Source organism: Amblyomma mixtum, chromosome 2 (genome assembly GCF_055824585.1).
Source record: "Amblyomma mixtum isolate Tamu chromosome 2, ASM5582458v1, whole genome shotgun sequence".
Classification (NCBI taxonomy): Eukaryota; Metazoa; Arthropoda; class Arachnida; order Ixodida; family Ixodidae; genus Amblyomma; species Amblyomma mixtum.
In genome coordinates this window covers 110,778,773-110,884,399 of record NC_143013.1, presented here as the reverse complement: position 1 = coordinate 110,884,399, position 105,627 = coordinate 110,778,773, and the positions used below count along the sequence as shown (strand labels likewise).

The 105,627-nt window shown below is 46.9% G+C and overlaps 1 protein-coding gene across 2 annotated transcripts; it reads left to right on the top strand.

Moving 5' to 3' along the window:
* Positions 1–476: 476 nt before the first annotated feature.
* On the top strand, positions 477–69,285 carry LOC149360568 (uncharacterized). Of its 2 annotated transcripts, XM_089572399.1 has the most exons (9): positions 477–1,129; positions 6,720–6,871; positions 9,688–9,761; positions 12,019–12,105; positions 30,776–30,927; positions 61,853–62,004; positions 64,375–64,448; positions 67,523–67,609; positions 69,021–69,283. In XM_089572399.1, exons 1-9 carry the CDS (start codon positions 1,031–1,033, stop codon positions 69,140–69,142), a joined length of 999 nt encoding a protein of 332 aa, XP_089428525.1. In that variant the 5' UTR covers positions 477–1,030; the 3' UTR covers positions 69,143–69,283. The 2 variants fall into 2 exon arrangements, with proteins under 2 accessions (XP_089428525.1, XP_089428526.1); XM_089572400.1 differs by lacking the exon at positions 12,019–12,105 and having other exon boundaries at positions 69,021–69,285.
* Positions 69,286–105,627: the final 36,342 nt, after the last annotated feature.

Genomic DNA, 105,627 nt, shown 5'->3' with positions numbered 1-105,627 from the left:
AAACCCACACTATACTATGTTTAGTGTTTTTGTGTCTTCTCGTCGTGCGTAGAATATGATTCGCGATGCTGTCGATCCTGCCTCTTGTGTAGTTTCTACATGCTTGTTTGGAGTCCGTCAGTGCTGTCATACTGCGCGAGGGCCCACGTTTAGGTCACCCAGTTTGCACTCGCAGCCGGAGAGCAGCGGCCAATGACCAAAATAGCAGCGCCGTTGCTGGGCTAAAAGCCCACGCTGTCTGCTGGCGCGGGTGCTCGGTTACTTTAGATCAGGCTTCTCCCGTCTTCTTCTTCCGGCTCGTGCGGCTTCTTCTGGTGTGCTCGCATGAGAAAAACGCGAACCTAAGCCTATCGGAACTGTACGTGCAGTGATTAATATTACGCTGCCAATTCGTCACTAATCGAAGGTTATGTGTTTTGTCCGCACTCAAGAATCAATAAAGGCCCTTTTTACTAAAACACACTGGCCGCAAATGGAGCCCACGTTTAGTTTTCACATATGGCCAACTATCATCTCTTTAAGTCGCAAATAGGGCGCATTTTGTTCTGGGAAACGAAACGCAAGGCTGTAACAAAGGGTAACAGCAATGAAGAAAACTCCGCAGGAATTTTTAAAAATCTCTCCGGACCTCCGAGAGTGCGCCGCTGAAATTAAAGAGCGCAACCAGAGTTCTGTTAGCTAAATGCGCCTAGCATAGTCAGCTAGTATATGTTCCACGTGCCACTTGTGTTGTCGGAATTTCAAGGTCCTTGAATTGTCTACAAAAACAGACGCTCGAAAAAAAAAACACTTACATCAGACGACCATAGGGTGGAATGTACATACTTCATCTATCTTCATCTATGTGTCAGACACTGGACGCAAACAAGTTAGCCGGCGGTCTTTCGCTTCTGCCCCTATTTCGTTATCATCAGATTATGCAGGAATTGCACGTGGCAAAGCGAGTGCGCAGTTGAAAGTGCGCATTTCCTGCGCCCAAAACGAGTGAATAAAAGCAGACTAAGGCAGTTGCTGTGCACTTCCCTTCGCGATGACCCAGATGGCACACTGTGTACCAGGCATGGCTTGGCTGCTAGTCGTCTTCCTGGCGGGAGGTGCTGCAGGCAGCGAAACGTATTCATTTTGGCGGGTAAGGACCACTGCAATGTTTTCTCTATTGGGCTCACTCTAGCGGGGACAAGATTTAAACGACAAGTATTTAGCCTCCTGTTTTGAGTAATAGGGTTAACTCTTCCAGCTCTCATTCAAAAGTACCGGAAGTGGCAGAGACGGTAATTACATGTTACCCTTATTCGCTTGGGATCTGTAGCACGGGGATAATAACGTTCTGGTAAAATTTCATTGCTTGTATATTATACATAAGCCCAGGAAGTACATCGGGTTCAATGAGAATTCTTCATTATACGCGCCCTGAGTTTCTTTCTTCAGTTGTCATCATTCACTCTAGCAAAATGGCATTGTACGGCTGAAAACATTAGCGATCAATGCGAAAAGGTTTATCGCTACTGCGAACACGCACTGCCATTCGCAACACGCGCCTGCAAGAGAGGTAGACCAGCAAGAAGCATTTAACTATGTCGCAAGTCATCTTGAAACTACGAAAAAATTCAAGCAGAAAAAAAGAAGGAAGGTTGGCAGGTTAACCAGAACTTTGTTCCATTGGCCAATTCTGCAGGAGGGAGGGGGGGGGGTAAGGGATGAGGTCATTTAAGATGGAAAGACAGCACAGGATGAAACAACCATACACAAAATTTAATGAATTGCCAGAGCGGGTTTCACGAACCTTTTGCGCCAGAATGACCTCACCAGACACCGGAAAAACGCACGCTATGGTACAGGGTCCGTCAAAAGTTCCCAGGCCACATGGTCCGCTTTTCATCGGTATATCCTGGCACTTAAGATTCCGATAGAGCTATCGAGGTTCTCAGATGGTAGAACGATCCTTCTTCTATTCTCTACAGATATTTTGAGCTTCGAGGGTTTCTCAACAGCCCGACTATGCTGCTCAAAAGCAAACCCTGTGGCCTTGGAACTTTTGACGGACCCTGTACATCTTTAGGCTTGACGACTCATGCGACCGCCGTCCGACCACTGAATTCTCGGACATGCCGTGGAGGCTAAGGCCTTCTAGATCACGGCATATCGAGACCCACTGAACTTTGGGTAGAGGCCAAAAAAACAGTAGACGGTCTATTTTATTCTAAAACAGAGTAGACATGACAAGGACGACGGAAGGAAACGTACAACACAGCGCTCGTGTTGTACAGTCTTTGTCAAAAGTAACCAGGCTGCATGGTTTGCTTCTCATTTGTATAGTAGAGCCTTTACAGCTTTTCCTAAGGTCGAAAAGTTCTTTGAAGATGAGGACAGGGGTTCTCCTTACCATACAGAGATTTAGAGCTTGAGGACTGGTATAATAGCTTTAATATACGACTGAGAAGCAAAACCATGTAGCCTGGTTACTTTTGACAAAGACTGCACGTTTCTTTTCGCCGCCCTTGTCTTGTCTGCGCCTTTTAGAATGAGCACCTGCCAACTCACCCACGCTTATACTTTGGTCTGTTTTACATTGCAAGCACATGTGACACCACCTGAGATTGAGTTGTAATTTTTCAAAGCAACTAAAGTCTACAGATGATGGCAAAGTTTCCTAGAGTGTCTAGTCCCAGAACCAGGCGAAGAAGAAAGTGTGGCGTGAGATCGAAAATCTGGCCTCAGGCTATTAGGAATGGTCCGGTGCCCGACCTTGCGCATCGCACCCGCTGCTTTAAGCCTCGTCGCAATAGATGGTGACCGCTGAGAGAAAATAGTCGCCTTAGCGAAAATTAACACCCTTAAAATATACGGCGGGATATTTATATTGTAATTTAAAGATATACTGAATTCATTAAGGTACTACTGGTGTGTATAGAATACTGTCCTGAAATTTATTTCTGTGTATTTAAATATACTATTAAAATTTCTGGAACATACTTTAGCTAAAATATGCTTCAAACACCCTTGAAATACACGAAAAAAATATAAATGGAGATTTAGTAAATTACCTACGTACATGAAGCGCACATGAAGCTTCGCTAGAAGAATCTGAGGCTAAAAATCGCATTTCAGGCAATGATATTTGATTGTGGACGATTGGTTATAAGTTTTATTTCTTGAATAATGAATGAACTTTGTCAGGAGTATAATTATATACTAAGGAACAGCTTGTCCTTGTGACCATTTTTACAGCACACTGCAACGTGCCGCGAAGCAATCTGGTTCTCGAAATTCTGTTTCGCGGATGGGGTAAAACGTTTGAATTCCAGACGTTCTATCGTTTATTATAACTTCTATCAGAGACATAACCACATTACTTGTGGGAACGCGGCAACAAGTGCGTAGTGGGCGCCCCTCGAACTGAACTTGCCAGCGAAAAGAACCCCGACCTGCAGTTCCGGCCGGCTTCCATAGAGGCCACGTCTATGCGCTTGTAGGTGACCGGTTGATTCCTGACAGATGCCTGAGAGCAGATGCGGCTAGCAGTTTAGTTCCAGGTCACCCACAGATTTGGGCGCAACCGCTTCCTCAGCTGTGCGACAGTTTCGGGACCCCATGTCTTATCGCCAGAAACGCCTAACCGGCAAGACGATATGATGTCTCTATGTCGGAACACTGCACTTGCTGGCATCGCTCTGCGTGGACACATATCGTGTGGCGACGTCCCTCCAAGTTTGGTGAGGGCACGTCACCTTACGACGTCAGCGACCTCTTGTTGATTTAAAAATTGATTTGCAAGATTGGAGAGGGTTACTATTCATTTAAGTTCTGCAGTGTGACGCAAAAATAGAAGCCTTTCGCAGAGTTTGTCTTCAGTCGAAGTTCCTACTTCGCTTCATCAAAGTCGGCTGCCTTCAAAGGGTCGCCAGAACACTTCCACCGTGGGAGCCTGTTTACACGTCGCGTCAGTTGAAGCAATTCCCTCGTAATGCATGGTACCCTGATATTTGTTTTTTTTCTTATTGGCACATGACTCTGCACACATTCGTGGAAGATGTTTTCAAAGAAATTGAATGAAACACTGTCACCATTGAAGACGCTAATTTGTTCAAATATTTCACACGCTTCACATAGTGCATCGGTAATGGAAAATTGTCGGCGCGTGAAAAAACGCGAAACGTAGTACAAACGTACTGTGTCTTCCGAGGCGAACAAGGAATTCAGATGAAAACTGCTTTCTGATGAAATAAACGGTTAGTAACTTCACAATCCACAATTTTCAAGCAGGGAAGCACTGATAAAGACGAAATCTAAAATTCCATTACCACAACTGCAATCGTTTATGATTTGTTTTAACCCTAAAGATAGAGATATGTCCAACAACTCAATAGACAACGATTAGCTAACGGCGAACGTTGGGCAATCCATACCGACTGCGTTGAAATCCATCACGAGGACAAGATTCTACGTAGTAAGGTTCTGCTAATGCATAAAGTCGCTGGGGCTGTCTAACTGATTAATGGAAGAACCAGGAGGACGTTATACTCCCCCCCTTATTAGCGACTTCCGTTCTAAATTCGCCCTGCACCATACTGATTTGAAATCGGGTGGGCCAGGAAGAATGTAATAGCTTAAGTAGGAGCGGAAAAAAAGGATACAGCTATGTAGACCTTTTGCCGAAATGCCGGTCCGCCCGAACTATGTTGAAATCTGGCCGGGTTATCACGACGTACAATATGTCGTTATGCAACCCCGTTTCAGTGACGCCAACGATGTGTGGGCAATGCGAGGAAATGAGCGAAAACAGGATTGGAAACTTATTTACGAGCCGTGTAGCGTTAATGTTCATAATCCTGAAATCCTAAGGTTTACCGTTAGATCACGGCGAAGTCATAAGGAGGCTCTCAGTGGCTAGCTATTTGGGCATTGCGGCCATGTGTCGTAACTTTGCACCATTAAATTTGTTTTGTCACAGTAGTCATAACGTATCTTATCGATAAAAATATGGTCAAAACGTATAAAAATTTTGGCGCTACTTTCATTGAAAGAATAGAAGGTCCCACAGGTTTTTACGTACGGAACAGACACGTGGTGAGAAGTTCTTCGTGAAGCGAATTTCCAATTCTTGTTCTAAGGCAGTTTTTACGATTTTAATTTTGCGCCAAAATTAGCTAACTTGAATATGACAGGGTGAGAGGTGCTACGCTGACTTGTACCTAACTTGTGGCACCTTTAAATCTCAGGGCAGCCAATCTCTGTGATTACATTTGTCACGGTTGAAATCAGCGTACCGGTGTTCTCGCCAACTATCTCCGCTAGGCCATGCTGAGTGAAAATATTTCTGCGGGAAAGATTTTCCAAGCTTTCGTTGCTTAAACCTATGTTGTTTACGACTTCAGTGAAAGACATAAGCTCGTCTCCGAGAACGATGGTGGGTGGATTAGAATAGCCGGGCTCCACGAAAGTTGATTCGACTGCAGCGATATGCGATTTCAGGACCTCAAAACACACGTTTACCGGCACATGAAGTGACATAATTTCAGCAATGCCATCTGCGATCTTTTCCTCCCGAGCGAGCAACCTTGCAAACACATCGGCTACAGAGGGCGTAATCACGGCCTCGCTATCGCCGCTGCTGTACTCGGCAGTCTACGAGCAAGTAAGAGTCGAATGATCACTGGACCCTCATGTGGTTTTCATCTGACTTTGGAATATTGCCTTAGAACTATGTGGTCCAGGTCTAATTTCATCATCCTCGCTCAAGAGGAGGCTACTAAGGGAGTGTGCTAACTCAGAGTACACAGAGACAAAAGCAAAACCGCGATTATGGTAGAGGGGGCGTGGAAGCAGCCGCAATAAACGATCATCTGAACGAATACAATGTGCAATATCAAGGTAGCGTACCTGCACAAAAGTAGACAGCAGTTGAGGATCGTAGTACAACATTGGAGGAAATCTTTTGTTACGACAGGACCATTTGTGTTATTCTTTGAACATGATCTAAATTTTCCAATGGAGGAACCTGAGCGGAAGTTTGTTCTGGAGGAATTGTCTACCCGCCGCAAATGGGCGATATCGTCCAAACAGGTCATTCTGTCAGCGACCGCTTTGATAATCAGTGCAAGGCGAAGTAAGTTTGCAATTGTCGTCTGGGGTTTTACTGCGGGTTCTATTGTCCGAGGTGTCTAAAATAAGAGCGGCAGTCTGCTGAAACGAATAACTTCGAAGACTACCCTGTCAACATGGATGCACTTACTCACACTGGCCAGAAAATATTGTTTGTCGCCACAAAGTGTCATGGAGAGATTGAATCGTTGCTCATTCCAAAGTAGGCTAATCAATATGTATCTTGTTTATATCGCCTAATTAACGAACTTTTTTTCCTCGTCTCTTCTTCATTAACTTCACCGTATACGTTGCACCTAAAATAAGGTGAAAAATATTTTTAAGTAACTTGTTCATAGCCCCATGGTCGTGGCTGTGGTACAGAATGATGGAGGCGCGCCGTTGGGTGCGTTGTAACTGTCCTTGTGATTTTGTTCGCTCAGAAAGTGCATCTATGCTCTAATTCTTTCTCTTTATGAAGCCCTCGTCTCGTGTCCTGATTCGCGTTGTGCCCCGTCGTCGTTTGGCATAGCCGTGTTTTATTTCTTCTTGGCAAAAACATGCTTGTCGATAAGTGACAGAGGTGCGCGCCTTTACCGCAACACACAAAAAAACTGAATCTTATGATTTTCTTCCAGATGGTGGAAGCCTTCCCTAATACTGCCGCTGTGAAATCCTCCTTCGAAGATCCGTCCCTGCTATGTATGACAGGCACCAGGAAAGACATGAATCTTGAGGAAAAAACTGTTACATACGTGTCCCACTTGAAAGGACTGAACGGAACTGAAGAGTAAGTAAGAAATTAGATATGTCGATTCCATCTCTGAAATAAAAATCCTTGTGGCAGCGAAATTCACAGCGGTTGCTGTTTCTTGAACATTTTTCCGACCTCGTGAAGTACCTATACGCCGTGTCACAGCGCAACGAGTATACTAGTAGCCTCATTTACTGCGAAAAAAATTTCAACACGAGTGTCGTCTGTTAAGCGACAAGGATGGCAATGATTAGTATATAGTTGCATTATGACACAGGACAGCTCCGAATGATATTTCAAGGTTTTGAACTGATGACCGCTATAAATTCCTGGAACCTTCCTGCCTTAGTGGCAACGGAGCCGTTGCTGAAAATATTGAGGAAAGGTGCAAAAGCTTTGCCGGAAAGCCAGAAAAACACGGTACTTCGTCCTACATATTGCGTCACAATTAACCGACAACTGACTTCATGTATCACATCCGTTAAAGAAAACCTTAGGCGGGAAACACTGGCTCACCGGAAACTAACCGCAAAATTAGAGCTTTTTTTCCAAATATACTCTGGTCTCACGGGTATAAACAAGAGCTTGTACATTCTACCTCCACATTTTATGTCTGAACGCCGCGATCATAACTTGAAAGTTCTTGTACCGCGATGTCGAACTGAAGTGTTTCGTAATTCTTTTTTTCCTCATACTTGTTCAGATTGGAATAGGCTTCCCAACAGCATAGAACAATGTAAAACGGATAAACATTTTCAGTCTTTCCCGGCGGCCAATCTGTCGAAGAGGCTTTCCACCCTTTCAAAACTTATTTTCTACGACTGACATTTCAGTGACGCGTTCTATTTTATTTTGGACAAATGTGCCTTATTGTTTATTTTCAGTACTTGTTACATGCTCATTTTAGGTGTATGTTTACTGTTGTTGTCTCCCCTGCTAAAATGCCCCTGGGCGCTGCAGGTACTTGTATAAAAAAAATTGTCAGCGTGTCGAATGGGTCAACTGTCGTCAGAAGCGGCTACAACTTTGATCATTATTTTATAGTTATAGGTAAACGAAGATCCTTCAAATTTTCAGTAACTCAAACTCAGAGAGCATCTCAACGGGCGGGTCCTTCGCCACGTCCCGCACGCCAATCACCCCAACAAAGGCCATGAAAAATTATCGCTAAAATCGTTTTCCTCTAGAACTAAACTCCCTCATACCTGAAAATATGCTATAAAAGGCAAGAAGACAGCAAATGACCCCCCATATGGATATGCGAAACGCCTGGATGGCAAAAAAATTAGTTTTTCTTTAACAAGACTAATTATGACAATGTAGTCGAACCGGATGTCATGTAATTACAGTCCTTCAGCGCGAGGGGGAGAACGGAATGCCTCCTTTACCTTCAGAAGATTTGTAGCCCTATTTGAAGGCATAGGAGTACTTTTAATTTTTTTGTCGTCCCAAAGGACTCCGCGAAGGCTAAAGCAAAGCCTCGGGCTTAAACGTATATTTCCGTGCTTCGAGGACAATTGATGAATTGAGCGCTCAGCCAAACATTTCAGTTTTTCCAGCCTCTTTCAATGATGTACCCTTAGCTCAGCAGCCGTTTACGCTAGCCTCATCGGGTTGTTCATCTCTGATATTGCATTGTGCATTATTGTCGTATGAATTTATCATATTATATCCCATTATTGCACAAATTCTACTATTGCAGCAGATTTTTCTTTTGTCTGATGCCATCAGCGCTTGTTTTCCTTTGTATATTTCCGCCGCGGTGGCTTAGTGGTTACGGCTCTCGGCTACAGACCCGAAAACTGCGGGCTTGATCCGGGCCGCGACAGTAGCATTTCAGTGGAGGTGGAATGCCAGAGACCCGTGTAATATGCGATGTCAGAGCACGTTAAAGAAGCACAGGTGAACGAAATTTTCCGGATTCTTCCACCACGGCGTCCCTGATAGTCTAAATCGCCTTGGCGTAATATGTGTCGATTGCCCTCCTTTATTAACGCAGATATTTCTCTTAAGCAGTTGTATATACCCTATTTCGAGAAGTAGGAATGAGACGGTTTTGAGTACAAATATTTTATTGCACACAAGATATTCAGCATTAAATTTTCAATTGTAAAGCTCAGTCCCCTGTGCAATGAGACATTTCAAAAGTCTAGCGAATACGACACAAATCGTTTCTCTTATCTTTGAATGGGGGAACCGCGCTAATAATATCTCTCTTCCCTGAGCCAACATTCACAAACTCAGCAGTCTATTGCTCACGACCAATATAAGTATAAATTTACCAAAAGCTGCATGGTTTCTGCGAGAACCTTCTCAGACTTCAGGTTCTTACATTACACACCACCTTACTACGTGACAAGATTTTCTCATGGCATCAATCTTATATCCGTAACCATTTTCCGTATTACAAGCTTCAATTTCATACTATTCGCAATATAAACGGTGTTTCAACCTCGACTACTTTTCTACTGCTTGAGTACGTGCTGTGAATATGACTAGCATTGCATTTTCCAAAAATGATTGCTTCAAAGAGTGATCATTTTAATGCACACCATCCCGTTAATGTGAAGTCATCCTGTATAAATTTCAAAAATTATGCTAATTCTAGGATTTAAAAATGAAAATTTCTTCTGATCAAAAGTATATGAGCTTTGTTAATGGATAATCAAATTTTATGCTTCTCATTCATGAGGAAAACGTTTGGCATTGACACACCCATTCTCAATCTGTTGTTGAAGGTGACGTAACCTCCAATGTCGTATTAGATAGGATTCGTCGTAACGGATGCGATATATTAAATTTTTTTTTCCAACTTTCTCGTCTAACATTTTATTTGCTCGTAATTTTTACAGGCGCTTCCTAACCTACGATTACACAAGAGCAGATCCCGATGTTGACAACAAGGCTACCGTCGTGGTGAACAAAGGTAAACGAAAATGCACCCCCACTTCTGCGTTAGTGTCTTCTGGTACATATCATTCATAGAAGCAACCTACTTTCTACCTCTAAAGAAAGATCAGGTGATACGAATGTGGGTAATTATTCCTGTTCGCACCCTTCTTCCCCAGACTGAGCTCAGCCCCACAATTTCTTCCTTAGACTGATATGCAGGTATAGTTCTTCAGAAAAAAAATCCACCGAAAATGAAATTCTTAATGCGTGCAGCAAATCATGTACACAAACACATAAATGAAAACCAAGCAGTACAAGAACATGTTAGCATGCTGAATGCACGAAGTCTTAGATTTAGTGCCGACCACAACTCATGGTGATATGCCTGATCAAAAATCTGCAAAAACGAAAACTCCATACATTAATTTGCCTGCAGATTACCGTAGCGTAGGACATGGTTTCTTTACCTTCTTTGCAGACGCAACAGTGCCTCATCGAGAGCATAAAAAGAAATTACGTCCCCACTTAGGACTACTCTTGTGCATTTTTATTTTATTTTAAATTTTTATTTTTTACTGAACGCTCTCATGCAGCAGCTGCTCATTACCATAGAAACGTAACGCTATGCATATACTAGGTGCGAAATTGCTCGACAAGAATCAACGCTGTTCGTGGCCTATATTATGCGGGCTCGCCACGCAATCTGTAAATTCTAGGTTTAATTTCCCGCATCTTCGGAAGAAACTTTTTGTAGCCTGGTGACGCGTGTTTTGAGATGTCACTTTCTGTGGACGTTGCGTTTCATTGTCGATGCGCCATGTAAAGTTTTCGCGTCAATTAGGTGCGCAAAGGTCGCAGAGGCAATTTCACGCAGCATGGCCACTGATTTGATTGCACGCATGACTGCACGCCTGCCGTTTCGTGCGTGAGCCGGCATCCTGATGAGCTGCAAAGAAAACTCTCTATAGCAGGTTAGATGTCTTTGTACGGGGAAGGCCATGCATACCATTGTCCAGCCAATCCATACGTCAGCGCCAGTTCCTCCCGTAGCGGCCGGAATAATGCTAGCTGGAGAGGCCTTAAGTGCCGTTGCAATGCTATTTACCTTAAAAAATAAACTTCATCACTGCAGGCTTTCAATCACCGCCCGTGAAAACAAAAGCAGCCTTTTCGGGCGCCGCAGGAAATCCGGCCACCGCCGCAGTCTGATGCGTTGCGTGTGCGTCCACAATATATTATTTACTTAACATCAGGTTTCATTGAGCCATCGGGTAAGCTGGAGAAGTTAAAAGTGAAACCAGGTGAAGTTCCATATCCCCCTCTTTTTCTTCAAGAACACTGCGTCAGTAGCCCTTTCCTGGCCGCAAGCACCGCTGCACTGCGCCTCCTGCGGACTCGGATACTCATGAGCAGGGCTAAGTTCCGCCTATCATGTCTTAGGCAAGATTACGGGATTTTTCCTGCCTTTCTGTAGCTGGCGGTAAAGGGTAGGGCAGTGAAACCAACCTAGGGTTTGGCGTAAATACACATGCAATTGCATGTCAGCGCTTCTGTTATGTCAGTCCTCCTGCCACGTCGTGCACATGGTGTCATGCGATTGTCCGTATAAGGCCAACTAGCCCCCATCAGTAGGTAGGTAGGAAAGACTTTTATTCCTCTAGAAAGGTGCTAGTAGCAGACGAGAAAGAAGAGGTACATCTTCCTTCTTCTCACAGGGTCGGTGCCCCTATTCCAGGGCCCCGCTGAGCTTCGCTGCTCGTTGGGCGTGCTGGATCAGACCTTGTTGGCAACCCAGATCGCCGCTGGAGAGCCAGCTCTCCCACTTTTCTGCACTCGGGTCTTTGCGAAAGCTGTCGTTTTTACTGCATTCCCACGTGATGTGGTACAACGATGGTTTGCTGCCACACCACGGGCAAGTGTCCCGATATTGCGTCGGGTAAATCTTGCTAAGGATATGCAGGTTTGGGAATGTTCCTGTCTGCAATCTTCGCCAATACACCCACATCAGTAAGACAGAGCACCTCAAGCAATTTAATGCGCAGCATCGTGTCACATGCAACTCATGACACCACAATCGCTGCTCTAATTCTGAGGTTAAGAGACGCTCCTTGCGTTATCTTCCGTCATGCGGTCGTTCTTTTTTTTTTAATGCTGGTGCACATGCCGCTCATTGTTTATCAGGACGCTGCAAATCTCACAGCTAAATCTAATATCCTGCAGCCACCCAGATGCAAATTTTTAACGAAAGACATCAAAAGGAGGTTTTTATGTTTTTCGGTGTTTCATTTCAGACAACAGCCACCCAGTGACCGTCACGATAGGGTACACGGACTATGAGACCTGCTTTGTTGGCATTGTGCATGGTGTTGACAAAGACCGTAAGAGCTGGGGTGGCTTCTTTATTCTAGCTTGAAAACTTTATAACGTTCTTTGATACTGTTTAACTGGGCCTTTCAGCTGTCATTCCAGGGCTTCTGTGGTACAGGTTACGAAGTGCATCTGCTAAGCAAGGGCTTCTAAGCAGAACCTTGATGCACAAACACTTCACACCGCTATTAAAATTGGTTTGGTTTATGGGGTTTAACGTCCCAAAGCGACTAAGGCTATGAGAGACGCCGTAGTGGAGGGCTCCGGAAATTTCGTCCACCTGGGGTTCTTTAACGTGCACTGACATCGCACAGTACACGGGCCTCTAGAATTTCTCCTCCAAAGAAATTCCAGCCACCGCGGCCGGGATCGAACCCGCGTCTTTTGGGTCAGCAGCCGAGCACCATAGCTACTGAGCCACCGCGGCGGCCTATTAAAATTAATCAAGGAAAAACTTCACGCTTTCCGTTGACGACCTTCACCTATGCACTCAATAATTTAATAGACAATTAACTTATGAACGTAGCTGCAACGTCTACCGCAAATATGGAAAAATATCTCGAACTTTTATTATCGCACAGCGCAAACGGCATTGTCTGCTTGGGGTCATTGTGCAAGTTAAGCGCATGTTATCATTGCGTTCGTCAACTGCTCGAAAACACTGTTCTGCAGTGCACGCTCAAAGTGCACGGCATCATATGTAGAGCGGCCACAGTTGGGTCAGCATTTACGCGGTTAACAATCTCGTTTTCCAGCAGTGGAGGACGGGAAGAGTTGGGAAACCCATTCGGACAGAAAGCCCTGCGACTAAGAAAAAGTGGGTGTCGGCCTAAAGTGGTAAAGAACCATGACTCTGCGAGTACCATTCAGGCCGATGCAATTTGATATCTACAGATTTGAAAACGCTGACCTAACGGAGGCGATAGCGGCGGCAATGACATTCAAGTTAAGCGCCTGATACCATCAGAAATGATGGTCTATCCAATATAACCAGGAATTATTTTCTGACGACGGGACCCCCTACTACAGGCAACGTCTTTTCTTATCTCACCTACGCGAGAAAGCAGACTTCAAGAACATTAAGAAATGATTTCACGTCAGTGTACCTCATTTGTACTTGCCTTAAAGTTAAAAACAGATCTAGGTACTATGTAGCAAACGTGCGTTGGAGTAGTACGCAGTGTACACATCAAGCTAGCTGTCGATAATGAATTTTACGTTGGTGTGCTTTGCATTCTTATGTGATCGTTTAAAAGTAACCATTCAACATCCATAAACATTCCACATGTGGTAAACAGGCTGAGGATCTCTTCCACCGCAGTCATGTAATGTGAGGCAGGGATTAGCCACCTGCCTTGCAGCAGCATAAGAATGCTAGAATACCACACTGCACGAATGCTCCCCCACTCCCTAATCTCATACAGGGGACCGCGAGTTATCAAAACATGTAATGCAAGCGGCGATTCTTCTCTTGGTCATAGCTTTTTTTGGTCAATTTGAATACTCTGAGCTGCTGATAATTCCTTTCCAGTTTGCATATTGACACTTGGTGCGGAATTCGTGGACGATGTTCCTCCGCGTTGCGACGAAGGCTTTGCGAACGTCTGCGGTGATGGGTTTCCTCTCTACAGCAAGGATCTCTGCGACTTTTAGTGTACGCCGTTACTGCGCAATTCAGGTACATTGCATTCATGATCAAGAATGTTGTACCTGAAGTCTTGGTCAATGCTGCATGGTAAAGTTCACCGAGCACATCAATAAATGAACTCCACGAATGCATACACGTCAGTTCAACTTATTGGAATGCACAAGCCTTCTTCATTCCTCATGTAAAGTGGCCTTTCTTTTGGTAATAAAATGGCTTGAATGTATTCTTTGTTTCTAACACAGCCAGCGCATGGTTACGTCTGAGAGAAGTTCCGCCGCAGGCAGCATAAATATGCCGCCTTTATCCGATGCTTCTCTTCCCATCTGTGGTTCCTCAAAAAGGGGGTGGGCCTGCCCACGTAAAGCATTGCTGGTTCGTTTTTTTCCCTCGTTAACACCGAAAGGAAGCAATCACTGTGGACAACAGCAATATAAGAAAAAACATGTGTTTGTCAGGTAAACAAATGAAGAAGCAAAAAATGTAGCTTTTTGCAAGGATCAGAAATTGGAAAATATTCGCGATTAGCACTAAGCTCTGGAGCTATCAGAATTGAAAAGCTAGGTGATATTATCAAGCTGAAATTGCAATAACTAAGCGCTTGGTTTCGCCGCCAAAAGGAGTGAACAAAAAGGTAATTTATTTCACTCCCAAGTCAAACCCGGATGATATTTTGACGATATCTACTAAGGAGCATCAAGAATCACTAGTGTTTGTTATCTACCAGGGTATATTGCGTCTGGCGCGTTCTTCCTTCAAAGCTGCCTTTTTTTACTTCTTTAGTAACGGTTTGGGGTGATGGTGCATGCCGGTATGTTAAAGATATTGTGTACGTTGAAAGAGTAGATAGCGCCTTTAGTGCTGCTGAGGAACTAGCTTTTTCGCTGAGTATCATAAGCCACGTATTTTGGACGCTGGATTTTGGGCGGGTGCGGGTGCAGGCGGCACGCTTACTGGAGGGTCGTAGCTTAACGGGGCGGCAACTGGGGTGGGCTGGATCGGGACAAGACCGGCCTGGGGAGCCAAGGGTGCCGGTTGCCGAAGACTAGGAAGTGCATCGGCGACCTCCTGCGTGATGGCATCACGGATCTCAGGACTCAGGACGGGCGGTGACGGGTGTGGGTTAGATATGAGCGAGAGCTGCCGGGCGACCTCCTCCCGCAACGAAGTCTTTGATGGTGTCGAGTAAGTCGTGGTTGATTCCCATGCCGGAGATGGAGTCGGCAGGCGGGGGAGGGCGACGAGCGCAAAGACGTTGCTTGCGCAACTCGTCAAAACTTTGGCACAGGGTATAAGCCGAGGCGACGGTGGTGGGGCTCTTCGCCAACAACATCTGAAAAGGTTGGTTTGGTTTGGTTTATGGGGTTTAACGTCCCAAAGGTACTAAGGCTATGAGAGACGCCGTAGTGAAGGGCTCCGGAAATTTCGACCACCTGGGGTTCTTTAACATGCACTGACATCGCACAGTACACGGGCCTCTAGAATTTCTCCTCCAAAGAAATTCAACCGCCGCGACCGGGATCGAACCCGCATATTTCGGGTCAGCAGCCGAGCACAATAACCACTTAGCCACCGCGGCGGCGCACATCTGAAAAGCGTCGTCGTCGATGCCTTTCATGACGTGCTTAATCTTGTCAGCCTCAGACATAGCCGGATCGACACACTTGCAGAGGTCAACTACATTTTCGATGTAGCTCGTGAAAGTCTCGTCCGTGTGCTGAGCTCGGACACGCAGGCTTTGCTCAGCGCGCAGGTTCCGCACGGCGGGACGGCCGAAAACCTCCGCAAGTGTGCTCTTTAGAACGGCCCAGGTGGGAATGTCGGCCTCGTGGTTTCGGAACCACAGGTTCGCTACGTCGCTCAGGTAGAATATAACAGTTGTCAGTTTGACGCTGTCATCCCAGTTGTTATGGCGGCTCACCCGTTCGTATGATTCCAGCCAATCTTCCACATCCTGGTCGCTGTGGCCGCTGAAAACAGCGGGGTCGCGCTGCCGGACGGCACCGGAGCAGATGACTGGCTGCGGCGGGGGGGCGGGCTGTTGACTGGTCTTGGACATCGGGATGGTTCGACTGCGAAGGTCCACGGCAATGGGGAACGGTGAACGCAGCAACCTCCACCAAATGTAGGGTGGTTTATCGGCACGTTGAACCGCTGGCGACGAAGACCCGGGCGCAAGTCGTCTAAGAACGAGCGAGGCGAGAGCCCGGCACACAAGCGGCAGTTCTCCAGCACGAGCCTTCCACGGGCGGCGCTAGCGCTTCGTCGTCGTTGGTGGTGGTGCTGAGCCATCTTCTTCATTCCAGCTGTTGTATATCGCCGTCCTAATATTATAGAAAAATGTTCATTTTACTAAGAATAATCAATATTTAAATCACGACATCAAATCAATTTTGTAATAAGGCAGTAATTACTCATTGACATCCACCTAAGCTCAGCCATGCGGGTAAGGAAAGCTATACAGCTTTCTCAGAAACTTCGCAGTTAAAGAAAAATTCGTCCTGGTCCGGGGTACGAACCCGGGACCACCGCTTCACCGGAGTAGTCGCTCTACGAACTGAGCTAACCGGGACGGCAAGCTTATGCAAGGGCGAGAGGGAATTGATCAATAACTCGAAGTGGGAACAGTGTTGGTCAAATGTTTAGGGGAATCCCCCAAGGTGGAGTAGATTTGTAATAAGGCAGTAATTACTCATTTTTCTTTAACTGCGAAGTTTCTGAGAAAGCTGTATAGCTTTCCTTTGTAGCCGTATGGCTGCGCTCAGGTGGATGTCGATGAGTAATTACTGCCTTATTACAAATCTACTCCACCTTGAGGGATTCCCCTAAACATTTGACCAAATCAATTTTGTATTGGTAGAAACCTCAATACTTGAATTTTCAAACAAGAAAAACTTAGTCCAGGTTGGACCGATAGTATGTATGTACAAATAAACTTACAAGACTCAGTTCGATGCTTGCTATACCAGGAAAAGAGGCAAGAGGCACTACACTGTCTCAGTCCTCTAATGACGCGCTCGCAGGAAGACTCCCAGCTATTAACTTCGGCACTGAAGCGATAGCAAGATTGGTCATGGATTCATATTTGAAGATGCTGCACGGTTTGGAACAGAAAAATAAACAACAAATCAAAGTGTTAGAAGAACAGAAATTATCGCTAACAGGCGTTTGGACTAGCTCATCCAGAACTTTCCTTCAATATCAGTCTTAACGAAAACATCTGTTTAAGCTCCCAACTAGTTAGTAGCCCCTTTTGGATATCTTTTATGCCAGTTCTATAAAAGAGGTTAAGATCATGTTAAGGATCCGGAGAATAACTGATAACGGATGTAATACTAAAGCTATCATGAGAAGGACGTGCTTGGGAATTAGTATAACTGAGATATACAGTTGTGCCTTCAAAGTGGAATATAGGGCTCAACGTAAAAAATTTTTCGCCACGATGAGGGTACGGAATAAGCAACATTTTTACCTCCAGTATGTTAGCTTGGTGTGCTGGCTCCTGGCTCTCTTTCCCTTACCTTACTTTGCCTCTTATGCAAATTCCGCAGTTAAAAAGCTACGCAAACCACTTGACCCCCAACCTTTAGAAATACAATTCGGCCGCACAAATAGCTTTCCCGCACTAGTCCTTGAAGCGACAGGCGTATACCAACTAGCGTTTTTACCCATCCACATGTTCGTAAAGGCGTCCCAGGCTTATAAGCCGTCATGTCTCACCTGACAGCTGGAGAATTCCGGTGCGGTCGTCATGTTTTCACTCAGTGAGCAGGCGTGTGCTCAAAACAATGAGTCATCAGACATTTTCATTCGTTCCATCGCCTTCAAGATAATTTCGTAGAGTTTGACGTTAATATAGCTCTCCCTAAAACGAGAGATTCTTCAAATAAATATAAGACACATTGGTAGCAGTCACTTGATTCTTCGTGTGTTTAAGAAAGAATTTTCATGCTTGCTTGCACCGTGGCGCATATGCCACGGCAGTATTATCGACATAACTATAGCCTCCTGCAATAAATCCTTAGCAGTTGGTTCAAGCGAACAGAACAATTAAGATTTTCCTGCTCGAAGTAGTTTTTTCTCGCTCTTTCACGTCTTTGAGCGAGCCTTTAAGAGCCCGAATTGGCAATGATACACTTAAAAGCGATATGAGATTTATATGGTCCGGTGCATTTTTTAATTGCTGAAACTATGTGGAGAACCTGTTGGAGAAGGCTGCCTTTAACATTGACCTACTAGTTTACGACAAATATTCGTACGCTGAGCTCATAAACCAAGTGCTCTTTTTTCATAGCCATTTATATGTCTATGGAACTGTGATGATAGATTTAGTGCCGTTGCAGACCGCATGCAAAGTGAATTAAGCACAAGAATAGACCTTCAGCAGGGGCCCGAAAAAGCTTACGGGATGCGAGCTTAAAAACAACTCAAATGAAGCGTCGCCTAGCGATCCAGTGACCGAATATTGATAGAAACGGGTAGAGCACGCATGTTCCGTTATAGTTGCAGGTACTTCACGGGATTCCCTTGCGTGACCGCGTGCCGATAATTTTGTAGCGAAGGTATGACTGCCTCCTTTGTCCGTTTAGCGCCACTACTGTTAATTGAGTAACACGATAATAAGTATATCACGGGAATAAAAGAACAGTTTTCGTTGATTCTCATAATGTTGACGTCAGAGTTCCTGGGACATCTACGGCTTGCCTGGTTGGTATTGATTACTGACATTCTCCACGTGAGTGATACAACGCTTCCAATGGATTCTGAGACTAAAGACGTCATCACGCACCGATAACTTGGCTTGAGGCTCTGTCACTAAAGGTATATACAAAACGGTGGTCGTCTCCGCCTCTTTTCTTCTAATGTCAGGGCCACAGAATGACGCGCACGTGGAGGTCACTAGCAGGTGCTGGCAGCGCCCAGAAGCTCAGCGCTGGCTCCGCCAAGATTTGTCTGCATAAGCTGTGTCACGAAAAGATATACAACGATACATGTTTGTTAATTGAGATAAATCCCCCATAAAAATCGTCGTAAGAAATCCTTTCAAAATACAGTAGCTCTCTTCTGAATTTCTTTCTACATGTCCGTATCACTTCAACTTTCGTGCTGATTCAAGGCTAAAATTCTCTAAGGCACTCTAAGGCACTCACGCGTAGGTGTGAGTGTCTGCACTTGATGTTCCGCAAAAATTCTGCATTGTCGATCGTAGTCGGAGTCACGATTCGCCTGGGCAGTTCGTATCCGAAGTAGTATCAATTCCATAAAGATTTGAAAGATTTTATTGAAAGATTTTTGGCGTTTAACGTCCCAAAGCGACTCAGGCTATGAGGGACGCCGTAGTGAAGGCGTCCAGAAATTTTGTCCACCTGGGATTTTTAACGTGCACTGACATCGCACAATACACGGGCCTCTAGAATTTCACCTCCATCGAAATTCAGCCGCCGCAGCCAGGATCGAACCCGCGTCTTTCGGGCCAACAGCCGAGTGTTAATTCCATAAAGAGAAAGCACAAGCGCATGCCTGTATAGCTGTGTCAGGGAAACGTTCAATTAGAAATCGACATAAGGTTTGCAAGGAGTGTACAGTCTTCGCGCAAATTAACCAAGCAGTCGCGATGACCGCGACAGTGGACTCTGAGCAAATCGGCCGCGCTGCAGTTCCCGGCGATGCTCCCCGTTTGCGACGGCAAACTGGGTGACGTAAGCCGTATCTCTCAACCTCCTTTCTTGGATGATAACAAGTACAGACCTTTGGGCTAGTACACAGGTAGTAAGCAGGTAGTACGTGCGGCTAGCAGTTTCGCGCCTCTGCATTTCTGTCGCACTGAGCAAGGGATGATGCTTAGGTTAGCCAGCTTGCACTCGCAGCCGGGGAGCAGCGGCCAGAGTCCAAGGTAGCAGCGCCGATGCTGGACCGTTGCCGGCACGAGGGCTCGGTTACTTTTTGCAAAGAGGGTACAGTTCATGCAAATCATTCGTACCGCTTTCTTCCGCTCAGGCGCCGTATGGTTTAACTCTTCCTTCTAAGACGGCTCGTTTCCAGGATTTCACACAGGTGACATAACGGCTGAATGCACGGCTGATGTTGTGTACGTTGTTCCTCTAAGCTGCGGTAAGGAATATATCGGCCAGACAGGTCAGTGCTACAATGAAAGAGTGAGGCAGCACAAGATTGCTGTAAAAAATGGCTATGGCAGCCACATGGCCACTCACTGCAAAAGCTGCAAGTGCCGTCCCGATTTTGAGAACACCAAATTCATTGCAAGGCCAATGGACAGATTAGAGTGTAAGAGAATAGAAGCCTATTACATCAAGCAGAGGGGCGATATCTGCATAAGAAACCTATCTGTGTCGCTGTCAAATGAAGAGATTAGGTTTCTTAGTGGGTTTTTGTCAGCGTTATAATCATTACTTTGGTCCGTTTGGCACGTGTGTCTTTATTAAATCACCCCTTGTATCTGATTTGTCTTTATCTTTTTGCATGCATTCTGGTTATTAAGTGGTTTTTTCTGCGAAGAAACTCAGTTGGAAGTTGGCGCCAGTCCTGTCTTGTTGTGTCTTTTGTCTCCGTTTTTTTAGCGCCAGTACGCCTTTTGCGTAAACATGTCATACTACAACAAACTAGCTCAAATCAAAGTATTGCTGTGACATAACGGCGTGTTCGCATGAGGAAAAACACGAATTAACCAGGTACTTTTTGTGCAGTGATTAATTCTATGCTGCGAATTTTTCACTAATCGAGAATTATGTGTTTTGGTCCACACTGAAGAACATATAACGGACCTTTTTCTAATGCACATAGACAACAAGTGGGGCCTGTGTTTAGTTCTCCCACATGGCGAACTATCAGCACTTTAAGTCACAAATAGGGTGCATTTTGTTCTGTGAAATGTAAAGTAAGGCTGTAGAGAAAGGTAACAGCGATGCAAAAAACTACGCAGGACTTTTTATAAACCTCTGCAGGCCGCAGAGAGCACGCCGCTGAAGTGAACAACCACAACCAGAGTTTTGTTAACTAAATCCTTATGGTAGAGTAAGCGCGTACATGCTCCATACGCCACTTGTACTGTCAGAATTTCAAGGGCCTTAAGCTCGTTAAAAAAAACAAACGCTCGAAAAAAAAAGCGTTTATACCAGACGAACATAGGGTGGAATGTAAGTACTTCATCTATGTGTCAGACAGTGGACAGAAAATAGTTAGCTGGCACTCGTTCGCTTCTACCGCTCTCGGGTTATCATCTGCCTACGCAGGAATTCCACGTGGAAGAGAGAGTGCTCGCTTGGTAGTGCGCATTTCCTGTGCCCACAACGAGTGAATAAAGGCAGACAAAGGCAGTTGCGGTCGACCTCCCTTCGCGATGACCCACTGTGCACCAGGCATGGCTTGGCTGCTAGTCTACTTCTTCGCGGGAGGGGCTGCAGGCAGCGAAACGTATTCATTTTGGCGGGTAAGGGCCACTGCAATGCATTCTCTAAGCGGATAACTCCAACGGCGACAATATTTAAACGAAAAGTATTAGCCTTCTGTGTTGAATAATGGCCTTAACTCGAACAGCTCTTGCTCAAAACTACCGGAAGTGGCAGAGACGGTTGCGACAGATTACTCTGATTCGCCTTGGTATCGGTAGCACGTGAATAATAACGTTGGGTTAAAATCTCATTGTTTATATATTAGACCATAACGCAGTAGGTATTTTGGGTTAAAAGAAAATTCTTTATTATACGCGCCCTGTGTTTCTTGTTCCAGTTTTCTTCAGTCGCTATACTTAAATGGCTTTGCATGGCTGAAAATATTGGCGACCAATGCGAAAACATTTACGGCCGCTGCCAACATGCGCTGCCATTCACCACACGCACCTGCAAAGCAGGTAGGCCAGCACTAAGCATTAAACTATGCCGCAAGTCATTTTGGAGCAGCGAGGAAATTCAGACAGAAAACAAGAAAGAAGGTTGGCAGGCTAACCAGAACTCTGTTCCATTGGGCAATTCTGCAGTGGGGGCAATAGGTGAGGTTATTTAAGATGGAAAGACAGCACAGGATGAAACAACAAAACACAGACTTTAAGGAGTTGCCAGAGGGGGAGCCACGAACCTTTTTTGCCAGAACGATACTCTAAGACACCGGAAAAAACGTATGTTATGGTATATCTTTATGGCTGACGACCCTTGCGGCCGCCGTCCGATCACTGCATTCTCGGACAGGCCATGAAGGCTAAGGCGTTCTAGATCAGGGCATAGCGATACCCACTGAACTGGGGGCAGAGACCATAAAAACAGTGGATGGTCTATTTTACACTGCACTCGCATGTGACACTAACCGAGGATGAGTTGTATTTTTTCAGGGCAACGAAGATCTACAGATGATAGCGAAATTTCCTAGATGGTGTAGTCACAGAACCAAGAGAATACATAGTCCAAATTTAAATAAAATAAGACATGATATTGAAAATTTGGCCCCAGGGTATGAGTAAAGCATGTGTTTGTGCCCTACCTTGCGAGTCCTACGCGCTGCGTTAAACCTCGTCGCAGTGGATGCTGTCCGCTGAGGAAGAATCGCCGCATTTGCAAAAATTAATCAGTTTGAAGTATACAGCGTGGTATTGATTGCCGTCTTGTTTCATTCTGTATTACCCGTTGCTTTCTGATATTTTTTCATTTTTTTGTGTAAGACTGGCCGTCATCCTGCTGTCATGCCAACTAACAAGGAGTCGGGACCTCGTCAAGCTGTTCGAGCTTTTAGTCCCGTACTCCTCCTTTTCTAAGGAAATAAAATGAATGATTTATTGATTGAAAAAGAAAAGCTGTTTTATTTGCATCATTTTATACTATACGCTTTGTGTAATTCAATTCCTTGCATCATTCTATCATTGATTTTTTTACTCGTATGTATTTCTGTTATAGAATGTTCACTAATGTTTGTTTTTTTTTTCGTTTATCCATTACTGTATCTTTGTGTTCTCTTTATTGTGCATAGTGTCATTTCTGTAGGGGGTACAGACCCCGTCAAGCCAAGTTCGTTTGGCTTTTTGTCTGCACTCCCGTCATCTGTACATGTATAGATGCAAATAAACTTGAATTGAGAAATTGAGAAATTTATATTGAATTTTGAAGATATACTGCATTCATTAAGGCACTACTGATGCGCATAAAATACGGTCCTGAAATTTCTATCTCGGTATTCAAAAGCTACTATTAAAATTCCTGGAACACATGTAAAGCATGCTTCGAGCACATTTCAAATGCAGTAAAAATTATACATGAGAATATACTAAGTTTCTATACATTAAAAGTGCACTTCCGCAAATAACCAATTAATTAATTCAAAGTATAATTCAAGTCGAACAAATGGGCAGTCAGCATAAACATATTGACAGCGCAGTTCAAGCTGCGGTAGACAATCTGGTGCTAAAACTCAAATTCCAGGCCATGATATTTTATTGCTGACTATTGATTGAAAGTTTGTTCTGTTAAATATGCAATTAACATCGTCAGAAGTATACTTCAATACTAAGAAATAGGTAGTCCTTGTGAACTTTTTTGCAGCACACTTCAACGTGCCGCGGAAGATTCTGGTGCTTGAATTTGTGTTTTGCAGAAGAGGGAAAAGATTCGATATTCAGACGTTATTTCGTTTATTATAGCTTCTATCAGAGACACAACCATCATTCATTGCATTACGTGTGGCGAACGCGATGGTATTGCACCGACCAATGCATCGTGGGCACCCCTCGAACTGAATGCTAGCAGTGAAACGAATCCGGACCTGCAGTTCCGGCAGCCTTCCATAGAGGCCACATCTATGCGCTGATAGAAGACCGGTTGTTTAGTGACAGATGCCTGAGAGTAGATGCGACTAGCAGTTCAGTTCCAGCTCACCCACAGATTCGTCCGCAACCACTTTCTCAGCTGTGCGACAATTTCGGGACCCAGTGTCTTTCCGCTAGAAACACATCACTGGGCAAGGCGATATGTTGTCTCTAGGGGGTGAGTACAAGCCAAGCCAAGAGCTGCGTATGCCGGAACACTGCGCTTTCGGACATCGCTCTCCGTGGGCACCGTGTGGCGACATCCCTCCCAGTTAGGTGAAGGCACCTTACCTAACGACGCCAGTGACCTCTCATTGATTTATAAATTGATTTACAAAATTTGAGAGGGTTACAGTGTTACAGGGTTACATTAAGTTCTGCAGTGTGAGACGAAAATGGAAGTCTTTTGAAGACTTCGTCTTCAGCCGCAGTTCCTACTTCACGTCATCAAGGTTAGCCGCCTTCAAAGGGTCACCAGAACGCTTCGACCGGCGGAGCCTGTTGATGCGTCGCGTCAGTTCTAGCAATTCCGTCGTAATCAATGGTAGATTGACTTTCTTTTTTTCGTTATTATTGGTACATGACTCTGTGCGCATTCGTGGACTGTTTTCGAAGAAAGTGATAAAACACTGACATCATTGGAGACGCTTATTTTTTTTTTCAAATCTTTTACACGCGTCACATAGTGCATAGGTAATGGAAAATCGTCAACGCGTGAAAAATCGCGAAACGTACCATAAACTTCTTGTGTTTTCCGAGGCGAACAAGGAATTCAGATAACTGCTTTGTGGTCAGATAAATCGTTAGTAACTTCCCAATCAACAATTTTCAAGCAGGGAAACCCTGATAAAGACCAAATCTAAAATTTCATTACTACGAGTGCAATGATTAATGACTTGATTTAATCCAAAGGATCGAGATATGCCCTACAACTAACTAGACAACACTACCTCAAGCACGCTAACGGTTATCTTTGGGCAGTTAATACCGGGTGCGTCGAAATCTCCCAGCAGGATAAGATTCTATGCAGTAAGTTTCCGCTATTGCATAAAGTCACTGAGGCTATACAATTGATTAAAGGAAGAACCAGAAGGACGTTATACTACGCCCATTATTATCGCCTTTTTTTTCTAACTTCACCCTGCACCATACTAATTCGATATCGGGTGGGCCAGGAAAAACGAAAAAAGTTAAGTGGGAGATAAAAAAAAAGTTAAGTAGATCTTTGCCAAAATGCCGGTCTGCCCGAACATGTTGAAATCTGGCGGGGTCATGTCGGCGTCCAATATAGTGTTGTGCAGCCACGTTTCAATGACGCCAACGATGTGTCGGAATGCGAGGAAATGAGCGAAAACAGGCTTGGAAACTTATTCACAAGGTTTCTAGCGGTAATGTTCATAATCCTTAACTTACTAACGTTAGCAGGCAGTCCACGGCGAAGTCAAGAGGAGACCCTCAGCGGCTGGTCATTTGGGGATTGCGGCCTGGTGTAACTTTGCACCATTCCGTTCTGCGGCACCAGTCGTAACGTACCTTAGCAATCAAAATGTGGGCAAAACGCATAATAACTTTGGCGCCATTTTCCTTGGAAGAATGGAAGCGTCCCACAATTTTCTATACGCACAAAATGGACACGAGCTGAGCATTCCTTCTTGAAGCGAATTTCGAATTCTTGTTCTGAAACACATTTTAGGACTTTAATTATGCGTGAAAATGCGGTAACTTAAGAATGACAGCGTCAGGAGCGGTACGCCTATATCTATCTAACATGTGGCACCTTTGAATCTCAAGGCAGTCAATCTTCAATTTCCCTGAGATTAGATTTGTCTCGGGTTGAAATCAGGATATCGCTCCTCTCGCCAACTGTCCCGCTGGGCCTTGCAGAATGAGAATATTTCTACAGGAAAGGTTCTCCAGGCTGTCGTTGTTTAAAGTAAGGCTATTTACGACATCATCATCATCATCATCAGCCTGACTACACCCACTGCAGGGCAAAGGCCTCTCCCATGTCTCTCGTATTAACCCTGTCCTTTGTCAGTTGCCGCCACTGTATCCCCGCAAACTTCTTAATCTCATCCTCCCACCTAACTTTCTGCCGTCCCCTGCTACGTTTGCTTTCTCTTGGAATCCACTCCGTTACCCTTAAGGACCAGCGGTTATCTTGCCTTCGCATTACATGCCCTGCCCAAGCCCATTTCTTCCTCTTGATTTCAACTAAGATGTCATTAACCCGCATTTGTTCCCTCACCCACTCCGCCCTCTTCCGATCTCTTAACGTTACACATATCATTTTCCTTTCCATAGCTCGCTGCGTTGTTCTTAACTTAAGCTGAACCCTCTTTGTTAGATTCCACGTTTCTGCCCCATAGGTGAGTACCGGTAGGATACAGCTGTTGTATACTTTTCTCTTCAGGGATATTGGTAAGCTACCATTCATGATCTGAGTGAACCTGCCATATGCTCTCCACCCCATTCTTATTCTTCTAGTTATTTCCCTCTCATGATCCGGATCTGCTGTCACTACCTGCCCTAAGTAGACATATTCTCTTACTACTTCCAGCACCTCGCTACCAATTGCGAACTGCTGTTCCCTTGCTAGGCTGTTGAACATTACTTTGGTTTTCTGCATGTTAATTCTTAACCCCACCGTTCTGCTCTGCCTGTCTAACTGATTGATCATGCTTTGCAGTTCTTGTCCTGAGTGGCTTAGCAAGGCAATGTCATCAGCGAATCGCAAATTACTCAGGCATTCTCAACTCTTATTCCCAACTGTTCCCATTCCAGTCCCCGGAATACCTCCTGTAAGCAGGCAGTGAAGAGCATTGCCGAGTTCGTGTCTCCCTGCCTGACACCTTTCCGTATTGAAATTTTATTGCTGACTTTGTGGAGAACTATAGTACCTGTGCAATTGTTATAAATATCTTCCAATATTTTTACATAACAGGCTTCTACACCCTGATTCCTCAATGCCTGCATGACAGCTGAGGTTTCCACTGAGTCAAATGCTTTCTCGTAATCAATGAAGGCTATATATAGGGGTTGGTTATATTTTGCGCATTTCTCTATCACCTGATTGATAGTATGAATGTGGTCTATTTTCGAGTATCCTTTACGAAAGCCTGCCTGATCATTTGGTTGACTAAAGTCGAAGGTTGTCCTGACTCTATTAGCGATTACCTTAGTAAATACCTTGTAGGCAACGGACAATAAGCTGATTGGTCTGTAATTCTTCAAGTCCTTGACGTCTCGTTTCTTATGAATTATGATTATGAATTACGACATCAGTGAAAGACATATGCTCGTCGCTTTAGAACGGAGTAGTGTGGATTAGAATTGCCGGGTTCCACGGAAGTTGATTCGAGTGCAGTGATACATGATTCCATGGCCTCCAAACGCTGAATCACTGACACATGAAAGGACCTAATTTCAGCAATGCCATCTGCGATCTTTTTCTGGCTAGCGAGCAATTCTGTAAACATATCGGCTACAGAGAGCGTAACCACGGCATTGCTATAGCTGCTGCGATATTCAGCAGTTTCCGAGCAAGTAAGAGCTGAATGATCACTGGACCCTCCTTTGGCTTTCATCTGACTTTGGAATATTATCACTTACCCAGGGCATGGGATACATGGCCGGAATAAGTGACCATTTAGCTATTCATTTTGAAATATTTGCCCCACCCCTTGAAAATAACAGGATAAATAAAAAGTTATCAGGGACTACCACCAAGCTAATTTCGAGATAATTAACAACGAGCTGTCTCTATTCCTCTGCGTCTTGCTGTATGCTTTCGAAAACGGGTCCGTAGACAATAAATGGCACATCTCCAGCACCAAAATGCAACAAGTAACCGACAAGCACATTCCTCTGCCAACCATTTTTTGCAACGCTAACACACCATGGTATAACCTTCACCTCAAAAGATTATTTAACAAGAAAAAAACTTTTGTTTCGTAACGCTTCACGCTCCTCTTCAGACGCTCGGTGGAGAGCTCATACGGCAGCGAATGATGCGCATGTAACCGCACTAATAACGCCAAAAATAATTTTGTTAGCAACACCTTCCCCTCCATGCTTACTGATGATTCGCGAAAACTCTAGCGCTCAATTCACCCAAGAAAAGTCGACTCAATTCACTTAATAGATCATGACGGTCAACCTATACCGGATGCAGAATGCCCTGAGGTCTTAAGCAAAACTTTCAGTAATAACTTTGTTCTTTGTCCTATTGCTGCATTACCACCCTCATAGTCATACGCGTACCCGATGATGATACTGTCTGCATTGATCCTAGTGGTATCATAAAGTTAATTTACAACCACAAAACATCATCTAGCCACGGCCCAGACCTAATTAACAGCAAATTCTTGAAAAACGCCTGAGCCTACCCATCACTGATGTCTGGCAGCATTTTTCACCACTCCATCGACTCCTGCACTCTTCCTGCCGACTGGAAAGTCGTGAAGGTGGTTCCGGTTCAGAAAGCAGGTAGCAAAAATTCACCTCTCAACTACCATCCAGTTCCATTAACGAGTATCCCCTGCACATTACTAGAATACATCCTGTACTCCCATATCACTAACTTTCTGTCTGGAAACTCACTCTTTCTTCAGCAACGCTCTGCACGGTTTCCGGAAATGTCTTTCATCTGAAACACAACCAGCCCCATACCTCACAATCTACATATCATCATTGATAAAGGTTCAATAGTTGGCTACCTATTTCTTGATTTCAAGAAAGCTTTTCAAAAAGTTAGTCATCGAATCCTCCACTTCAAACCAGCGAAACTAAATCTCGAATCTAATCTCCTATTTTGGCTTGAACAATTTCTTTCAAACCGTTACCAGTTTGTATCAGCTAACAATCAAATCTTTACGTTCCGTTGACTCTGGCGTGCCTCAGAGATCTGTGTTATGTCCTTTGCTGTTTTTAATATACATTAATGATCTTCCAGACTGTGCTTCTGACAACATCCATTTATTCGCGGATGGTTGAGTTGGCTTTCGTGAAATTAACAGTTCGGATGATACTAACGCTTTGCAACATCATATGGATGCGGTTGCTAACTGGCGGGATTTGCGCAAAATGGATCTTAATACATCTAAATGTAAAGCCTTACGTGTCTCGAGAAAATCTTCCAGTCCAAACCTCTATTACCTAAGTAGCAAGGCTCTCAAATCTGTCAGTTCCTGTCTATCTCGGCATCGAAATCTCTTCTGATTATAGTTGCTCCCTTCACATTAACCCCATAATCAACTATGCTAATCACATGCTTGGTTATCTTTGGCGTAATGTTTCTTCTGCCCCAAGCTCACATAAAGTCCTCCTGTGTAAGGCACTCATCCGTAGAAAACTACAATACGCTGCATCCATTTGAGACCCCAGTTGTACTGACCTAACCTATGCGGTGGAGCTTGTCAAAAACAACTCCGTTCGTTCCAATCTGCATAACTATTATCTCACTGCTAGTGTATCATCAATGAAACGCATGCTAAACCTACCTTCATTAGCTCCTCGTCGGAAATTTTCGCGCATTTGCTTATTCCATCCAATTTTTCATACTTCTAAGATTCGTACCACACACATTCCTTCTTCTTCGTACGTCTCATCTCGTCTGGACCATACACACAAATTTGGGATTTCACCATTCCGGACAAGACCGTGCAGCGACTCCTTTATTCTCCGAACGTCCAATTACTGAAACCACCTTCCCGGATCGAGTGCCAGCATTGAAGACATTCCTTATTTTCGAACCGCATTAGCCAGCATTGTATATGTAAATCGCTGACTTGTCTGCTTCGTGTTATTCTTTTTGTATTGTTTCCATTCGAAGCATCCACTCTCCTCTGTAATGCCGGAGGCCTTTAGAGTAAACTAAATAAATAAAATTGCCTTAGATCTATGTGGTCTAGGACTAGTTTCGACATCTCCGCCCAAAAGTAGGCTACTAAAGCAGTGTGCTAAATCAGAGTGCACAGAGGTAAAAGCAAAACCACGCTCATGGCAGTGGAGGCGTAAAAGGAGCCGCAAAAAACGATCAGCGTAACGTATGCATCGTGCATTCTCAATGTAACACACCTGCGCAAAAGCAGGCAGTTGAAGATCACGGTGCAACATTGGAGAAAATCTGTTGCGAAGAAAGACACATTTATGTTGTTTTTCTAGCATGATCTAACCTTGTAAGGAGATAGCGCCACCCAGCGTCGGTTGTGGGGCCGAAGACGAAAAAGCCCGAGTAGCGCGTGCGGAGACGTACGGCGGAGCGGATGGAAGAAGATTACGTGTGAGGGAAGAGAAGAGCGCGGTCGGCGTCGGACGTGGACGAGTTCTGCTGGCTCCCCGAGTTTTGGGCTTGGGCCTCAGCCGCAAACGTCCGGGCCACCAGACCAGGACATCCGTCGTCGAGACCCTCAGTCACCAGACCCAGGCGCCACTCTTCTCCGTCCATCCGTCAGCTTCTCCACAAACCTTTCTAATGGAGGATACCTCGGCGAAAGCATGTTTTCGAGGAATTTCCTACCGGCATCAAATGCGTTGTCACTCCCTCTATATCGATATCACCGGTCATTCGGTCAGCGACCATTTTGATGATCAGTACAAGGCGAAGAGAGTTTGCAGTGGTCGTCTGAGGATTTATGGCGGGTTCTGTTTTCGGAGATGTAGTATAAAACAAGAGGGGCACTCCGCTTAAGCGAATAAGTTCCAAAACAACTCTGTCAAGGTGGCTGCGCTTACTCTCAGTGGCCAGAAAATATCGTTTCTCGAAACGAACTCTCACGAAGGAATTGAATCTTTGCCCTCTCGGTAGTATACTAATCAGAATGTACCTTGTTTCTATTGCCTAACTAACAAACTTTTTGTTCTTGTCTCTTTTTTTCTTCGTTCAGTTCACTTTATACGTTGCACCGAAAGTAAGGTGAAAAATATCGTTAAGTAACATGTTTATAGCCCCATCGTCATGGAAGTCGTATACAATATGGAAGGCACGCAGTTGGGAGCGTTGTAACTGTCCTTATTACTTTTTTCGCTCATAAAGTTTGTGTACGTTCTCCTTTGTTTTTCTTAAGAAGGCCTTGTCTCGCGTCCCAACTCGCGTTGTGCCATGTCATCGCTTGGCATAGCCGTATCTTTATTTCTTCTTGGGGAGAGCATGCTGGTTAATAAGGGGCAGAGGTATGTGCCTTTACCGCATCAAATGAAAAAACAATGAATCTTGTGATCCTATTTCCAGATGGTGGAAACCCTCCCTCATACTGCCATAATGAAATCCTCCTTGCAAGATCCGGCCCTGCTTTGCATGACAGGCGTCAGAACAGACATGAATCTCGAAGAAAAAACGGCGACATACCTAGTCCACTTCAAAGGTCTGAACGGAACTCAAGAGTAAGTAGTCAATGAAGATATATCCATTCCATCTCTGAAATAAAAATGCTTGTGGCTGAACAATTCACAGCAATTGCTGAATCTTGAACACTTTTCCGACTTCGTGAAGTAAACGTCGCGTCACAGCGCAACGAGTATGCTAGTAACCTCATTTACTACGAAAATAATGTCAATACGAGCCTCGTCTGTCGAGCCAGAAAGATGGACAATGATTAATATATAGGGGTACCTGTACCTGGAAGTTGCATTACGACAAAGGACTTTTTCAGTACACACGACAGCTCCGGATAATATTTAAAGGTTTTGACCTGACGACCACTTTCCATTCCTGGAACACTCCTGCCTTAGTGGCAATGGAGCGTTTGCTCAAAATATTGAGGACAAGTGCAAAACCTCAGGTGGGAAGCCACAAAAACACGGTGATTCGTCCTACATATTACGTCACAGTCAACCGACAACTGACTTCATGGATGCTTAACAAATCCCGTTGTCAGGTTCAACTCCCGTGAGCAACTATTATAACTTTGGTCCTTATTTTACAGTTATAGCTAAAAAAAGACCGTCAATTTTTTAGTTCCTCAAAATCGGAGACCAACTCAACAGGCGGGTGCTTCGCCACGTCGCGTACGCGAAATGGGCTCCAGAAATCACCCTGACAGAGGTCATAAAAAAATACTGTTTAAAATTGTGTCCTCCAGAACGAAAGGCCGCCAGCCTTCAATATATGCTATAAAAGGCAAGAAGAGTGAAAATGACCAACCAAAGCGATATGCGAAATGCCTGGATTGCAAAAAAGTTTCCCGTTGACAAGAGTAATGGTGATGATGATGTAGAACCTGTTGTCACGTAATTACTTTCCTTCAGTGCAATGTGAATAGCGTAATGCCTCCTTTAGTTTCAGGAGATTAATGGCCCATGGCCGCATTTAAGAGCATAGCAGCGTTTTTCGTTTGTTTATCGGGCCATTGCAGTGCCCGAAGCATCGGTCTTTAACGACTTTTGGCGCTCTTCAATACGCATAAGCGTTATATTGTTTATTTTTTTGAATATCTCACAAATTGAGCACTCTACCAAACAATTCAGTTGTTTCGCCCTCCCTCCCTGATGTGCTCTTAGCTCGGCAACCGTTGTCGGCAGTCTCATCGGGTTATTCATCTGTGATATTCTATTGTGCATTATTGACGTATATATTTATTGCAATATTTCATCTTATTGCACAAATTCTGCTAGTGCTGCCGATTTTTCTATGGTCTGATGCTATGAGCGCTTGCCTTCCTTCATATATTTTCTGAGCCGCCGCGGTGACTCAGTGGTTACGGCTCTCGGCTACTGACCCGAAAAATGCGTGTTCGATCCGGGCCGCGACAGTAGCATTTCGGTGGAGGAGAAATGCCAGAGACCCGTGTAATATGCGATGTCAGAGCAGCTTAAAGAACCGCAGGTGGTCGAAATTTTCCGGAGTCGTCCACCACGGCGCCCCTGCTAGCCTAAGTTGTTAAGGCGTGATACAGGTCGATTACGTTTCTTTATTAATGAAGACATTTCTCTTCAACAGTTTTATATGCCCTATTTCAAGAAGTAGAAATACTACAGTTTTGAGTACGGGTACGAATTTTACTGCACACAGGATATTCGGCACCAGATTATCAATTTTAAAGCTCAGTCCCCTGCACATTTAGACATTTCAAAAGACTACCAAATATGGCACAAATAGTTTCTGTGACCCTTGGAACGGGGGCAAATGCCCTCATAATATCCTCGTTCTCTGAGCCAACATTGACAACTATTCAGGCGGTTGTTCGAGACCAATATAAGTCTAGCTTCATCAAGAGCTTCATGGTTGCTGCGGGAACCATCTCGTAGGCTTCAAATTTTCACAATAATATACTTACTTCCTACATGACAAGATTTTCGCATGTCATCTCTGAAAGATCCGTAGCCTTTTTCCTTATTACAAGTTACCATTTTATACTATTCGTAATATAAACATAGTGTTTTCACCTCGACTACTCTTCTATTGCTTGAGTAAATCCTGTGAACATGACTATAAACGCGTTTCCCAAGAAAGATTGCGTCAGCGTCTGGTGATTTTAATCCCTACCATACCGTTAGCGTGAAAGTATGCTGTGAAAATTTATAAAAGTATGAGAATTCTAGTATGTAAAAGTAAACATTTTACTCTGAAGAAAAGTACATGAGCTTTGTTACTCGATAATCTAAGTTTATTCTTCTTATTCATATGGGAAATGTTTGACATTGGCAGGCCCATTCTCAATTCCATCGTTGAAAGTGAGTCAACTAAAATGTCTTATAGGATAGGATTCGTCGAAGCGGCCGCGATATATGAAAAATTTTCTTCTAACCTTCTCGTCGAAATATTTTTTCATCGCAATTTTTACAGGGGGTTTGTAACCTACGATTACACAAGGGCGAATCCTGATGTTGCCAACCAGGCTACACTCGTGGTGGATAAAGGTAAACGAAAATGCACCCCCACTTCTCCGTTAGTGTCTTCCAGTACATATCATTCACAGAAGCAACCTACTTTCTACCTCTAAAGAGACATAAGCTCATAGGAATGTGGATATTTATTCCTGTTTGCACCCTTGTTCCTCGCACTCAGGTCAGCCCCATAATTTCTTCTTCAGAATGATATGCAGGTATAGTTCTTCAGACAAAAAAAATCGACCGAAAATGAAATTCTTATTGCGTGCAGGAAATCATCTACACGAACATATTGCCACGTTGTTGTGACGGCAGTCCGGCGGTCACGAAAACACGAACAAGACTTGGAAACGGAGCTCTTTATTTGGGCTGACTTGCGCCCGCAAAAGAACTGAATAACTCGGCGGCGGCGTAAGCAACAACCGTGCTCGTCAGTCGTCGAACTACGAATGCCCGCTGCTCGTGGCATCGTTCAATTTAAAGCCGGCTAGGAAACTTCGAGATAACAGGCCGAGATCATCTAGACTAATCTAGAGACACGTAGATGCAGCTCTTAATGGCTGTGATAAATCGAGATTAGTCCGGGCGCTTCTCGAGTCACGAACAAAAACGATAACACCCTTTTCCTGCGGCCTTGCGCGGACCCTATAGGATACGCGGCATTACCCCCCTCTCAAAGAAGCATCGTCTCGATGCTTTAAAATGAAAATAAACACGGAAAATGCAAACTTCGAGTCCTTCAGCGTTCATAATACTGTTTAAGGCGTACGACATGTACGACTTCCGGGCGTGTGCGTCGTCACTGAGATGCTATCGTGCCGTCGGGGCTGACTTCATAGTCGAGGTCACCGATGCGACGGAGAACCCTGTACGGGCCCAAGTGGCGTCGAAGATACTTTTCACTCAATCCACGACGGCGAATTGGCGTCCATATCCAAACACGATCACCCGGCTTGGAATGCGTGTCTCGACGGCGCAGATTGTAGCGTCGGGCGTCAGTGTACTGCTGGTCTTCAATGCGAAGCCGCGCAACTCTTCCGGCTTCCTCGGCGCGATGAAGGTAGGCGGCGACGTCGAGGTTGTCTTCGTCGGAAACGTGCGGGAGCATTGCGTCGAGTGTTTTCGTGGGCTTCCTGCCGTATACCAGCTGGAATGGGGTAAACCTGGTTGTCTCCTGGACGGTAGTGTTATAGGCGAAGATCATGTAGGGCAGAATGGTGTCCCACGTCTTGTGTACGGCGTCGATGTACATGGAGAGCATGTCTGCGATGGCTGTGTTCAGACGCTCTGTGAGTCCGTTGGTTTGCGGATGATAGGCAGTTGTCCTCCGATGGCTTGTCTGGCTGTAGTTTAAAATGGCTTGCGTCAGCTCCGCTGTAAATGCCGTTCCTCTGTCTGTGATGAGCACTTCAGGGGCGCCGTGTCGCAGGAGAATTTGTTCCACAAAAAATTTAGCGACTTCTGTTGCGGTACCACAAGGCAACGCTTTTGCTTCGGCGTAGCGGGTCTTGTAGTCGGTGGCCACGATGATCGCCTTGTTACCTGATGATGAAGTCGGAAAGGGGCCGAGAAGGTCCATCCCTATTTGCTGAAAGGGCTTAGTTGGCGGTGGTATGGGGTTCAGGAGTCCGGCTGGTCTAATCGGAGGCGTTTTGCGTCGCTGACACTCACGGCACGTTTTCACGTATCGGAAACGTCGGCAGCTAGCCGCGGCCAATAGTACTTCTCCTGGACGCGGTGCAACGTGCGAGCAATCCCGAGATGCCCTGCAGTCGGCTCATCATGGCATGCCTGCATAATTTCTTGCCTGAGATTTTTGGGCACCACAAGAAGATGCACTGTCCTGTTGAGCGCGAAGTTCTTCTTCAGGAGGACGTTATTGTGAAAGACGAAGGACGACAGTTGGCGCTTGAACCCTCGGGGAGGCGATGCGGTCTTGCCTTTCAGATAATCAACTAGGCTTTGGAACTCAGGATCCGATCGCTGCTGCTGCGCGAAACTGCTGGCGCTTAGCGGTCCTAAAAGCGTCGCCGTCTTCCTCTTCCGGTGCTGCGTCGGCGGGGGCTCGCGACAAGCAGTCTGCGTCGGAATGCATGCGGCCAGATTTGTAGACTACAGTTATGTCGAATTCTTGAAGGCGCAGGCTCCAACGAGCGAGGCGGCCGGAGGGATCTTTAAATTGGCTAGCCAGCACAGAGCATGGTGATCGCTCACTACCTTGAATGGTCGTCCTTACAAGTAGGGGCGAAATTTCGACGTGGCCCAAATAATGGCGAGACATTCTTTCTCGGTGGTGGAATAGTTGGCCTCGGCTTTCGACAGTGAACGGCTAGCGTGCGCGATAACTTTCTCCAGTCTACTAATCTTTTGAACGAGAACCGCTCCTAAGCCCACACTGCTTGAATCGGTATGAATTTCAGTTTCGGCGTTTTCATCAAAGTGCCCAAGCACAGGAGGGGACTGTAAGCGGCAGTTCAGCTCTTTGAAAGCTTCCTCTTGCGGCGTTTCCCATTTAAAGGGCACGTCATCCTTGGTAAGTTCGGTCAAAGGTTCAGCGATGCGCGAAACGTCCTTGACGAATCGCCGGTAATAACCGCACAATCCAAGGAACCGGCGTATAGCTTTCTTGTCATTAGGCTGGGGAAACTCTGCGATCGCAACCGTCTTCTGAGGGTCTGGGCGAACTCCATCCTTGCTTACGATGTGACCAAGGAACAGCAGCTCCTGGTAGGCAAAGTGGCACTTCTCTGGTTTCAGTGTTAGTCCTGAATACTTGATTGTTTCCAAGACTATCCGAAGCCTTCTGAGATGGTCTTCAAAGCTTGAGGACAAGACAACAACGGCATCTAAGTAGACTAGACAAATCTGCCACTTCAAGCGTGCGAGCACCGTATCCATTACTCGCTGGAACGTCGCTGGGGCAGAGCAGAGGCCGAATGGCATCACCTTGAACTCGAAGAGTCCGTCTGGTGTGATGAACGCAGTCTTCTCGCGATCTCTTTCATCGACTTCAATTTGCCAGTAGCCGCTCTTCTGGTCCATCGATGAGAAGTACTTAGCGTTGCATAGCCGATCCAATGTTTCGTCGATGCGGGGCAGGGGGTAGACATCCTTCTTCGTAATGCTGTTCAGGCGGTGGTAATCGACGCAAAAGCGAAGGGTGGCGTCTTTCTTTTTCACTAGGACGACTGGTGCTGCCCAGGGGCTCCTCGATGGCTGGATGATGTCTTCACGAAGCATTTCCTCAACTTGCTTGCGGATAGCTTGACGTTCTAGCGGTGATACGCGGTAGGGGCTCTGTCGCAGTGGTCGGGTGTGTTCGTCTGTGACAATGCGGTGCTTGGCAAGCCGGGTTCGTCGCACATTCGATGCTGATGAGAAGCAATCGCTGCACTTTTGAAGAAGACTGCGTATTTGGTCTTGTCTGCTCCGTGGTAATGCTGGGTTGATATCAAACGTTGGTTGATGGCCATGGTCGGATGGTTCTACGGGTTGGTCGGGTAGGGCAAATACGTCTGTGATGTCTGCCAGCTCGTCGAGGAAAGCGATCGTCGTACCTTTGCTTAGATGCCGGTATTCTTCTGTGAAGTTGGTTAGCAACACCTGGGCTTGGCCATTTCGAATTTGGGTGACTCCCCTTGCGACGCCCAGTCCTCAGTCCAGGAGTAGCTGGGTGTTCCCCTCGATGACGCCTTCCGCAGTTTCGATGTCTCTAGTACCTATGCCGGCGAGGACACTCGATCGGGCCGGCACGCTCAATGCTTCGTCGAGCACTTTTAAGGCAACGTGATGAGTTGCGCTCGTCGCAGCAGGTATGGCTTTGTCCGTGGAAAGCTTGATCGACTTAGATCGAAGTTCAAGATCGCACGATGTTCATTCAGGAAGTTGATTCCGAAAATCACGTCTCGCGAGCATTGCTGTAAGACCAGGAAGGCTGTAGCATAAGTTCTCCCATTTACAGGAACTCTCGCGGTGCAGCGTCCTGACGGCGTAATAAGGTTACCGCCTGCGGTGCGGATCAGCGGGCCAACCCAAGTTGTTATTTTTCTGAGTCGGATTGCCAGTGGCCCACTCATGACAGAGTAGTCAGCTCCGGTGTCCACCAAGGTAGTAACCGCGTGACCGTCGACCATAACTTCAAGGTCACTTGTTGGCGGTTTTGTATTGCACGTTGTCTTCGGTGTACGATCTCGGCTTCGTCGGGCGGTGAGACTCCGGTGGGCGTACTCCGACATTACTTCTCTGGGCGGTGGTATAAGGCTCAAGTCTGGCCGCGTCGTCGTCGTCGTCGTTGGTGTTGTCGTCGTAGTTGACTCATGGTCTTGCGTTTTCGTCGATGGAGGATCTTTGTTCTTGCGCTCGGAAGCAACCTCACCTCCAGAGGCTGCTTTGTTCAGTTTAACCTTCGGGGGCTGGGGGAGCGTCCCCGCATCGCGTAACCTCGGCTAGGAGATGCAAAGCGCGGTGAAGATGGCGACGGGGAACGTGATTGGCGGCTCGGCGATGAGCATCCTTCTCGACGCAAAAACTCCTCAATTTCGGCTGGTGGCTGGCCGGGTCGGGGTCGTGGAGCGTCGTAAGAGAACCCTCGAATGCCCTGTGTTCTGTATGGGCAGTGCCGGAGGACGTGACCGGCTTCGCCACAGTGGAAGCTTAGTGGGCGGCGCTGGTCGGGAGTTCTCCACTCGTCGGATTTCCTCGGCTGTGTGCGACGCTCATATGACGGGCGGGTTGGGGCGAGAGGACGGCGGTCCAGCGCAGCGGACTGAGGACGATAGGGGCTTGAGTTCCGTCGTCGAGGTGCAGGACGGCGCACAGCTGCGGCGTAAGTCATGGATAGAGGCTCCTGAGGCTTCGGGGTGGTCGGTGTCACACCCAAGGCCTGTTGCACTTCCTCCCGGATGACGTCGGTGAGCGAAGTGAGCTGAGGCTGCGTTCCTATTGGCAGCAATCGTCGGAGCTCTTCTCGCACAATTTCACGTATAACCTCCCGCAGGTTATCCTTGTTAGCGATGTCCATGCAGCTTGCTGACAGCAAGCGCTGCTGGCGGTCATACTGGCGGGTTCTGGCATGAAGAGTTTTTTCCATGGTGGATGCCTCTTCGACGAATTCCGCGACGGTTTTCGGTGGGTTCCGTACGAGGCCCGCAAAGAGTTGCTCTTTGACTCCTCGCATAAGAAGCTTTATTTTTCTTCTTCTTTCATGTCTGCGTCGGCACGCCGGAAGAGACGCTTCATCTCCTCAGTGTAAATTGCAACGGTCTCGTTTGGATGTTGTATGCGAGACTGTAGCAGCTGCTGGGGTCTCTCCTTTCGCACGTCGTTCGTGAAGATCTTCAGAAGCTGCTCCTTGAAGGTTTCCCAGTTCGTGGGGCTAGCTTCCTCATTCTCAAACCAGATTCTTGCTGGTCCCTCCAAAGCGAAGAAGACGTACTTAAGTTTCGTGGCATCTTCCCAGTCGTTGAAGTTAGCCACACGGTCGAACTGTTCTAGCCATTCTTGCGGGTCGGCACCAGGCGAAGCGTCGAAGGTTGGTGGCACCCGGGGCTGCTGAAGAATGATTGGAGTCGTCGCCTGGGGAAAGCTCATTGTAGACGTTGCTGCTGGCTTTCGCTTCCGGGTAGGGTCCGGCAGAATCCCGAATTCAGTAGCGTCCCCTAGCAGGCGTCGGCTTGCGCGGTGGACTGGACTCAGGTCCTGCGGTAGATGACTCAGAGGCCTGGCGTCACGTCCTGTAGCGGGAGTCCGGAACATGAAAAGCTACCAAGCACCTCCACCAGATGTCACGTTGTAGTGACGGCAGTCCAGCGGTCACGAAAACACCAACAAGACTTGGAAACGAAGCTCTTTATTTGGGCTGACCTGCGCCCGCAAAAGAACTGAATCACTCGGCGGCGGCGAAAGCAACAAACGTGCTCGTCAGTCGTCGAACTACGAATGCCCGCTGCTCGTGGCATCGTTCAATTTAAAGCCGGCTAGGAAACTTCGAGATAACAGGCCGAGATCATCTAGACTAATCTAGAGACACGTAGATGCAGCTCTTAATGGCTGTGATAAATCGAGATTAGTCCGGGCGCTTCTCGCGTCACGAACAAAAACGATAACACCCTTTTCCTGCGGCCTTGCGTGGACACTACAATGATACGCGGCAATATAAACGAAAGACAAGCAGTGCAACGATAGGTTAACATGTTGCCAATGAACGAAGTCTTGCCCTTAGTGTTTCCCCCAAGTTCTGGTGATATGCCTTATTAAAAATCTGCAAAATTGGAAACTGCATATATTATTATGCATCACGCAAGCCTGCAGATTACTTCACCGTACGACAGGCTATCTACCGTTTCGCAGACGCAATAATGCCTCATCGACAGCCTCAAAAAGAAATTACGGAGGCCACTTAGGACTACTTACGTCGTTTTAATGTTTTTTATCGAACTCTCTTATGAGGCAGCGACACATTAGAATAGAGTGGTAAGGCAATGAATATAATAGGTTAACATTTTTTCGCCAAGAATCACCGCTGTTTGTGGCTTATTGTTTGCTTGTTCGCCTCGCAGTCTGGAAGGTCTAGGTTTAGGTTTAATTGTTTTATCTTCGGAAGAAAGTTTTGCTTTGCCTGGTGACGTTTGTTTTGGGATGACACTTTTTGTGGACATTGGGTTTCATTGCCGATGCGCCATGTAGTGATTTCGTATCAGTTACGTGTGCAATGATTGTAGAGGCATTTTCGCGCAGCATCGTCACTGATGTGATTGCTCGCATGACAGTTCGTGTGCCGGCCTCCTGATGAGCTGGGAAGAGAAGTTCCTGAAGCAGGCTAGATGTCTCTGCCAGAGGAAGGAGACTTCCATGCAAGCCACAGTGCAGCCAATCCTTACGTCAGCGCCACGTCTTCATACAGCGGCAGGATTAAAGCTTATTGGAGTGTCATAAGTCGCCATGGCCACGCTATTTAGCTAAAAAAAACATCGCTGCCAGGTTTCCAAACGCCACCCGCTAAATTGAAGCAGCCTTTTCGGGTGCCTCAGCAAATTCGGCCACCGTAGTCTGATGCGCTACCTGTATGTCCATGATATATTATTTATTTAACATCAGGTTTCCTTCAGTTATCGGGTAAGCTGAAGAAGTTAAAGGAGTTACCTACTCCTGTCTTTTCCTTCACCACTGAGTCAGTAGCTCTTTCCTGGCCGTAATTACACTGCACTGCGCCTCCTACAGACTCAGATTCGCACGAGCAGGGATAGGTTCCGCCGGTCATATCTTAGGCAGCATTACGGGATTTTTCCTGCCTTTTAGTAACTGTGGTCAACAGTTGGCGGTAAGGGGTACGGCAGTAAAACCAACGGAGCGTTTGACGAAAATACACATGCAGGTCAGCGCTTCTCCTATGTCAGTTCTCCTGCCATCTCGTGCGCATGGTGCCATGAGATTATCCGTATAAAACCAACTGGCCAACATCAGTAAGATAGCGGCCACCCGAAGCGATGTAATTCACACCATTGTGTCGCATGCAACTTATGACAACACAGTCGTTGCTGTAATTCTAAGATTAGGACACGCTCTTTGCGTTATCGTCCCCTATGAGACCATTCTTTTTTTCAATCCTGGTGCACGTGCCGCTCGTTGTTTATCAAAACGCTACAAATATCACTGCTAGATCAAACTCCTTGCGGCCACAAACGTAAAACATTTTAAACGAATGCATCAAGTGCAGGATTTTATCTTTTTTTTTTTGTTCTTCGTTTCAGACTACAACCACCCAGTGACCATCACGGTAGGGTACACGGACTATGAGACCTGCTTTATCGCCATTTTGCCCTTTTTCGACAAAGACCGTAAGAGCTTGGGTGGTATATTTACACTAGCTTGAAAACTTTATAAGGCTCTTTGGTGCTGTTTACATAGGCCTTTCAGTAGCCATCACAGATCTACAGACTACGAGGTAGAGCTGCTAAGCAGCAGCTACATAAACAAATTTCACACCGCTATTAAAATTAATCAAGCAAAAGTTTAAGGCTTTCCGTTTATGACCTTCACTTATGCACCCAGTAATCCATTCATTCACTTATAGAGGTTGCTGAAACGTGGTCCACAAATGTCAAAAAAATATATCTTTCACTTTTATTATCGCATAGCGCAAAGGGCATTGATTGCTACGGGTCATTGCGCAAGTTTACCGTAAGTTACCATCGTGTTGGTCAACTACCCGAAAACACCGCTGTCCAGCGCGCACTCAAAGTGAAGTCTGTCTGGACCGCAACGTCCCTCAAGCAGCAGACCACAAGCTAAAGCCATACGCGCTTGCGCACCGCTCATAAGCTTGTAGCGGAGTGAATCCGCTTTCCTCACCGCCCTTATGTGGCTTTGCCGTTACGCAAGGCATCATATGTAGAGCAGCCACAGTTGGGTCAGCATTGTCGCGGTCAATAATCTTATTTTCCACCAGACTACCACACCGCGGTCACGTAATCTGGGTTAGGGCTTAGTGGCCAGCCCCGCAGCAACTTCAGAATGCTAGAATACCACACTACACTAAGGGTTCCCACACTCCCTAATCTCTTACAGGCGACCTCGAGTTATCAAAATATATAATGCAGGCGGCGATTCTCCCCTTGGTCATAGATTGTTTTCGTAAATTTGAACACTCTGAGACCCTAGTAATTCTTTTTCAGAGTGTATGTTGCTACTTGAAGTAGAATTCGTGGACGATGTTCCTCAACGGTGCAACGACGGCTTTGCGAACGTCTGCGGCGATGGGTTTCCTTTCTACAGCAAGGATCTCTGCAACTTTTAGCTTGCGCCGTTATTGCCGAATTTAGACGCATTGCATTCCTGAGCCAGAGTGTAGTGTCTGAAGTATTTGTCAGTGTTGTATGGTAAAGTTCGCCGAAAACATCAATAAACGAATACAAATGCAAACTGCTTATTTCAACTTATTGGAATGCACAAGCCATGTTCATTCATCATGTAGAGTGGCCTTTTTTTGGTAATAAAATTTCCGGTGGTAACCAGTTTTATCCGTCATTTGTCCGTCAGTTCATTTCCAGCGTGTTCTTCGCAAGCGCCTCAAGACATGGCTTGAATGTTATTCTTCTTTCACGATCTTCCAGCGCTTGGTTACGTCCGAGAGAATTTCCAGCCGCAGGCAGTATGAAATCAGGCAGTATGAAATTGTCGTCTTTGTCCCATGCTCCTCTTCAGCTTCCCATTGCCTTCTGTGGTGCCTCAATAAGGGATGGGCGTGCCCGCATTAAAAACTGCTGGCTTGCTTTTTTTGGTCGTTAGCTCCGAAACTGAGCAATCACAGTGGACAGGAGCATGACACAAAAAAACGTGCTTGTCAAGAAACCAATTGAAGAAGCAAAACAACGTACACTTTTGCAAGGATCTGAAATGGCAAAATATTTTCGGTGAAGCCCCAGCTCTGGAGCTATCAATAATTGAAAATGTAGGTTGTATTATTAAGCTGAAATTACAGTAAGTAAGAACTAGGACTGACTGCCAAAAGGTATGCACAGAATGATAATTTATTTTTGTCTCTAGCAAAACCCGGATTATATTCTGTACATATCTTCTAAGGAACAACAAAAAGCACTACAATTTGTGATCTGCCTGGATATCTTGATTTTCACCAGTATGCGTCGGACGCGTGCTGCCTTTGAGCCACCTTTTTAAGAGTAAGTGCTTTAGTGATGGTGCATATCGATATCTTAAAGTAGAATAGTACGTTGAAAGAGTAGCTAGAGCTTTTACTGCAGCTGAGGAGGTACGTTTTTCGCGAAGTAGTACAAGCGACATACTTTGGAAGCTGTATTTTATCGTCGTCCTGACAATATCAAAAAGTTTTTAACCGATGATAAGGATTTTTAAATCACGACAATCAAATCAATTTAATAAAGGACTTCATATTAATATTTCCATTTTCGAAACAAGAAGAACCCTACTTTAAATATTTTGATGCTTATTTACAGAAAACAGAATACAGAATGTGGTTCTCCGTTCTTCCAGGTAAAGAGGTAATGGACATTAAACTATCTCAGTCTTCTATCGACGGTATAGCAGTATGACTCACAAATATAGACTTCAGTGTTGCAGATAGCAAGACAGGTGGTCGCTTAATATTTTACGGTGCTACACGGTCTCGATCACAAAAGAAACGACAAATCGAGCAGTTAGAAGAATAAAAATCATCGCTAACATGCATTTGGACTAGCTTATCGAGAACTTTTCTTCAATATCACTGTTAACGAAAGCGTCCATTTAAGCTTCCAAATAGTTAGTCGCTTTGTTCGATAGGTTTTATGCAAGCTTCATAAAATTGGTTAAGGTCAAGTTAAACATCCAGACAATAACTGATAACGGATGTTATACCGAGGCTAGCTCATGTGAAGACAGTTTTCGGAATTAGTATAAACAACATATTGAGAATGGTGCCTTCAAAGTGCAATATAGGGATCATAGTAATAAATTTTCTGCATGATAAGTGTACGAAAGAAGCAACAGTTTTACCTCTGGGTTTGATTGCTCTAGAATATCTTTCCCATTTCTCTCTCACGCAAATTCTGCGGCTAAATTGCTAAGCAATCCACTTGAGTGACGCAGGCATGTGTTCAAAACATTGAGTCAGGAGAAGTTTTTATGCGTTCGATCGTCTTCAAAAGCGTTTTGTAGCGTTTGCCGTTAATGTAATACGCTCCAAAACGACAGCTACTTCGAAACAAATCGAAGACACATTGGTGGCAGACCCCTGGTTCTTCGTGTTTTTAAGAAACGATTTTTGCACTTGTTTGTACCGTGGCGCATATGCACAACAATATTAAAGGTATAACTATAGCCTACTGCAATAATTGCTTAGACGTTAGCTCAAGCGAACACGAAAATAAAGATTTTTCATTTGGGAGCCATTTCTTCTTCCTTGGTATATGTATTTAACTTAGCATTTGAGACCCCGCATTTGTAATGATACACTTAAAAGCGTGAGGTCATTTATATTGTACGGAGCATTTTCTTAAACGGCCAAAACCATGAAGAGACACTGTAGAGGAGGACCTAATTTAACATTGGCCATCTACTTTACACGTAAACTTCGTACGCTGAGCTCACTAACCAAGCTTGCTTTTTCCATAGGCATCTACATGTCTATGGGAATGTGACGAAAGATTTCAGTTCGCATGCAAGCCGCACCCAGAATGAATTCAGCAGTAAAATAGAGCTCCACAGGCGCCAGAAAAAGGTTACAGGTTGAGAGTATTTCAAAAACAAACCATCTGCAGCGCTGCCCCGCGATATATTCGTCGAAGCTTTTCCTCTACACTCTACCTCCACGCAATCGATGCACCTTTGTAGCGATGACACTATAATTGGATAGCATAGATATAAATGGCTCGTTTGTCGGATGAGGGGCGGTAGTGTCGAACAACAACATAACAAGCACATCACATAAATAATAGAAAATGTTCATTGGTTTTTGGAACGTTGACATCACAGTTCCCGGGACATCTCCAGCCAGTCTGATTGGTGCTATCACTTTCTTCCCCCACTGATCATAGAACGCTTCCAATTGACTTTCAGACTAAGGACGTCATCACACACCGATAATGTGACTTGAGGCGCTGTCACCAAAGGTATATACGAAACGGTGCTCCTCTCCGAATCTTTTCTTTTCCTGTCAGTGCCATACAACGATACGTAGGTGGAGGTCACTACACCTGCACGCAGCGCCCAAAATTTCAGCGATGGCTTCGCCAAGATTTACCTTGAGAAGCTGTGTCACCAAAAGAAATACAACGATACTTGCTCGTTAACTGACAGAAGACGTCGTAATAACGCCTTCACTTATACTGCAACCTTCCTGTGAGTTTCTCTCTACATATCTGTATTACTTAAACTTTCGTGCTGATTCAAGGCTATGCGCAGACGTGAGTGCCTGAATTTGATGATCTACAAAAGTTTTGCCTTGTGGGTCACAGTGAAGGTCATGATTCGGGTGGGTAATTCATATCCGTAGTAGTATGAATTCCATAAAGAGAAAGGGCACTCGCATGCCTGAGTAGCTGTATTAGGCAAACCATTGAATTAGAAATCGACTTAAGGTTTGCAAAGAGTGTACCGTGTTTGCCAAAAGTAACCGAGCAGCCGCGACCGCCGCGAGAGTGGACTCTGAGACAGGCGGCGCGCTGCGGTCCACGGCGCTGCTCCTTGGATGCGAGTGCAAACTGGGTGACGTAATCCCTCTCTCTCATCCTCCTTCCTTGCATGATAACAAGTAAGCAGATAGTATGAACGGCTAACAATTTCGCGCCTTTGGAGTGCTGTCGTACTGAGCGAGGCCCCCCCTTAGGTGAGCCAGTTTACACTGACAGCCGGGGAGCAGCGGCCAACGCTCAAGATAGCACCACAGTTACTCGGCTGCAAGCCAGCTTCGGCTGCCCGCGCGTGTGCTCGGTTACTTTTGGCGCACACGGTACATTTCATGCCAATTACTCGTCCGGCTGTTTTCGTCTGAAGCACCATATTGTTAACTCTTACTTCTTAGACAACCGTTTCTGGGATTGCACATAAGGGACTTTACGGCGTTTACGCGTGAGGAAACAAGAAATACAAACCTATCGGCACTGTATGTGCAGTGAATAATATTATGCGGCCACTTTTTCACTAATCAAGGATTATGTGCTTCTGTCCGCACTCAAGAACCAAGAACAGCTCTTTTTGCTAAAGCACACTGACCACAAATGGAGCTTACGTTTAGTTTTTACATGTGGAAAACTATCAGCACTTTAAGTCGCAATTAGGGTGCATTTTCTTCTGTGAAACGAAAGGCAAGGTGTAACGAAGAAAAACGGCGGTGCAGAAAACTACGCAGGACATTTTATAAACCTCTGTGGGCCGCTTAAATGAAAAAGGGCAACCACAGTTTTTTTAACTAAATGCGTCCGGTACAGTGCTGCATGTGCCACTTCTGCTGTGGTAGATTGAAGTGCCTTAAGTTCGCTAATAAAATAGACGCTCGAAAAATATCGTTTACATTAGCCGATCCTGGACAGAAATCTACGTACTTTATCAATGTGTCACACACCGGACGGGAAAAAGTTAGGCGAAAGTCGTTCGCTCCCCCCCACCCCCTGTAGTCATCTTCAGCTCACTCAGAAACTGCTCGTAGCATAGCGAACACGCAGTTGGAAGTGCGCATTTCCTGTACCCACAACGAGTGAATAAAAACAGACAAAAGCAGTTGAAGTGCACTTGCCTTCGCGATGGCACATATGGCACATAGTGGACCAGGCATGGTTTTGCTGCTAGTCGTCTTCCTGGCGGCAGGTGCTGCAGCAGCGAAACGTATTAATTTTAGCGGGTAAGGGCCACTGCCATGAAGGAAGGAAAGAACTAAGGAGAGGCCCTGACGTCACTTTTTGTGAAGCCGCCCTGCAACCGGAAGTTGGCTCGGCTCTCCTCACTATCTTCTTTCTCACCGAGGTACGGGGCGGGGATCGCGCGCGGCTTGCAAGCGCTTCCTAAAAGAAAGGTATCAAAAAAACCGCGCCGCTCGCCGCTACACTCCTACACCTCCCTACCCGCAAACACGCACCTAGACACAGACGGGCGCACAGGTGCGGTGAACTTTTTCAGACGCCAGGCGAAGAAAGACGACCATCCTCCTCGGGCTACCGTACACCAGCCGTGTGGCCTTCGAAACGCAGCTCAGCATCGCCGAGAGCGGCTTCATGTTTCTGTGCTGTTTGGTGAGGTGCGAAAGTTCGCTGATCAAAACAATCAACGCTTCTTCGCGAGTCGAAGTGCGGTTCCGGAGAGCCACCTTTTCGCGAGATTCACTGCAATGCATCGATCGCTCCGCGTAACGACACCAAGTTTGACGAACAAAATATCAAATGAGCGGTTATTTGCTGCATTTAAAAGCAATCTTAGATGCATGCGTAACGTCACGACGCCAGGCATGTAGACTTTAAAGCGCAAGGCCGAACACACCGTGTCGAAAGCCCGTCCACCGCCACCGAGAAACACTCGGGCCCTTGCAACAACGACGCTAACGACGCCGTACGACGTTGCTATTGGCCCGAGGTTTCTTAGCGACAACGATAACGTTGCTAGTGGCGCGACTTTTTAAGCCTAAATTTTGACGTCACTTCCGCCACATTCTCGCCAATGCATTGGGAATACGAAGGGCCTCTCCATAGTTTTCCTTCCTCCATGGCCACTGCAATGCTTTCTCTATGCGGCTCACTCTAGTGAGAAGGAAGTTTTAAACGGCTGGTATAAGCCTACTTTTTCGAGTAATAGCCTTAACTCGTCTAGCGCTTGTTCAAACGTACCTCAAAAACTGTAAGACGGTAATAACAGGCTACCATGATAGGCCTCGGTATCAGTAGCACGTGAGTAATAACGCTGTGTTTAAATCTCATTGCTTCTATGCTAGAAGGCAGTAAGGGAGGTACATTGGGTTGAATAAAAAGCTCAAAAAGAAACGACAAATCAAACAGTTAGAAGAATAAAAATTATCGCTAACAAACATTTGTGCAAGCTCATCCATAACTTTTCTTCGTTATCACAGTTAACGAAAATGTCCATTTAAGCTTCCAACTAGTTAGCAGCACCGTATCATAGGTCTGTTGTCAGTTCTATAAAATAGGTTAAGATCAAGTTAATCATCTACAGAATAACTGATAACGATTGTTATACTCAAAATATTGTTGCGGGAAAGAATATATTTACAGTTATTTACAAATAGACAAGAACAGCTGCGAGCGGCACCGAGAACACAGTCCGAACTTCGTTGTCCTCTTCTACTCTTCCCACTCGTGCCATCGCTCTTTGTCGTCGTCGTCTACCCGCATCAGGACCCCCGGCTGCTGAAACGCCGTCTCGGCGTTAGGGCGGCGAAGTATGGGCGTCGTGATAAGGTTTAAGGCGACAGACGTGGACGATGTCGGTGGTGGCGCCAGAGGACGATGGCGAGGTTTCAAGGGGAGCAATTTCATAGTTCACGTCGGTAACACGGCGCACGACACGGTAAGGGCCACGGTAGTGCGAAAGGAGCTTCTCGGAGAGACCGACGCTGCGAGAGGGCGTCCAGAGAAGGACGAGTGATCCCGGGGTAAATTCGACGGCCTGGTGACGGCGGTCGTAGGCTGACTTCTGGGAAACTTGAGAGGCTTGGAGCCTACTACGTGCTATTTGGCGCGCCAGCGTGGCCTGGGAGATGGCGTCCCGAGCGTAAGCAGTGGTGGGGGCTGAAGAAGGCGGCAAGAGTGTGTCCAAAGGCAAGGTGGGATGCCTACCAAACAAAAGGTAGAAAGGAGAATAGCCTGTTCTGTCATGAAGGGAAGAGTTATATGCAAATGTCACATAAGGCAAGGCTGCGTCCCAATCTCGGTGGTCTGGCGATACGTACATGGCTAACATGTCGGTGAGCGTGCGGTTGAACCTTTCCGTAAGCCCATTGGTTTGGGGGTGGTAAGCTGTCGCGAGCTGGTGCTGCGTGTCACACGAACGAAGAATGTCGTGAACTACTCTGGATAGAAAATAACGACCGCGGTCGGTGAGCAGTTGACGAGGGGCGCCGTGTTGAAGGATGACGTCTTGCAGAAGAAAATCGGCAACATCGGTAGCGCAGCTGGACGGCAAAGCACGCGTGATGGCGTACCGAGTCGTATAATCAGTTGCGACAGCGATCCACTTGTTGCCGGAGAGGGACGTCGGAAAAGGGCCAAGAAGGTCGAGGCCAACACGGTGAAAAGGTTCCGGAGGTATGTCGATGGGTTGCAGAAGACCGGCAGGCAAAGTGGAGGGCCTTTTCCGACGTTGACACAGGTCGCAAGCGGCCACGTAACGCTTGACGGAACGATAGAGACCAGGCCAAAAGAAGCGATCCCGCACCCGAGCGTACGTGCGGGACACGCCAAGGTGACCGGCTATCGGTAGGTCGTGCAGTTCTTCAAGGACCGAAGAGCGTAGATGTTGGGGCATCACGAGCAGGAGCGGAGGGCCATCGGAGCGTAGGTTTCGGCGATACAAAATGCCGTTCTGGAGCACATAAAGGTTCAGAGACGGAGATCGGTTTGCAGAACGGATGCCATCAAAGATAGGACGTAAAGATGAGTCGTGGCGCGGTTCGTTGGCAATATCGGCAAGATCGGAGATAGCTAAGAGGCAGGGCAGGGTCTCAGCGTCCTCTAGGTCAGGTGGTTCCACAGGGTATCGGGATAAACAGTCAGCGTCCTGGTGATGGCGCCCTGACTTGTACACGACGGAGTATGAGTATTCTTGGAGGCGCAATGCCCAGCGACCAAGGCGACCGGTGGGATCTTTTAGTGAAGACAGCCAACAGAGAGCGTGGTGATCAGTGACAACAGCGAATGAACGGCCGAACAGGTAGGGTCTGAATTTAGGCACTGCCCAGACAAGGGCAAGACACTCGCGCTCAGTAATGGTGTAATTTTGCTCTGCGGATGAAAGTAGGCGGCTGGCATAAGCGATGACTCGATCTTGACCCTGTTGACGTTGGGCAAGTACGGCGCCGATGCCATATCTGGAGGCGTCCGTGCGAACCTCTGTGGGAGACGACGGGTCAAAATGTGCTAAGATGGGCGGAGTGGTCAGCAAATGGACGAGGGATGAAACTGAGTTCTCTTGAGCAGGGCCCCAGGTAAAGGGGGTGTCGTTCTTCAGAAGATCGGTGAGGGGACGAGCGATACCGGCGAAATCTTTGATAAAACGGCGAAAATACGAGCACAAGCCGACAAAGCTGCGCACATCTTTCGACGACCTTGGAAGAGGAAAGTCCTTCACAGCTTGAATTTTGATGGGATCTGGGCGTACACCAGAAGCGTCAACGAGGTGTCCGAGAATAGTGAGTTGGCGACGACCGAACTTGCATTTCGATGAGTTCAGCTGCAGGCCGGCGTTACGAAATACTGTCAGAATATTGGAGAGGCGCTCGAGGTGCGTGGCAAAAGTAGGCGAGAAAACCACAACATCGTCTAGGTAACAGAGGCAAGTGGACCATTTAAAGCCACGAAGAAGGGAGTCCATCATTCGTTCAAAGGTAGCCGGGGCGTTACAGAGGCCGAACGGCATGACTTTAAATTGGTATAAGCCATCAGGCGTCACGAAGGCGGTCTTCTCGCGGTCCTTTTCATCAACGGCAATTTGCCAGTACCCCGATCGAAGATCAATTGAAGAGAAATATTTGGCGCCGTGGAGGCAGTCTAATGCATCATCGATCCTTGGGAGTGGATATACGTCTTTTTTTTGTGATGCGGTTGAGGTGCCGATAATCAACGCAGAAGCGCCAGCTGCCGTCCTTCTTTTTCACCAGGACGACTGGTGAAGCCCAAGGACTTGACGAGGGCTCGATGATGTCTTTTGCGAGCATCTTGTCCACCTCTTGATTTATGACGGTGCGTTCGGCGCTGGACACTCGGTACGGACGTCTGCGGAGAGGAGCGGAATCGCCGGTGTTTATGTGATGCGTCACCACAGAGGTCCGAGCCAAAACACGGCTATCAAAGTCGAAGATGTCGCGGAAAGATGATAAGAGACACCTAAGATCGCGAGCTTGCATTGGCGGTAGGTCAGAAGCGATCATGTCGGCGTAGTCGTCGGTTGGGTTCTCCGTTGATGGGGCCGCAGGCAGCCGGCATTGCTGAGTGGAAGGTAAGCAGGCGTCCACCACTGATATCACACATTGGGCAGCAGGGCACAGCGTGGCGAGTGAGATGCCTTGCGGGAGCGGTTGGATGGATGAACCAAAGTTCAGGACCGGAAGGTACGCTCGGTTGGCCGACATTGTAAATACAATGTGTGGAAGCGCAATGCTGCGCGTCAGGGCGACGTCAAGTTCCGGAGTGAGTACGTAGTGACCATCAGGTACAGGTGGAACAGATGAGAAAGAAATGTAAGTTGCGGCTTGAGGCGGTAGACGGACAAAGTCGACAGCACAAAGACGGTGTATAACTGGGGGCGGCGTCTCAGCAGAAAGAGGAAGGTCAAGCTGAACAACATTAGTGGCGCAGTCAATGAGGGCTGAATGCTCAGACAGGAAGTCGAGGCCAAGAATGACTTCATGAGGGCACTGGTCCAGAACAGAGAACAGAACGGATGTATGGCGGCCGGATATGGTCACACGGGCTGTGCATAGTCCAACAACATGAGGCGTTCCGCCGTCGGCAACGCGGAGAACGGCTTTGGGTGCAGGGGTCAGTACTTTTCGGAGGCGGCGTCGTAGGGCTGAACTCATGACGGATACGTGCGCGCCTGTATCGATCAGGGCTCGCACAGGCACTCCATCGACATGAATGGCGAGCAAATTATGGTGTGCGCGAAGGGCTAATCGAGGATTTTGGGACTGGGGCTGTACTGCAGCATCACCTCCAGACACTGCAGCGTCTAGTTTTCCGCTTGCGAACGTCCGTAGGGGCCAGGAGAGGAGCGACGGCGTTGGGGCGAACGAGACTGTCGACGTAGGGGGGACGGGGAGCGGCTGGAGCGGGGAATCTGGCCGTCGACTGAAGCACTGTGCTGGGCTGGAGGGGGCGTGTAGTGGCTGGGCTGTTCGTCGTCGCGGTGGGAGCTGAGAGGACGGTATGTGCTGCGACGGGACCAATAATTTCGACAGTGGCGGGAGATGTGGCCAATGCGGTGGCAATGGAAACAAATGGGCCTGTCGTCGGTTGTCCGCCAGTCGTTAGGGTTTCGGCGACGTGGAGTGAAGTACGAAGGTCGTCCAGGAGCAATCGCAATGATTTCGGGTGGTGGTGAAGACCGTACAGGGCTGACGGGCTGGAAACCAAGGTTTGCAAACTCTTGGCGGACGACAGCTTGTACCAGAGAGATGGTAGGCAAGCGGTTGTCGCCATCATGTTGATGCAGGGGGGCAGGGGACATAGCTTCGAGCTCGCGTCGGATGATGCGGGTCACATTTTCTGGGGGCGCTGGAGTTTCCCGGTGTCGCAGGTCTTCACATGAAGAAGTCGCAGCCGTGTTGGGGAGGCGTGTGTACGGCTGGCTAATACGCCTGCTTTTGGCTTCCTCGAAGCGTCGACATTCCTTAATAATTCCGTCGACTGTAGTGCAGTTCTTGTATACGAGCAAATTGAAGGCATCGTCGGCGATTCCCTTCAACACGTGGCCGACTTTGTCAGACTCGGGCATGTTGGCGTCAACTTTGTGACAGAGGGCCAGCACATCTTGAATGTACGAGACATAGGACTCCGTAGATGTTTGAGCTCGGGAGGCGAGGTCCTTCTTAGCGGCAAGCGTTCGGCCGAGCGGCCGTCCAAACAATTCGCGGAGTTTCTCTTTGCACACGTCCCAGCTGGTCAGATGGTCTTCGTGCGTCTCATACCAGACCCGGGCGGTGTCTTTTAGATGGAATATTACATTTGCGAGCATGAGGGTCGGATCACAGCGGTTGTAGGTACTCACTCGCTCGTACATGTTGATCCAGTCGTCGACGTCAGTGTTGTCGGTACCAGAAAAGGTCCCAGGGTCACGAGGGGGAGAAAGAACGAGTGATGTCATGGCCGGGGCTGAGGTTTGCTGGGCGGCGTCTTGGGTCATGATGAGGGAAGCCAACTGGCGGCCGCTGCGGAGCTCCGTCGTCGGTAGACGTAGGGGAAAGCCGCACCTCCACCAAATATGTTGCGGGAAAGAATATATTTACAGTTATTTACAAATAGACAAGAACAGCTGCGAGCGGCACCGAGAACACAGTCCGAACTTCGTTGTCCTCTTCTACTCTTCCCACTCGTGCCATCGCTCTTTGTCGTCGTCGTCTACCCGCATCAATATCATGAAAAGGACACAGTTCGGAATTAGAAAAAGCGAGATAGAGAGAATTCTGCCTTCAAAGTGAAATATAGTTCTCATCGCATTAAATTTTCCGCCATGATGAAGGTGCTAAATAAGGAACATTTTTACAGCTTGGTGTGCTTACTGCAGACTCCCATTCCCTTTTCTCTCTTTGCCTCTTACTAAAATTCCACGGCTAAAGTGCTAAGCGAACCGCTTGGACGCCGAATGTTTTGAAGTCTAATTCGGCCCCCCAAATAGCCTTCGCGCACTACTCCTTTATGCGACAGGCGTCTTCCGACAGGTGTTTTCCCATATACACGTGTTCGTAATGGTGTCCCAGGCTTATTCCCGAGAGCTCTCACCTGACAGTTGCAGAGTTCTCGTTTAGTCGTTAATCTTTCACGCAGTGAGACAGGCGTGTATTCAAAAACACTCAATCATCAGACCTTTTTTCATGCATTCCGTTGCCTTCAAATGCGCTTTGTAGCGTTTGCCGTTAATAGAATACTCCCTAAAATGAGAGCTAATTTTTAATAAAACGAAGACACATTGGTGGCAGTCATCTGATTCTTGGTGTATTTCAGATATTACTTTTATGCCTTCTTGTACCGTAGCGCATACAGGACAACAGTATCAGCGATATATTTATATCTACGTACAAAAGCTAGCGCAACACACGAGACAATCACATGAAAGGTGGAACCTTCTCTTCTGGAACCTTTCTGGAATCTTTATTGTGATTGTCTCGTGTGTTGAGCTAACTTTTGCACGTAGAACAATGCACCGACTAGCCCAGCAAGAAGTGTTACTTGAGATATAACTATAGCTTCCTGCAATAATTGCTTAGCAGCTGGTTCAAGCGAATACAAGAATTAAGATTTTCTTTTTTGGGAGTAATTGGTTTTTGCTCTATCCACGCTTTTAAGTGTATCTTTACCCCGAATTAATAATTAATGATACACTCAAAAGTGAAAGGTGATTTCTATGGTACGATGCATTTACTTAAATTTCCGACAGTATGGAGAGACGCTGTTGATGACAACTGGATTTAACATTGACCCCCTACTTTTCATCAAATCTTCGTATGCGGAGCTAAGTAACCAAGCGCGCTTTTTCCACAGTCATTTATATGTTTAGGGAAATGTGAGGGAAGATTTCAGTGCTCTTGCAAACTGCCTCCAGAGTGCATTCAGCAATGGAATAGACTACCAAAGGCACCTGAGAAGGCTTACGATTTGTGAGTGTTTAAAAGCAAAGCAACTGCAGCGCTGCTTCGCGATCCACTCGCCGAAGGTTAATAAGTAAAACACGTTTTTGGGCAAGTTGGTAACATTCTTGGTAACATTCTTGGTTGGTAACACGGACGAACGCTGCAGCGTTCGTCCGTGTTTTTTGCGTGTTCCTTCTACTTGTGTTTGTGCTTCTTCGCTGCAATATGAATCAAGAAGGTTAATAAAAATGGGTAGAACATTCATGTTCCGTTATAGCTCCATGTACTCTAGGGAATTCTCTTGCGCGATCGCGCAGAGACAATTTTGTAGCGAAGATATAAATGGCTGGTTTGTGAGCTTAGCGCCTCTGCTGTTAGTTCAGTGACAACATAATAAACATATCACGGGACTGAGAAAACAATTTTCATTGGCTCTCAGAATGTTGACGTCAGAGCTCCTGTTACATCTACGGCTCGTCTGATTCGTGCTGATAATTTCCATTCTCCACGTCACTGATAGAACGCTTGCAACTGATTTTCACTCTAATGATGTCATCATGCACCGATAACTTGATTTTAGCGCTTTCATCAAAGGTATAAACACAACGGTGCTCATCTCCGCCTCTTTTCTTCTCTTGTCAGTGCAATAGAACGACAAGCAGGTGCGGGTCAGTGTAGGTGCAGGCACCGCACAGAAACTCGGTGCTGACTCCACCAGGATTTACCTGTATAAGCCTTGTCACCAAAAGACGTACCACGATATTGCTCGTTAAATCAAATGACTCACCTATTAAGGACCTCGAAATAACAGCTTTGCAAATATGGTAGCCCTCCTGTGGTTTTCTTTGTACACATTAATATCACTTCAGCTTTTGTGCTGATTCAAGGCTGCGCCTAGGCTTAGGTGCCTGAATTTGATGTTCCACAAAAATTTTGTCTTGTGGGTGATAGTCGGTGTCATGATTCTGCTGGGCAGTTCATATCCGAAGTGGCATGGATTCCACAAAGAGAAAGCACACTCGCATGCCTGCATGGTGTGTTAGGCAAACCATTCAATTAGAAATCGACGTAAGATGTACAAGGAGTGTACCATCTTTTCCAAAAGCAACCGACCAGCCGCGACAGCCGCGACAGTGGACACTGAGACTTGCGGCACGCTGAGGTCCGCGAGCAGTCCTTCCCGGCTGCGAGTGTAAACTGGGCGACGTAAGCCGTATCTCTTGGCCTCCTTCCTTGGATGATAACAAGTAAGGAGGATGTACGTGCCGCTAGCAATTTCGCGCCATCAGAGTGCGGTCATACTGAGCAAAGTTCCATGCTTAGGTCATTAGTTTTGCACTCGCAGCCAGGGAGCTGCGCCGAGCGCCCAATAGGACAGCGCCGTTGCTCTGCTGCAAGCCCGTTCCGGCTGCTGCGCTGGCGTTCGGTTACTTTTTGCAAAGACGGTACATTTCGTGCCAATCACTCGTCCGGCCTTTTCCGCCTCAAGCACCATGTGGTCAAGTCTTACTTCTAAGACAGCTCGTTTCCGGGGTCGCACATAGTTGATCTAACGGTGTGTTCGCATGAGAAAAACACGAATCTAAACCGATCGGAACTGTATGTGCAGTGATTAATATTATGCTGCCAGTTCTCCACAATCGAGGGTTGTGTTTGAGTCCGCACTCAAGAACCAATGACGGCACTTTTTGCTAAAGCATACAGACCACAAGTGCATTTAGTTTTCACGTATGGCTAACTATGAGCACTTCAAGTCGCCAATAAGGTGCATTTTGTTCTCTGAAACGAAATTCAAGGCTCTAACGAAGGGTAGCAGCGACGCAGAAAACTACGTAGCACATTTTATAAACCTCTGTGGGTTGCACAGAGCGCGCCGCTGAAATAAAAAAGCGCAATCAGAGTTTTGTTAACTAAATGCGTCTGGCCGAGTCAGCGCGTACATGCTCTATATGCCACTTATGCTGTCGAAATATCAAGGGATTAAAGTGCGCTAAAAAATATAGCTGCTCGAAAAAAGAAAACCGTTTCCATTAGAAGATCGTAGCATGGAACGTGCTTACTTCACCTATGTGTCAGACACTGGATTGAAAAAAAACTAGCCGACAGTCGTTCGCTTCTACCCCTCTCTCATTATCATGAACCTATGCAGGAATTCCACGTGGCAGAGCGAGTGCTCACTTGAAAGTGCGCATTTCCTGTGCCCGCAACGAGTGAATAAAAGCAGACAAAGGCATTTGTAGCGCACTTCCCTTCGCGTTGACCGACATGGCACACTCTGTACCAGGCATGCTTTCGCTGCTAGTCGTCTTCCTGGCGGCAGGTGCTGCAGGCAGCGAAACGCATTCGTTTTGGCGGGTAAGGGCCACTGCAATGCTTTCTCTTAGCGGCTCACTCTAGCGAGTAATAAGTTTTAATCGGCAAGTATTAGGCGCCTCTTTCGAGTAATAGCCTTAATTCGTCTAGCCCTTGTTCGAAAGTGCCTAAAATTGTTTAGACGGTAGAGACAGGTTATAATGATTTGCCTGGGCATCGGTAGCATGTTAGTAATAACGCTGTGTATAAATCTCATTGCTTCTGTACTAGATGTCAGTGCAGGAGGTACATTGGATAGAATGAAAATGTGCATTATAAGCATCCTGTGATTCTTGTTTTAGTTTTCTTCATTCACTAATCCTAAATACAATTGTACAGTTGAAGACATTGCACTTCATTGCGAAAACATTTATCGTCACTGCGAACATGGACTGCCATTCAGCAGTCCATGTTCATTGATCTGTTAGACCAGCACGAATCATTGATCTATGTGGCTACTCATTTTTAAACTGCAATAAAATTTATAGAGAAAGCTTCAGAGTCCTTGCCTACGGATCGTTAAACCCCATAAACCAACCAACCGAGAGAGAAAGCAATATGGAAGACTGGCAGTTTAACCAGAACTCTGTGTCTTTGGGCAATACGGCAGTAAAGTAAAGGGATGGGAGCACAGGATGAAGCAACCAAAGATGCAATTTAAGAAGTTGCCACAGGGGGGATCACGAAATTTTTGCGCCAGCATGGCACCTTCATGCAATGTAAGAACGCGTGGTATGATACAGCTTCAAGCATGATGACTCATGCGGCCGCCGTCTGCTCACTGCATTCTCGAAGAGGCCGGGAAGGCCAAAGAGTTCTAGATCAGGACGTAGCGATATTCACTTAACTTCGGGCAGGGGTCATAAAAGCACCGGACGGCTATTTTGCACTGTAGGCACTTGTGACACCAACTGGTAAGGAGTTGTATTTCTGAAGGCAACGATAATGTACAGATGATAGCAAAGTTCACTCGATCGCGTAGTGAGCCATGTGATTGAAAATTTGGCTCCAGGGCATGAGGAAAGCATGTAGCATGTGTTTGTGACCAACCTTGCGAAGCCTACATGCTACGCTAAACCTTGCCGCAATAGATGCTGACCGCTGAGGGTAAAGCGCCGCGTTACCGAAAATTAATCCGTTTCTAATATGTATGGGGTATTCACATTGTATTTTAAAGATATGCTGCATTTATTAAGGCACTACTGATACCTATAAAATACGGTGGTGAAATTGCTCGGTATTCGAAACATACTATTAAAATTTCTGGAACATGACCTAAAGTATGCTTTGAGCACGATTCAAATGTACGAAAAAATATACATGAAGATTTACTATGTTGCCTTTGCATTAAAAGTGCACTTTCAAAATATTAAATTCATTATTTAAAGGTATAATTCAAATCGAAGAAATGGGCAGTTGCTCGTAACAGCGCACTTCAAGCAGCGGTTGAACAATCTAGCGCTAAAACTAACATTCTAGGCAATGATATTTATTTGTTATCGATTGGTGAAAAGTTTGCTTGCTTAAATATTCAATTTACTTCGTCAGAAATATACTTCAACACTAAGAAATAGGTAGCCCTTGTGAACATTTTTCCAGCACACTTCAACGTGCCGCGGAACAATCTGGTGCTCGAAATTTCGCTTCGAGGAAGAAAAAACATTTAGTTTATTATAAGTTTCATCAGAGAGACAACCACCGTTAATTGCATTACCTGTGGAGACCGCGATAGTATTGCACTGACAAGTGCGTCGTGGGCACCCCTGGAACTGAACCTACCAGCGAAAAGAACCCCGACCTGCAGTTCCGGGGGGCTTCTATAGAGGCCACATCTGTGCGCTGGTAGAAGACAGGCTGACTCCTGACAGATGCCTGAGAGTAGATGTGACTAGCAGTTCCGTTACAGGTCTCCCACAGACTCGGGCGCAATCAATTACTCAGTTGTGGGACAATTTTTGGACCCAATGTCTTTCCGCCAGGAACGCCTCAGCGGAGAAGGCTGTATTGTGTCGCTCGGGGGTAGATAAAAGCAAAGCAGAGCGCTGTGCACGTCAGAACACTGCGTTTGCTTGCATCGCTCTCCGTGGGCACAAATCAGGTGGCGACATCCCTCCTAGTTAGGTGAAGGGACGTTATCTTACGACGGCATCGACCTCTTATTGAATTCCAAATTGATTTCCAAATTTTCCAGGGTTACTGTTTATTAAGTTCTGCAGAAAATAGAAGTCTTTCGCAGAGTTCTTCTGCAGTCGAAATTCGTACTTCGCTTCATCAAAGTGAGCCGCCTTCAAAGGCTCGCCAGAACGCTTGGACCGTCGCATAGTGTTGACTCGTCGCGTCAGTTGCAGCAATTACCTCGTATTCAATGGTACATTGACACTTGTCTTTTTGTGCTTATCGGTACATGACTCTGTACGCATTCGTTGACTAGGTATGAAGAAAGTAACTAAAACATTGACATCACTGCAGAAGCTATATTTTTTTTGTGAAATCTTCCATACGCGTCACATAGTGCATCGGTAATGGAAAAATCTTCGGCGAGTGCAAAATTGCGAAACATTGCATAAACGTACGGTACATTGCAAAGCGAACAAGAAATTGAGATGACAACTACTCTGTGACAAGAAAAATCGTTAGTGACTTCACAATCCGCAGTTTTTTAGCAGGGAAGTACTGGTAAAGAAGAAATCTAAAATTGAGTTGCGACGAGTGCAATCATTTATGATTTGTTTTAATCAAAAAGATAGAGATATATCCAACAACTCCCTAGACAACGCTACCTCACGCCCGTAAGGAATAACGTTGGGCAGTCGATACCGGGTGCTTTGAAATCCCCCACTAAGGCAAGATTATATGCCGTAAGGTTCTACTGATGCATAAAGTCGCTAAAGTTGTACAACTGATTAGGGGAAGAAACAGGAGGACATTATGCTACGCTCATTATTATCGACTTGTGTTCTAAATTCATTCTGCACCTTACTGATTCCATAAGCCGTAGGCCAAAAAGAGAAAAAAGTTGAGTACCCGCGCAGGAAAAGGAAAAAGTTACGTAGACATGTGCCGAAATGCCGGTCTGCCCGAAATATGTTGAAATGCGGTGGAGTTATCTCGGCGCACAATACATCGTCGTGCAACCACGTTTCAGTGAAGCCAACGATTCGTGGGGAATGCGAGCAAAATGAGCGAAAACAGGCTTGGGAACGAGGCTTCCAGGTTAACGTTTATATTCCTGAAATTACTAAAGTTAGGAGGTAGACCCCGACGAAGTCAAGGTCAATCTCTCAGTGGCTCGTTATTTGGGGATTGCGCCCCGCTGTTCCTGCCATTCCTGCCATGCTGTGCCTGCCATTCAGTTAGTTGTGTCACACCAGTTATCGATAAATATATGGTCAAAACGCACAATGACGTAGGCGCCACTTTCCTTGAAACAAGGGAAGGGTGCCACAGCTCTTTACATACGGAACGGACACGAGCTGAGAAGCCCTCGGTGAAGCGGATTTCCAATTCTGGTTCTGAGGCACCTTTTAGGACATTAGTTATGCGCTGAAATGCGCTAACTTAAAAATGGGAGGTCATGAGAGCTACGCTTATTTCTGCATAACATTTGGGACCTTTTAATCTCAGGGCAGTTAATCTTCAATTTCTCTGTGATTAGATTTTTCACGGTTGAAATCAGGGTACTGCTGCTCTCGCCACCTCCCTCGGCTGGGCAGTGCAGAATGCAAATGTTTTGCGGGAAAGGTTTTCCAGGGTAAAGTTGTTTAAACCAAGGCTCTCTACGACATCGGTGACAGGCATAACCTCGTCGCTGTGAACGGAGTGGGATGGATTAGGGTTCTCGGGATCCACGAAAGTTAATTCGAGTGCAGTGATACGTTATTTTGTGGCCTCAAAACGCTTGTTTACAGACAGATGAAGTTACATAATTTTAGCAATTAGATGTGCGGTCTCTTTCTGGCTAGCGAGCAATTCTGCAAAACATATCGCCTACAGAGGGCGTAACCACGACATTGCGATCGCCGGTGCTATATCCGGCAGTCGCCGAGCAAGTAAGAGCCGAATGATCACTCGTTATTGCTCTAGTTTTTATCTCAGTTTGGAATATGGCATTACATCTATGTGGTCCAGGATTAGTTTTTACATCCTCGCTCAAGAGGATGTTACTAAGGCAGTGTGCTAACTCAGAGCACACACAGAAAAAAGCAAAACGGCGATCATGGCACTCGGAGCACGGCAGCACCCGAAAAAACGCTCATCGGAACGAATGTAGTGGACATTCTGAAGTTAACGCACCTGCACAAAAGCATGCAGTTGAAGACCATGGTGCAACATTGGAGAAAATCTGCTTCGACGAAAAAACCTTTCATGTTGTTTTTCGGCCATGATCTAACCTTCCCAATTGGGGAAACATGGGCGAAATCATGTTCTCGAGGAATTACATTCCCTCTATGTCAGCGACCGTTTTAATGATCAGTAGAAGGCGAAGAGAGTTAGATGTGGTCGTCTGGGGATTTACTGCGGGTTCCGTTTTCGGAGATGTAGTTTAAAATAAAAGCGGCACTCTGCTGAAACGAATAAGTTCCAATACAACTCTATCAAAGTGGCTGCGCTTACTCTCACGGGACCGAAAATATCGTTTCTCGCCACAAACTCACATGGAGGAATTGAATCTTTGCCCATTCGATAGTATACTAATCACTGTGTATGTTTTTTCCGCCGCCTTACTAACAAACGTTTTGTTTTTGTCTCTTTTTTCTTCGTTAACTTCACCCTATAGGTTGCACCGAAAGTTAGGTGAAAAATATTTTTAAGTAGCCTGTTTATAGCTCCATGGTCATGGAAGTCGTATGCAACAAGCGAGGCGCCCAGTTGGACGCGTTGTAACTGTCCTTCTGATTTTTTTTTTGCCCAGAAAGTGTATGTATGCTCTAATATGTTTGTTTTTTAACGAAGCCTTGTCTTGTGTCCTCACTCTTGTTGTGCCCCGTCTTCGTTTGGCATAGCCGAGTTTTATATCTTCTTGGCGAGAGCATGCAGGTTAATAAGGGGCAGAGATATGTGCCTTTACCGCAACAAGAAAAAACAGTGAACCTTGTGACCATTTTTCAGATGGTGGAAGCCCTCCCTCATACTACCATAATGAAATCCTCCTTGCAAGATCCCTCCCTGCTTTGTCTGACAGGCACCAGGACAAACATGAATCTGGAGGAAAAAACGGCGACATACCTGGTTCACATGAAAGGACCGAACGAAACTAAAGGGTAAGTAGGCAATTAGAATACATCTTTTCCACCTATGAAATAAAAAATGCTAGTCAGTGAAACTTTCACAGCGGTTGCTGTATTCTGAAAACATTTCCGAGCTCGTGAAGTAAACGTTGCGTCACAGCGCAATGAGTATGCTAGTAACCTCATTTACGACGAAACGAATGTCTTCACGAGCGTCGTCTGTCCAGCAAGAAGAATGGCGAGTCATTAGTGCATAGTGGCAACTGTACTTTGAAGTTTCGTCATGAAACAGGACATTGTAATGACACAGGACCACCCCGGCTGTTATTTAGAGGTTTTTAACTGACAACCACTCTAAATGCCTCGAACATTCCTATCTTAGTGGCAATTGAGCATTTGCTGAAAATATCCAGGAAAGATAAAAAACCTAGCTGGGGAGCCACAGAAACAAGAGTATTCGTCCTACGTATTACGTCACAATCAATCGAAAACTCACTTCATGGATTCTTAACGGATCCCGTTGTCAGCGCGTCAAATGGGCACTGCCGTGAGCGATAGTTATTACTTTTATCCTTATTTTGCAATTATAGCTGAAAGAAGACCTTCAAGTTTTAGTTCCTCAAAATCAGAGAGCATCTAAACAAGCGCGTGCTTCGCCCCGTCGCGCACACCAAATTGGCTCGAGAAATCATCATGACAAAGGTGGTGAAAAAATATCTTTTAACATTGTTTGCTCTAGAATAGAACGCCATCACCCTTCAATACATGCTATAAAATTCAATAAGAAAAGAGATGACCCACCAAACAGATATTCGAAATTCCTCGAATTCAAAAAAGAAAGTTTCGCTTTGACAAGAGTTATGAGGACTATGTTGTCGAACCTGTTGTCATGTAATTGCAGTCCTTCTGCGCAATGCAGATAACGGTATGGCTCTTTTAGTTGCTGGAGATTCATGGCCGTATGTTAGGGCATATGTGTATTTTTAATTTATTTATCGGCATAAACAATGGCGCGAAAGCTAAAGCAAAGCCTCGGCCTTAAATATCTTTTTGCGTGCTTCAATGCACATAACTGTTTCAATTTTTTTTCAAGGATAATTCATAAATTGAGCGCTATACCATACAATTCAGTTTTTCCGCCCTCCTTAATTTATTCGCTGTTAGCTCGGCAGCCGTTTTCGGTAGTCTCATCGGGTTCTTGATCTGTGACATTGTATTGTGCATTATTGTCGTATCTATTTATGATATTTCGTATTATTGCACAAATTCTACTACTGCTGCCGATATTTGTATTGTCTAAAGCTATGAGCGCTTGTGTTCCTTTATATATTTTCTAAGACACCACAGTGGCTCAGTGGTTACGGCGTTCGGCTACTGACCCGAAAAATGCGGGATCGACTGTCGTATTTCGGTGGAGGCGAAATGCCAGAGACCCGTGTAATATACGATGTCAGGGCACGTTAAAGACCCAAAGGTGGACGAAATTTTCCAGTCTTCTATCACGGCCTCCCTGCTAGCCTAAGTTGCTTTGGCATAATATATGTCTATTACGTTTCTTTATTATTGAAGATATTTCTCTTCAACAGTTTTCTATGCCCTATTTCAAGAATTTGGATTATTACAGGTTTGAGTAAAAATATTTTACTGCACGGAAGATATTCTGCTTCAAATTATCAATTATAACTCAGTTCCTTGTACTTTGAGACATTTCAGAACACTACCAAATACGACATAAATAGTTTCTGTGATCTTGGAACGGTGGAAAACGCGCTAATAACACGCCCCTTCTCCGAACGAAAATTCACAAATATTACAGTATTTTGTTTGCGACCAATATAAGTTTAGCTTCAGCAAAAGCTGCATGGCAGCTGCTGGAAACATCTCGTAGAGTTCAGATTTTACATTACTCATCAACTTCCTCCTACACGACAAGATTTTCGCACGGCATCTCTGATATATCCGTACCCTTTTTCCCCATTACAAGTTACCATTTTTTACTATTCGTAATATAAACACAGTGTCCTAACCTCAACTACTTTTCTACTTCTTGAATAAATTCTGTAAATATGACTATCATTGCATTTCTTAAAAAATATTGTTGCAACGTCTGCTGATTCTAATGTGCACCGCATCGTTAGTGTGAAGGCATGCTGTATAAATTTCGAAAGTGTGAGTATTCTAGTATGTAAAAATATAAATTTTATTCTCAAGAAAATCAAACATTATGCTTCTTATTCATAGGAGAAATGTTTGGCATTGAAACACGCATTCTGAATTCCGTTGTTGAAAGTGGCGCAACTACAAATGTCCTATTAGATAGGATTCGTCGGAGTGGACGCGCTATAGTAAAACTTATCTCATAACCTTCTCGTGTGTCTCTTTATTTGATTGTAACTTTTACAGGGAGTTTGTAACCTATGATTACACAAGAGCGAATCCTGATGTTGCCAACAAGGCTACACTCGTGGTGGGCAAAGGTAAACGAAAATGCACCAACTTCTGGATTACTATCTTCTAGAAGATGTCATTAATAGAAGCACCTACTTGCTACCTCTCAAGAGACATAAGCTTGTAGGAATGTGGATATTTATTCCTGTTCACACCCTTCTTCAACCCACTCAGCTCAGCCCCACAATTTCTTTCTTAGACTTATATGCAGGTATACTTCTTCGGACAAAAGATCGACCGACAATGAAATTCTTATTGCGTGCAGGAAATCACCTATGCAAACATATAAACGAAAGAGAAGCAGTGCAAGGAAATGTTAACATGTTGCCAATGAACGAAGTCTTCCCCTTAGTGCTCACCCCACTCCGGGTGATATGCCTTATTAAAATCTGCAAAAATGGAAACTGCATATATTAATATGCATCATTCAAGCCTGCACATTACCGTAATGTACGACAGGCTGCCTTTGCAGCCTTCGCACACGCAAGAACACCTCATCGAGAGCCTCAAAAACTAATTACGGAGGCCATTTAGGGCTTCTTACGTCGTTTTTTTTTATTAAACTCCCTCATGACGCAGCCACTGAGTGGCACAGAACACTAAGCCCATGCATATACTAGGCTAACAACTGTTCGCCTAGAATTAACGCTGTATGTTGCCTATTCTTTGCGGGCTCGCCAAGCGATCCGTAAGTTGTAAGTTTAATTTCTCGCATCTTCGGAAGAAACTTTTTGTTTGCCTGGTGGCGTGTGTTTTGGGGTGTCACTTTCTGTGGACGTTGGGTTTAATTGCCGATGCGCCATTTAACGATTTCGCGTCAATTAGGCGCGCAAAGATCGCAGAGGTATTTTCGCACAGCATGGTCACTGATGTAGTTGCTCGCATGACTACACGCCTGCCGTTTCGTGCGCAAGCCGGCATCCTGATGAGCTGGAACGAGAAATTCCTAAAGCATACTAGATGTCTTTGCCAGGGTAAGAAAACTTCCATGCAAACCGTAGCCCAGCCAATCCATACGTCAGCGCCAATTCCTGCCAAAGCGGCTGGAATAATGCTAGTTGGAGCGTCCTAAATTGCCATGGAAACGCTATTTAGCTAAGTAAAAATTTCATCACTGCAGAAAATTCGGCCCCCACCGCAATCTGATGCGCCGCCTTTACATCTTCAATATATTATTTGTTTTATTTTACATCAGTTTTTCTTGAGTAATCGGGAAAGCTGAAGAAGTTAAAACCGAAACCAACTGCAGTTTCCTACTCCTTTTTTCTTTCCTCGGATACGCTCGAGCAGGGCTACATTCCGCCTATCCTATCTTTTAGAGCATTACGAGATTTTTTCTGCCTTTTAGTAGCTGTGGTCAACAGTTGGCGGTAAGGGGTGCGGCAACAAAACCACCCCAGCGTTTGGTGAAAAACAGCGTTCACCGCTTCTCTTACAGGGTCTGTTCTGAAAGAAGTAAGACTGATTTTTTTTTTCTAAATTTTATCAGGATAATAGTACAAATGATTAGCATTTTTCAAAGGAGCACCCTTCCGCATCTACACACTGCTGCCAAGGAGTTTTCCAGTTTTCGTACGCCTCCAGGAACGCCTGGACCGGAATGCTGTTTAGATCCCTCGTCACGGCTTTTTGAAACGCCTCTACCGATCCGTGATGCTTCTCCTTGACCGTCGACTTTATTCTCGGGAGTAGAAAAAAGTCTGGCGGAGTTAAGTCGGGGCCCTAGGGGGGGCGAGGCAGCGTTGCTACCTTGTGATAGGCAAGATACTCGATTACGAGGAACCCTGTGTGGCTCGGTGCATTGTCGTGGTGCAACCGCCATTTGTTGGCGATGGCTGGGCGGACACGAACAATGCGTTTTCGCAGTCTTCTGAGAACTTCCACGTAAAAAAATGCATTAACTGTTTGTCTGGGTGGTACCAACTCTTTGTGGGCGACTCCATGTCGATCAAAAAAGCAAATGGGCATGGACTTTTCCTTGGATTTGCTCTTTCGCGCTTTCTTGGGGCGTGGGGAAGAAGGGGTGAGCCATTCTGAGCACTGCCGCTTGCTCTCCGTGTCGTATTCAAACACCCACGTCGCTTCACAGGTCACTACATTGTCCAAAAAGTCGGGGTCCTCATTCACGTGATGAAGAAGATCCTGGCAGATCGCTTTCCGGCTGGCCTTCTGCTCCTCTGACAACACCCGCGGCACCAACTTCGCGCACATTTTCCTCATGGCTAAGTTTTCGGTCATGATCTTTAGAACTTGGGTTTCAGTGAATGCTAAAATCATCAGCAATCAATCTGATACTCATCCTGCGATCAATGTTAAGTAAATTTTTCATCGCGACTCATTGTCGTTGGTCTTGCTGGTCGATGAGCGTCCGGAGCGGTCGTCGTCTTCCACTCTTTCCCTACCTTCTTGGAACAGCTTGTGCCACTCAAAAACACCTGATCTACCCATGGCAGCATCACCGTAGGCCTTCTTAATCATGTCGTGAGTCTCTTTTACCGTTTTACCAAGCTTCACATAAAATTTAGTCGCATATCGCTGATCCAGTAAGCACTCCATGATTCTGCGTGACGAGGCGTTTCGACAGCGGTTCACAATACAAGCAACCTGCTCTCTTCAACGACCGAGAGCAGACTGCCGATTTTCCCCAGCATTCCCAATATCCCCCTTCAACGATCCTGCACGCGCAGACAACCTTTCGTCCTCCCGTTCGCCCCGGGAAAAAACCAGTCCTACTACTTTCAGAACAGACCCTGTATATCAGTAATCCTGTCATATCGTGCGCATGGTGCCATAACCAGCCAGGCGAACCAGCCCACATAAGTTCTATAGCGGCCAGATGAAGCGATGTAATGCCCAACATTGTCTCACATGCCACTCATGACAGCACAATCGTTGCTGTGTTACTACGAGACGCTCCTTGCGTTATCTTCCTTTATGTGATCCTTCTTATCTTTTTTTTCAAATGCTGGTGCACGTGCCACTCATTGTTTATCAGGACGCTGCAAATGTCAATGCTAGATCTAACACACTGCGACCACTCACAACAAAATTTTAACGGAATACATAAAGTCGAGATTTGTAACTTTTTGTTTTTTCATTTCAGACTACAGCCAGCCAGTGACCATCACGGTAGGGTACACGGACTATGAGACCTGCTATGTCGGCATTTTGCCCTTTTTCGACAAAGACCGTAAGAGATGGCGTTGTATATTTACTCTAGCTTGAGCAGTTTATAGGGTTCTTTGATACTGTTTACCTAGGCATTTCAGTAGTCATCCCACGTCTTGTGTGATACAGACTACGAGGTAGAGCTTCTGAGCAGGAGCTATATCCACACGAACTTCACACCGCTAATAAAATTAATCTATCAAAAACTTAAGGCTTTTCGTGGATAACCTTCACGTATGCACTGAATAATTCATTCATTCAGTTATCAAGTTTGCTGCAATATGTGCCGCAAATAACGGAAAATATCTCGAACTTTTATTATTTAATAGCGCAAACGGCATTGATTGATTTGGGTCATTTTGCAAGTTTAGCCCAATTTATTATAGCATTGGTTAACTGCCCGAAAACACCGCTCTGAAGCACGCGGCGAACAGTGCCTGGACCACGTGCAACGTCCCTCAAGCACCAGACCACCTGCCAAAGCCATACGCGCTTGAGCACCTCTCATAAGCTTGTAGCGGAATGAATCCGCTTTCGCCAACGCGCCTAGGCGGCTTTGCCTTGCTTTACGCACGGCATCATGTATAGCGGCCACAGCTGGTCAACATTGTCGCCGTTAACAATTTCGTTTGGAAGCAGTGAAAGGCGAGAAAAGTTCGGAGACCCAATCGGACAGAAAGCCCTGCGACTAAATACAATGCAGGTGTCAGCACAAATCGGTAAAGAACAAGGACTGAGAGTGCCATTCAGGCCGATGTAATTGGATGTCTAGAGATTTAGAAAAGCTGACCCAACGGAGGCCATAGCGGCGGCAAAGACGTGCAAGTTAAATGCCTGCTGTAATCAAAAATGATGGTCTATCAAATATAACCAGGAAATAATTTGTGACGACGGGACCTCCTACTACAGGCAAAGTGATATCATCTCATCTATGTGTGAAAACAGTTTTTAAGCATACCAAGAAAAGCTTTCACGTTAGTGTGCTTCATTTGTACTTACCTTTAAGTTCAAAACAGATCTAGGTACTATGTAAAAAACATCCGTTGGAGTATTACGCAGTGTATACATCAAGCTAGCTGTCGTTAACGTTTTAGTCGCGTTGGTGGCCGGCGCAATCTTACGTGATCTTTTAAAAGTAACCATTCAACATGCATAACCATTCAACATCTGGTAAATAGGTGTTGGACCTGTTCCACCGACGTCGCCATGAAAACTACACCGCTGTCACGTTATCTGTGGCAGGGCTAAGCGGCCTGTCTTGCAGCAGCATTGAATGCTTTAACAACACACTGCATGGAGGGCTCCTACACTTCCTAATTTCTTACAGGCGATCCCGAGTTATCAAAACATGTTCTGCAGGCGGCAATTCTTCTCTTGGTCATAGCTGTTTCTAGTGAATTAGAACACTGTGTGTTGTTTTAATTCCTTTTCAGAGTGCACGTTGATACTTGATGTAGATTTGGTGGACAATGTTCCTCAGCGGTGCAACGACGCCTTTGCGAACGTCTGTGGCGATGGGTTTCCTGTCTACAACAAGGATCTCTGCAACTTTTAGCAGACGCCTTTATTGAGCGATTGAGGTGAATTGTATACCTGAGCAACAATGTAGTGCCCGAAGTGTTTGTCAGTGTTGCATTTTAAAGTTTGCCGAGCACATCAATAAATGATTTCCACAAATGCAAACTGCTTATTTCAACCTATTGAAATGCACAAGCCTTGTTCAATCCTAATGTAAAGTGTCCATTTTTTTTTGTTAATAAAATTTCTAGTGCTAGCCGATTTCATCCGTCATTTGTCCCCCAGTTCATTTCCAGTTTGTTCTTCTCAAGATCCTGAGGACATGGATTAAATGTAATTTTTGTTTCATAATATATGAGCGCTTAGTTACGTCCGGGAGAACTTCCAGCCTTAGGCAGTATGAAATTGCCGTCTTTGTTCCAAGCTCCTCTTGAGCCTTCCATTCAATTCTGTGGTTCCTCAAAAAGGGGTGGGTGTGCCCTCACTAACCACTGCTGGTTCGCTTTTTTTTTCCTCGTTAATTCCGAAAATGAACGAATCAGAGTGGACAAGAGCACAATACAAAAAACATCTGTGTGAAGTAAGTGAATGAATAAGCAAAAAACCTAGAATTTTGCAAGAATCAGAAATGGGAAAATATTTGCGACGAAGGCTCAGCTCTGAAGCTATCAGAATGTAACAGGTGGGTGGTGTTAATAAGCTTAGATTGCAGCAAGCAACACTTGGGTTTATTGCCAAAAGAAATCTACAAAAAGGTAATTTGTTTTACTCCCAAGCCACACCTGAATTATATTTTGAACAAATCGACTAAGGAACATCAAAAGCCCCTAGAGTTTGCGATCTACCTGGATATCTTGATATTGATCAACTGGCAGAAACAAATATTAACCGGTATGCGTCAGACGCGTTCTGCCTTAAGAGCTACCTGTATTTATTTTTTACGTAACAGCGTAGAGTGATGGTGCATATCGATATGTTAAAGAACATCTGTAGGTTGAAAGTGTAGCTAACGCTTTTACTGCAGCAGAGGAACTAGGTTTTTCGCTCAGTAGTATGAGCGACATATTTTGGATGCTGTGGTATGTAGCCGTCCTAACAATATAAAAGTTATTTTTACTGATAATAATGAGTTCTAAATTACGACAATCAAATCAATTTATTAGTGGTCTGTACCTTAATAGTTCCATTTTGTAACCAAGAAAAACCATACTTTGACTTCTTTTGATGCTTTTTTGCAGAAAACAAAATACAGAATGTGGTTCGCTGTTTTTCCATGCAAAGATGTAATGGGCACTAAACTATCTCAATCCTCTATCGATAGTATAGCAGTACGAATCGCAAATATTGACTTCAGCATTGCAGCGATAGGAAGACAGGTGGTCGTTTAACATTTTACGGTACTACACGCTCTCGAACCGAAAACAAACGAGAAAGCGAACAGTTCAAAGTATAAAAACTATCGCTAACAGGCATTTTGACTGGCTTATCGAGACCTTTCCTTCAATATCACTGTTAACATAAGCGTCCATTTATGTTTCCAAATAGTTAGTCGCCCTGTTTGATAGGTTTTATGCCAGTTTCATAAAATAGGTTAAGGTGAAGTTAAAGATCCAGAGAATAACTGATAATGGATGTTATGCAAAGCCGAAAGTTGGGCAAGTTGGATAACGTTCATGATTTAAAAGTAGCGCACAAGAAACACAAGGGACGGAAAGGACACGACGCATATAGCGCTTGTCTGCGTCGTTTTCTTTCCGTCCCGCGTCTTTCGGTTCAGCAGCCGAGCGCCGTAACCACTGAGCCACTGCGGCGGGGCAAATTTGTGCTTTGTATGTGTCATAGTGGCCGACACTACTCGCCTGCCTAGTTAATGTGCAGTGGTGCATGTGGCCAGACACCGAAAACACACACCACATTACCAACACGGCTGTGTTAAGCAAATAATTTAAGTTGGAATCAACCTAAGGTTTGTAAAGAATAGATCACTCGAGCAAGCTACATGTCTCGCTTTTTGTGTCGCCAGCATCATAAGGAACAGCTTTCACTTCCAAGATGAGTATAGCACGCTTAGGTGAGTGTACACAGAGGACATAACATGTCAGAGACACAAATGTAAACCTGTAGGCCCTACCCCTGCACCATTTAACATTGCGTCCCCACTTTGTCAGTGCTTCAGGATTTTCTGTTTTGGTCCTTAATCAAGCACCAGTAATAGCACTTTTTTAGCACACAAACAAAAGTGAAGGCCCCGTCTAGTTTCCACATATGCCGACATGCCACTGATTTAAGTCATACAGTGAATTCATATTTTTGTGAAACAAACCGCAAGGCAGTAACGAAGGTAATAGGGATTCAGCGAATTACACCGAACTATTTAGAGACCTGTGGAGGCCGCCAAATGTGAGCCGCCGGAATGGAAAATATAACTAGCCCTCTGTTCAGTAAATGCATCTGCACCATTCAGCTCGTATGAGCTCCACCTGCGCCTTGGGCTGTCAGAATTGCAAGGGCTTTAACTTCGATAAGAAAACAAAGCTCGAAAAAGCACGTTTACATTTAGTCATCATGGGGAGAAATGCACGAACCTCATCTCTGTGTCAGACCCGGGACAGATTATTAGCTTCAGCCGACTGGCGGTCGCTCTGACTCCACTCGTTATCTTCACCCTAAGCACTTATTGCACGAGGCACAGCCGGTGCGCTTTAATCTGGGGTGCGTGTTTGCTTCAACCAAATCTAGCGAATAAAAAGAGACTGAAGCAGTTGGAGTGTACCTCTTTTTGCGATGACACGAACGGCACACTGTGGACAAGGTTCGGTCTGGCTGCTTGTCGTCTTCCTTGCGGGGGTCCTTGGAGGCAGCGAAACGTATTCATTTTCGCGGGTGAGCGTCACTGCAATGCTTTCTGTATGTGATTCTCTCCATAGGATATGCACAGTTTTGAACTACAACGAAGATGTCCTGTTTTGTTTTTCACAGTAGCCTTAACACGTGCCGCACTTGTTATAGAGAGCGAGAGAGGTAAACAGGCAAGTACCAGCAATGGTTCCCCGGGGTATCTGTTGCACGCGAAATACTTTAGAAGTGCGGAAGGCTCACTGCTCTGAATGAAAAGGCATTGTCATACGTGTCTTGCGGTAATCATGTTAGTTTTCATCACTCACTATACTTTAACGGGATTGTACTGAAGAAGTTTGCATGTCGCGCTAGTCGTTGCAAGAACATTTATGACGTTGCGAACAGGAAATTGCCTTCAGGAGACGCTCTTGCAAAGCATATGGAGCAGCATGAAGCAGACAACTATGACACTAGTCATTCTTCAAACGCAATCATCATGAGAGAATGCGCAAGAAGGAAGGCTGGCAAATTATTTTGGTTTATGAGGATGAACGTCCCATACTGACACAGGCTAGGAAGGAGGCTTTAGTGGAGGGTTTCGGATCATTTCGACCGCCTGTGGTTTTTGAACGTACGCTGAGAGACTGGCAGATAAACCAGAACACTCTTTTATTGAACTATTCTGTACTGGCAGAAAGGGAAGAGGGCATTTAAGAGGGAACGAGGGGACATAATGAAACAAAGAAAGATGCAACTTAACGAAGTTCATTTAGCCCTAAGTTAAAGAAAGTGAGGCGTGAGATCTAAAATTTGGTCCAACGGTATGATGCAAGCATGGGTTTGTGCCCCAGCATGCGAAGCCTACCTGCTGCGTTAAACCTCGAGGCAATGGTTGGTGACCGCTGATAGCAAATCGCCAGCTATGGGTAAAGGCAACGACTACCGCCCTTGTCAAAGAGGTCTGGTGGAATGCTGTTATTTTAAAAGCTATGAACATACCAAGACGACCATAGACAGTGCCACACAGGTAAAACTCAGCCGCTGAAGTTGTGTCCGCTAAAAGCTTTTAAAAATGAAGGGGTGCTCTAGTCCAGCGAAACAACTAGGGGCTAACTATCGAGGGGCATAGTATGCACTGTTTTCTTCGTTCTTGTGAGATAATAATCAAAAAAGACTATTTAGGTTCCTTTTTAGTTATAGGTGTCAGAAAAAAGGAGTAAACTTAGAAGTTGTAGATTGCCTTGAAAAACTGCTGAAAAAATGTTTGGCCCTAAGTTGCGGTTACGTAAAGAAGTTTTAAACTTTACGGGTATTAAAGGATAACTGGCAGATACAAAATGGTTCCACATGACTGGAGTGCAGCTTCAGTATCTCAAGAACGTCTCAGAGAACAAAATCCATTTTTCTTTGGAGTGTTCTCCCAGATGTGGCTTTGAGTGTGCACGGGACAGAGAAGCGCGCATGCAGCTGGTCAAGTGGTACCTTCTTTTCAAACCTCTACCGTAAATTGATGTAAGCAGTGCATTCAGCGGTGTTTAGGCATGTTTTGAAACCCCCAAGTTCATACGTTGTTCTTAAAACCAATCATTAAAAATTTATAACTATGGAGAATGAAAAACGTACTGCACAGTTAGCCACACAACTCTCAAATGCTCTAAATATGTTTCGCTGGATCAAGACACTACGTCTTTTCTAAAAGTATGGTCATATTTATTTGGGACGCCTTCCACAAGGACGGCAATTGCGGTCCCACGATCATCTTTTCTTATCACTCTATTTTGAAATATAATGGCCAAATGTGTCGGCACAAAGAAATAGACCTCAGTTTAGAAACAAACTCTGTATTTCATTTTTTAAAGTGCATATCAAAAGAGGTGAAAGACGTCGCTTTTATGATTTCGTCAAATCATAAAATTTGGATCTCTGCAGAATAAAAAAAAATTATATGAGAACATAATTTTTTTTTCCAAATTAATGCATTCACACTGTTCTCTTATAAGCATCGCGAAAACATTTTGGCTCTTGAAATTTCGAGTTAAAAAAATGCAGACATGGTAGAAAACGTTATGCGTTTCAGGAAAGGCTCTTTTCAAGGAGAAAATGGGATAGAAGGCATAAGGGGTTGAGGTGTCATTTTTTCAGCTGTGTTCATCGCTCTTTCCTGCTACCGTCCAAAACATTCATTTGAGCATGTTACTTTTTGCGCAGTTTTGCAACTTTAAAAAGTTACAAAATTACAATAAATGACCAACGGGGAATCTCATTAAAGATAACTTTCTACCCAACTTTCATTTCATTTTATTTGGAACACATTTTGTACCAAAAGATTCTGCAGCCAAAATACCAACGGCTATCACTGTATTCCTAAATGCAAAGTGGAGATGATTCTTCATACGAGGTCTGTTAGAAAAGTATCCGACTTTATTTATTTTTTTGCGAACACCTGATGGATATGAGACAAGCGCGCTTGTATCAGGCGACCTTGAACCTTCATGCGCATGCATGAATTTGTTCCCGCCTGCCGATAGCGTCAGTCGCTGGGAAGCAGCGTTTGAGTGAGGCAGTGTGCAGTGCTCTCGTCGGTTTTTTATTGCAAGGAAAATGGCGGAGTGAAAGGAGCAGCGCTACTGCAACAAATTTTGCCATAAACATGGCGACAGCCGAGTGGAAACCATTCGAAATATTCAGACGGCTTTCGGTGAAGATGCTCTGAGCAGCACACAGTTTAAGCAGTGTTACAATTGTTTAAAGATGGCCGCACATCACTGGAGAACGAGCCACGCTCCAATCGGCCATTAACATGCCAAAATGACCAGGTAATTGCCGAACTGAACGCTATGGTGATGCGGGATTGTCGCGTGACTATCCGAGAAATTGAGGAAGAGGTGGACATGAGCAATTTCTCCGCACATTCCATTATCACCGAAGATTTGGCCATGTAGAGAGTTGCGGCGAAATTCGTGCCGAAGCTGCTCACGGTGGAGCAAAAGCGGCTTCGTGTTGAAGTCTCACAGGACATCCTGGATTCCGCAAACAGTGACCCCGACTTCATCAACATCATAATAACTGGTGACGAGCCTTGGGTGTACAGGTACCACCCGGAATCCAGATCCCAGTCGTCAGAGTGGAAGCATTCCACGTCACCAAGACTTAAGAAGGCCCGCCAATTGCGCAGCAATGTGAAAGTGATGCTGACTGCTTTCTTTGACACCCTCTGTGTGGCAGACCACGAGTACGCACTCTACAGGGTCAAACAATGATCAAAGAGTACTACAGGGATGTCCTCCGTTGCCTACGTGATGCTGTGCGGCGCAAGAACCCGGAGCTGAGGTCAACAGGAAATTGGCGCACCCATCGCGCCAATGCTCCTGCACATTCCTCGCACTCGAATCAGATTTTTTGGTGAAAAACCAGACTCCTGTAGTTCAACAGACTCCTTACTGTCATGATATGGCCCCTGCGATTTCTGGCTGATTCCCAAAATCAAAAGGCCATTGAAAGGTGCGCGATTTCAGACAAGGAAGAACATTATGGCTGCAACGACAGCTGAGCTTATCTCCATTCCGAAAAAGGCCTTTTCAGAATACTGCCCACAATGGCAGCACCGCTGGGAGAAGTGTGTGGAGTCCCAAGTAGACTACTTTAAAGATGACTAGGTTTGCAATGCTCCAGTTATGCAAGTTTTTTTTCAACGGCCAAAGGTCGGATACTTTTCTAACTGACCTCGTACATCAAATGTTACATCAAATGTTACTGGATATTTTCTGTTAGAAAGAGCAGCGGTTACCAATCGAAGTTATAATTTAGTGTATTTGGTTTGATTTTACATAGCGAAATGACAGAAATCCTCAACATATCTTCAAAACTTACCGTACCTGTTCAGTATGTTTTTATTAGATTCAACTTATGAACCCATATTTCGAGTACTAATTCCAAGTACCACTAAAAAGTAAAAAAAATATTTTGCCCTCCTAAACTTGGTGTTGTAATGTTACTTTAATGTTTATATAGTGTTGTAAGAGCATAAAACATATACTTTTGGAATCGAATTGCTGGAGTGCCGTGCAGTCCGCCAAGTCAGTGCATATTAATGAACCCCTGGCGGTCGATATTATACCCAACATTCCACTATAACGCCTTAAGACCAAGTAAACACATTTCCTTATCGATTCTTATTAATATGAATTTAATATTGCTGCTGAATCTTCATCTAAATTATTTTAATGACTCTTAGGAAGGCGGCTTCCTAGAATTTGAATCGAAGCGTGGATGTGAAAATAAACTTTTAACTGAGGAGGTTATGTTGCTGGGCTATAGGAAATCGGGTGCTGTCGTTATGGTATGCGGCGCGCTGCCAGAGAACACGCAAAACCGAGGACACGCATCTGGGCACTTGTATGCCGTTACCTTCTAAGTCCGTCGTCTAATTAGGAATACGCAGTGCTGGCTGACCATCGAAATAACCGAGGACATAGAACTGCGCACGTGTGCCCCTATTGTACATCCGTCGTCTCATTACAGAATGCGCAGTGCTGCCATATGACGGACATAACCAAGGACACACATGTAAGAGCATGAGCGTCGTTATCGTCTTTGTCCGTCGTCTGCCAGCGCTGCGCTTTCCGTAAGACTTTCAACTGGCGATTCTGTTTAGGCTGAGAAGTTGGCTCCGGTGCAGCTAGTCCACGTTACTTGTAAGTTTTTTTGCTCAAGACGCTGTACATTAGCTCACTGATCCTCTTTATCTTTATGTCTGTATTCATTGTAGCTTATGGTGATCCTAGCTTGCAAATGGTGACAAAATATGTCCTCTACAGAGTTAATTACTTAAACCGCGATACGTTCGACTAGAGACTCCGTATTGCACCTACAGTGAACATGCAATGGAGTTCGCCCCAATCCATTGCGGGAAGCAGGGGATCGCAGTTGTGTAACGCGAATTCGAACTGAGTATCAAATTGCACATCAGTCATCAATAGTGCGCATCTGTGTGGTTTTTCGATGAAACTATTATGCATATTGAGAACACCTCCGAGCAAGGAGCCTTTTGGGGGTGCGACTTCATTCCTGTAAAGAAAGATGGAACCGTTCATTTCACGATTCCTATTCTGAATGGCCCTACACTAACCGTAAACTAGTCGAGTAGCGATTTCACGGCCTGTAAATTGCTTAGGTGTCAGAAGCATTGATTAACTGGAATTTACTCCCATTGCATGCACAGCATCTGGCTACCGCGTATTTTGTGTGCCCTTTTTCAAGTCTTCCATTCATTCCTACAACCTATTCTGCTTAATGTGCTGGAGGTCCTCGATCTTGAGCATGCTTTTCTTTGAGCTTACGTAGCGGCTGGTTGTATCAGTGCCTTCAATTCCAAACGAAGGCAAGTTGTTCGGTGTTAACTAGACTCCTACTCTGCGGCCGAAAGCACCACATTTGATTGCGAAAGCAATACTACGTTCATAAACGGCCTTTCGCGTAGCGGCGGCCGGTAGCCGCGTTTGACCTTGAGAATCACCTCTGACGTCATACCAGGGTGAGAGATGGGCTACCAAGTTGGGTCGTCGCGCAGCGGCGGCCGGTAGCCACGCAGACATTTAAAATGACCTATGACATCATGCCATGCCTAGTGACGTCATACAACAGTGAGAGGTGGGCTACCAAGTCGAGTCGTCGCGCAGCGGCGGCCGGTAGCCACGCGTGACCTGTAGACGCGGCGCACTGCGTTCCTTCTTTAGACGCGGCGCACCGCATTCCTTCCGTTAGAGGCGCTGCGCTCGCTTTTGCAACCTACCAGGCTTAACGAAAGCTAAGCCCCCACCAATTTTTTTCAATTAGATGTCTGTTCAGTTCGTGCTCGATAAACTTATATTTGTTCTCCGAGTGAGTGGGCGCCATGTCCTTGCAGAAGAGAATGCCAGATTCAGGCACACATGTGCCGATTCATTGGATGCGTCGTACAAAAAAAAAATAGAGGTCTTCGCGTCGAGGTGCTTAATGCGACAACGCGTAGGGCAATCAGTAGATTTTTTGGTAATAGTACGCGTTGACTGCATTCTGGAGCCTGACCGCTGAGTACTGCACAAAGATGGCTTGGTTTATGGGGTTTAACGTCCCAAAGCGACTGAGGTTATGAGAGACGCCGTAGTGGAGGGCTCCGGAAATTTCGACCACCTGGGGTTCTTTAACGTGCACTGACATCGCACAGTACACGGGCCTCGAATTTCTCCTCCAAAGAAATTCAGCCGCCGCGACCGGGATCGAACCCGCGTCTTTCGGGCCAGCACCCGAGCACCATAGCCACTGAGCCACCGCGGCGGCTACTGCACAAAGAGAAAATGCAAAACAATGTTTTCTACTCATAGCACTGTCTTTTTTTATGGGCAGATCCTGCAAGGGTACATCTTTTGTTGCTGTGGGAAGTAATTACTTCGCCTTTCTACAGTAATAAGACGCAGCTTTTTACGCATCTCTCATTAGAATGCCAAGTTATTTGTAGCAAAAATTACTGGTCCTCGAAAACGCTTGTGCATACGGAGGACAGAGGTGGCACTTTCTTGCTGACTAATGTTGACAATTTTCAGATCTGAGACATAAAGGGGCCTTCCTGGGGTTTTGCGGAGTGCATCTTTGGTTTGTGTTTTTTTTATATGACGATGCCTCATTAGAAGCCTCCAAAAGTTTGAAATAAGCATTTTGAAAAACATACCTCCTGTTTACAGGAGGTGTTCCGGGGCCTGGAATGGGAACAGTTGGGAAGAAAAGTTAAAGGACAGTACCTAAGTAATTTGCGATTCACTGATGGCATTGCCTTGCTACGTCACTCAGGACATGAACTGCAAATCGTGATCAATGAATTAGACAGGCAGAGCAGAACGGTGGGGCTAAAAATTAACATGCAGAAAACCAAAGTAATGTTCAACAGCCTAGCAAGGGAACAGTAGTTCGCAGTTGGTGGCGAGGTGCTGGAAGCAGTAAGGGAATATGTCTACTGAGGCGAGGTAGTGACCACTGATCCAGGTCATGAGAGGGAAATAACTAGAAGAATAAGAATGGGGTGGAGCGCATATGGCAGGTTATCTCAGATAATGAATGGTAGCTTACCAATATCCTTCAAGAGAAAAGTATACAACAGCTGTATCCTGCCGGTACTCACCTATGGGGCAGAAACGTGGAGGCTAACAAAGAGGGTTCAGCTTAAGCTAAGGACAACACAGTGAGCTGTGGAAAGAAAAATGATAGGTGTAACGTTAAGAGATCGGAAGCGGGTGGAGTGGGTGAGAGAACAAACGCGCGTTAATGATATCCTAGTTGAAATCAAAAGGAAGAAGTGGGCTTGGGCAGGGCATGTAATCCGAAGGCAAGATAACCGCTGGTCCTTAAGGGAAACAGAGTGGATTCCAAGAGAAGTCAAACGTAGCAGGGGGTGGCAGAAAATTAGGTGGGCGGATGAGATTAAGAAATTTGCGGGAATATTATGGCCGCGGCTGGCGAAGGACAGTGTTAATTGGAGAGACATGGGAGAGGCCTTTGCCCTGCAGTGGGCGTAGTCAGGCTGATGATGATGATCAATAAATCAATAATTTTTTCCCCCAGAAAGAACTGGAATGGTCTCTTGGGCTAAAAGCTGGGTGAGCAGCTTGACGGGGTCCAGGAGACCGTTACATGGAAGAACAGTGAAGTTGAGAGAAAAAAAATAATGTGAATATATAGCAATGTACACCATAGGCAAAAAAAAACTAGTTGCGGGGACATAATACAGTATGTGATGCATCATATTCGCCAAAATGAGCTAAAAATAGTTAAAAATGGTACAAATTGACATAAATAACAGTATGAAATTGTAAACAAAGGAACCACAGTAGAAAAAAACTAAGTATAACATCGAATGTGGTTCACAATGTTATGAAGTACGTGCGCAATTTCTTGATGACCCGGGGTCAAATTTTTATGAAATATTCTTGAGGTGGGGAGAAATTGTTATTTGCAATGCATGACCCATAGAAACCATGCAAAAAGCTAAACAATTCTTTGTGTAGAAGGGAGTTGTAACTCAGCAGAACCTAGGTCGCTCTGCAACTTTCAGCAAAGGTTCGGCCAAGCATTCGGGCTGCGAGCGAGCTTCACACCTAACGATCGCCGTCGTCATTCACTACCACAGTTCACCACAGTGAGCGAGCTAGGCTGCTACAGTAAAATTACCTCCCGGCGAAAAAAGAGGCATCCTGCCGACTTAGGGCGCACACATGGTAGGCGGATCGCCGTACGGCTTGAGACGGTCACCGTGCATTCACGGCCACGACGGCGCGCGTCTTGGGGCGGCGAAAGCGGTTCAATAATGTAGTTGACTGGAGAGGTCTGGCAGACGACACGGTACGGGCCGTGGTATTTCGAAATGAGCTTTATGGAGAGGCCGGGAGTGGTTGAGGGAACCCAAAGCCACACGAGCGAGTCTGGGGTATAGGACGGAAGCGGACTGGTAGGGGCGCGAAGGTCCTTCTGGCGATTCTGATCTTGCGTTCAAAAAGACTGGGCAAGCTGGCGGCATTCTTCAGCAGAGGTCGCTGCTAGAGCTCCAGGATGAGGACGAGAGGGGGAACTTATAGCAGCCTCCAACAAATGTAGGAGGGGGCTGTGGCTCAGCAGAACCTAGGTCGCTCTGCAACTTTCAGCAAAGGTTCAGCCAAGCGTTCGCGCTGCGAGCAAGATGATGATTGTAAGGGATCGGTAGTGTACGCGGGGTCATCGGAACGCGGCTGGGGCGCTCAAAGCGAAGCGTCTCCTTTCTCGGAACGCGGCCGCTCGTGAATGCACCGGGAAATACGGGTGTCTACCCGCCCCGCGGTACCGATTCGCGCACGTGCTGGCACGAATGTGCATTTGTGTTTGTTTTTACTTTTAGTTTGCAATGGAAAGGGCGTTTGGCCCTACGAAAGCTGGAGGGCTGGCCATGCTCTCGCTAAACCAATCATGTGAGCAGTGTAACATGATTGGAAGCTACCAAATGTGGGCCGGGCCTTTAGCTCTTTAAAACCGGGCCCCGGAGCCGGAAGCGGGGTTCTGCGCTAAGGTGAGATGCTATGCATCTTCGGCTATGCCGAGTAGGGGCCTCCCCTAGTGTTAGCCAGTTCCGCCTTTTTGTTGTTTGTCCCTCTGCTGTTTGATTTGTCTCTAGTGCCTTAATTAACTTGTATGCAATGTAAATACCTATACATAAACTTCAAGTATTCGCTTTATCCCTACATCGTAACTAATCTTGAGACCGACTCTGACGGGGCACCCCTGGTGCGAAGGAACGCTTCAGTCTTCGAGTTAAACCAACCGTCTCTGGCGGGGCACCTCTGGTGCGAGGAAGGCAAATAGAGAACCTGAACTTTTACTATGATGATGATGTCCTCAGGCTGAATGGCACATACCCACGGCGGGGGATTGACCAGGGTGCAGAGCGGATACAAACGCACTCATGTACAGGGAATGAAGTATATTTAAATTTAAAATTTTGGGACGCAGAGCTAGAATTTGTACAAAACAAAAAATAGGGAGAAGAATCATCGTCGTCTTTCACCTCTACAGTTCATTACAGTGAGCGAGCGCGGCTGTTACACTACAATTGTTTTACTTGTAAACAAAACTGAAGAGCAAAAACAAGCTTCCAAAGATCCTGTCATAGCGCTACCCGAAGCGCAGGCACATAAAATCGGTTGGAAGTACAATTCTTGACGGTTATTTTTTACCATGAATAATATCCATTAAATCTAGCTGAATAAAAAAATTATCTGCGTTAGCAATTGCTTTTTCCGTCTGAAAAAATTCTATGCCTTTAATTGTTCGCCTAGCCTTACCATGTAGCAAATGTATTTCAGGCAAATTTAAAATGAGTTCCACAAGGTAGGTTTTTTAATACCCGATTTAAATTGGTTTCTGTTGGCAATTTTCAAACTTCACAAAAATATACCACGCGGTTAATAGAAAACTTAAACCGCACATTTTTTCTGATGCTGTTTGGGAGAAGAGATAAATGCGAAGGAAATATTGTGGCCCGAAGTTCTAGCTTCTGTTTGCCCAAATAATATCGTGAAAAGTGCTGTTTTGGAACGCCCAACATTTTTTTTACAGAACTCCATAGACAAATACATTTTCTGCTCTGCTTCTAACGTAAACGTTTACATATAAATAATGACAAATACTTCACGTTCACAAAATTTTATCTTCCGTTTAGCGGGGATCCAAAATTGCTATTTTGTGAAATCGCATAAGCGGTTTTTGGCACCTTTTCGGATAAAATATTCTTTTCCCACTCAGCTGCAGCACTTCTTACAAAGATGGTGCCATTCCTTGGCTTCGACGCATTTGCCCATCACACATAAGTTGAAATGGATATAAAAATTCGAGGGGACGCTTAAGCTCCACCTTAAGGGTATGACGCCATAGGATCATGGGTTAAGCAGAAGATCGTATAAGCAGAAGACCGTTCTCTACTTTACATTCATAGATCTCTAGGAGTACCCATACCCCTCATGGTGCAGCGATTTAGGGATGCGCCGCTTTCCTGCGATGGCAGGTGGTCCCAGCAGTGAGCCTTGTGCGACCCACGTTGCTGTTCTCGAGAGACAAATCACTAATTTCACTGCCACCTGCCAGGGTACTCAGCTTGCTCACAATCCGACGGGCAGGTTGTGATGACGCCGTAAGGTCATGAGACTAAGTGGCCCTCCAGCCTCCTAGGTTCGTCTCTGAAGACCACCTGCCAGAGCCATGCCCGTGATTTTTGCTCACAACACCGACCGTGCAGACCTCAGATTTTCTGGGCAAAGGGGCCTTTAACGTTATCGCGTTAACAATAGTCTTTCAACCTCGGGTACCTTCCTTATTTTAACGTGCTGAAACTAGATCGCATTCTTACACCAGCCAGGCTATGAGCATTCGCATCTTCACATGTAAGGAACGCAGAGGGGTTACCGAATCAACCGTCCCCCGACAACCCAGTCCATTTTGCCTCGATGTTGGAACATGTAACCCTATTATAACGCCTTTTCGCAACAGCACGATCAATATGCGGCGGTATGCACACTCACACAGTACATTGAAAGACATGCAACACTCGTATTTCTGCACGAGAGTGCGGCCATGTTGGCGAAGCCTATCGTTCTATTCGCGACCAGTGCGTCCTTGTTCAATTGCGCTTTTTTGTTTCAAATAACATCTTGCTAAAGTACACACTGATGTCGAAATATTTACTATCATTGTGTCCCTGTGTGTGAACGCCTTCTTCTCATCGCGTCGCTGGTATTAAGCGTTGACTTGTTAGGTCCATCAGAGTTGTCTCTTACTCTTTCGTCCCGTTTACGTATGCTAATATTTCGTGCAGGTGATGCTTGATGGCTAGCATCTAATACCGGGCAGCTATTCTCCTTTGCGCGCACAAGTCTTTAGCTAGAACTACACTTTGCGTCGTCCCGGGTTCGAAGCCCAACGCAAAGAAATTTTTTGTAAATTCCGAAGTGTTTATCGAAGCTGTATAGCTTCCTGTGTAGCCGTATGGCAGCAGCTGAGTGGATGCTAATGATTAATTTCTCTCTCATTACAAATCTGTTCCACCTTTGGAGATTCCCCCAAACATTGGTTGTTAAAGAAACTTGCACGTCAAATATTAATTTTTTTTTCTTAATACGCAGCTATATAGCACGCCATATATGCTAAACTCAATCTTTTCCCGCTGACATCACAAGCCACCTATAAATGGTTCTTCGCGTGAGGAACTGCAGTCTCAAGAAACTAACCTCCGAGGCACCAAAGGATGGCACTCATACGCAACGCAATCCTTAGAGATATTGAATGCAATTGAAGCTTCAAAACAAAGAATATATCCCGGAAATCAACCAATTTCTCGGCCAAAATAAAGATTAGCAAGCGTTTAGAAGGCCACAGAACGGTCAGGAGCATGGCAAGCGACTTCATCTTCGAAGTAAAACCTAGATTTACTGTGCGCCGTCTAATGATGTTTTCACGACGCCATGCTCCTCGCACCACAAAATATATATTGTAGAAGCAGGAACATCCATAAGCGCGGGAATGAATGCGCACGATGCCATAACAGAAAAAAACCTCTCGAAGGGAATTCCCGAAAATTGCAATCTATCCGGTCATAACTTCTTTCAGCTTAAACTATGCATGCTTCAATGAGGACTGAAACCTGAGAGAGATAGAAAATGGAGCCATTCCTAACCCAGACATTTACAAAAATTGCAAACAGCAGATGTATACACCTTCAAAGGAATCTTAGAACCAATGACTCGTATACGCCTTTGGTAAAGTGCTTCTTTAATAGTTGTTCGCGTTGAGATAGAGGATAAAAATCTATGCCACAAGTGTAAAGAACGTTACCCCTGCATACCTCGTGGTTATTATAGCGACTTGGTTGTTTCTTTTACTTTTTTTACATTTTTATCTAGTTTTACCTTATGCTGTCCACCTGCCCTCATGATTTGCTAGCGATTCTTTGCATACTCACTGCCCTTTGCCTAACCGTTTTTATTCACTGTTTCCCTTTCTCAAGGCAGCGATACAGATAACGCTGTCCTTATTCCTTCCTCTCTTGTCACGTATATTCATCACCCTCTCTGCTACTGCTCTGTGCGCTGTTGTGGTTTTTTTTTCGTGCTCTTTCCAGGTGAATTCAAGTTCTCTTTTGCCATCTTTCCACATACCCCCGCCCCCCCCTTTTTTCCCGCCTTGAAACCTCACCGCCCCCCACTGCTTCCTCCTCGGAGATCGGGCCCTATTTAGTCAGTATCGTTGCATACCACACGTCCAGGCGAAGACAAATACACTTGTCGAAACGCTGGATAGCAGACTGAGGCATCCCTAACTAACAATACTGACACCATCACTAACATCACACTAACATCACTAACAGTACTGACGCTTGCATTCTTCAACAAGATCTTAACCGAATCCAAACTTGGTGCGAACGTTGGATAATGTCTCTCAATATTTCCAAAACTTGTTTGATTTCGTTGCATCGCTGGCAGATGCATACTCCTTCAAAATACACTCTTTTCGGTTCAGTAGTGTCGTCCTTCTCTTCTTGTAAGTACTTGGGTATTACTATAACGAAATACCTAACATGGTCATCTTATATCATGAACATCGCTAACGAGGCTAGTAGTACCCTTAGTTTCATACGGCGTAATCTACGATTTGCCACCCCATCAGTCAAATCATTAGCATACATAACTTTTGTCCGTCCTAACCTCTAACCTCTCTAACCTCTAAACTCTCTTCTAACCTCTAACCTCTCTTTAACCTTAGAAAAAATACAAAATCTAGCTGTCCGCTTCATTTATTCTGATTATTCGTACAACACTAGTGTGTCTGCTTTAAAATCTAGAGCTAACTTACTCAGCCTTGAAACACGACGAAAAATTTCTCGATTGTGCCTCTTTCATATGTTTTATCATTCGTCTTTAGGAGCATCGGTCATATCACCTGCTCATCGCCCCTCAAGCCGTATTAAGCACCATAAGGCCATCTACGCCCCACCGCAAGAACTACCGCTCATTCTCGATCTTTTTTTGTCACGTCATCCCGGGACTGGAATGATCTACCACAGGATGCCGTGCACCACATATATGCCATCCATTTTAAGAACGCCATCAAGACAATTATAGTTTAACTGCCATGCCCTTCCCTCATGTAATGCCCCATACCAGGGGCCTTTGAGGTATCAAATAAATAAAATAAAATCCCCTTCCCCTTTCCGCCAAGCCTAGTTAGTTTTATTTTGTCTAGTGAAAAATCCTATCGTCCTGGCTTCTCCACCGCAGACATAATCGCATGAAAAGCTTGATGAATACTACACTCCAAAGCAGCAAAGAGGGAGTAGGCTGTCCTCCAGTTCATTCTCTTTTTAAAGAAAGGTAGTTTGCTATAGGACAGCTTGCTCTAATTTTAATCCCATTTGTGCGTATTCGAACTCGGGGCCTATGCACCAATACTAGATCTCGTTAACCCCTCTGTCTTCCAACTTGAATCATACTTGTGGTATGTCGTATCTGCTGAAGGACGAATCGCAGCATAAAAACGCAACAACTGTTTATTCGATTAGCGGTGGTGGCGGACGAGCATACCAACGCTACGCTCGTCTCGGTATCTTAAGGAAAAAGCCGACCTTACCAGCCGGGCAGCCTGTTTTTGTAGCGACCGTCGGCGACGCATGACTCGGGTGACGCAGTGGTGGCGCTGTGTTTAATTGGTAACGCAGTCCAGCGTGTAGCCGTGTTACGCTGGACCAGATGATAACAAGGCCGAGCCTGCGCGGAAATATGCGTAGAGTGTGTCGCCCCATCAACACTCCCCCGGAGTGGAGAGCCCTCAGGGCTTGTAAAAATCTGCGCAGCGTACCCGACGTCCATAGCGTGTAGTGACAGAAGCAGGCTGGGATGTCGGGGGTCGTGGATGGACGCCTGTGGGTGCATTGGTATTTCCTGGTTCGGCGGAATCGCTGTAGGCTAGCTTCCGCCGGTCGGTAGAGACGCCGACGGCGTTCCCATTAACGCGCAGAGTGAAGGTTTTGTCGTCGCGACGGAGAACTGGATAGGGTCCACTGTAAGGTGGCCGGAAAGGCCTGCGGACGGTGTCGTCGCGGAGAAAAGTGTGCGTGCAGGTTGCCAGATCCTTGAAGAAGAAAGGGGCAGTCTTACAGTGGTGAGCAGCGGGTGACGGGTGGAGGGCAGCGATGGTGCGTCGGAGCCGAGCGACGAAATCGGTGGGATCTGACGTCGCGGTGGTGGATGGCTGTGCAGCAAAAAATTCGCCTGGGAGAAAGAGTGGTTCCCCGTAGACGAGCTCTGCGGGTGCAGCCTGAATGTCCGGCTTGAAGGTTGCGCGAAGACCAAGGGCGGCGGCTGTAAGGGCTTCGAGCCAGGTTGAGTCTGGGTGGCACATGACCGCTGCTTTGAACTGTCGCTGGAAACGCTCGATCATCCCGTTGGCTCTGGGTGGTAGCTGGTGCTCCTTGAGCGCTCGAACCCGATGGTCGGTCTGAAGGGCCTGAAGAGGTGCGATTCGAACTGTCGTCCTTGGTGTTGACGCGGCGAAGGGGCGCGAAGCGAGAAATCGCGCCTGCGAAGAAGGTCGAGCCAACGTTTTCTGCGGTGATTCCCTAGAGGGACCATGGCTCAGGCAATCGAGTATACCGATCGGTGGCGGTGAGGCAGTAGCGATAGGGTCCAGCTGGGGGAAATGCCCTATGTTATCAAGGTTGGCGAGTTGAAGCCGACCAGAGGGCTGGGGGAATGCTCCGAGCGGTGAAGTGGCATGCCTGATGACTTTAGCGTGCTGGCATTGAATGCAGGATCGCGCCCAGGTGCGACAATCGCGCTGCATGGAGGGCCAGACATAGCGGTCGGCCACGAGGCGTGTAGAGGCGCGTATGCTGGGATGACTGAGATTATGCAGCTGGTTGAAGAGGCCACGGCAATGGGAAAGGGGCACGTAAGGCCTGCTTCGCGCTGTTCACATGTCGCAGTAGATAGTCGTTGTCGATCCAAGTATGGGGCCTTGTCGCAGCTGTAGTGAGGACCCGCCCTTAAGAAGTTCTTGCAGTTTCACGTCCGTAGTCTGAGCCTCGGCGAGGACGTCAGCTGTTATCTGCGAAGCGCTGACAGCTGCACACGTGAAAGCGCGTCGGCGACCACGTTGTCCTTCCCGGTAATATATTGGATGTGGGGTCGTAAACTGGGCAGTGAAAGAGAGCTGGTTCTGCTGCCCTGGGGGGAGTTTGTCGCGGCGTTGAGAGAAGGCGTCGGTCAGCGGTTTATGCTCGGTGAAGATAATGCAGCGCTGTGCTTCGAGAATATGGGGAAAGTGTTGAACTGCTTCGTATATCACCAGAAGTTCTCTGTAGTAAGCTGGCGATTTCGACGGGGCGGGGGTCATGGTTTCGTTTGTGCGACTGGCCGCAGAAGGGGTCGTTTTCCGAGCTCAGAGTTTCTTGGAGAAGAACGCCAAAGGATGCGAGGTGTTGTCTACGCTTTTCATAAGGGCGGCGCGGACTGCGAAGTTAGAGGCGTCCGTGAAGAGCCCCAAGTGAGCGTCTGGCACGGGATAGGAGAGAAGCGTCGCGGTATAGAGAGCAGCTTTGCATTCTTCAAAAAGTTTAGTTTAAGCCGTTGTCCACGTGACGGGTTGGTTTTCTCGTAGACCAGCCAAGACATGGAGGGGAGCCTGGTAGTCGGCTGCGTGTGGCAAGAAACGCCTGTAAAAGCTGAGCATGCGGAGAAAACTGCGAAGGTTTTTAGCGGGCGTTGGTGGGAATAATTTTGCAGATCTGAGATGCGTTGAGGCAAAGGTCGAGTTCGCTGTGATGAAACTTCATGGCTGAGGAATTTGAAGACTGAAGCGCCGAGCGTGCTTTTTGCGACCTTGACGGGTAGGCCGTGGTCGTCGAGGCGTTGGAAAAGCAGACGAAGGTGCGTGTGGTATAAGTCTGCGTTACGGGAAAAACCAATTTGTCGTCAAGATAGACGAAGCGGAAGTCAAGGCCGCGGACGACTTCGTCGATGAAACGTTGAAAGTTTTGTCCAGCGTTCTTCAGTCGAAAGCTCGTGAAGGGAAATTCGAACAAGCCGAAAGGGGTGATGATTGCGGTTTTCGGGACGTCGTCCAGGTTGACGGGTATCTTCGTGTAGGCCTTCACCAAGTCTAGCACAGGGAAAACGGCGCAGCCCTAAATGCGATGGGCAAAGTCCTGTATGTGGTGAACGGGCTACCCTTCCCGAATGGTGCCGGCGCTGAGGGCACGGTAGTCACCACAGGGCCGCTATCGTTCGGACTTCTTTGGGACAAGTTTGACTGACGAGGTCCATGGGCTGTCGGAGCGGCGGGCGATTCCCTCACGGAGCATGGCTTCAAACTCTGCTTTGGCTATGCGCGTGCGGTGCAGGGCAAGGTGACGGGTGCGGCAGAAAACCGGGGGGTCTGGGGTGGTCCGAATTCAGTGCACGGTGGTGTGCTGCACATCACGTGTCAACCCGCTAGATCACGTCAAAGCGGGAAATTCGGCGAGGATGTCGTGGTACGGTGAATGAATTTCGACACCCAGTACATTGATGCTTGGCTGGTGGGTAGTCGTTCGCTATCCTGGCGAAGAATGCCCCGCTATCGCGTCGATGAGGCGGTCGTGACGGGAGTCCAGAAGGAGGTTGTAGTGCGCTAAATGTCTGAGCCGATGATTGGCTCGACGACGTCGGCGATGACAAAATTGGAACGAAGACCACGGCGTAGGTTTTCAGCTGGACGTGCAGGCGGAGCGAGCCGTAAGTCTTGATTGTGGACCGGTTTGCGGCGCTGAGCACGAAAGACATAGAAGGACGGGTACCTTGAAGGTGGACTCGTGGGTAGCAGCAGCTGTTGAACCACTGTCGGCAAGTAACCGCTGCTTTGTAATTTTGCCGGTGATGAAGATTCGACGGCCTGCAGTTTGGCAGCTCGTAGCCGTGTCTACGAGCTGCCGTTGGCGTTTCCCTGATGTCCAGCGGAACAGGGTGGTCGACATTTTCGTGCTCTGTCCCTGAATCGTCGATGGTAGCAGCACCGGTCGTCGTCACCAGGCTGCTGCGACGGGGTAATGTTAGGGTCACGGCTATGCAAGTGGCGCGTCGGCAAGTGTTGATCAAGGCGTCGTTGAAGGGTGCTGAGCTGTCGATTGATCTCGTCGATGTGGCGCGCAAGCTCTGTGGTATTCAGCGGTGCGGCGACAACCTGGACGGCGGCGATAACTGCGGCAAAGAGACCTCGATGACGCGGTAAGCGATCTCGGCCAGTTGGTGGAGAGGTAGTGTAAGCTGAGCCTGCAGAATTGCCTCGACGTGTGGTGGAATTCGTTGAAGACAAAGTGCTCGCAGTAAGGAATCCTGGACTTCAATGTTGCTCGCGAGAGCACGCATGTGGCGGAGGAGCTGCGAAGGATTGAGTTCGGAAAGTTCTGCGGACTGTAGTTGTACCTTCTGGTCTTTCGACAGTGACAGGCGGCGGATGAGTTCAGTCTTGAAGTGTTCGTAAAGGTTGACCGTTGGTGTGTTGGCAAGGATATCCCGCACCTCGTTGGCCTAGCGGGCATCTAGGTGGGCGACGATATGATGGTAGCGGGTCCGGTCTTGCGTAATGTGTGCGAGAGAGAACTGCACCTCGACTTGAGGGAACCATACCTCGGGCGAGGCGGCCCAAAACGGCGGAAGCTTGACAGTGACACGCCACACGTCGTGCAGGGCAGCGTGCTGGATGCCGTCTGCCGTGGTTTTGATGTCCTCCGGCGGAGCCGGCGGGATGCTGCTGCATGGAAACACTGAATTGGCCGTGCCGTTCCTGAGGCTGTTGTTCTTGCTCGTTCATGGCGGTGCGTTATTATCTGTTGTACGAGATGTCGTGGAATGTCGTTTCCGCTCAAGGACGGATCTCAATATAAAAACGTAACAGCTGTTTATTCCATTAGCGGTGGCGGCGGACGAGTGTACCAACGCTACGCTCGCCTCGGTAGCCGAAGGAAAAAGCCGCCCTTCCCAGCCGGGCAGCCTGTTTTTGGAGCCACCGTCGGCGACGCATGCCTCGGCCCTTAGCGAAAAACAGGATGTGCTTAAAAGGCATTTCAAACATATTGTATTCATTTCATATTTATTTCACATTTTGTCCCTATGCTTTCTAAGTATACTACGAATATTATTTTGAACGTTCTTTAAAATGCGTGAAAAGTACATTTTTGCCCGCTTAGCATATTTGTAATGCTTTAAAAATATACTAAAAATATACTTAAATACATTAGAAGTACACTAAAAACATACATTTAAAATATATTCACTTGGGCCTAAGACAGGTCTGCTGGTCGGCTTCGCAGAATGAGACGGGTTAATGCTTCAACTGCAGAACAAACTGTACAAGCGCAGTTATCAACAGTCACGATGTACATCAGATGATTAGGTCACATGACATGGGAAGGGCAGAGATACACAGCAAATCACGAAGTGCCGTAAACAACAAATGCTCCGACAAGCACCAAACTTCTCTTGCCGTATATATACCCACTGAGAGCGACGCACCATCTCGCCCAGTGAGGTTTTTTTTTTACCCAAAGGTTGTGGGCCCAAAAATTATCCGAGAAGGGCCCTGCTGGTCGCGTTTCAATCGGGAGGTGATATAGAACAGAATTGCTAGTCGAAACTTGCGTCAGAAATAGGTCAGGATTCGAACTGTCAACAAAAATTCAGGGGGCACTTTGACAGTCTAAAGTGCATATAGGCGAAAGCGTTTTCCGCACCACTCTGCCTATGTGACACTGCTGACGTCACCAGCGGATGACGTCACATGAAATTGATGACGAAGTAATGACAAATTATTAATTAACGCCAAATTACTGATTGATCACTGAGCACTAATTGACTGCTAATTAATTGCGCTTAAGCTTTGCCTCTAGGAGTGAAACGCGACAGCGTGTTGTAGCGCTGCCAGAGAGTCCACGGAACGCCACCCTCCGTTCGGTGCGATGCCTTGCCTTTTGAACGCAATGCTTTTTGAGGAAAGGAAATGGAACTGTAATTCTCAGTCATCTATCTCGGTGGACATCTTAACCGCGCCGTACAGGAATGGAGGAAGTGGCAGTGAAAGAAGAAAGAGGGGACGTAATGAAGAAACTGAAAATTGCATATGCTAGAAGCTACCACAAACGAAATATTTCCGAACAGAAAAGGCATGGTAATTCACTGTAACACAGTATCTGTCCTCGCTTCGGCGAGTGCGCCTTCGGCCGCTTATATGTATTTTTTTTTCAGCAGAGTCCGCTCAGGCGGACGCAGTTGTTGCTGCGACGCGCGTCTTTTCTTTCCTTTATTCTCTTTCCTCTGATCTTTTAACTCTCTTTCTGCACGTGGCAGCGGTGGTGGCTTGCCTCGAGCCAGTAGGCAGGCCCGTGCAATTTCCTTTCCTTCCTTCTCGCAGTCACAACAACAACAACACTGCAACACAGTAATCAAAGCGGGGGAACAACGCAGGCGTCCTCGTCCCGTCTCGTCTTTGTCCTGCGTTGTTCCCGCGCTATGATTACTGTGTTGAAGCGAAAGGACGATAGGAAAGGAAGAGTTTTCACTGTTCCGTGAAACGTCATATCGAGCTCAAGATTGTTCCACGGTAGCTTGAAGTGTAATGAAAATATGTTAACGCGGACTGACCACTTGTTCGAATCGAAGTGTACTTGGACGGTATAATTGCCTATTTACGAAAGTACACATAAAAACATTGCCAACACCAAAATCCGATTTCCCAAAAATCGATTTCGAGCATTAGGTTGTTCAAAGGCAGCTCGATGTGTGCTGCAAATATGCTAAGGCGGACTGCCAATTTGCTAGAATTTAAATATTCTTCGGACGAATTAATTGCGTATTTACGGAAGTACACTTCAAATACGTTGACAACACGCAGATGCCATTTCCCGAAACGCGATTTACAGCACTCGACTGTTCTACGGCAGATATAAGTGTGCTGCTAATACGTTTAAATGGACTGCCCGTTTGTTAGAATCGCAGTATACTTCAGATGAATTAATTTCATATTAACGAAGGTACACTTTTAATACATTGACAAGATGCTAAAGCTGCATACATATACGTTTGCAAGGACTGCCCGTTTTTTAAAATTGAAGTATACTTGGGATGAATTAATTTCATATTTCCGAAAAAAACACTTTTAATACACTGACAAGATGCTAAACGTGAATACATTTTTTGTTACGTATTTGAAAAGTTCTCGAAGTATGCTTTAAATGAGGTATTTTTGGCATATTTTAAAAATATATTTCGAATACCAAGCATAAAATTTCAGGAACGTATTTCCTACATATTTTTAGGGCATTCATGAATACAAAATATGTTTAAAATACAATTTAAATAGCCCACCGTATATTCCAAACGTATTAGTTTTTGCTAAGGGTGGTGACGCAGCGGTGGCGCTGTGTTTTATCGGTAACGCAGTCCAGCGTGTAGACTTCTTACGCTGGACCGGATGATAACAAGACGGAGGCTGCGCGGGAATATGCGCAGAGTGTGCCACACATACTTATGGCAACTGCAGTTTCTTCAGAAAAGGAGTCATTATATGATCAGCGTTTAGTGCAGTTGATTAGGGCGTAGTCAAAGAATTGCCCTCTATTCCGACTATTTTTTCAAATGTGCGCGTTTTTAATCACATATATTGAACAGTTGTCTATCGTTATAGAATCACCCATATCATACCAGAATGGTTGATGTCCATTAATTATCCTTCTTTATACTCTGGACTCTGTTATTAATTTCTGATCTTGAATATTGCGTCAGAAGGCTATTACAACCATATGACCATTGCGCAAAGGAATCCGCTACGTCCAATCTAATGTTGGTATGCTCATGCACAAAGTTTGGTTATAACGCATCTCTTCAATTCTTGTACACCTACAAGCTGCCCTGTATAAGCATTGATTTATAACCTCAATCGGACCAGGAGCCTGGAAGTGCAGTAACAGCATCTTAATTGAACAGAAGAGAAGCGTCAAGGACTTGAAAAATTACAGACCGATCGGCCTACTGCCCATCGTGTATAAGGTATTTACTAAGGTAATCACTAACATAGGCAGGAGAACTTTACAACCCCAGGCTCCAAACAGCCAGCTAAATGTCCAGGCTTCCGTTGACGATACTCCACAATAAACCACATTCACATTCTAAATCAAGTCATACAGAAACGTGCAGAATATATCGCACCCCTGGTGGTGGTGGTGAAAACTTTTAATTACTGAAATAGAGTTTGGGAGCCACAGGGTGGCCCCGCTACATGGACGGCGTCCCTAGTCCGGTGCACCGCATGACAATGCCCCGTCTCTAGCCCGTTTCACCAGAGCCCTTTGGGACTCAAGCGAGGAGCAGTTGAGAAGGGCAGTCTCCCATGCCTCCGAACCCCTAGAAGTTGCACGAGAGCATTCGACTCAGTGGAGATCTCAGCAGTATGCAGGTATTAAGCATGAAATGCTTTTAGCTCCCGTTGTCTGCAGTGTGGTGACGTCACGCCGAGACTGAGAGGCAACATCCGGGCACTAAATTCCACTCATCCGGGCACTGAATTTCACACATCCGGGAGCTGAAACGAGAGCATCCGGGCACCGTACGAGATTTTACGGGATTTAACGAGACTCTCTAAGCCTTCCTACAGGACCAGCATACAAGCGCCGCTAGCTTCGCGCCGAACGGGTGGTGGCGTTCCTCTTTTCCTGTGTGGTGCGGTTGGGCTGTCCACCGAGATGACAGAGAATTATTGCGTAATTTCGTTTCCTCAAAAAGCGTCGCGTTCGAAGGGCAAGGCATCGCGCCGAACGGGTGGTGGCGTTCCGTGGACTGTCTGGCAGCGCTACAACACGCTGTCGCGTTCCACTCCTAAAGGCGAAGCTTATTGAGCGTCATTAATTAGCAGTTAATTAGTATTTAGTCATTAATCAGTAATTTGACACTGATTAGTAATTTGTCTTTACTTTTTCGTCAGTTATGTGTGACGTAATCCAGTGGTGACGTCACCAGTGTCACGTAGGCAAAGTGGTGCGGAAAACGCTTTCGCCTCTACGCACTTTAGACAGTTTCGAACGCGCTGCATATACATTATTTTCAGGCCTGCGTCTCGTCGTGTCCGCGTACGCTTGTGCATCGTCCTGCATTTCATGCTTACTCTACTCTGGGTTACAAGAGATGCAGACATTTGTTGGAATCAGGGTGTATAAAAGCATTGTGTAAAAGTACTGGGAGGTGTCTAGCAGAGCTGCACAACCACCATGGTCCTGCATCAACTCAGCAATAAAATTACAATAATTAAGTTTGTCAGGCAGGCAGCCACGATCTCGCCAATGGTATTCCCCGCCAGTTTGCAGGAGGAGGTGGAAGAGTATCTGATCACGCTTCGGCGAGCGTGGCTTCGGCCGCTTATCTGATTTTTTCAGCAGCGTCCGCTCCGGCGGACGCAGTTGTTGCTGCGACGCGCGTCTTTTCTTGCCTTTTTCTCTTTCCTCTGATCTCTTACCTCTCCTCTATCTGCACGTTGGCAGCGGTGGTGGCTTGGCTAGAGCCAGTAGCAGGCCCGTGCAATTTCCTTTTCATCCTTCTCTCAGTCACAACAACAACAACAGGAGGAGGTGGTGACGCACGTCTTTACTCTCTCTCTTTTACTCTGTCCTCTTATCTTTCAACTCTCTTCTATCTGCACGCGGCAGCGGTGGTGGCTCGGCTTGAGCCAGTTGGCAGGCCCGTGGACTTTTCCTTTTCATCCTTCTCTCAGTCGCAAGCAACCGACCAGGAGGAGGTGGTGGAGCGAGCGCGGCTTCGTCCGCTTATCTGTTTTTCCAGCCAGCGTCCGCTTCGGCGGACGCGATTGTTGCTGCGATGCGCGTCTTTTCTTTTCTTTTCTTTTTCTCTTTCCTCTGATCTTTTAACTCTATCTGCACGTGGCAGCGGTGGTGGCTCGGCTCGAGCCAGTAGGCAGCAATTTCCTTTTCCTCCTTCTCTCAGCAAAAATAACAACAGAAGGTATTCAGGGGCCTGGACTCGGAGCTGTTGGGGATAATTGTTAATGAAGTATATACCTTAGAACCTGCAGGGTAGGAAAGACTTTTATTGCTCTACAAAGGTGCTAGTAGCAGACGAGAAAGAAGAGGTCCATCTTCCTTCTCACAGGGTCGGTGCCCCTATTCCAGGGCTCCGCTGAGCTTCGCTGCTCGCTGGGCGTGCTGGATGAGACCTTGTTGGCAACCCAGATCGCCGCTGGAGAGCCGGCTCTCCCACTGTTCTGCACTCGGATCTTTGCGAAAGTTGTCGTTTTTACTGCATTCCCACGTGATGTGGTACAACGATGGTTTGCTACCACACCACGGGCAAGTGTCCCGATATTGCGTCGGGTAAATCTTGCTAAGGATATGCAGGTTTGGGAATGTTCCTGTCTGCAATCTTCGCCAATACACTGCCTCAAGTTGATTTAGATCAGGATGAGGCGGCGGATAGCGGATCCGTACCCCCTTATAGTAGTTGAGAATGTCTGAGTACGTAGGGCTGACTCGGTCGGGTAGATCGTCCGATTGGGAGGAAGCTCGGCTCGTATACCCTCGAGCTACCTCGTCGGCGCGTTCGTTCCCGGCTATGTCGGTGTGTCCTGGCACCCAGTAAATGCTATGTGTGACTTTTGGTGGGGTCGCGCTCTGGAGGATCCGGAGCGCGGCGCGACCTATGCGGCCGTTCATGTAGTTACGGCACGCTTCTCTCGAATCTGTAAGGATGGTAAGGGACATGTTGCTTCGATAACCGGCTACCGCCGCTAGAGCTACGGCCAGCTCCTCCCCTTCGGTTACCGTGCAATCCCTCACTGAGGCGCTAGCTAATTCCTTTAAGTTCGAATCAATAACTACCGCCACTGTGCTGTTATGTGAGCTTCCTGTATACGGCGCCGCGTCCGTGTATACCGTTGTGGATTTTGTAGCTAGATTTTGTTGTACATACCTCGCCCGGGCTGCCCTACGGGCCGCATGCAAGTTGGGGTCCATGTTCCGGGGAAGGGAGCGAACCTTTAGCGTCTGGCGAATTGCGTCCGGTATGCTCGCAGTAGGATTCTCGAATTCCGCAGTTCGGCCTAGCCCCAGTCGCCTAAGGAGCGAGCGCCCCGTAGGAGTCTGCTGGAGCCTAGCTAACTGCGTGACCAGTTGGGCTTCTTTGATCTCTTCGAAGGTGTTGTGAATTCCAAGAGCCAGTAGTTTTTCGTTGGAGGTGTTCATTGGTAGATGCAGGGCTGTCTTGTAAGCTTTGCGGAGTATGGTATCTGCACTATCCACTTCTCCTTTGTTGAGGTTGAAGTACGGGAGGGCGTAACCCACGCGACTGACCACCAGGCTCTGAACCAGGCGCAGGGTATCCCCCTCTCGCATGCCGCTGCGCTTCTGCGACACGCGCGTGATCATTCTGGCGACCTGAGTGGTCGATTGCTTGAGAAGGCCGAGCGTATGGCCGCATCGCTGGTTGCTCTGCAGCCACATTCCCAAGACTCGTATCTTGTCTCGTTCTGGAATTAGCTGTCCTTCGAGGGAGACATTGAGGGACCCTTCCTTGTGTTTCCCTTTGTGGACTCGCAGGAGTTCTGATTTTTCGGTGGAACAGGCGAGGCCTCGTGCACTGACATATTCTTCCACGCAGGTAGCCGCTGCTTGCAGTCGTTCTTCTTTCTGGCCGAGCGACCCAGTGGTAACCCAGACCGTGACCTCGTCAGCGTATATTGCGTGCTGTACGCCTTCGATCTTCTCGAGTTGTCTCGCGAGGCCGATCATGGCCACGTTGAAAAGTAGTGGCGAGATGACGGACCCTTGAGGTGTGCCTTTGTTGGGGGTCGAAAATTTAGCGCTGCGAAGGTCTCCGAGCCCAACCGTTGCAGTGCGGTTGGAGAGAAAGGCCTTCACGTAGCTGTGAATCTTCTCGCCGCAGTGGAGGTTGTCAAGTCCTTCCATTACAGCCGTGTGGCTAACGTTGTCAAAGGCTCCTTTGATGTCGAGGGCCATAACCACGTTCTCGCCTACGCTCGGGACGTTGGTGAGGACTTCCTCTTTGAGTTGTAAGAGGACGTCCTGGGTGGAGAGGTGGGCTCGGAAGCCGAACATACTGTGGGGGTACAGGTCTTCGTCTTCCATGTAGCTTTGGAGCCTCCGAGTAACGACTCGCTCGTAGAGCTTGCCTAGGCAGGAGGTGAGTGAGATAGGTCGGAGATTTTCGATCTGGAGTTTCTTACCCGGTTTGGGGATCATTACGACCTCTGCATGCTTCCACTCTTCAGGAACCGTTCCTGCGGCCCAGTGCCCGTTGAGCAAGGTGGTCAGTTGGTCGACCGCCTCGTCGCAGAGGTTGCGTATGAGTGCGTTCTGGATCTTGTCTGCTCCCGCCGCAGTGTTGCGCGTGCATGCCTTTATGGCAGCGAACACTTCTTCCCTGGTGATCGGCCTGTCTAAGTGGGTGTTCGGTTTCCCCAGGTATGGTTTCGCGTATGCCGGAGGCAAGGTCGTGCCGTAGCATTTCTCTTTGGCCTTATCTAGCAGTTCCTCTTCCGTACCCTCGAAGGTGTGGACGAGTCTGCGGATAGCTTTCCCGCTTTCGGCCCTGGTTTGGGTAGGGTCGAGGAGGGTCTTGAGTATACGCCACGTTTTCGCCGTGCTGAGGGTGCCGTCCAGCGAGCTACTGAACTGCTGCCAGCTCTGCCTGGCCAGTTGGGTCGCGTACTCCTCCGCTATCTTGGTGACTTCTGCGATCTTGAGCTTGAGCTTCCTGTTAAAGCGCTGCTTCTTCCAGCGCTTGGTGAGTCCTCGACGTGCCTCCCATAGCCTGATGAGCCGAGGGTCCACCTCTGGTGTTTGCTCGGTGCGATCCACTTCCTGAGTGTACCGCTTCTGGATGTCTTTAAGTTGTTGGCACCAATCATCTATGGAAGTAATCCCCCCTTCCAGGTCCGCGCAAGCCTTGCGGAAAGCCGGCCAGTTGGTGATCTTGGCTGTGCCGAGCTTGCGCTTGATGTTGGTGGCTGCTATCGTGGTCTTCAGGATATAGTGGTCACTGCCTAGATTCTCCAGCAGATTCTCCCACGTTGCGTGCTTCACTCCCCTGACAAACGTTAAGTCCGGACACGTATCCGGGCAGATCGAAGTGCCAAGGCGCGTGGGTTGAAGTTCGTCTGTTAAGAGGGCACATTGGATCGCTTCCGCCGCGTCCTCGACCTGTATACCTTTGTGATTATTAGTGGGGTATCCCCATTGCTGTCCGCGAGCGTTGAAGTCGCCTACAATGAGCAACGAGTTGCTTTTCGCAAGTTTGCTGGCCCCTAGAAAGAGTATATCAAAATTCGCGTCCCGCTGGCGAGGCGGGCTATAGAGGTTTACGATAAAGACACTCTTTTCCTTACGCTTCTTTTTGGGAATAATTTCCGTCACTAAGTGTTCAATTTTGGTGTTGGGAATTGGGTGATGGGCTATGGCTACCAACTTTTTGCTGACCAAGGTTGCCGTGCGTCCGCTATCGTAGCACGTATATCCCCTGAGTGACGGTGTCGTGTTAGTTTCCTGTAAAGCTATTATATCGGGTGTGGAGCCTTGCGTATGTAAAAACTGCATTAGGAGTCCCTGCTTTTGGCGGTACCCCCTGCAGTTCCATTGCCAGATTTCTAGTGGAGTTTGTTTAGCCATGGTTTTGGGCATTGTTCTGATTGGAGCCTTCAGTTCCGAAACGGCGCTCGTGTATGAGCCTGTCCCGGGCCTCGTTTGTCATTCGTTGCGTATTTTGACTTTTGACGTGGTTGCGGAAACTTTGGTCCTGCAACGCAACTTTTTGCTGTAGTAATGTGACGTTCTGTTCTGACAGGTTGAGTTGGACCTGCATGGCATCTAATCTTGCATGAGTTTGGCGGAACTGTCCTTCGGTGCGAATCATGAAATCATCCATGCGCTGCATGAAAGCTCTTAATTCTTCGGGGTTAACTGCTAAGGGGGTTGGAGATCGTTGCACTTCGGCCGCCGGGGTCGGGGGCCGCGGTACGTGCCCTGTTCTCTGAGCCTGCATCTCTTTCATGAGGTCATCGATTTTTTTTCGGAGATGTGCATTCTCCTCTCTTAGTGCTTTAATTTCTTTCGAGTTACGCGTAATATTATCTTGATCCGAGTGCGGAATCAGTGGGTTTGGAGAGCCCGCTCCCCAGCTCACCTTGACGCCGCCCTTCTTCTGTTGTTTCTGCGGCGGCTGCTGCTGCTGCTGCTTCGGCTTGGCCGTTGACCGGTTGAGCGGCGGGAAAGAGTCATCCCTGGATCGGCTCTGGCTGCAATCTCGCACGGTGCTAGGGCCTCGGCTCGAGGAGCGGCCATGGTCCCGCTCCGAGCTAAGCCACCTGGGTCGGCGCTCTCGACTCAGGTGCGGGTTCCGCTGCTGCTGCTGCGGTTGTTGCTGCTGCGGCAGTTGTTGTTGCTGCTGCTGCTGCTGCTGCTGCTGCTGCTGCTGCGGCTGCTGCGGCTGCTGCTGTTGCTGCCATTGTTGTTTCCGGGACTGCCGGCCGCCGGTCGTGCTGCCCCGGAGCTCGTCAGTAGTCTTGAGGCGTCGACGGCACTCCCTGGTGACGTGGTCGCCTTCGCACACCATGCATTTGGCCTTGCACGGGTGGCCTTCTGGTGGGTCGTGTGTGCCGCACGTCCTGCAGAGCTTGGTGTTCGGCGTTGGACAGACGTCCGAACGATGGCCTTGCTCTCCGCACACGTAGCAGATCTGCCTCGTAGGACGATATGGGTAGGTCTTGAATTCTCCGGAGCGGTAGATGACCCACTGCGGGATATACGGGCCGTCGAACGTGATGAGCGCCGTTTCCGACTTGCCCAGCATTCTCGCTTCCAGGATCTTCACTCCTTGGGATCGAAGCCGTAGCCTCGATTTCAGTAGGGCCGGTGATTGCCCCGGCATGACGCCGTGGATTACCGCACGCTTCAGGTCGTCCGGTAGGGCTGGATAGGTGTTGGTCGCATAGGTCTGGTCATTGATCGTGAGCTTTTCGATCTTCCTGAGCACGTCGCCGATGTCCAGGTCGGGCGTGCTCGCAATCATAATGTTCGATCCTGGCCGGAGTCTCATGATGAAGTCTTCTTCCTTGATCTTTCCTCCGCTGGCCGCGACGAGGGCTTGCGTTGCCTGGTCGACACGGATTTCGCTGATTTTTAGGCCTCCCTTGGGGCGATAAATGATCTTGATATCATCCTTCGGTAGCGGCGGCGGACGTGGCCTTATCTGCCGCTGCGCTCCCGCCAGATGTGGTTTTAATGTAAAGCGCGGCACGCCACTCGCTTGCGTCTCTGCTCCGCCAGCTGCGGCTGTCGGCGCTATCTTGTTTGCTTCTTCCCGGGGATCGCCTGGCCCCTTCGAGCCTTTCTTCGAGCCTTTCCTTTTTAGGCGCCGTTTGTAAGAAACAAGCTCCCAACGATCCATGTCTTCGTCTTGCAGTGGGTCGATGTCGGCCCCGTCGTCCCGCTGCGGTGGCGAGGTCTCCATGGCCTCGGTCACTGCGTCCCCGAGTCCGGGGCTCGCATTGACCGGCGACGCGGCAGGGGATTCCTCCGTACCTTCAATATTCGCCGAACCTTGGGCCGAGGTCCGGGTAGGTTCATTCATGATAGGGTCGTCAGCGTCCCGGGGTTCCATGCTGGCCGATGTCTAGACACGCAAGCACCGCACGGGGCCGCCCGGGAGCGCGCTAGGCCTACGCTAGGCTCAGCGCTCCCGGCCGCAGGTGGCCACTCAAAAGTCCGATAAAAGTCCAAAAAATGGGCCTACCGGCTCAAGAGTGGTGTCGCCGTGGTCCAGGTGACGTTATCCGTCGATGTAGCCGAAAGGTTTCGGTGGCCCACGTGAAAATTCGGTCGGAATCTTCGAAAAGACACGGAGCCGATGTGGAGTGCGTCCGTCCACATGCGAACGCCCGCGTTCCTCCCTTAGAACCTGCAATTCCATTGTCCAATTGCCTTGCTGAATCTCTCTGGAGATGAATTGCAAAGCAAGATCAATGACTTAGGCAGGCGGAGCGGAACGGTGCGTCTAATAATTACATCCAGAAAACCAAAGTAAGACTCAACCACATCGGAAGGCAGCAGTATTCAATTCGTAGCGAGGTGCTGGAAGAGGTACTATGGTCCCTTTGTATGAATAATCAGTCCAATAAACTTCTCTTCGAGGGAATACATCAACTGAGGGTAGGTTGTGTCCGCAGATTGGAATTATCATCATCATCAGCCTGACTTCGCCCAATGCAGGGCAAAGGCCTTTCTCATGTCTCTCCAATTGACCCTTCCCTTTGCCAGGTGCTGCTACCGTATCTCCGCACACCCCTTAATCTCATACGCCCACCTCACTCTCTGGTGCCCCTTGCTACGCTTTTCGTCTCTTGGAATCTACTCAATTGCTCTTAAGGACCGGCGGTTGTATTGCCTTCGCATTACATTCCCTGTCCAAGCCCATTCAGGAGACTGAAATAGCTTCAAGAATAAGAATGTGGTGGAGCGCATTTTGCAGGTTATCTCAGATCATGAATGGCAGTTTACCGATATCCCGCAAGGGAAAAGTATATGACAGATCTACCTTACCGGTACTCACCAATCAGACAGAAACGTGATGGCTAACGAAAAGGGTAACACTCATGAACAACGCAGCGGGCTATCGAAAGTAAATTGGTAGGTGCAACGTTAAGAGGCAGGAAGAATTAGCATTGGCTTAGGTATGCTATGCCAGGATATACATAGCATGAGGTGAGGGCGAGGAGTCCACATCTCTGTGGACACCTGAACCAGAGGGAAGGCGCATAACTGCCCTCTTGGAACAGTGGGCACCTAAACCGTGCTTTAAGCTACGTGGCGACAGTGACAGGTGTGGGCTGCATTCGTCGGCATTGCGAACGTTTTGCCAGAAACGCGGCGCAGAAGCCATAGACCGTCGGCGTTCGTTTTATGCGAAGCATATTACTAGAGGTACACTACAGCCCTTCGCCGTGGTTACGCGCCGTGCACACCACGTGGTACAGTGACGTCACACCACGTGACATATGACGTCACGACAGAGGAAGACGGGGGTCCACCTCGCGCCGTCGCTGTGGTTGCACGCTGTGCAGACCACGTGGTATGGTGACGTCACACCACGTGACACAATGACGTCACGATAGATCGCCGTCACGCGCTGGGAGAGGGAGAACGATGCCATCGCACAGACGCCGGAATGTCCTCGAGCGGCATTCCCGCGCATTTCGAACGCGCGTTCACACTCGGTGTAGGTGAAACGCTCGCTCCACCGGGCAGGCGGACGCGGCTTCCGTGGCAATCCAGGCGCTCACCCAAAGCGCGTCTCGGGGTTAGTCGGCGTTCCGCTGTAGCCATGCCGTTGTCTTCCCCCACGACGAAGGCTTCTAGTGGTTGTATTAAAATGACCAAGTATTCAACCAAGGAAACCCATGTATTACCAAGCCTTGCCATCAATATGCTTCGCATCTGACTAGGCTTAACCTTAGCTAAGCCTCAGCCATTTTTATTCATTGGCATTGGCGTTGACAACGTTTTACACTCCGATCATTTTAAGGAAAGGAAGAGCGCATAATGTCTCCCTGGGTCAGTGGACGCCTGACTCGTGCTTATAGGTATGTGGGGTGATGAGAGAGAGATGTGGGCTGCAGGCATTGACAAGGTTGTGCCAGAAACGCGGCTCTAAAGCCTTAGGCCGTCGGCGTTCATTGTGTTCATTAGCGTTGGCGTTGGAAATGTTTTATACGCCGATCATTTTAAGGAAAAGAATGCGAGCGCGTGCGGCGAGGCACGCCAGCTGTGCGCCGTGGGACGTGACTGCTCCTCGCACATGTGCTGCACGGGTCTCCAGGAGCCACACGAAACTGCTCAACCTCGGCTTGTATAGCTCACGCTACAAAAAGCTGGAAGGACTGCTGACTTAGAGGGTGAGGATGGGGTTGGAGTCGATGAATCAAGGGTGAGGGCGAGGAAGAACCACTACATTTTACGTTGTGAAGCAGAAATAACCAAACCAGAATGCTAGGGAAGGCCAATGTATTTTACGACATTAGGGCGTGGGAGGGCCAGTGATATAACAGAGGGGGTGAAGCAGGAAAAGCGGAAATCAGCACATTTTCCCGTCTGTGTTTCCGGGTAAGCTGCTTTTTGTACCATCACGGTAGTATGCTGTAAGGGAGACAGGAAACGCGGTGCGTTGCAAAGATCCTTGCCTTTTCCTCTTTGAGGAGTGTGTGTGTTCTTTTTTGCGTTTCTTTAGAGGGCCTGTCATTACTGCAGATTTCACACGCTATCCTCAATGACATGTTACATCACACCAGAGCAATCCTGGCAGTCAATCTCACCAAAGCATTCGACAAAGTTACGAACAGCGCCATCCTGCAGGGTATCCAAGAGCTGCAGTTGGGGCCTAAGACCTACAACTATATCCGGGCCTTCTTAAACGGTCGCACAGCCTCACTGCATATAGATGATATACAGACCCCCCCCCCCCCTTTCACGCTTGGTAACATTGGTACCCCGCAACGGGCGGTGTTATCTCCCTTCCTCTTCAACCTCACCCTCATCCCCCTGGCCAAGGCTCTCAGCCGCATCCCGCACTTAGGACACACACTTTACGCGGATGATATAACGGTTTGGACCACATACGGCTCGGATGGCGACATAGAATCGACCCTTCAGAAAGCCGCTACAACTATCGCTACTCACGCGGCAAACATTGGGCTTGAATGCTCCCGCACAAAGTCAGCACTCCTCATAATCCGCCCGCGGCGCGTCCCTACCTCGCCCATCACTATCTACCTGCATGACACTCCCATACCGCAAACACCTACCCTCCGCATTCTTGGCCTGCATTTACAGGACACGGGGAAAAACAACCTTACACTGAAAGCACTAAAACAGTCCACCTACTCCGTCATCCATCTTCTTAGAAGGGTTTCACATTCACGAGCCGGTCTAGATGAAGCAGATAATCTCAAGGTGCTGCATGCGTTTGTGCTTAGCCGCATTCTTTACGCCACTCCTTACCTAAACCTCTCCTGTTCGGATAAAGACAAGATCAATGCTCTTATCCGCATGGCTACCAAAGCAGCGCTAAACCTACCAAAGAGCACTAGCACGGACAGACTCTTAAAATTAGGAATGCACAACACTATACAAGAACTTATAGATGCACATCGCTACACACAGTACCTTCGTCTGGCTGGCACGGAAACTGGACGATATATACTGGATTCTCTGGGAATTCGCATACCGGCACACACGACAGACTTCATCTCTCTCCCTCGCGCCATACACTCCGCGCTTATCCTGAAACCCCTTCCTAAGAATGTCCACCCTGAATACCATCAATCCCGCCGAGTCGCGCGAGCCAAAGCTCTCCATAAAGAATATCGCACTTTAGAGGATGTGCGTTGGGTGGACGCCGCGTGTGGTACAGACCGTTCAGTAGCTGTGGCTTATCATCCAGCAGCCCCCCCAATTACCCATTTCATAGACCCACCTTGTACCCCGGAAGAAGCAGAGGAAGCAGCTATAGCAATAGCCATTGGCCAAACCAATGCGGCTTATATACTAAGCGATTCCAAAACAGCCATTCTTAACATCGCCCGCGGACGCGTCCATCCCCCTTCGTGGCAGATATTGAGAATGTGCACCCTAAATCCCGATAGGCGTATTGAGCTCGTGTGGGTGCCGGCTGACTCTGGCAATCCCGGAAATGAGGCCGCCGATAACATAGCCTGAGGACTTATTTGCCGGGCAAATGGCGACCCCAGCCGATATTTCTTGAGGGAGCGGGCACACACGTTCTCAGAACTAACTCAACAAGCACGCCTGCCCGTCGACTCTATCCCCCTCCCCAACCCCGCCTATCCTACTCCCAACAAATCCTCTGGAGGCGACTCCAGACCCGCACTCTTCCTACCCCTCAGCTTCTATCCCACTTCCGCCATGTTTCCCCCGAGTGCACTCTCTGCGGAGAACCGCACGCCACCCTGGACCACATCCTCTTCGGCTGCCCTGCCGATCCTCCCCCGCAGGGACAGCCCGCCATCGGTACATGGGAGGAA

Excerpts from the sequence above, each read along its gene's own strand:
- LOC149360568 (XM_089572399.1), top strand. The coding sequence starts at position 1,031 with ATGACCCAGATGGCACACTGTGTACCAGGCATGGCTTGGCTGCTAGTC. Across the intron at positions 1,130-6,719 it reads AAACGTATTCATTTTGGCGG|ATGGTGGAAGCCTTCCCTAA; the intron begins GTAAGGACCACT and ends ATTTTCTTCCAG. Across the intron at positions 67,610-69,020 it reads GCCCTTTTTCGACAAAGACC|AGTGCACGTTGATACTTGAT; the intron begins GTAAGAGATGGC and ends ATTCCTTTTCAG.